Source organism: Anguilla anguilla, chromosome 6, assembly GCF_013347855.1.
Source record: "Anguilla anguilla isolate fAngAng1 chromosome 6, fAngAng1.pri, whole genome shotgun sequence".
Classification (NCBI taxonomy): Eukaryota; Metazoa; Chordata; class Actinopteri; order Anguilliformes; family Anguillidae; genus Anguilla; species Anguilla anguilla.
In genome coordinates, this window is record NC_049206.1 from 1,818,000 (window position 1) to 1,927,911 (window position 109,912).

The following is a 109,912-nucleotide window of genomic DNA, read 5'->3' on the forward strand; positions in this document are numbered from 1 at the left end:
AATGATTAAATAAAATTTATCAGCAAATATACTCATTAATCTTGTCACAGTGAAAGAAGCAGTCTGTTCACCTGATCCTTGCCCGCAATCCCACAATGCTATTCTACTCTTACAGATACCTTCAGTGGACAGATCTGCAGAGACTCAGGATTAAAGAATGGAAACACTCTCTCAGTGAAGGAGTGTTTAAAAGTGTAGAAAGGGGTGTTGTCTCTGGGGTCAGAGAATGACACCTCCCCCCTGTCCCAGTCTAGCTGCACTCTGACCCTCTGGGGTTTCCTCTGCACAGTGAGGACTGTACGTGGGGAGGATAGAGCTTTGTATTCCCCTATGCACAGCTCTATACTCCACACTCCTCCTGCTGGGCTCCAATTCACAGCCCCTTTCCTGCTGATGGACTCTTTAGCCACACCCAACGCCCAGTAACTTTCATCCCCCACTTCTACATCCCAGCAGTGTCTCCCTGAGCTGAATCCCTCAGAGCCCAGCACACACCACCGCCCCGTATCAAATCTCTCTGGATTATCAGGAACCTGCTGTCTCTCATCACTGAGTCTCACGCTGGTCAGATCCTCAGACAGTAAGAGATTAGGATGCGCTGTGTTTGGATCCAGAGTCACAGGAGCTGAAGGGACAGAGAATGAGACGTCAGCACTGATCTGCATAAAGAGAAACCGTCAGACACAATGGGCTCCTAATGATATAAACTGAGTTTTACAAAACCAGTATACGGAACCATTATAGCCTCAAATACACAGTACAGGCCCAAAGTATCAGGCCACCATTGTTTTCGGCTAGGTAAAGAAGAATGTATTTAATATATGCACATTTAATGAATAACAAACCAAAGTACAAATATTTTTTGCTATTTCTACCAACAATAACTTAAAAAGTTGGCTTACAAATAATCTTAGACAACACTTTAAAAAATTTTTGCTTATAAAAGCAGGGACTACCCCTGTTTTCTTCAGTTCAGGCTTATGCATCTTGTTGTCTGTAGATACTGAACTCTTTCTGTAGAAATAAATTCTATATCTTATATGGATATACCTCGCCGTGCTGGTTATTCTAAGGGGAGAAATTACTCTGCTGAACATTGGGAAGCAGGTGGAGGGGTGGGAGAGCCTAACACCCTTAGCCTGTAGTGCCAGTAAGCCCCGCACATCTAAGCCTAACTCCTTCTTTGCCGTAGTAGTGCAAGTAAAATACGCACCAGCATTTCAAGCAATATGGAAAAGAAAGAGTTAGGCTTAGATGTGTTGGGACAAGTAAACGTTGTGACAAGAACGTTTCTTTTGCTAGAGACCAAAAGATATTTGTCTACTGCCTCCTGATCGGCCTGGTCATCTCCTGTTAACATTACTGGCCATCAGCTGGACCTTGCTGAGTGTGTACTGAACACTGCACCTGGAAATATTAAGCCTTTTTGCAATTTCTCACTGGGAATAACCTTGCCACAACATGCTTATTTGGCTCTGCACACCTAAGCCAAACTCCTTCTTTGACATATTTCTTTCAGATTTACTGCTTACAGAGGGATCTTACACAGACAGGACCAATATGACTCTGACTGGCTTTATCAGCTTGTGGAAATGATGCTGAAGATTCCCCCTGTACAGTGACAATGTGGAACTCCCTGCCCCCAGTACTCACTGTATTGAACAGTCCCCAGCATCTTCTCCCACACTCTGTACTTCAGATTGCCCAGGTGCTTGGCCACATCAATCAGTGCTCCGGAGACCTTCTCTGGAGCCGCTAGTGCGCACTGGGCTCTGCAATAATATTCAGGAGTCACTTGTGCTGTGGGTGTGGCTTCATGATAGAAGATCATCAGTAGCAACATCAGATCTTCATTCTATAAGAAAATGGCTCCATCCCTCCCAGCGTTCTGCCACACAGCCCCACTGGCTGCCAGATATGAAGCAGCCCGACCCCACTGAGGGACACACACACAGGAGCATGCGGGGAAAAGTACATTTTTTACCCATTATTTGTACGATGATTATAATGATGTTTATCATTATAATTAACATGATACACAGACAATCGTATAATTAAATCAGATAACTAATTTAGGTATGAATGTAACATTCTTTTTATAATTTTTCCATCTGGTCCCATTTCACTCATTATTCATGAAATGCTACAGTACTAGTGATCTACCCCTCATATTTATACTGAAGAGAGGAAGGAAGAGAGGATTAAAAGATTGAATCGAGAATAAGGCAGGAGTTTACATACCGTTTCTCCACGTCTTTGTAGCTCTGAAATAAGTGAATAAGAGTTTATCACTATAATCAATATGCAGACTATTAAAACTGTATCAATGCAGTATGTTCCAATATGAGTACACACCTGGGCAAAAAAAAAATTGGCCAAGCCCAGAATGGCAAAATATTAAGCTTTTAATGCTCTTAACAACAAATCATTGGTCAGGAAATTATTAAGAATTAAACAAATGCTCTCCTGAGACCTCCTGTGCCACCATTTGCTCGTTTACTTTTGCTGCAGTGAACTGTTTGGGGAAAAGCTAGAAACAGGGAAATTCACTTATATAGTCTTCTTGTACGCGAAGGATAAATCATGGTAATGATTAAAATGTTTGATGAAAAATTCAAACTAACACATGTCTGCGTGTACAACATTTTCCAAAAATATCTTCTGGGATGTTTTTTTTTACTTAAAAGATTAGTCATTACTTGGTTATCTGCCACACCTGATGCAGCCCATCAAGGGCCTGATAACAAGCTCTTAAATGGAACCAGGATTGATAGCAGAGAGAGATCTACAGTATGCAGTGTTGTGAGACCCACATTAAAGGAGCGAGATAATCTGCTCCAAAAACAGCAAAATATCATGCAGAGGTTGCTGTCAGAAACCGCATAGCTGGTCTTCGTAAAGCCAGCTGTAGCTATTCTGAAATTTGCAAGACCCTAAAGGCAGAGGTAATCCCTAATTCTCTATCAGCTATTGAGAGAATAGGTCAACGCTTTGAAACAACAGGTAATGTTGTCAGAAAGAAAGAATCTGGAAGGCCCAAAGCCTCATCATGCAGAGATGACCACCTGGTGAAATTTACAGTTCTCAAAGACAGGAACAAAGCTTACAAAAACTGACAGCAGAATTCAAGACCTCAGAAAACAAACTAACCAGGATACATTTTTCAACTACTCATCAACTGTTTGAAGCCATCAACATTGAATGAAACAACATTGACTCTTCTTTCTGTAAAAAGTTTACCCACAAGGCTTAAACATTTAAAGAAATCAAAGGGAAAAGCTATCCCACACTAAGTTACTTTATCTATTTGTTTAATTCTTGCTAATTTCCTGACCAATGAGTGGTTAAGACCATTAAAAGCTTAATATTTTGCTATTTTGGCCTTGGCCCATTTTTTTTTTGCCAAGAAGTGTATCTTGATAAACATGTTTTATGTGTGATTATGACACATGACTTACCTGCAGGAATGAGACGTCTTCAGCTCCCAGCTCCTGTTCTATGGCTCTGATTTGTTCTGAAAGGGATGATATCACTTCTGTCATCTTCTCAATCTTCTCCTTCATCATCTGACTCTTCTGCTCCTCTTCCTCCTTCAGTGCAGCAATCTTAGCTGCCTCTTCATCTTTTAGGAACTGCTGAAGTTTCTCAAACTCCATCTTTATCTGTCTCTCTGTGTGCTGGGCCTGACTCTGGAATAAACATTATTCACCATCATTTCAGCACAATCCAGCACTGCATTTTCAACACTGTGATTTAAAGGCTTCAGTACAGTACCTTGATGTGCTCTGCTGTTTGATCACAAACTAGTTTCACTGCATTAAAGGCTTTAAGTTTCTTCTGCAGTGGAGCCAGTGCAGTCCTTCGTTTCTCCTGAAAAGAAATGACAGAGTCCACACTTTACCGAGAACATAGACTGACAGTAAACTTCACTGCCTACATAGACAGCACAAGAGCAGAAAGATACAAGCCAAAAATGATAGATTTCACGGCATGAATGCCTCATGCCTACTTGTTTAATTATTGCTTGTATTATCTGCATAGACTGCTTTGTTGCTGCTTTTGTTTGTGTTCAGCAGATTAACGTACAGGGTCCAAGTTAAACTATGCGGTTGTTCCCTTCACTTGGAACTGTACTTCCCTCTAGGGTTTTCAACACACTTGTCCCTGGTTACGGTTATGCACTTTGTTGTATGTTGCTCTGGATAAGATGCCTGTAATGTAAATGTAAAATGAATGTAATAATTGTAGAAAAATACTGGACAACAAAATATGTGTTTGGGCTGATTATAAAATTTCCAACTAAGAAAAATTATAATTATGCAGACATTAAATCATACATAAAGGAAGGTGTAATGATTATTTGTTTTACACAAACAGTAATCATTTCTTAATTTTTATTCTATGTTGATGTTACATTTATTACACACAACATTTATTATGCCAAAAAGTGATTGTGTGTTGCAAAATATTGCATTAATTGTCAAAATCTGTTTATAAATACAATCTGTGCCAGGACTGTAGCTATCCTTTTAACTACAGTCACATAATTAAAATGAAGAGTTTTAAAGTTGTTTATTGTTATTCATCTCATTACAGGGTGTAAAAAAAAAGAACAAAATGCATTACCCCAGGGAACACAGTGAATTAAAAAATAATTGGAATTAATCCAGAAATTAATTTTTTTTAAAGCCAATGAAAAATAATTAATTGACAATTAATCATCAAATGCGCGTTGCAATTCAGTGGTGAAAAATACATGAAATCCTGTAAAATGGCAACCCCCTCCCCTACTCGATTTCACAGGCCTTGTCAGTTTAAGGGTTCATTCGGGCGTTGGCAGCGTTTACTTTACAAAATGGATGTTAGAAAATGGCTCAAAGCTCTACCTGCCCCATCCACAACAGGACAGAGTTCAGAATTTACTGGATCTACTCATTCACACTCAGAACCACCGATACGTGCCAAATCTACAGCGTCTGGATCCATAAAACCCAAATGAGGTCAATGGCACTGCTGGTCTTGCTATGCTACTCGATCCAGCTAATTCAGCTGATGACATCAGCTCCCCTCCAGCTTCACTAGCTAGCAGGAGCACATCAGGTTCCAGCAGCACTACATTTGGACCAGACCCTTCCCTGCAAACTCCACCAGAGGATTATGGGAGAGAAAAACCTGACCAGGTGAAAGAGGACAAGTATCTAAGCCTCATTTTTAGTGGGAAAATGCTCTTTTGTAAGTGACTGGTGGCACAGGAGAGACTGACTGGAATACACAGTAAAAGCAGATGCAGTTTATGTTTCCCTTGTGGGAAATTCAAATTGTGTGTAAATGCTGATTCAACCTTCAAAATGAAGGGACATTGCAGCTGGAAGCATGCTGTTGAATATAACAAAGGCTTTCATAAACATGCAGGCTCTGAAGAGCATCTGACATGCGAGGCCGTTCGGAGGGAATAAGAGAAACGCTCTGAGACAGACACAGACATTTCCAGAAATTGATTAACACAGAGCAGCCCTTCACTTTCCCAGTGAAAAAAAAAGTTCCTCCACTGATTGACCCCTAACCCTGGCATTGCCCGACCCTCTTGTTTCTCTCTGTTAGTCACGTGACACATAGTATAGAGCTCAAACTGCAGTTATGCCTGATAACTATGGTCAGTTTATACAATTCTTTCATTAAATCCCAATCATGTTTAATCCCAATGAATTTACAAAAGAAAAGAACAAAGCATACACAATTTGATACTATGTGTGAACTGAAAATTTTTACAAGCCATAAAACATGAGGTAAAATGTGAAATATGTTATCTGACAGTTACCTTATACTCTTCTGCAGCCTCCTGAACTGGTCGCATTTTGTGGTTTTCATGTTTTTTTGAAGTTTGGCATATAACACAGACGGGTATTTGATCCACCAAACAGAAGAGTTTGAGTTTCTCACTGTGCAGACTGCAGAGCACTTCAGATCCTGCATTAGCTCTCTGACTTCTCTCCTTTAAGAACGCCTCACAGGTATTCCTCAGAGACAGGCTGAGAGGAGGGTGATCCTTAGAAGATCTTCTCCTGCAAACTGGGCACTCCCGAGATCCCTTCTGTTCCCAGTACTGCTGCAGACAGGCCTTACAGAAGCTGTGACTGCAACTCAGGACAACAGGATCCCTGAAGATTTCAGAGCACACAGGACAGGAGAGCTCCTCTTCCAGGAGAGAAGATCCAGACGCCATTCTGTCTCAGTCTGTTCTGAGCTCAGTAATGATTTCTGCTGAATCTGTAGTTCAGTTTCAGTTTTACCTCCTGCTCTTACACAAACTGCAGCTAAGGACTGTTTATAAAGATCACTTTAATATCTCTGTTTGTCTTCTCAATCTTGGTTATTTTGCTTCCATCTACAGTATAGTTTCAGAAATGTCTAGTTTTCTGAAAAATATATTTTGAAATCATATTATAAGATCCTGTTTGTAACTAAACCTTCCAAGTGTGAGACGCTCACCCAGTCCCAAACAGCCCTCTGGACTCCTGGACTGTGGACTCACAGACTTCAGTGGCGTATTTCCGGGGACAGGTGAGTCCACAGGTGAGGGGAATATAAAGGGAAATACGGGGCAAGCGTTCTGATATCAGTCAGCACGTGACACATTGCTGAGAGACGGAGACGCTGCCTTACTCTAATTTATATGACAAGAGCAGAAGAGGTGAGTCATCAGCACTTAGGAACAGTAACCAGCCGGGGTGGGGGGTGGGGGGGTGTCATCAAGTAGAACTTTATTGACAATAAAGGCAATACAGTTATGTTTGGCGGTATGGCTCTGTTCTGGAGCTCTCCCGCCAACCACGCAGCCCACGTGGATAAGGCCGGGAGGCCAGCAGCCAAACCCCCCCTAGAGGGGTACACACAGAACAGATCCAGCAGCAAAGCAGTTTTTAACACATAAGGATGGAGCAATACAACTTCTTAACACATAGGAATGGAGAATGCAAACTCTTGACGCATGGGGATGGAGCTGGGGTGGTGGAGGGGATTTACGAAGCAACGTGCAGCGCTTGCATGCAGGAGGAGCAGCCGAATGAGTAGAGGGAGGCTGTTTAAGTAGACCGCCCTGTTAGTGAATGTACTGTGATAGGCGAACATCACTCAGCTGAGCCATCAGCTGATTCGGCCGGAGCGCTTGACTAGTCTATAAATTTTTTTTTTTTTTTTTTTTTTTTTTTTAAATTGTGGGGAAATGCATTATGCAGAGATTGGATGAACATATTTCTGTTTCTGCCCATCAGGCGTCACGATGAGGCTAATCTTGCGTTGCGCTATCGGAAGCGACTCCTACCAAACGGATACGCTGGAAAAGATGCATAGCCTGGTCCCGAAAGCCGAGACGATTGGCGATCGTGTTTGAGTTTCGCTTACATTACATTACAGGCATTTGGCAGACGCTCTTATCCAGAGCGACGTACAACAAAGTGTATAATCATAACCAGGAACAAGTATGACGAAACCCCTAGAGAGAAGTACCGGTCCAAGTGCAGGTAACAACCGCATAGTTCAACTTGGACCCTGAAGGTTAAACTGATTAACACTAACAACGATAACGGCAACAACGCTTAATTCGCTGACATAAGGGCCACTCCGGGCGAGGGCAGGCATCGAAGCAATAAGGTTCGAAGAATTATTTAACAGTTGGGCACAGTGGGCTGCTTTAAAGGGCCACATTGCATTACTAATATGCTTACCGAATGAGTATATTAGGAGAGGAATTGGAACCAGTCTTTTTTTTAAAATTTTTTAATTATTTATTTATTTATTTATAATTAATGTATTTATTTATTTTATTAGCCATCGTATTGCACTCTATTTAGACGAAAATGCAATGTACGATTAAAGAAACTATGACGAAGTTGCGAAAGCACATGCTACAAATCTGCCTGGAACCAGCCATACCGGCAGCAGGTCCAAGGATGACGCGCCACGCCATTCGCGTGAGCATGCAATTGTAGAGACTGCGAAGCCAATACCTAGGCTATGTGGAGCATGTCCGTAGCAGGAGGTATAATTTTTTCCTCAACATGTGTGCCACATGCCTGATCACATGCACGGTGAAGAGATCAGAGCAGTGACGCGGAGAAGGCTACATGAAATCCCTTCTCCGCTGAAATAAGCCTAAACGCCCGTTTAGGTGTCATGGAATACAACGATACACTTATGAATGCGGAACGTACGCATTCGCGTCTTGCAACAGCACAATATTGAGAGAACCAGTTGGATAAGACAACGTTAGCCTAATTTGTCTCATTACAATAAACATTAGCAATCCCTAAACATTCAGCATCGTGATCTGACAGCTAAATTAGATAGCCAACCAAATTGTATCCTCGCATATTTAACACCAATATGAATTTAATGTTTTTATTTTACTGTCGCGATGATTGGGTCCTGATAGGGAACCGGCTTTTTAAGCGCAAATCGTGAATCAGTGGAGAACAACTTTCAGAAACCGAAAGTTGAAGCCGAAGCTGGTTTGCATTTACAACATTGGCTGTAGCCTACTTGCCGGTAACAGTCCAACACTCCTTGTAGTGTAGCGATTCAGCGAAGGGTAGAATGCAGCTTTGAACAATTTAGACGACTCAGCATCTCAGCTCTTTGCAACACGCCCTGCCGCCCATGTTCAATCTGCCAAACCTATAACAGCCAGGGTTTAACTGCCATCTCGCAGCCCAATTTTTCCGGAATAACTGTTTACACCAGGAAGTAGGCATGGGGCTATCTAGTAGCTGCGTGTTAGCGACTGTCCTTACTCCGTCAGCCGTTCGTAATGAACAAAAGATTCTTTATCGATACGCCTACTTTTCCCATCTCAGCCAAGCGTGAGAACTTTGGCGTTCTCAATTCAGACATTTCCGCTTAGATTTACGTGCACGAACCGCAAATTCGCGTAAAACGGTTGATTGGAAGACCCCGCTCTGATCAAGTAGAGGATGTAGCGTACGACCCAATTCTACTGCGTTCAGGAAGGTAGCCGAAAACATTCACGCCAGGAATTCTTTAGCAGTGACGCATCTAGCGTTGACTCTGGTGGTGAGAAACTCGACAATAAGCATGCCATTAACTTGTGCCCGCATATGTTGGAACGTTTCCGCTTTTAGCGAAAGACTTGCGATATTCGTGGAACCAGCCCCTCTGTGAGACGTCCCCGCAGTCGAACGTGTATATTCGGTGTTGTCAATTTAGCGACTTTTAGAGGAGGCCATAGCTACTTTCTATAGAAATAGTTGGCAACACTGTATATTATGCGTTTACGCTAGACTCAGAGCTCAGCAGAAATTAAATAAGGTTGATGACATTACCCGGCAAAAATCTGCAGCTAGCAGATATGGACGTGGCAGCAGCTTCCAGGCTTGAACATGGCGTCCTCCATGGAGGGGCGGCGGCGCCGCCGCAAAGCAGCGCTCCTTGAATGAAGCTCCCTGGCCAGTTAGCAGTGAGGACAGTGCACCGGTATCCTCAATATTTGGAATAAGCCGCTTAGACAACGCTTTGCGTGGCTGGCCCCGAAATGGATCGCCTGCCTGCTGCAGCTAGAGCTTAGAGGTAAGGAGCAATGCAAATGAATAGCGAGACTTCTTCATAGTGCCTAGGCTGTGAGCTTAGACTAGCAGCTAACATGTAGCAAGTAGACTTGGTTTAGACTGGCAACGTGCCGTAGGCTAGCTGGATTGCAGGAAGAAGCGCCGATTTACGAAGCAACGTGCAGCGCTTGCATGCAGGAGGAACACCCGAATGAGTAGAGGGAGGCTGTTTAAGTAGACCGCCCTGTTAGTGAATGTAGCCTACTGTGATAGGCGAACATCACTCAGCTGAGCCATCAGCTGATTCGGCCGGAGCGCTTGACTCTCGTGACCTGCCAGAACTACGCGATGCTCCATTTTTGGTGAGTTTTTATTCTCACAAAGTCACTGATGCAACGGAAAACCACATGGGCTCCCTGGAAACTGGTTGGTGGATTATTTTGGTCCCACAAACATTTGATTGGCTCATAGTATAGCTGTCAATCAAACACTGACAGATAAACCATTGATCACTGCTTTAATGCTGAAGTGGGTTAAATTGGGCTGCACCATTTCTTCCTAAAAGGGGGTGTTCCTTCCCCAAGCTGGTGCCTAACTGATCAGTCAGCTAGGCTTTACTGCAGAGGAAGGGGACAGGCTCTTCATTATGCCGTGGGTGTGCAGGAGAAGTTAATGGTGGACTCAGCAGAGGATCAGTCCCGTGGTCAGGAAGCCAGAGGCCCCAAACGTTCCTGTGTGGAGTTACAGTGTCACAGCAGCATGCTAAGGATGGGGTAAAGAAAAGAAATACTCACTATCCTGCTGGATTATGGTCCACCGTGCTGTTGAGGAGTGGCTGTGAGCTGAAGAAAGTAGGGGCAGCCCCGATTTTTTATCATCAAAAAGATCCTCAAAAATTGTTTTACTAATAATATACCTAATTCTACATCTTATTGGTGAATACTTCATGCATAAGCATATAGTAAAATTTAACAAACTAAATGAGTAGTTATGTCCAATTATATGTCACGAATACTCAATAGGATCACGCTGACCTTTAACCTTCAGCATTACAGAAACAGCCTCTAAATCATAAGTAATAATTTAGTCTTTATCTAGAGTACGTGCGGAGAGTCCAGGGCAAAATGGCGCCTGGCGCAGTTCAACTGAGGTATGGTGCAGGGCAGGGCAGGGGGGGGAGGAGGAGGTATGGTGCAGGGCAGGGGGCGGGGGCGGGGTGGGGTGGGGGTGGGGGAGGGGGAGAGAGAGACAGAGATTGAGAAACAAACAGACAGACAAAGAGAGACAGACAGACAGACTGTAATGACTTTCAATAAAATTATTAAACCTAAATAATCCACTGAACTGGTGAACTTGATTTGGACGCGTGTTCTGGGCTAAAAATAAACCAATGTCCAGTGCGCTGTTTGTCTTTGGATTCGGCGATCCATTTATTTACATTTCGGCATAACCATGCTCACCATAACACAGGTAGATAGCAGCGCTGCTGTTTCCATTCAGCAAATTCAGATGCAAGCACGCCAGCAAAGCTAACAACTGCCACAAAGACACGGTCAAAAACTGTTTGCTTCCTGTTCTACACACCTGATTCTCATCACCAGAAGCTTGGTTAAATGCACTTCCTGCATTAGTGCTCTACCCTGTGTTCAATATCAGAACTGCATGTGTATACATTATAGTCACATAGTATTTTTAGTTAAGGATAAAATGAAACAAACAAAGAATACATAATGGCACCAACACAGACGAATGGCCGGGCAGTCAGACAGACAGACAGACAGACAGACAGACGGACGGACACAGACACACACCCTAACTTCTTCTTGTCCCTGGGAAGTTTGGTGCCTGGAGCCAGAGGCCCTGATGGAAGGCCTGAGAATTCAGTGCAGTACACAGTTTTAATAAAGATATTTCCCACCCTTAAAATGAAAAGAATCTTCATTTAAAACTGATAATATCAAAATGGCTAATTATGTTATGTTAATTAAGATGAATTTGAGCTGTTTTCTGTCTGTAATGTGTACCATCAGTAACCATGCAGTGCTGGTCCATGATGCAGGTAAGCAGTGAAAAGCTCTGATCACCCTGCAGTGCTCTGAGACTCAGTCTCTCCTCTGTACTCAGGGTACTGTGGTGAGCTGAAGCTCCTCTGCTAGTCGATGGGTTTCACACACCTGTCACAGTCTGAAGGACAGAGTACAAACACACATACTCTCTCTCTCTCTCTCTCTCTCTCTCACACACACACACACACACATACTCTCACATTCTCTCTCTCTCTCTCTCTCACACACACACACACACACACATACTCTCACGCTCTCTCTCTCTCTCTCTCACACACACACACACTCTCTCTCTCTGCACACACACACACTAACAGGTGATATTATTCTACAACTGAACCTCTAGCCACAAGCAATAATAATAATAATAATAATAATAATAATAATAATAATAATAAATGTATTTTATATAGCGCTTTTCATGGTCTCAAGGATGCTTTACAATACATGAATACATACAATGAATCATACAATCATACACAAAAAAAAATGCAGAAAATACATTGTGACTAGTGGTGCAGTGGTGGTAGGAGTGGGTGTGAGAGGGGGAAGACAACCATCAAGGGAAGGTTAGGGAAAAGAGGTGGGTTTTAAGACGTGATTTGAAGGAGGTGAGTGAGTCAGATGAGTCGGATGTCAGGGGGGAGGGCATTCCAGAGTTTGGGGGCGGAAGCTGAGAAGGTGCGGTTGCCAACAGAACGGCGCTGAGAGGGGATGATGGTGAGGAGGCCGGCAGCGGATGAACGTAACTATCTGGCTGGCTGGTAGGGAAGCAGGAGGTCAGAGAAGTATATGGGTGCAAGGTCATTTCGGGATTTATAAACTAGGAGGAGGAGTTTGAATGTGATGAGTGATGTGATTGGGAGCCAGTGTAAAGGCACAAAATCACACAAAACGATAATCCGCCTCACTGCTGAGAGTAGCAGGTGAGACAGGAGCCCCAGTGCTCTCTCACTCCACACACCTGGTAAAGCCAGGGCTTCATCCAACACCTCAGCACAGCTTCAGTCGCCCTCTTGTGGACAGAGTGAGTATGACCACAGATATTTCCCTCACTCATAGCACCACCCAGGGGGCACTGGGCTTATCCACTTCTCTCACTTGATCTGCTGAATTCAGTTTGAACTGATCCCAAACCCAGCGTATGAGGGGAGAATTTGTCTCTGTCTGTGTTCATACTGCACTGGAGAGAGAGACTTACATCATCACACACCTGGGAGACACACTGGTGACGGGTCAGGAAAAGAGCAGCACTCTGGAGTGATTCCACTGGTGCATTTATTACAATTCAACTGATTACACACAAACGAATTCCAATATTGACATCATGAGGTTACAAAGGGACATTCATCATGAACTGCTGCAAACATGGATCATTATTTTTTAAAATAATTAAAGAAAACATTGTAATATATATTTTTATCTCATTAATCAAAGTGAAAGAAGCAGTCTGTTCACCTGATCCTTGCACACAAACCACAGCACTATTCCACTCTTACAGACACCTTCGGTGGACAGATCCGCAGAGAACCAGGCCAGAAGAATGGAAACACTCTCTCAGTGAAGGAGTGTTTAAAAGTGTAGAGAGGAGTGTTGTCACTGGGGTCAGAGAATGACACCTCCCCCCTGTCCCAGTCCAGCTGCACTCTGACCCTCTGGGGTTCCCTCTGCACAGTGAGGACTGTAGGTGGGGAGGTCCAGGCTGCGTATTTCCCATTGCGCAGCACTATACTCCACACTCCTCCTGCTGGGCTCGGATTCACAGACCCTTTCCTTCTGATGGACTCTTTAGCCACACCCACCACCCAGGCCTCACCCCCCACTTCTACATCCCAGCAGTGTCTCCCTGAGCTGAATCCCTCAGAGCCCAGCACACACTGCCACACATGAAATCTCTCTGGATTATCAGGAACCTGCTGTCTCTCACGACTGCGTCTCACGCTGGTCAGATCCTCAGACAGTGAGAGGAGGGGATGTGCTGTGTTTGGGTCCAGAGTCACAGGAGCTGAAGTGACAGAGAATAAGACGTCAGCACTGATCTGCACAAAGGAAAACCATCAAAAACAATAATATAAACTGGGTTTAACAAAAACAATCTTTACAGTCTCAGATACATGAGAGAGCAGCGCTAGAACTAAAAGCTAAGAACATTTGTAAATGTTCCATGTTGTATAATCATTGTACGAGTGTGCAAAGCCTGTCCCCTAAAATATGTTATCACTCTTAAATCAATATTTTATTATGAGCATCAGTGAGATTAAGGACTGGTGTTCAGTCTCTTCACTCCAGGGCTCTTACACAAACAGGACCAGTATGACTCTGGCTGGCTTTATCAGCTTGTGGAAAGGATGCTGAAGATTCCCCCTGTACATTGACAATATGGAGCTCCCTGCCCCCAGTACTCACTGTATTGAACAGTCCCCAGCATCTTCTCCCACACTCTGTACTTAAGATTGCCCAGGTGCTTGGCCACATCAATCAGTGCTCCTGAGACCTTCTCTGGATCCGCCAGTGTGCACTGGGCTCTGCAATAATATTCAGGAGTCACTTGTGCTGTGGGCGTGGCTTCATTACCATAGAAGATTATCAGCAGCAACATCAGATCTTCATTCAATAAGATAATGGCTCCATCCCTCCCAGCGTTCTGGGGATTTATATTAGAGGTAAATATTCATTTCATTACTTTAATATTGTAAAAACCTGCCTCTATATATAGTCATTATTAATGATGCAGTAATTATTATAGAGAGAGAAACATTGCAAACACATTCCACAGTACCTCACTGAACACTACAGGTCTAATAAATTACTTTAGATATTTAACCTGATGACAGAGAATGGAGTTTCTTACCTGTTTTGTGTGTCCTTGTAGCTCTGAAATAGAGTGAATTATTATTGCTTTAGCCAATGCTGTAGATAAACCACAGTAATATCTGACTGTTTGTTGCTGAACATGGTTCCGATATGACACATGATACAGAAAATCTTATGTGCTGTTTTATCATAGTTAAATATGTGCGCTGTGTGTGGATCAAAATGATGAGAAAATTCAAATCAAACTCTGCCTGGAAAAAGGAGACAATTCTGGTTGATAAAACTTTGAAAAAATTAGATGATATTTGCAAATTTAGATGAAAAGGTGGTTTAGAGAATTCTATACTCCATAAATGAAGGTGTGAGAGCATTAACAGCAGTTTGTATAGAGTCCTGCAGACACAGAGTGAACAGGTCTTACCTGCAGGAATGAGACATCTTCAGCTCCCAGCTCCTGTTCTATGGCTCTGATTTGTTCTGAAAGGGATGATATTTCTTCGGTCATCTTCTCAATTTTCTGCTTCATCATCTGACTCTTCTGCTCCTCGTCCTCCCTCAATGCAGTGATCCTGGCTGCCTCTTCATCTTTTAGGAACTGCTGAAGTTTCTCAAACTCCATCTTTATCTGTCTCTCTGTGTGCTGGGCTTGGCTCTGCAATAAACATTATTCACCATCATTTCAACACAGTCCAGTGCTGCATTTTCACCACTGTGATTTAGAAACTTCAGTACAGTACCTTGATGTGCTCTGCAGTTTGATCACAGATTAGTTTCACAGCATTAAAGGCCTTTAGCTTCTCCTGCAGTGGAGCCAGTGCAGGCCTGAGTTTCTCCTGGAAAGAAATGACAGAGTCCACACTTTACTGAGGAAACAGACCAACAGTAAACTTCACTGCCTACACAGACAGCATGACAGCATAAAACATATAAGCCAAAAATTATGGTTTTCACTGCATGAATGTGATAATTCTATGTAGTGAAATGCTGGACAACTAAATAATTGTTTGAGCTGGTTGTAAAATTTACAAGTAAGATACGATAGAATTCTCAATTATGCAGGAATTAAGTAATACTTATAGGAAGGTGAAATGCTTATTTATTTTTACACAAATGGTAATCATTTCTTCATTTCTGTTCTATGATGATACTACATATATTATGCACATTAATCATGCCAAAAAGAGAAGCAGCTGCAAAATCTTGCATTAATTGTCAAAAGGTACATTGCAGTTGGAAGCATGCTGTTAAATATAACAAAGGCTTTCATAAACATGCAAGCTCTAAAGAGCATCTGACATGTGAGGCCGTTCGGAGGGAACAAGAGAAACGCTCTGAGACAGACACAGAAACTTCCAGAAATTGATTAACACAGAGCATCCTTCTAGAAATAGATAGTGCATGGCATCCATAACTGATATTTTGGAACTTCAAATATAACACTGTCATTAAGACCCATGTAAAAGTGCCTTCCGAGTGAAAAAAAAGTTCCTCCACTGATGGACGTCTGACACTGGCTTTGCCCCGCCCTCTTGCCACTCTCTGTTAGTCATGTGACACATAGTATGGAGCTCAAACTGCAGCCATGACTGAGAACAAAGGTCACTTTATGCAGTTCTTTTATTAAATCTCAATAATTTTTAATCCCAGTGAATTTACAATAGAAAAGATTAAAGCATACACAATTTGATACTATGTGTAAATTAAAAAAATGTTAAATTTCAAATTCTTACAAGCCATAAAAAATAAGGTAAAATGTGAAATATGTCTGACAATTACCTTATACTCTTGTGCAGCCTCCTGAACTGGTCGCATTTTGTGGTTTTCATGTTTTTTTGAAGTTTGGCAGACAAGGCAGATGGGTATTTGATCCTCCAAACAGAAGAGTTTGAGTTTCTCACTGTGCAGACTGCAGAGCACTTCAGATCCTACTTTAGCTCTCTGACTTCTCTCCTTTAAGAACACCTCACAGGTATTCCTCAGAGACAGGTTAAGAGGAGGATGATCCTCGGAAGATCTTCTCCTGCAAACTGGACACTCCAGAGATCCCTTCTGTGCCCAGTACTGCTGCAGACAGGCTTTACAGAAGCTGTGACTGCAACTCAGGAAAACCGGATCCCTGAAGATTTCAGTGCACACAGGACAGGAGTGCTCCTCTTCCAGGAGAGAAGATCCAGACGCCATTCTGTCTGTTCTGAGCTCAGTAATGATTTCTGTTAAATCTGTAGTTTAGTTTCACTTTTACTTACTGATGTCACAAGAAACTGAAGCTAAGGACTGTCTTTAAAATTAGACTCAAATATCTCTTCGTCTTGGTATTTTTTCTCTGTCTATGTTATCAGAAAATATTGTCTTTCTGAAAAATATAGATTGAAATCGTAGTAAAAGGTCCCTCATTTAACTAAAGCTTCCACCTGTGAGAAACTATACTTCCTTCTTCCTGTTAGACACACCAGATTGTCAGAGACAGCACTTCCTGCAGGGGGCAGCATTGTACCACTGAGGTTTGATTGGCTGATCTGCCTGCAGTTTTACACCAGCCCGGTTCTTACTGGTTCAGTCAGCTCTCTGACGTGTTAATCCAAATGGAATCTCATTCTCCAGCAAATGGCAAGCACACGCCCTCCCTTAGAAACATGATTCAAACAAAGATCCAGAGTTTGCGTACACAATCCATTCCTCTTTATAATATCCTGACTCAAAGCAGAGAGAGAGTTGTGCTTTAGAACAGGTGGTCTAGAGCACTGATGAAAGCACGTGACTGAAACGTTTGCTGCTGCGCTGGACAGTCGACGCCTCTTTTACTTTTGTATCTTTGGCCGAGCAAATCCCAGACAAATCATACAAAGAAGAAAAGATTAACTTTTACAGAAATAATACACAGAAAGCCACTTCTTAAAGCGGCTCACTTGTCAATGTAAATTTCAGCATTGGGGTGGAAAAAGCTACGTCCTAACTGGTTTAAATCAAGACAAATCACGCCTTCCTCGCACGATGGCACGATTGGGTTGAAACGGTTTTCCCTATTTCTTGCACCCCAGCAAATGGACACTGCTGATTTCTTTCGCAGACCTTGACAGTTTTGCTGCAGAAGTTGCAGCAGTTTGGTGTAGGATTTTAGCTCCATCATACAGCTGCGTATCTGGACATTTCAGGTGATGATTTGCAGACAGTTTAAGCCTAATTCTGTTTGTAAACACTTCAGTTTAGGTTGCTCAGTGTATTAGGTCCTTTCCTTCAGCTGTACGGTCTCATCTCAAAAATCTTGGTGTCATATTTGATCAGGCAATGTCCTTTAACCAACACGTTAAAGGGTTGACCCGAACATCCTTCTTCCATTTGCGTAATATTGCCAAACTCAGGTCTATTGTACCACAACCTGAGCTTGAACAGATCATTCACGCATTTATATCATCCCGGCTAGACTACTTAATTCCCTTTTCACCTGCCTCAGCAAGTCGTCCCTGGATCATCTACAATTGATCCAGAACACTGCTGCAAGGCTGTTGACCAGGTCTAGCACGACAACTCACATCACACCAATATTAGGATTCATTTTAAGGTCCTAGTGTTCACACATAGAGCCATGCATGGTCAGGCACCTGTGTATATCTGTGACCTGTCCTTACATCACCAGTAAATCACTTAGATCCTCTGACCAGGGCTTACTGGCTGTCCCTCGCTCTTGTCGTTTGTGTTAGTGTTAATCAGTTTAACCTTCAGGGTCCAAGTTGAACTATGCGGTTGTTCCCTGCACTTGGACCAGTACTTCTCTCTAGGGTTTTCGTCATACTTGTTCCTGGTTATGGTTATACACTTTGTTGTACGTCGCTCTGGATAAGAGCTTCTGCCAAATGCCTGTAATGTAATGTAATGTTGTCGTAAAACTAAAGGTGATCGTGCCTTTGAGGTTGTGGCTCCGACATTGTGGAACGCTCTTCCTTCAGACATGTTCTGCGGTCTCTGTTGACATTTTTAGAAGGATGCTGAAGTCCTATTTATTTAAACAGGCCTTTGTTTCAATAAGTACTACCTAGGATGTGTACTCTTTAAGGTGTGTGATACTTTTTACTGTTTTCTTGTGATTCAATTTTATTCAATTATAATCTTTTAATTAGTTTTAATTGTGACGCACTTTGTGACTATGTCTGTGAGAGGTGCTATATGAAATAAAAGTTACTTCCTTACTTACTTTATAATGTTGTCTGTCTCAATAGTACTCTTAATTACATAAACCCAACCACCCCACTGCTGAGAGTAGCAGGTGAGACAGGAGCCCTAGTGCTCTCTCACTCCACACACCTAGTAGAGCCAGGGCTTCACCCAACACCTCAGCACAGCTTCTGTCGCCCTCTGGTGGCCTTACACTACCACCATATAGCACAGTTATTACTCAGTGATAACATTGGGAAGTTATGTGAAAAGAAATTAAACACTTCTCATGGAAACATGTCGTGTCTAGGAACCGACAGAATTCAAAGTCCAATCGCCAAACTGTAGAAAACAATTTCACAAGGGGAAAGACACCACAGCAGCAAGCTCTTCAGAAAAGTTAGACTTTATTGCACAGGTGCACAAAGCCGGATCAACTCTGCAGAATTGAACCTCGATTGTCAGTTTTACATTCATTTTATACACAAATGTACCCCACAACTCCCCCTAACACATTTCTAAAAATACCAGCCATCTGTTCTTTTTGGCACCACAATGATTTTAATTTCCTGTTCTTGGGTCAACCTGACCTTCTTGGCACCACAATGATTTTCTGTTCTTAGGTGATACCGTCATTGTGGAATGTTACCCCAACTTTTCCTTAAAAAAATTTTAGTCTTTATTCTGTAATTTTCCATTATGCATACTAGTCACAGCCTCCTGTAATTTTCCATTGTATTCAGGTTACATAGGGGTCACTGTAAAATATTAGATTTCTAGCACATTTATTAGCAGTTGATCAGTTTGAAAATATAAGCGTATGGTTAGTATTTGATTAATGTTTTCTGCTGAGTGAGTAAGTGTGTTTTTTTTAAGCCTTCTGCGTTCTCTTGCTTTTTCTCTACAGTTGATACTGTGGTTTCTTGCGTTTCCATAAGCTTAGCTGCAACTACTGATATAGGTTTATTGGATTACATATTGATTATATGAGTGTATAGTTATACGTGTGATATATTTTTATCATGAAGCATCAAGAGTTTGGAGGAACCAGTTTGATCAACATTGATGGGAATACCCTAACTTTAACATGTGACATCATCACAATCATGGGGAGTCTCAAAATTTTCCTACAAACACTATAGAACGTTTCACAAAATAATAATTTGTTGATGCTGAGTGACCGGCAAATATTTTAATGAATCCTGCTCAGATGTGATGGAATGCAGTTCTTTTAACCTGATTTTTACTGCAACATCATGAGATTTCAAAGTTGCATTTATCATGAACTGCTGCAGAAATGGATCTATATTTTGTAAATGATTCAATAAAATATTGTAAAAGATATTTTTATCTGCATAGATACTCATTAATCATGTCAAAGTGAAAGAAGCAGTCTGGTCACCTGATCCTTGCCCACAAACCACAGCACTATTCCACTCTTACAGACACCTTCAGAGGACAGATCCGCAGAGGACCAGGATAGAAGAATGGAAACACTCTCTCAGTGAAGGAGTGTTTAAAAGTGTAGAGAGGAGTGTTGTCACTGGGGTCAGAGAATGACACCTCCCCCCTGTCCCAGTCCAGCAGCACTCTGACCCTCTGGAGTTCCCTCTGCACAGTGAGGTTTGTAGGTGGGGAGGTCCAGGCTGCGTATTTCCCATTGCTCAGCACTATACTCCACACTCCTCCTGCTGGCCTCAGACCCACAGCCTCTTTCCTGCTGATGGACTCTGTAGCCACACCCACTTCCCAGTAAACTCCACCCCACACTTCTACATCCCAGCAGTGTCTCCCTGAGCTGAATCCCTCAGAGCCCAGCACACACTCCCACTCATCAAATCTCTCTGGATTATCAGGAACCTGCTGAATCACACCACTGTATCTCACCCTGGTCAGATCCTCAGACAGCGAGAGGAAGTAATATGCTGTGTTTGGGTCCAGAGTCACAGGAGCTGAAGGGACAGAGAATGAGACGTCAGCACTGATCTACACAAAGGGAAACCGTCAGACACAATGGGCTCCTAATGATATAAACTGGGTTTCACAAAACCAGTATACGGAACCATTATAGCCTCAGATACACAGTACAGGCCCAAAGTATCAGGCCACCATTATCGGCTAGGTAAAGAAGAACGTATTTAATATAGGCACCATTTAATGAATAACAAACAAGTACAAATATTTTTTGCAATTTCTACCAACAATAACTCAAAAAGTTGACTTACAAATAATCTTAGACACCACTTTTTATAAATGTTTGCTTATAAAAGCAGGGACTACCCCAGTTTTCTTCAGTTCAGGCTTATGCATCTTGTTGTGTGTAGATACTGAACTCTTTCTGTAGAAATAAATCCTATTTCCTATATGGATATACCTCGCCATGCTGGTTATTCTAAGGGGAGAATTTACTCTGCTGATCATTGTGAAGCAGGTGGAGGGGTGGGAGAGCCTAATGCCCTTAGCCTGTAGCGCCAGTAAGCCCCGCACATCTAAGCCTAACTCCTCCTTTGCCGTAGTAGTGCAAGCAAAATAGGCACCAATGTCTCAAACAATATGGCAAAGAAGGAGGAGTTAGGCTTAGATGTGTGTGGACAAGTAAATATTGTGACAAGAACTTTTCTTTTGATAGAGACCACAAGATATTTGTCTACTGCCTCCTGATCTTCCTGGTCTTCTCCTGTTAACGTTACTGCCCATCAGCTGGACATTGCTGAGTGTGTACTGAACACTGCACCTGGAAAAATTAAGCCTGTTTACAATTTCTCACTGGGAATAACCTTGCCACAACATTCTTATTTGGCTCTGCACAACTAAGCCAAACTCCTTCTTTGACATATTTCTTTCAGAATTACTGCTTACACAGGGCTCTTATACAGACAGGACCAATATGACTCTGACTGGCTTTATCAGCTTGTGGAAAGGATGCTGAAGATTCCCCCTGTACAGTGACAATGTGGAGCTCCCTGCCCCCAGTACTCACTGTATTGAACAGTCCCCAGCATCTTCTCCCACACTCTGTACTTCAGATTGCCCAGGTGTTTGGCCACATCAATCAGCGCTCCAGAGACCTTCTCTGGATCCGCCAGTGTGCACTGGGCTCTGCAATAATATTCAGGGGTCACTTGTGCTGTGGGCGTGGCTTCATTACCATAGAAGATTATCAGCGGCAACATCAGATCTTCATTCTATAAGAAAATGGCTCCATCCCTCCCAGCGTTCTGCCACACAGCCCCACTGGCTGCCAGATATGAAGCAGCCCGACCCCACTGAGGGACACACTCACAGGAGCATGGGGGGGAAGGGGGAATCTATATTCTATCACTGATGACCTGTTATCTGTATAATGGTTATAATAATTTTTATGATGTTAATCATTATGATTAACAATATAATTATAATCATTTCATAAGTTCATATGTTTACTAATTTAGGTATGAATGTAACATTTTTTTTTCCATCTGGTCCCATTTTACTCATCTTTGCTGAAATGCTGCAGTACTTAAAACTAAAAATAAACTACCACTCACATTTAAACTGCAGAGTGAATGGAAGAGGAGATTAAAAGATTGAATAGAGAGAAAGGCTGGAGTTCACATACCGTTTCTCCACATCTTTGTAGCTCTGAAATAAATGAATCAGAGTTGATATTTATTACTATAACCAATACTCAGACTATAAAAACTGTATCAATGTAATATATTCTCATTTGAGTATTCATAAACATGATTTATGTGTGATTATGACACATGACTTACCTGCAGAAATGAGACGTCTTCAGCCCCCAGCTCCTGTTCTATGGCTCTGATTTGTTCTGAAAGGGATGATATCTCTTCTGTCATCTTCTCAATCTTTTCCTTCATCATCTGACTTTTCTGCTCCTCTTCCTCCCTCAGTGCAGTGATCCTATCTGCCTCTTCATCTTTTAGGAACTGCTGAAGTTTCTCAAACTCCATCTTTATCTGCCTCTCTGTGTGCTGGGCCTGGCTCTGGAATAAACATTATTCACCATTTCAGCACAATCCAGTGCTGCATTATCAACACTGTGATTTAAAGGCTTCAGTACAGTACCTTGATGTGCTCTGCTGTTTGATCACAGATTAGTTTCACTTCATGAAAGGCTTTAAGCTTCTCCTGCAGTGGAACCAGTGCAGTCCTGAGTTTCTCCTGGAAATAAATGACCACACGTTACTGAATGATAGTAAACTTCACTGCCTACACAGACAGCACAAGAGCACAAAGTATACAGGCCAAAAACTATGGTTTTCACTGCATGAATGTGATAATTTTATGTAAAACAATACTGGCAACTAAACATATGTTTGAGCTGGTTATAAAATTTACAAGTAGGATACATTAGAATGCTCAATTATGCAGGAATTAAGAAATACATATAGAAATGTGTAATTACCATCTGTTTTACATAAATGCTAATCATTTCTTCATTTTTGTTCTATGTTGATATTACATTAATTACACACAACATTTATTGTGCCAAAAAGAGAAGTAGTCACACAATATTGCATTAATTGTCAAAATCATTTTATAAATGTAGTCTATCCATAATCTGTGTCAGGACTGTAGCTATCATTTTAACTACAGTCACTTAATTGAAATGAAAAGATTGTGAAAGTTTTGTTTATTGTTATTCATCTCATTACAGATGGGTGTAAGAAAAAGAACAAAATACATTAGCCCAGGGACCACAGTGCAGTATAAGAACAGCCATAAACAATTAAAAATAAGAATTAATCCAGGAATTAAAATTATAACAAAGAAAAAAGGCACTGAACAATACTTAATGGACAATTAATCATCATTCCTGTAAATATGCATGAAATTATTCGTAAAATGCATAAAAACGTGCATTCAAAACTAGTAGTTAAAAATACATTAAATCCTGATCTGGCAACCCGCTCCCCTACTCAGATTTTACAGGCCTTGTCAGTTTAAGGGTTCATTCGGGCGTTGGCAGCGTTTACTTTACAAAATGGATATTAGAAAATGGCTCAAAGCTCTACCTGCCCCATCCACAACAGGACAGAGTTCAGAATTTACTGGATCTGCTCATTCACACTCAGAACCACCGATACGTGCCAAAGCTACAGCGTCTGGATCTACAACCTCAAATGAAGTCAGTGACACTGCTGGTCTTGCTATGCTACTCTATCCAGCTAATTCAGCTAATGACATCAGCTCCCCTCCAGCTTCACTAGCTAGCAGGAGCACATCAGGTTCCAGCAGCACTACATTTGGACCAGACCCTCCACTGCAAACTCCACCAGAGGATTTTAGTAGAGAAAAACCTGACCAGGTGAAAGAGGACAAGTATCTAAGCCTCATTTTTAGTGGGAAAATGCTCTTTTGTAAGTGACTGGTGGCACAGGAGAGACTGACTGGAATACACAGTAAAAGCAGATGCAGTTTCTGTTTCCCTTGTGGGAAATTCAAATTGTGTGCAAATGCTGATTCAATCTTTAAAATGAAGGGACATTGCAGCTGGAAGCATGCTGTTGAATATAATAAAGGCTTTCATAAACATGAAAGCTCTAAAGAGCATCTGACATGCGAGGCCGTTCAGAGGGAACAAAGAGAAACGCTCTGAGACAGACTCAGAAATTTCCAGTAATTGATTAACACAGAGCAGCCTTCTAGAAATAGATAGTGCATGGTATCCATAATTTATATTTTAGAACTTCAAATATAACACTGCCATCTAGACCCATACAAATCAGTGCCCTCCCAGTGAAAAAAAAGTTCCTCCACTGATTGACGTCTGACGCTGGTTTTGCCCCGCCCTCTTGTCGCTCTCTGTTAGTCATGTGACACATAGTATGGAGCTCAAACTGCAGCCATGACTCAGAACTAAGGTCACTTTATACAATTAGAGCCCAATAGTTTTTATTCCCAATGAATTTACAAAAGAAAAGGATAAAGCATACACAATTTGATACTATGTGTAAACTGAAAATTCTTACAAGCTATTAAAAATGAGGTAAAATGTGAAATATGTTATCTGACAATTACCTTATACTCTTCCACAGCCTCCTGAACTGGTCGCATTTTGTGGTTTTCATGTTTTTTTGAAGTTTGGCAGACAAGGCAGATGGGTATTTGATCATCCAAACAGAAGAGTTTGAGTTTCTCACTGTGCTGACTGCAGAGCACTTCAGATGCTGCTTTCCCCAGGGACAGGTTACGAGGAGGTTCTTGCTTAAATCGTTTCCTGCGAGAAGAAGATCCAGACGCCATTCTGTCTCAGTCTGTTCTGAACTCAGGAATGATTTCTGCTAAATCCAGTAGCTTAAGTTTCAGTTTCCCTTACTGCTGTTACTCAAACGGTAGGTGAAAAAGCCTCTTTAAACCTCCTCTCAAATCTCTGTTCTTCTTCTCAGTCTTGCATTGTTATTCCCTCCAATACATTTTTTTCTGAAATTCATTAATTTCTGGAAAACATACATTAGAATCTTTTTAAAAGGTCCACGATGTAACTAAAGCTTTACCTGTGAGGAGCTTTACTTCGCTCTTCCTGTTAGACACACCTGATAATCAAACAGCACTTCTTGCAGGGGGCAGCATTATTCCACTGAGGTTTGATTGGCTGATCTGCCAGCAGTTCTACACCAGCCCTGTTCTTCAGGTTCTGTCAGTTCTCTCTCATGTGTGTTAATCCAAACGGATTCTCATTCCCCAGCTAATCTCAAGCACACACCCTCTCCTAAAAACAGTATTGAAACACAAATCCAGAGTTTGAGTCCACAATCCATTACTCGTTGTAGTATCATAGTATCATCACTTATCAAGCTAACGGAGAGAGCTGGGCTTTAGAACAGCTCAATCATCAATCAATCAAAATGTATTTATATAGCAAATTTCACAAAAAAATTGTCACAATACACTTCAGTATTACAGTATGCCACAGTAGCAACCAGAGGACAGACCCAGGCGTAAATTCCCTCAGGAGCAAACCTGAAGCAACAGTGGCAAGGAAAAACTCCCCGTGGCAGATGGGAAGAAAACTGGAAAGGAACCAGGCTCAAGGGGGAAACCCATCCTCCTCTGGTCAACTCATCTACAGCGTGTGACTGAAACGTTTGCTGCTGCGCTGGACAGAGGGCGAACGCCTCTAGTACTTTGTGTCTTTAAAAGAGCAAGTCCAAAAAAAAAAGATTCCTAAGATAAAAAGATTTACTTTTTCCAATACGTGTAGCCACTTCTTAAAATCGGTTGACCGCGCGAGGTCAAAATTCAGCTTTGGAGGGGAAAAAAACAATATGTGATAAATATCCTCTGTTAGCAAGATGATGGAGAGAGCTGTGGTTTAGAATAGGTTCAGAATGTGTGAGCCATGCAGACCGAAGGGTCTGCTGGACTTCTGTAAATGACAGACCTCTTATTTAGGAACGCAGCACAGTGCTCGGAGTGTGACTGGAGAGCTGCTCATGCAGTGCTTACTCTACAGAAACACAGACACAGGCACCAAAAGTCAGAGGTTATGCACACTTTATTGTTACTCACGGAGAAGAGCAGAAACAGAAAATTCAAATGCAGGGCAGCTCCTAAAAAACTGCCAACCATTCCTTTCTGAGGACAACAACAAAAACGAAACAAAGCTCAAAAACTCTGTCTCGGTGTGTGCTCTCTGTCTCAGCACCAAACTGTGGGGAGAAACACACTTTTAAGCACCTGTGCTGATTAGCTAACGCAACCCAGGTGCGTGTGCTCTCTCTACCAGCCAGCGCAGCCGAGACCAATGTGCTTCTGGGACGTACTGAATGCCACACCTCTCCCATCCCAGAATTAAACCGAAGGCTAATTCGGCTAACACCGAGACCGCTCCCTCTCGAGTTTTGGCTCCAAAACGGTCACATGCCAGCGTGACACCCTTGGGAGGGAGATGCGGAAATTCAAGGAAACAGCGCTGGTTACTGTAGAGGAAACAAAGCTAACAGAAATTTGAGCAATTCTCATTTCCAATGTTACAGTACTGTTCATTACAGGATATAGCCAGGATTCAATCAGCATTTGTTCTTCACTAACTATTTAAAAATGAAAAGCAATAATCACCCCCACGCCCGTTCACAAACACACTTTCTCCTGTTCAGCTAAAACTAGCTAATCCTGAATGCCAATGTTGTATCAACACCACTGAGATTTCGTTCTTAAAATCAAAGCTGTGTACTAGGGTGTCCAGAGACAATACTATGCCTATGTGCCTATCAACCAACAAAATGAGCTGTATGCGTGTAATCTTTCACACGATTGTTCTTCTTAATTTAGTCATTGTGAATTTCTTGAGGACTAATATACACTTTAATCTTTCTGCTTTCATTATTTTATAAGCGTCAATGATTGTAAATGCAATGACAATTCTTTCTCAAAAACCAAAAACAAAGGTATGGCTTTTAGGAAGCTACAATTATAGGGAGAAACATTTGCCAGTATAATGAAATGAATAAGTAAACTGTAGTTGGCTGTTCAAGGAGGTAAAGATACGCGATTGGAATGTGCCTGTTGACAACACTCTGACAATGCGTGATTCCAGACGTCAAATTACTGTGTTTTTGACCGGTTTGGTTTTCCATACTAGGAAAGGTGGTCTGGACGGAAAAAAGCAGCGATTGAATGCAGACCTGGGAGAGCCAGGGATTCATCCAACACCTCAGCACAGCCTCAGGCGCCCTCTTGTGGACATAGTGAGTATGACCACAGTCATTTCCCTCACTCTCAGACTAGAGCTTGAAACGGGCCCAAAAACTTCAGCCTGACCCTACATGAGCCCGCATTCTGTTCAGCCTGAGTCTAACCAGAGCCCGCGTGTTGCAGTGTTTTGGGACCTGAACCTGGTTTGACCCTGACTTTTAATAAGTGTATCAGTGCAGTAGACATGCCGTGGTTTGGGGTATCGCTGAAGTTCTGTTCAGAAAAGGTGTGATTGATGTCTGGATCAGATCAGTTGATGGAGCACAGCGGCAGGCTTGTGCATTATGCTGTCATAACGCTGATGCTCCTGTTTCACGGCTCCCATACTTAAGCAGGGCATCACAGAATTCACATTTTACGAACCCCACGCTTTCGTCTGCAGCTTGATTAAAAACTGTGTAAAAGTTTGTCCAGACCTGGGATTCTCCATTCGATGGCTGCTGCCTCACTTCATTCTCCCCCGACTATAACTTCTTTCTCCCCGGCTCTGAGGCGTCCATTCTGTCACTCACAGAGCTCAGCTTAGACTCGCTGGCCTACAACTGCCATCCAGCTCAACAGCGCTCTGTGCTCAAAATTTAAAGGCCCAGCTACAAAGAGCAAAACCACAACCAGCCCAATAGAAACAGGCAGAATTAGGATCCGAACCGTCCCAAACCCTCAGGTACTGGTCCGGTTTTATCAGGCTCAGGTGAAAATGGCAAACTCACTCTCAGAGTTCACAGCACAAGCAGGAACCTTAGCTAATCAGTATGTCTCAGCTGATCTCAGATCAGCTCATGTGAGTTTGAACTGAACCCAAACCCAGCATATAAGGGGAGAATTTATCTCAGTCTGTGTTCACACTACACTGGAGAGAGAGACTTGCCTCATCACACACCTGGGAGACACACTGGTGACGGGTCAGGAAAAGAGCAGCACTCTGGAGTGATTCCACTGGTGTGTTTATTACACCTCAACTGATTACACACAAACCCACATACTTACACCACCACCACATAGCACAGTTATTACTCAGTGATAACATTGGGAAGTTATGTGAAAATAAATTAGACACATCTCATGGAAACACTACAGAACGTTTCAAATAAAATAATATTTTGTTGATGCTGTTTGACCGGCAAATATTTTAATTAATGCTGCTCAGATGTGATGGAATGCAGTTCTTTTAACCTGATTTTTACTGCAACATCATGAGATTTCAAAGTTACATTCAACATGAACTGCTGCAGAAATGTATCTATGTTTTGTAAATGACTCAATAAAATATTGTAAAAGATATTATCTGCAAATATACTCATTAATCTTGTCAAAGTGAAAGAAGCAGTCTGTTCACCTGATCATTGCCCACAAACCACAGCACTATTTCACTCTAATAGACACCTTCAGTGGACAGATCTGCAGAGAAATAGGCCAGAAGAATGGAAACACTCTCTCAGTGAAGGAGTGTTTAAAAGTGTAGAGAGGAGTGTTGTCACTGGGGTCAGAGAATGACACCTCCCCCCTGTCCCAGTCCAGCTGCACTCTGACCCTCTGGGGTTTCTCCTGCACAGTGAGGGCTGTACGTGGGGAAGTCAGGGCTTTGTATTCCCCTGTCAGCAGCCCTATACCCCACACTCCTCCTGCTGAGCTCAGATCCACAAACCCTTTCCTGCTGACGGACTCTTTAGCTACACCCACCATCCAGAAATCTCCATCCCCCACCTCTACATCCCAGCAGTGTCTCCCTGAGCTGAATCCCTCAGAGCCCAGCACACACCACTGCCACCCATCAAATCTCTCTGGATTATCAGGAACCTGCTGACTCTCACCACTGTATCTCACACTGGTCAGATCCTCAGACAGTGAGAGGATGGGATGTGCTGTGTTTGGGTCCAGAGTCACAGGAGCTGAAGGGACAGAGAATGAGACGTCAGCACTGATCTGCACAAAGGGAAACCGTCAGATACAATGGGCTCCTAATGATATAAAATGAGTTTTACAAAACCAGTATAGGGAACCATTAGAGCCTCAAATACACAGTAAAGGCCAAAAGTATCAGGCCACCATTGTTTTCGGCTAGGTGAAGAAGAACGTATTTAATATATGCACATTTAATGAATAACAAACCAAAGTACAAATATTGTTTGCTATTTCTACCAACAATAACTTAAAAAGTTGGCTTCCAAATAATCTTAGACAACACTTTTTAAAATTGTTGCTTATAAAAGCAGGGACTACCCCTGTTTTCTTCAGTTCAGGCGTCTGCATCTTGTTGTGTGTAGATACTGAACTCTTTCTGCAGAAATAAATCCTATTTCTTATACGGATATACCTTGCCATGCTGGTTATTCTAAGGGGCGACATAGCTCAGGAGGTAAGACCGATTGTCTGGCAGTCGGAGGGTTGCCGGTTCAAACCCCGCCCTGGGCGTGTCGAAAGTGTCCTTGAGCAAGACACCTAACCCCTAACCGCTCTGGCGAATGAGAGGCATCAATTGTAAAGCGCTTTGGATAAAAGCGCTATATAAATGCAGTCCATTTACCATTTACTCTGCTGAACATTGCGAAGCAGGTGGAGGGGTGGGAGAGCCTAGCACCCATAGCCTGTAGTGCCAGTAAGCCCCACACATCTAAGCCTAACTCCTTCTTTGCTGTAGTAGTGCAAGTAAAATACGCACCAGCATTTCAAGCAATATGGAAAAGAAAGAGTTAGACTTAGATGTGTGGGGACAAGTAAACATTGTGACAAGAATGTTTCTTTTGCTAGAGACCACAAGATATTTGTCTACTGCCTCCTGATCTTCCTGGTCTTCTCCTGTTAACATTACTGGCCATCAGCTGGACCTTGCTGAGTGTGTACTGAACACTGCACCTGGAAATATTAAGCCTTTTTGCAATTTCTCACTGGGAATAACCTTGCCACAACATACTTATTTGGCTCTGCACACCTAAGCCAAACTCCTTCTTTGACATATTTCTTTCAGATTTACTGCTTGCACAGGGCTCTTACACAGGCAGGACCAATATGACTCTGGCTGGCTTTATCAGCTTGTGGAAAGGATGCTGAAGATTCCCCCTGTACAGTGACAATGTGGAGCTCCCTGCCCCCAGTACTCACTATATTGAACAGTCCCCAGCATCTTCTCCCACACTCTGTACTTCAGATTGCCCAGGTGCTTGGCCACATCAATCAGCGCTCCTGAGACCTTCTCTGGATCCGCCAGTGTGCACTGGGCTCTGCAATAATATTCAGGAGTCACTTGTGCTGTGGGCGTGGCTTCATTACCATAAAATTTCATCAGCAGCAACATCAGATCTTCATTCTATAAGAAAATGGCTCCATCCCTCCCAGCGTTCTGCCACACAGCCCCACTGGCTGCCAGATATGAAGCAGCCCGACCCCACTGAGGGACACACACTCACAGGAGCATGGGGGGGAAGGGGGAATCTATATTCCATTCACTGGTGACCTGTTATCTGTATAATGGTCATAATAGTTTTTATGATGTTAATCATTATGATTAACATAATATAATTATAATCATTTCATAAGTTCATATGTTTACTAATTTAGGTATGAATGTAACATTTTCTTCCATCTGGTCCGATTTTACTCATCATTGATGAAATGCTACAGTACTTAAAACTAAAAATAAAATACCACTCACATTTTAACTGCAGAGAGAAAGGAAGAGGAGATTAAAAGATTGAAAAGAGAGAAAGGCTGGAGTTCACATACCGTATCTCCACATCTTTGTAACTCTGAAAAAATTAATAAAAGTTGGTTTTTATCACTATAACCAATACTTAGACAATAAAAAACTGTATCAATGTAATATATTCCCATTTGATAAATTGATAAACATGTTTTATGTGTGATTATGACATAGGATTTACCTGCAGGAATGAGACGTCTTCAGCTCCCAGCTCCTGTTCTATGGCTCTGATTTGTTCTGAAAGGGATGATATCTCTTCTGTCATCTTCTCAATCTTCTCCTTCATCATCTGACTCTTCTGCATCTCTTCCTCCCTCAGTGCAGTGATCCTGGCTGCCTCTTCATCTTTTAGGAACTGCTGAAGTTTCTCAAACTCCACCTTTATCTGTCTCTCTGTGTGCTGGGCCTGGCTCTGGAATAAACATTATTCACCATCATTTCAGCACAATCATAAGCTACATTTTCAACACTGTGATTTAAAGGCTTCAGTACAGTACCTTGATGTGCTCTGCTGTTTGATCACAGATTAGTTTCACTGCATTATAGGATTTTAGCTTCTCCTGCAGTGGAGCCAGTGCAGTCCTGAGTTTCTCCTGGAAAGAAATGACAGAGTTCACACTTTACTGAGGACACAGACTGATAGTAAACACAGCCTACACAGACAGCACAAAAGCACATAGTATACAGGCAGGTTTTCACTGCATGAATGTGATAATTTTATGTAAAGAAATACTGGCAACTAAACATGTGTTTGAGCTTGTTATACAATTTGCAAGTAGGATACATTAGAATGCTCAATTATGCAGGAATTATGTAATACATATAGAAAAGTGTCATTATCATCTGTTTTACATAAATGCTTATCATTTCTTAATTTTTGTTCTATGTTGATATTACATTTATTACACACAACATTTATTGTGCCAAAAAGAGAAGTAGTCACACAATATTGCATTAATTGTCAAAATCATTTTATAAATGCAGTCTATCCATAATCTGTGCCAGGACTGCAGCTATCATTTTAATTACAGTCACTTAATTGAAATGAAAATATTGTTAAAGTTTTGTTTATTGTTATTCATCTCACTACAGATGGGTGTAAGAAAAAGAAGAAAATTAATTAGCCCAGGGACCACAGTGCAGTATAAGAACAGCCATAAACAATTAAAAATTAGAATGAATCCAGCAATTAAAAAAATAGCAAAGAAAAAAGGCACTGAAAAATACTTAATGGACAATTAATCATCATTCCTGTAAATATGCATGAAATCATATGGTTAAAAATGCATAAAAACGTGCATTCACAACTAGTAGATAAAAATACATTAAATCCTGAACTGGCAACCCGCTCCCCTACTCAGATTTCACTGGCCTTGTCAGTTTAAGGGTTAATTTGAGCGTTGGCAGCGTTTACTTTACAAAATGGATGTTATAAAACAGCTCAAAGCTCTACCTGCCCCATCCACAACAGGACATAATTCAGAATTTACTGGATCTTCTCATTCACACTCAGAACCACCGATACGTGCCAAAGCTACAGCATCTGGATCTACAACCCCAAATGAAGTCAGTGGCACTGCTGGTCTTGCTATGCTACTCGATCCAGCTAATTCAGCTAATGACATCAGCTCCCCTCCAGCTTCACTAGCTAGCAGGAGCACATCAGGTTCCAGCAGCACTACATTTGGACCAGACCCTCCACTGCAAACTCCACCAGAGGATTTTAGTAGAGAAAAACCTGACCAGGTGAAAGAGGACAAGTATCTAAGCCTCATTTTTAGTGGGAAAATGCTCTTTTGTAAATGACTGGTGGCACAGGAGAGACTGACTGGGGTACACAGTAAAAGCAGATGCAGATTATGTTTCCCTTGTGGGAAATTCAAATTGTGTGCAAATGTTGATTCAATCTTTAAAATGAAGGGACATTGCAGTTGGAAGCATGCTGTTGAATATAACCAAGGCTTTCATAAACATGCAAGCTCTAAAGAGCATCTGACATGCGAGGCCGTTCAGAGGGAATAAGAGAAACGCTCTGAGACAGACACAGAAACTTCCAGAAATTGATTAACACAGAGCAGCCTTCTAGAAATAGATAGTGCATGGCATCCATAACTGATATTTTGGAACTTCAAATATAACACTGTCATTAAGACCCATGTAAAAATCAGTGCCTTCCCAGTGAAAAAAAAGTTCCTCCACTGATGGACGTCTGATGCTGGCTTTGCCCCGCCCTCTTGCCTCTCTCTGTTAGTCATGTGACACATAGTATGGAGCTCAAACTGCAGCCATGACTGAGAACAAAGGTCACTTTATGCAGTTCTTTTATTAAATCTCAATAATTTTTATTCCCAGTGAATTTACAATAGAAAAGATTAAAGCATACACAATTTGATACTATGTGTAAATTTAAAAAATTTTAAATTTTAAATTCTTACAAGCCTAAATAAATAAGGTAAAATGGGAAATATGTCTGACAATTACCTTATACTCTTCTGCAGCCTCCTGAACTCGTCGCATTTTGTGGTTTTCATGTTTTCTTGAAGTTTGGCAGACAAGGCAGACGGGTATTTGATCCTCCAAACAGAAGATTGTGAGTGTCTGACTGTGCAGACTGCAGAGCACTTCAGATCCTGCTTTAGCTCTCTGACTTCTCTCCTTTAAGAATGCCTCACAGGCATTCCTCAGAGACAGGTTATAGGGAGGTGGATCCATAGAAGATCTTCTCCGGCACACTGGGCACTCCTGAGATCCCTTCTGTTCCCAGTACTGCTGCAGACAGGCCTTACAGAAGCTGTGACTGCAATTCAGAAGAACAGGATCCCTGAAGATTTCAGAGCACACAGGACAGGAGAGCTCCTCTTCCAGGGGAGAAGATCCAGACGCCATTCTGTCTCAGAGCTAGAGCACGTCTTATGCCAACTAATAGAACTAAAAATCTTAATAGAGAGTTACCCCCAGATCCAGGGGAGGGATTTACAGATAAGAGTAGGTAGGTATGAACTACAGGCAAAACAGGTTTTCTCTTCAGATAAAATCACACTATTTCCAGGTTTCCTACCCCTCCCCCGCTCCACAATTTTCTATTTATTCATGTTTTCGTTTTTGTCCTTAATGTTAAATATGAGGGTAAGCAGCCTGCCTGTACAGCCAGGTGCAATCCTGAATCCACACGGCAAACCAAAGTTTGAATTCGTGAAATGTTTGAAATGCAGCGTATAGTCGGTCTCAATTCTTTTTAATGCATCGATTTGATTAGAATTTATTTTTGACAAAATAAGGTGGTAGTTTTAGTTTTCACACAGGCTACAGTGAACAGGAATTCTCCCTGACACTGAACTTTGGCTGTCGTTTCTTCGTCAGTTCAGTTTGAGAGTTGCCGCACGCAGATTTTTAAAATAGCTGCATAATGAACCATTTTTTCTATTCACACTCAAAGTGCTGCAATCAGCTTGTGAGAACTGCTTCCCTCTTCCTGTTGGACACACCAGAGCTGCAGAGTGAGGGGATCCACCAGGGGGCAGTATTGTGCAGCTGAGGTCTGTGTGCAGCTGATTGGCCAGCACTTCCAGGGCCCTTTCATAGCTTGCCTGAGTGTCTGATTCAAACAGAAGAGTGACCACAGGGGAGGAATCAGACTTCTCTGAGTCAATGAGCTACAGCACCTGGCTAACAGCATTTCCAGACCAAGATGAATTTGAGCTGTTTTCTTTCTGTAATGTGTACCATCAGTAACCATGCAGTGCTGGTCCATGATGCAGGTAAGCAGTGAAAAGCTCTGATCTCCCTGCAGTGCTCTGAGACTCAGTCTCTCCTCTGTACTCAGGGTACTGTGGTGAGCTGAAGCTCCTCTGCTAGTCGATGGGTTTCACACACCTATGAGGGGTGTGTTTCCCTCTGTCTGTGTTCATACTGCACTGGAGAGAGAGACTTACCTCATCACACACCTGGGAGACACACTGGTGACAGGTCAGGAAAAGAGCAGCACTCTGGTGTGATTCCACTGGTGCATTTATTACAATTCAACTGATTACACACAAACCAATGTATTTACTGCAACATTCACATCATGAGGTTATGAAGTTACATTCATCGAGAACTGCTGTAAAAATGGATCTATATATTTTTTAAAGATTAAATAAAATATTGAAAGAGAATTTTGTATGATTCCACTGGTGCATTTATTACACTTCAACCGATTACACACAAACCATACACTTACAATAGCCGTAGTAAAAAAGCGCCCTTTCAAGCATTAAACCTGCTCAGAAGCAAGTAAATAGTCCTCTTTCTTCAGCTGATTTTTACCCACAATCCCACAGTGACTGCTATTCCACTCTTACAGACACCTTCAGTGGACAGATTCGTAGAGAACCAGGATTGAAGAATGGAAACACTCTCTCAGTGAAGGAGTGTTTAAAAGTGTAGAGAGGAGTGTTGTCACTGGGGTCAGAGAATGACACCTCCCCCCTGTCCCATTCCAGCTGCACTCTGACCCTCTGGGGTTTCCTCTGCACAGTGAGGGCTGTAGGTGAGGAGCTCAGGGCTGTGTATTTCCCACTGATTTGCCGTATACTCCACACTCCTCCTGCTGGGCTCAGTGTGAAGTCCGTTTTCCTTTTGATGGACTCTTTAGCCACACCTACCACACAGTAATCTTCATCCCCCACCTCTACATCCCAGCAGTGTTTCCCTGAACTGAATCCCTCAGAGCCCAGCACACAACCCCACCTATCAAATCTCTCTGGATTATCAGGAACCTGCTGAATCTCTCCACAGCATCTCACACTGGTCAGACCCTCAGACAGTGAGAGGTTGGGATGTGCTGTGTTTGGGTCCAGAGTCACAGGAGCTGAGGGGACAGAGAATGAGACGTCAGCACTGATCTGCACAAAGAGAAACCATCAGATACAACAGGCTCCTAATCAGTGCTGTAGTCATTTTAAAAAAATAAATTAAATTTTAAAAAAAGAAGGCGGTTAAACTCTGGGCCTGGTCATCTTCCATCCTGGCACATAAGCACGCTGTGAGCTAACCCCGCAGAGCATAAAGGAGCTAACGCTCTTTTAAGATGGACAATCTAAACACTATCAGCCCCAGGGAAGCATTAATCCCTTCTTCAGATCAATTCAGACACTTGGCAGGATAAATTCATGCCATGTGTTCCCTGCTCAAAACACCTAAATGTTCTAAAATCAATTTGCCCAAATTCTGCTCATAACATGTTCCCTCAAACTTTTTCAATTAAACAACACCAATCCCCTAAATTATGTGGTCTATATTCAATTTACATCGATAATACTAAGGGAAAATAATCTGTTTTCAGTATGAATATGAATATTGCAAGCAATCCATGACTGACAATAAAAATCAACAATTTTTGATGCTTTCCACGTTTCTGTCAGTAATACAAGTAAAAACAGTAAAAAGGTGAAATTATCATTGGCATCAGAATTAACAATCAGAAAAAAATTAGTTTGAACAGCCTCGGAAACAAATGGAAATCAAAAATGTTACATTCACAGAGTTTATATGAAACCAAATGAACTGAACAGAAGAACTGAACAGGCCAGCCCCTACCCAAGGGGGAATCAAAGGGTTAATGCGGTCTTAACACAATGTAGTGTTATTCATTCTTTTAAGCCAATAGCAATGTTTAAATGGTTTGAGCACAGAACTTTTATTTATTTGTTTTTTTTTCTCTTACCGTGGTCATGGATCACGAGTGGAACTGCAGTATCTGGCAAGCTGGAAGGCTAACTTAGCCAATAAGCTAACACTGGCATCGTTACCTCCACTCTGGAGCTCGGGTGAGTGTTTTCCACATTCATAATATATCTTACTATATTGAAATAAAATGCCGTTTGAATGGAAAATATGCATTGTGGTGGATATTACTTAGCAGCTCGCTGTTTTGATGTGTGGTCGTTAGTTGGCGAACGTTACCGCTAGATCTCCTCCTGCTCTCTGGCATTAACAAGCCAGCCACCACAGCTAGCTTATTAATGTCAGGGTAGCTGGCTATGCCAAACATCTGGGTAATCAGGGCCGAAATATTACTTTACCACATAAAAGTGGGGTACATGCAATGAACTGTATAAACTATACAGTTCAGTGGGTACACGCCGCACAGCCACGCTCCGGATTTGGCGAGGGGGGGGGGGGGGGTGGAGATTCTGGGAGATTCTGTGTTTGTCTGAGCCATGACGCTTCAAATAATTTCAAATAAAAACGGTGTATGGGCTGATCTGTTTCAGGATTTTGTGCCACATGTGCAGTAAACTAGGCTACATAGACAGTTACACGCAATAAGCCTATTTCGGTGTTGAACAGTCGGATTGGCAGGAACAATGGTAATAAAAATGGACACAAGAAATGTTTTGAAGCGTCATGGCACAATGTCCGACATGTCGCTCTCATACAATGACGATAGTCTCTAAGAGATGTAGAAAACCTAAAAGAATAAAGCATTATCGTAACTAGGAAAACTGCATCAACGTAAAGGGTTAATTAACGCTCTAAAAACAGAAAACAGTGAGTAAAGGCTGCGCCTCAGAGAGAGAGAGAGAGAGAGAGAGCACAACACAGAAGTAAAATTCTTACTCTATGCAGATGACCTGGTTCTCCTGTCACCTACTGAAGAAGGGTCAGGAGAACTTAGCTCTGGTGGAGGATTTCTGTCAGAACTGGGCCCTGACAGTAAACTTAAAAAAGACAAAAGTAATGATCCTCGAAATATACATATATATATATATAGACCACACCCTAAATTACACCAACCTTAGACCACACCCTAAATTACACCCACCTTGGTCCGAACATTACTGCATCAGGGGGCTTTACCATAGCAGTGAATGATGCATTAAAAGAAAAAGCTCAAAGAGCACTATATTCCATATAAACAAAACTTCAAAAATTGTTCTATTGAATAACTGGTTTAAAATCTTCAATAGTTTTGACAGTAGTAAAACTAACCAATAAACACAAAACACAGACCAGCTTCATACCAGCACTGCTTACCAACAAATCAGAGTAATCCAAGTTAAGAAGAAGATCAAAATCTCTTATCTGAAATATTGGGATCACATAGTCAAAACACAAAAAAAGTAGATTGATATCAGACCCTAAAAAGAGACAACACATTAGCCGAGTATCTCTTCTCTTTCAGAGGTACAAAGCAGAGACAGATCCTGACCAAGTACAGGCAGTGACCTCACACTTGCAATTGACAAAAGTAACCGGAATACATGGTTATCAAAAGAAGAACGTGTATGTGGTCACTGTTAGATAGGAGAGGAGACAACAGAGATTCTTTTTTGGAATTATTATTATTATTATTATTATTATTATTATTATTATTTGTAATTGTTATCACAGTTAGACATAGCAATTGTTCTGTTTAATTTATGTTCACGTTGTAACATATTTCTGTATGTACACTTTGACAATATTTGCATATGCATTTTAGGCCAATAAAGGATTTTGAATTTGAGAGAGAGAATGAGCACTCAATAATAAAATCGCCTTGGTTTCACAAAAAACAATCATTATAGTCTTAGATACATGTGTGAGAGAAGCACCAGAAGTTAATAATATTTGTATACGTGCCATGTTTTATAATCATTGTAAGAGGGTGCAAAGCCTGTCCTTCCCCTAAAATACGTTATCATTCTTGAAACAGCGTTTTATTGTAAACGTCAGTGACTTTAAGGACTGGTGCTTAGTCTCTTCACTCCAGGGCTCTTACACAGACAAGACCAATATGTCTCTGACTGGCTTTATCAGTTTGTGGAAAGGATGCTGAAGATTACCCCTGTACAGTGACAATGTGGAGCTCCCTGCCCCCAGTACTCACTGTATTGAACAGTCCCCAGCATCTTCTCCCACACTCTGTACTTCAGATTGCCCAGGTGCTTGGCCACATCAATCAGCGCTCCTGAGGCCTTCTCTGGATCCGCCAGTGTGCACTGGGCTCTGCAATAATATTCAGGAGTCACTTGTGCTGTGGGCGTGGCTTCATTACCATAGAAGATTATCAGCAGCAGCATCAGATCTTCATTCAATAAGAAAATGGCTCAGCCCAACCCCACTGAGGGACACACACTCAAATGAGCATTGCGGAGGATATCATAAATATAACTGACTAGCCATTATCATTATGTTCCGTTTAGGCTAAGCATTGGCATTGTATAATTTTATACGATAATGCTTGTCATTCTGAATTTTAGATTCTAGTTGGAATTTTTTAGTCTGATTTGACTCATCATTGTTCCAATTCTACAGTACTTGTAAACTACCTCACATTTAAATTGATCAGAGAGAAAGGAAGAGGAGATTAAAAGATTAAATAGTGAGAAAGGCTGGAGTTTACATACCGTTTCTCCAAATCTTTGTAACTCTGAAATAATTGAAAAAGAAGAGTGAATTTTTATTACTACAACCAATACTCAGACAATTCTATCAATACAATAACAATATTTTGGAGAATATTAAACGACTTCATGCATACACACAATAATACACACAATCAATAATCTTTATTGAGGCTGGGTAAACAGCAAGTCTAATCAAAAATGAAAAAAGAGAGAGTGAGAACAGATCTGACCTTCAGGGCACAGAGTATGTCAACATCATGGGAGATCATCGGCACATCACAGAATCAGGCCCACAACTGAGAACCACTGCTACGGTTGCTCTCAAGCCCCCGCAAACATAAGCGATTCCGACACCAAAGCCGTCCCACTGGTAGTCTTTAAGAGAGCAACCAATCCAATGACTTATGTAGCGAGCTCAGGGGGGTACTTCGTGAAGCAGGATTACTGAGTTAGCTGGATAACTGCACTGAGTAAAACCCTGTATCACAGAGCAGGATTACTGAGTTAGCTGGATAACTGCACTGAGTAAAACCCTGTATCACAGAGCAGGATAACTGAGTTAGCTGGATAACTGCACTGAGTAAAACCCTGTATCACAGAGCAGGATTACTGAGTTAGCTGGATAACTGCACTGAGTTTTGTACTTTACTTTCTTTTTTACCATTTTGTCTGTTACTGTACTGTGTCCACTTGCTATTGTGGTTTTTGTCATCGCAGAAAGCTTGATGCTTCATGCTTACAAGAGTTTAAAACATGTGTGTTTAAACGAGTGTGGCTTAAATGAAGAATTTGATATTACAATTTTGTAATGGGGCAATTTATAGACCACTTTGATTGACACATAGTGGACTATATTGTATTCTCTTAGCCTTTATGTATACTGGAATTACATATTTTTTGTTTTTCTGTGTATATATTATACAGTATATACTTTTTACATTGCTTACTTGTGCGTTTTTAATTATATGTTCCATGTCTGCGATGATTCAACACAGGTCTACATTCAATTGATCCGATTGTGGTCTCATGTCTTATCCTCATATATACTGCACCTTAATGTAATTTTTAAATGTTTTTCTGTATAATGGCTGATTGTGTACTCAAAGTGATATATTTCAGAGAAGCCTATTGGATGATTCATCCATGTGTGCGGATAATGGATCACCGCACTCTTTACACCTGATGAAGACAGATTCGTCTGATGCACTTTTGGGAGCATTAAACTGTGTGCCGGTTTCTTTTTTCTGTACCTGATATGACACATGACTTACCTGCAGGAATGAGACGTCTTCAGCTCCCAGCTTCTGTTCTATGGTTCTGATTTGTTCTGAAAGGGATGATATCTCTTTGGTCATCTTGGCAATCTTCTCCTTCATCATCTGACTCTTCTGCTTCTCTTCCTCCCTCAGTGCAGTGATCCTGGCTGCCTCTTCATCTTTTAGGACCTGCTGAAGTTTCTCAAACTCCATCTTTATCTGTCTCTCTGTGTGCTGGGCCTGGCTCTGAAATAAACATAATTCACCATCATTTCAGCACTATCTGGTGCTGCATTTTCAAAACTGTGATTTAAAGGCATCAGTACAGTACCTTGATGTGCTGTGCTGTTTGATCACAGATTAGTTTCACTGCATTAAAGGCTTTTAGCTTCTCCTGCAGTGGAGCCAGTGCAGTCCTGAGTGTCTCCTGGAAAGAAATGACAGAGTCCTCACTTCACTGAGGAAACAGTCACACAGTCAACTTCACTGCCTACACAGACAGCACAAGAGCCCCTGCTCAGACAGAGAGGAGCCAGAATGGAGACTCAGGTCACAGCTTGTGTAAAGACAATGTGTTCACTGAGACACATATCAGTGCATTGCCTCTATGACAAGACACGCCAGGTAAACAGGTGTGAGTGTAGGAAATTACACACATTGCTATAGTTACAAACTATATTCAATTGTTCAAACCTGTATAGGCTATATAAAGTTCTTATATTTGTAGAATGGTCAGAGGGAAACCGAGGGAAATTGTTGCTATTCAGTTATTTATGTATTAAGTCAATATTCAGCTTGCTTAAAAGTTTAGGCTGTCAGTGAGTTATGTTAATTGAAGAATAGTTTATTTACACACCTTATATTTCAGTGCAGCCTCATCTCTTGGACAGAAGTTGTGATTTCTGTGTGTTCCTGTTAAACAGTCAACACAAATGGGTTCATCATCATCCAAACAGAAGAGTTTGAGTTTCTCACTGTGCAGACTGCAGAGCACTTCAGATCCTGCTTTAGCTCTCTGACTTCTCTCCTTTAAGAACGCCTCACAGATATTCCTCAGAGACATACTAATGGAGGGTTGATTCTTAGAGGATCTTCTCCTGCAAATTGGGCACTCCTGAGATCCCTTCTGTTCCCAGTACTGCTGCAGACAGGCCTTGCAGAAGCTGTGACTGCAACTCAGGACAACTGGATCCCTGAAGATTTCAGAGCAAACAGGACAGGAAAGCTCCTCTTCCAGAATTGAAGATCTGGACGCCATTCTGTCCCGGTAGCAGGTCTTGGTCTGCGAGAGAAAATCGGGGCGATCTGAGGTCCACGTCTACTGCTTAATTAGGCACATACAACCGGGTTGCGTTACGGATCGCTTCTTTCCACAGTACGTGGCTGAGATGAGACGTGAAAACGTAAGCGAGACCAAGACCAAGAACACGACGAGTCGACGATTTCGTGAAAAGTCTTAGTAATTAATTTATTTTTACCCCGTGAGAGCCAAGGGAAATATTTGCGTTTGTTTGTTTACTTTGTTTAAACAAAGTAAGTCCTAAGTCCACGAGTGTTCAAGCCTGTTCTGAGCTCAGTAATGGCTTCTGTTAAATCAGCTATTGAGTTTCACTTTTACTTCCCGTTGTTACACAAAATTGCAGCAAAAGACTGTCTTTATATTAGTCTCCTATCTTTTCGTCTTCAAAGTCAAGAATTTATTCTCCATCGACATTTTCAGAAATGTTTTCATTTGTGAAATATACAGAGTGAAATCATGTTAAAAGGTCCCTGATGTGACTAAAGCGCCCACCTGTGGGAAACCGTACTTTTCTCTTCCTGTTAAGAGACACCTGATTATCAGACAGCAAATCCTGCAGGGGGCAGCATTGTAACACTTAGGTCTGAGTGGGCTGATCTGCCAGCAGTTTTGCTCCAGCCCTGTTCTTCAGGTTCTGTCAGTTCTCTCATGTGTGTTAGTCAAAATTGAATCTCATTCCCAAGCTAATCAAAGCACACACCCTCCCTAACAAACATGATTCAAACACAGATTCAGAGTTTGACTCCACAGTCCATGCCTTTATAATATCCTCACTGATCCAGGTAATGGAGAGAGTTGTGCTTCAGAGTAGGTCATTACAGCACTAATGAAGCTAATGGAGAGAGCTGTGCTTTAGAGTAGGTCCTTACAGCACTGATGAAAGCACGTGACTGAAACATTTTCTGCTGTGCTGGACAGAGGGTGAACGCATCTTGAACTTTTTCTCTTTGAATGAGCAAGAGCTACTATATAAACTTTTTTCTTTAAATAAAAGGAATAACTTTTTCAAACTCAATGTGTAGCCATTTCCTAAAAACAATTCGCCCCTCAAGGTCAAAGTTCAGCTTTTGGACAGGGAGGATGTGATATGTGAACATAAACCTCAGTTACCATGGTAATGGAGAGAGCTGTGGTTCAGAATAGATTCAGAATGTGTGTGTCATGTAGACCAAAGGATCTGCACAACACACACCTTCAGACATCTGCAGGCGACTTCAGTTACCCCTCTGATCATTGGGAATTGGTGACAGGACAAGGATAATGTAAAGAAGGAAGAATGAGGAAAAATGTCTAAATGTTGTAAATGACCCTTTTGGCACAGTATGTCAGTCAGCCTACAAGAGGGAAATCAGTTCTGGATTTGGTGCTGTGTAATGCCTCTGTAGAGGTAATGGAGCCACCTGGGACAAGGGATCATTGCAATTTGTTTTAATGTATTTGGGCAAAGTAAGAGGCCCTCCTCTGAGTCAAGAACTTTTCATTTTAGGCATGCCAGCTTTAACAAGATGGGAGCAAATTTATGGAGTATAGACTGGGTGCAACTTCTCGATTGCAATACTGTGAATGAAATGTGGGGCAGGTTCAAAAGGGTCATTATTGAGGCACAATGTAAATTCATTCAAAGGTGAGGAAAATTCGATTAAAAAGCAGTCACCCCAGTGGAAGCCTTACAAGAAAGCGTGAGGGAAAAGAATAAACTTTATAAGACACACTGGGATGGCAGGTATTCCATCCGCCAAGTTACGCCTTGGCAGGGCGGCATGCCCCATACAGCACCGAGAGTTTGGAACTTTTCAGGGTTCCCTACAGGAATAACCGCAATGGCCACAGACTCTCAGCTCTTAAAAACTATCATTTCTGTACCTTCTGACCCCATTTCAACAGGCAGAATTCACAAATATTTTCACACATCCACACAATAAAGCCCCAAACTTAGGGGATTTTGTGCTTTTTCCTTCTTCTTTTTCTTGCCAGTTACATCATCAAAAATGCTACAGTCACAAAGAATGTGTCTCCTCATTGGACATTTACCTACACCAGCCAATGAAAACATCAGATACAAAAGCAAAATGGACATATATAGAAGTGCACGTATAAAAAAACTTTGCCACCCCAGTGGCTATTTCACTAGTAGCTCACAGGGCACTGGGTAGCGTGTTAGCCTATGGGACCTTTAGCCTAATGACAGGTACAGATGTAAATCCCCCCTCAGACCCAAATTTCTATCTCGTCACACCGGCTTCCATGCTAGCTAATAATTGCCTAGAAAAATTTAAATTTGCAACAGTGCAGTCTTTGCGGTGAACTTATTTATATTTTTGAAATCCAAAAAAAATAGACGCACACTTTAAACAGTTTCAATTTCGCCGTTTTAACCGAGTGTAGCGTTAGCGACCGGACAGCTAAGGAACCAGTCAGATATGCTAAGCAAATGGGCCTGGTAAGCTGACAGGAAACAGGATGTGCACAGTGCCTGATAACTAATAACCGGAAAGACAAGTGGTTTATTAGCCTATCATACTGCTCTGCTGATGGGCTGCCCTGCTTTGACAAGCTGTGCAGCTACTGTTTACGAACCCATATGGAAATAAAATATAAGCCTTTTGCTGCATACTAATTATTACTAAAATTCAAGCGCACAGCAGCCAAGCAAAGCATTGCAAAACTGTGTTTATGAGCGATTTTGTTTTCAGGTCAGGTTTGGGTTTCTGATTTGACGGTACCAGTCGGGCTTGATCGGGTTGGGTCTCAAAGTCCTGGGTACAGGCCGGGTCCAGGCTTCAGTTTCATGCCCGTGCAGACCTCTTGCTTTTTCTCATATACTGATACAAAGAACTGTCATTGTATGATGATAATATTAAATAGCAAATTATGTTACAAGATGGATTTTTGCTCTTTCTTTTCTATGATATGAACCATATGAGTGACCATGCAGTGCTGGTCCATGATGCAGGTAAGCAGTGAAAAGCTCTGATCACCCTGCAGTGCTCTGAGACTCAGTCTCTCCTCTGTACTCAGGGTACTGTGGTGAGCTGAAGCTCCTCTGCTAGTCGATGGGTTTCACAAACCTGTCACAGTCTGAAGGACAGAGTGCACACACACACACATAAACACACACACACACTCACACTCTCTCACACACTAACGTTATATTTTTATATAACTGATCCTCTAACCACAAGCAAACCACAAAATCACACAAAACCACAAACCGCCCCACTGCTGAGAGTAGCAGGTGAGATAGGAGCCCCAGTGCTCTCTCACTCCACACACCTGGTAGAGTAAGGGCTTCACCCAACACCTCAGCACCCTCTTGTGGACAGAGTGAGTATGACCACAGACATTTCCTTCACTCTCAGTTCACAACACCACCCAGGGGGCACTGGGCTTATCCACTTCTCTCACTTGATCTGCTGAATTCAGTTTGAACTGATCCCAAACCCAGCGTATGAGGGGAGAATTTGTCTCTGTCTGTGTTCATACTGCACTGGAGAGAGAGACTTACATCATCACACACCTGGGAGATACACTGGTGACGGGTCAGGAAAAGAGCAGCAATCTGGAGTGATTCCACTGGTGCATTTATTAAAATTCAACTGATTACACACAAACCAATTCCAATATTGACATCATGAGGTTACAAAGGGACATTCATCATGAACTGCTGCAAACATGGATCATTATTTTTTAAAATAATTAAAGAAAACATTGTAATATATATTTTTATCTCATTAATCAAAGTGAAAGAAGCAGTCTGTTCACCTGATCCTTGCCCACAAACCACAGCACTATTCCACTCTTACAGACACCTTCAGTGGACAGATCCGCAGAGAACCAGGCCAGAAGAATGGAAACACTCTCTCAGTGAAGGAGTGTTTAAAAGTGTAGAGAGGAGTGTTGTCACTGGGGTCAGAGAAGGACACCTCCCCCCTGTCCCAGTCCAGCTGCACTCTGACCCTCTGGGGTTCCCTCTGCACAGTGAGGACTGTAGGTGGGGAGGTCCAGGCTGCGTATTTCCCATTGCGCAGCACTATACTCCATACTCCTGCTGCTGGGCTCAGCCTCACAGACCCTTTCCTTCTGATGGACTCTTTAGCCACACCCACCGCCCAGGCCTCACCCCCCACTTCTACATCCCAGCAGTGTCTCCCTGAGCTGAATCCCTCAGAGCCCAGCACACACTGCCACACATGAAATCTCTCTGGATTATCAGGAACCTGCTGTCTCTCACGACTGCGTCTCACGCTGGTCAGATCCTCAGACAGTGAGAGGAGGGGATGTGCTGTGTTTGGGTCCAGAGTCACAGGAGCTGAAGTGACAGAGAATAAGACGTCAGCACTGATCTGCACAAATAAAAAACCATCAAAAACAATAATATAAACTGGGTTTAACAAAAACAATCTTTACAGTCTCAGATACGTGAGAGAGCAGCGCTAGAACTAAAAGCTAAGAACATTTGTAAATGTTCCATGTTGTATAATCATTGTACGAGTGTGCAAAGCCTGTCCCCTAAAATATGTTATCACTCTTAAATCAGTATTTTATTATGAGCATCAGTGAGATTAAGGACTGGTGTTCAGTCTCTTCACTCCAGGGCTCTTACACAAACAGGACCAGTATGACTCTGGCTGGCTTTATCAGCTTGTGGAAAGGATGCTGAGGATTCCCCCTGTACATTGACAATATGGAGCTCCCTGCCCCCAGTACTCACTGTATTGAACAGTCCCCAGCATCTTCTCCCACACTCTGTACTTAAGATTGCCCAGGGGCTTGGCCACATCAATCAGCGCTCCTGAGACCTTCTCTGGATCCGCCAGTGTGCACTGGGCTCTGCAATAATATTCAGGAGTCACTTGTGCTGTGGGCGTGGCTTCATTACCATAGAAGATTATCAGCGGCAACATCAGATCTTCATTCTATAAGAAAATGGCTCCATCCCTCCCAGCGTTCTGGGGATTTATATTAGAGGTAAATATTCATTTCATTACTTTAATATTGTAAAAACCTGCCTCTATATATAGTCATTATTAATGATGCAGTAATTATTATAGAGAGAGAAACATTGCAAACACATTCCACAGTACCTCACTGAACACTACAGGTCTAATAAATTACTTTAGATATTAAACCTGATGACAGAGAATGGAGTTTCTTACCTGTTTTGTGTGTCCTTGTAGCTCTGAAATAGAGTGAATTATTATTGCTTTAGCCAATGCTGTAGATAAACCACAGTAATATCTGACTGTTTGTTGCTGAACATGGTTCAGATATGACACATGATACAGAAAATCTTATGTGCTGTTTTATCATAGTTAAATATGTGCGCTGTGTGTGGATCAAAATGATGAGAAAATTCAAATCAAACTCTGCCTGGAAAAAGGAGACAATTCTGGTTGATAAAACTTTGAAAAAATTAGATGATATTTGCAAATTTAGATGAAAAGGTGGTTTAGAGAATTCTATACTCCATAAATGAAGGTGTGAGAGCATTAACAGCAGTTTGTATAGAGTCCTGCAGACACAGAGTGAACAGGTCTTACCTGCAGGAATGAGACGTCTTCAGCTCCCAGCTCCTGTTCTATGGCTCTGATTTGTTCTGAAAGGGATGATATTTCTTCTGTCATCTTCTCAATTTTCTGCTTCATCATCTGACTCTTCTGCTCCTCGTCCTCCCTCAATGCAGTGATCCTGGCTGCCTCTTCATCTTTTAGGAACTGCTGAAGTTTCTCAAACTCCATCTTTATCTGTCTCTCTGTGTGCTGGGCTTGGCTCTGCAATAAACATTATTCACCATCATTTCAACACAGTCCAGTGCTGCATTTTCAACACTGTGATTTAAAGGCCTCAGTACAGTACCTTGATGTGCTCTGCTGTTTGATCACAGACTAGCTTCACTGCATTAAAGGCCTTTAGCTTCTCCTGCAGTGGAGCCAGTGCAGTCCTGAGTTTCTCCTGGAAAGAAATGACAGAGTTCACACTTTACTGAGGAAACAGACCAACAGTAAACTTCACTGCCTACACAGACAGCACAGTATAAAACATATAAGCCAAAAATTATGGTTTTCACTGCATGAATGTGATAATTCTATGTAGTGAAATACTGGACAACTAAATAAGTGTTTGAGCTGGTTGTAAAATTTACAAGTAAGATGCGATAGAATTCTCAATTATGCAGGAATTAAGTAATACTTATAGGAAGGTGAAATGATTATTTATTTTTACACAAATGGTAATCATTTCTTCATTTCTGTTCTATGATGATACTACATATATTATGCACATTAATCATGCCAAAAAGAGAAGCAGCTGCAAAATCTTGCATTAATTGTCAAAAGGTACATTGCAGTTGGAAGCATGCTGTTAAATATAACAAAGGCTTTCATAAACATGCAAGCTCTAAAGAGCATCTGACATGTGAGGCCGTTCGGAGGGAACAAGAGAAACGCTCTGAGACAGACACAGAAACTTCCAGAAATTGATTAACACAGAGCAGCCTTCTAGAAATAGATAGTGCATGGCATCCATAACTGATGTTTTGGAACTTCAAATATAACACTGTCATTAAGACCCATGTAAAAGTGCCTTCCGAGTGAAAAAAAAGTTCCTCCACTGATGGACGTCTGACGCTGGCTTTGCCCCGCCCTCTTGCCTCTCTCTGTTAGTCATGTGACACATAGTATGGAGCTCAAACTGCAGCCATGACTGAGAACAAAGGTCACTTTATGCAGTTCTTTTATTAAATCTCAATAATTTTTAATCCCAGTGAATTTACAATAGAAAAGATTAAAGCATACACAATTTGATACTATGTGTAAATTAAAAAAATGTTAAATTTCAAATTCTTACAAGCCATAAAAAATAAGGTAACATGTGAAATATGTCTGACAATTACCTTATACTCTTGTGCAGCCTCCTGAACTGGTCGCATTTTGTGGTTTTCATGTTTTTTTGAAGTTTGGCAGACAAGGCAGACGGGTATTTGATCCTCCAAACAGAAGATTGTGAGTGTCTGACTGTGCAGACTGCAGAGCACTTCAAATCCTGCTTTAGCTCTCTGACTTCTCTCCTTTAAGAATGCCTCACAGGTATTCCTCAGAGACAGGTTAAGGGGAGGTAGTTCCCTTGAAGATCTTCTCCTGCAAACTGGACACTCCCGAGATCCCTTCTGTTCCCAGTACCGCTGCAGACAGGCCTTACAGAAGCTGTGACTGCAACTCAGGACAACCGGATCCCTGAAGATTTCAGAGCACACAGGACAGGAGAGCTCCTCTTCCAGGAGAGAAGATCCAGACGCCATTCTGTCTCAGAGCTAGAGCACGTCTTATGCCAACTAATAGAACTAAAAATCTTAATAGAGAGTTACACCCAGATCCAGGGGAGGGATTTACAGAAAACAGCAGGTAGGTATGAACTACAGGCAAAACAGGTTTTCTCTGCAGATATAAAATCAGTGACCTCACCCTGCGTTGGTTATTTCCAGGTTTCCTTCCCCTCCCCCACTCTACAATTTTCTGTTTATTTGACGTTTTCCTTTTTGTCCTTAATGTTAAATATGAGGGTAAGCAGCCTTGTCTGTACAGCCAGGTGCAATCCTGAATCCACACTGCAAACCAAAATTCAAATTCATAAAATGTATAAAATGCAGTGTACAGTCTGTCTCAATTCTTTTTAATGCATACGTTTGGTTAGAATTTATTTTTGACTGAATGAGGAGATGCTTTTAGTTTTCACACAGGCTACAGTGAACAGGACTGCTCCCCAACACTGAACTCTGCCCCTTTGCAGTTTCTCCGTCAATTCAGTTTGAGAGATGCCCCACCCAGATTACTAAAATAATTGTTTAATGAACCCATTTTTTTCAATCCACACCAGACCTGGGTCAAATACGTATTTGTTTAGAATTTGAATACTTCTCTATGCTTTACTGATCGTGTCTACTGTATTGGAAACAATTAAATACTCTCAAATAGTGCAAACTCCGCCTTCTGGTCATATTGGCAGGCTCAATTACACCAGGCAAGATAAAAAGAGCACAGAAAACTATTTGAATCCAAAATCAATTACGTATTTGACCCAGGTCTGATCCATGCTCAAAGTGTTGTAATCTGCTAATAAGAACTGCTTCCCTCTTCCTGTTGGACACACCAGAGCTGCAGAGTGAGGGGATCCAGCAGGGGGCAGTATTGTGCAGCTGAGGTCTGTGTGCAGCTGATTGGTCAGCACTTCCAGGGCCCTTTCACAGCTTGCCTGAGTGTCTGATTCAAACAGAAGAGTGACCACATTGGAGGAATCAGACTTCTCTGAGTCAATGAGCTACAGCACCTGGCTAACAGCATTTCCAGACCAAGATGAATTTGAGCTGTTTTCTTTCTGTAATGTGCACCATCAGTAACCATGCCTGACCTGGAGGACAATATTTCCAGACCAGCAACTGCACACACAACCTGACTAAAGCACTGAATGTAAGATGCTTCTCTTTGGTTCTCCTAATCTTCGTATTACATTTCTCTGCTTGGTCTGTGTATTTTATCAGCTAGTTTGACACCTTTGGCTATACCCTGCGCAACCACTTTATCTGGTTGCTCTAGCAGAGTCCCTGTTAGCATCCAGCCCATCTAGCTACTGACCGCCAGTGGAGGATGCCCCTGTCTGTTTTCAGTGGAGGCGCATTCACCTCGTGTGGGGCAGTTGGAGACCCATGTACCTCCTGTGGAACCCGGGACCGAGCCAGGGGCCTTCAAATCCTCAGCCAAGGTTTGGGGGGCCTGTCCAGGCTGTATCCCTGTATTCCTCCTGTCCAGTGCATGCTGGGATACGCTCCAGTACCCCATACCATCATCGAGCAGTGATTAGCCAACTCCAACAATGCTGTTAAAATCAACTCTAAGGGTCACTATTAGAATTAAAAGTGCTCCATCAGAGTTTATTCCACACTGAAGAGTTTTCTGTGTACCCGTGGAACAAAATATATTATGGTAGTTAGAGAGTTCTGGACCGCTTCAAGTCACTTCCTGTTTTGATGAGATTTATTCTCTAATCAGCTCCAGGGATCTGAACCCCCTTATCGTATCATACATTTACAATGGGGGGGGACATAGCTCAGGGGGTAAGAGCGCTTGTCTGGCAGTCGGAGGGTTGCCGGTTCGATCCCCGCCCTGGGCGTGTCGAAGTGTCCCTGAGCAAGACACCTAACCCCTAACTGCTCTGGTGAATGCGAGGCATCAATTGTAAAGCGTTTTGGATAAAAGCGCTATATAAATGCAGTCCATTTACGAGACGCATTTTAAGGTTCAATGAGCAGACGGAGCAACTGGGAAAAATAAACCTGAATCGTCACCGTGGAACTCAGCTGACTTTTTATTAAAAAGCTTCAGTTGTTTTTATTGGTCCTTTACACAGATGACTGTAAACATAAATCCTTCACAAAACAATGTCTGAAAGGTAAGGACAACCATCTATATTGGAATATAAAGAGTGAAATCAAAGAGACATTGTATTTATATATACTAAAATACACTGTATAAACCAAGCAACATTTCTGTAGCAGGAATTCCTTAATCACCGAGTACCCTTCGCAGAACTGTCCTCACGAGGCCAGTAAAATGCACATCAGATACCTTCCATTTGCTCCTCTGAAATGAAATACAAAATAGTTTACTGCTCGTTAGGTATGTTATGTGCCATGAGGATGCAGGCATTATTGGCCTCGCTCAGGAAATCCACCTTTTGCACACACACACATTTAAAATGCCATTCTCAGTGACAGTTAAAATTATTTCCATCAAAGAGTTTAAATAAACTTGATACCATTGAATATTGTAGATATATGTAAATAATACACAAAAGAAAGTGGATATACACAAACGGGATTAGTCCAAAGTCCAACAAACGCAAATTTACATGACTGTCGTAGCTGTGAAGCGAAGGTCAAGGGTCATATTAGGTGATTTTGGTCATGAATACCAAACACTTGCGAATATAGGGCTTCCATCAAGGTCACAGAATCAGTCTCTGTCTGTCTCTCTCATATTTCTGTTTTTGAGAGAGTTGAATGTACATTTGAAGATGTTCAACCATTGTTCTGTTACGATGCCCAACCCTGGCTACAACTGTACAGCACATGTTCTTGGTACCAGAGATGGATCTGTGTACAAAAAGGGCTTTAATATCGACGACAAACTAGCGACAAAAAAAGCACTTCATTCTATTTACAGACAAAATGGCTTTTAAAGATGATTTTCTCCCTATGTGAAGGCAGTGCATAATCACACGTGTGTGAGTGTGTGTGCGTATGTGCACGTCTGTGTGTGTGTGCATGGTGTGTGTCCAAGTGAGTTATCTGGTGTGTGTGAATTTACATGTGTATGTGTAAATGGTGTGTGTGTGTGTGTTTTTATGTTGTTTGACAGACCAGTATTACACCCCGGCACACTCCTCTACAGACGCTGGTACCCTGCTGTTGGGGTTGGGGTTGGGGTTGGGTTAGGGTGAGGTTAGGGTTTGGGTTAGGGTTGTGTTAGGGTTAGGGTTGGGGTTAGGGTTAGGGTTAGGGTTAGGGTTAGGGTTGGGGTTGGGGTTAGGTTAGGTTTAGGTTAAGTTAGGGTTGGGTTGTGTTGGGGTTGGTGTTTGGGTTGGGGTTAGGTTAGGGTTAGGGTTAGGGTTGGGTTAGGTTAGGTTAGGGTTGGGGTTAGGTTAGGTTAGGGTGAGGTTAGGGTTGGGGTTAGGGTTGTGTTAGGGTTAGGGTTGGGTTAGGGTTAGGGTAAGGTTAGAGTTGTGTTGGGGTTGGTGTTTGGGTTGGGGTTAGGTTAGGTTAGGGTTGTGTTAGGGTTAGGTTAGGTTTAGGTTAGGGTTGTGTTGGGGTTGGTGTTTGGGTTGGGTTAGGGTTAGCGTTGTGTTTCCTGTCGGTTCCCTGGCTGGTTTCCTCTGTCAGGTCAGCTGTGCCAGTGTATGAGTGTAGCGTTAGCTACCTGACAGCTAAGGAACCAGTGAGATATGCTAAGCAAATGGGTCTGGTAAGCTGGCTGACAGGAACCTGGATGTGCACAGTGCCTGATAACTAATAACTGGAAAGACAAGTGGTTAATGAGCCTATCATACTGCTCTGCTGATGGGCTGCCATGCTTTGATAAGCTGTGCAGCTACTGTTTACGAACCTATATGGAGATAAAATATAAGCCTTTTGCTGCATACTAATTATTACTAAAACTCAAACGCATAGCAGCCAAGCAAAGCATTGTAGAACTGTGTTTATGAGCGATTTTGTTTTCAGGTCAGGTTTGGGTTTCTGATTTGACGGTACCAGACGGGCTTGATCGAGTTGGGTCTCAAGGTCCTGGGTACAGGCCGGGTTCAGGCTTCAGTTTCATGCCCGTGCAGACCTCTTGCTTTTTCTCATATACTGATACAAAGAACTGTCATTATATGACGATAATATTAAATAGCAAATTATGTTACAAGATGGATTTTTCCTCTTTCTTTTCTATGATATGAACCATACGAGTGACCATGCAGTGCTGGTCCATGATGCAGGTAAGCAGTGAAAAGCTCTGATCACCCTGCAGTGCTCTGAGACTCAGTCTCTCCTCTGTACTCAGGGTACTGTGGTGAGCTGAAGCTCCTCTGCTAGTCGATGGGTTTCACAAACCTGTCACAGTCTGAAGGACAGAGTGCACACACATATACTCTCTCTCTCTCACACACAAACACACAAACTCTCTCTCTCTCACACACACACACACAAACACAAACACACACTCACACTCTAACATGTGATATTATTCTACTGATCCTCTAACAACAAGCAAACCACAAAATCACACAAAACCACAATCCGCCCCACTGCTGAGAGTAGCAGGTGAGGCAGGAGCCCCATTGCTCTCTCACTCCACCTGGTAGAGCCAGGGCTTCAACAAACACCTCAGCACAGCCTCAGGCTCCCTCTTGTGGACAGAGAGGGTATGACCACAGACATAACCTTCACTCTCAGTTCACAGAACCATCCAGGGAGCACTGGGCTTATCCACTTCTCTCACTTGATCTGCTGAATTCAGTTTGAACTGATCCCAAACCCAGAGTATGAGGGGAGAATTTGTCTCTGTCTGTGTTCACACTGCACTGGAGAGAGAGACTTACCTCATCACACACCTGGGAGTCACACTGGTGACGGGTCAGGAAAAGAGCAGCACTCTGGAGTGATTCCACTGGTGCATTTATTACACCTCAACTAATTACACACAAACCAGTCCCAACATTGACATCATGAGGTTACAAAGGGACATTCATAATGAACTGCTGCAGACATGGATCTTTATTTTTTTAAATAATTAAAGAAAACATAGTAATATATATTTTTATCTCATTAATAAAGGTGAAAGAAGCAGTCTGTTCACCTGATCCTTGCCCATAAACCACAGCACTATTACACTCTTACAGACACCTTCAGTGGACTGATCTGCAGAGAACCAGGACGGAAGAATGGAAACACTCTCTCAGTGAAGGAGTGTTTAAAAGTGTAGAGAGGAGTGTTGTTACTGGGGTCAGAGAATGACACCTCCCCCCTGTCCCCGTCCAGCTGCACTCTGACCCTCTGGGGTTTCCTCCGCATAGTGAGGGCTGTACGTGGGGAGGTGAGAGCTGCGTATTTCCCATAGAACTGCCGTATACTCCACACTCCTCCTGCTGGGCTCAGACTCACATGCCCTTTCCTGCTGATGGACTCTTTAGCCACACCCACCGCCCAGTAACCCTCATTCCTCATTTCTACATCCCAGCAGTGTCTCCCTGAGCTGAATCCCTCAGAGCCCAGCACAAACGGCCACTCATCAAATCTCTCTGGATTATCAGGAACCTGCTGTCTCTCACCACTGCGTCTCACACTGGTCAGATCCTCAGACAGTGAGAGGGTGGGATGTGCTGTGTTTGGGTCCAGAGTCACAGGAGCTGAAGGGACAGAGAATGAGACGTCAGCACTGATCTGCACAAAGGGAAACCGTCAGACAAAATGGGCTCCTGATGATATAAACTGGGTTTCACAAAACCATTATACAGAATCATTATAGCCACAAAAATACTGTACAGGCCAAATGTATTAGGCCACCTGTACTATTTTTTAAAACTAGGCAGCAAATAATGCATTTAATATATGCACATTTAATGAATAACAAACCAAAGTAGTTTTCTTTTTCAATTTCTACCTACAATAACTGAAAAAGTTGATTACTTAAAAATAATCTTAGACACGACTTTCCTCGAAATAGCCTCCTTTGGCTTTAACTACAATTAAATTAATAATTGGCAGTCTGTCCATTCAGTTTGCTGAAGGGAGGAGAGTTCTCTCTAGCATAACTAGAAGTCTGTGCAACACTAAATTCCCAGGCCTTGCAGCAGGGCCCCTCCGTCTCCAGGCAGCGAACCTCCCAAGGACAAGAATAAGTTAGAAATACTGCATGTACGTTTGTCTGTGTGTGTGTGTGTGTGTGTGTGTGTGTGTGTGCGTGCGTGTGTGTGCATGTGCGTGTGCGTGTCTTCTTTCTCTGTGTTGCTGATGCATTTCTAGAAGTCCAAACAGGTGAACTTGGCCTTCCTACTTATCCTCTCCCTGCTGTCCTGCCAGGGAGGAACCGGCTATGACACCATGCTGCCCAGGACCCTGATCGTAACTGATAGATTAAAGACTAAGACTTAAAAGACTAAAGACTTGTTTAAGATGAATTGGTCACCGTGTGCTTATTCAGGATTCATGCTATATGACTAGACATAGCCAATCATCTACTTTGTTAAATCTTACTTTACGATTATGTATTAACCACATACCAAGTAGACACAGAATTATGTATGTTATCGTTAGAACACTTTTTCCTATTAAAAGCAGGGACCGTCCCTGTTTTCTTCAGTTCGGCCTTATCCATCTTGTTCTGTGTAGGTATCGGACTCTTTCTGCAGAAATAAATCCTATTTCTTATATGGAGATACCTCGCCATGCTGGTTATTCTAAGGGGAGAATTTACTCTGCTGAACATTGCGAAGCAGGTGGAGGGGTGGGAGACCCTAACACCCTTAGCCTGTAGTGCCAGTAAGCCCCGCACATCTAAGCCTAACTCCTTTGCCATATTTCTTGCAGCTTTACTGTTTATGTTACTTACACTCCAGCCCAACGGTTTTAGGCTAACTGCAATTTAAGCTAAGATAAGATTTGGGTGGGACGGTCGTGCAGTGGGTAGCACTGACGCCACACAGCAAGAAGATCCTGGGCTCGAATCTCGGCTTGGGGCCTTACTGAGTGGAGTTTGCATTTTCTCTGCGTGGGTTTCCTCCGGGTACTCCGGTTTCCTCCCACAGTTCAAAGCCATGCAGGTAGGCTGATTGGAGACTCTAAATTGCGAATAGGTATGAGTGTGTGAGTGAATGGTGTGTGTGTCCTGTGATAAACATGCGGCCTCTCCAGGGTGAATTCCTGCCTCTCACCCAATGCACGCTGGGATAGGCTCCAGCATCCCCCGCGACCCAGCTCAGGATAAGCAGGTATGGATAAAGGGTGGATAGATAAGATTTCACTCAAATTAATTACCCAATGAGATTAAGGACTGGTGCTCAGTCTTATCACTCCAGGGCTCTTACACAGACAGGACCAATATGGAAAGGATGCTGAAGATTCCCAGTGACAATGTGGACAATGTGGAGATCCCTGCCCCCAGTACTCACTGTACTGAACAGTCCCCAGCATCTTCTCCCACACTCTGTACTTCAGATTGCCTAGGTGCTTGGCCACATCAATCAGCGCTCCTGAAACCTTCCCTGGATCCGCCAGTGTGCACTGGGCTCTGCAATAATATTCAGGAGTCACTTGTGCTGTGGGCGTGGCTTCATTACTATAGAAGATTATCAGCAGCAACATCAAATCTTCATTCTATAAGGAAATGGCTCCATCCCACCCAGCGTTCTGCCACACAGCCCCACTGGCTGCCAGATATGAAGCAGTCCGACCCCACTGAGGGACACACACTCATAGGAGAATGCCGGGGAGAAGTACAATTTTTTACCCATTATTTGTACCATGATTATAATGATGTTTATCATTATAATTAACATGATACACAGACAATCATTGTATCATTAAATCAGATAACTCATTTAGGTATGAATGTAACATTCTTTTTATAATTTATCCATCTGGTCCCATTTCACTCATTATTCATGAAATGCTACAGTACTAGTGATCTACCCCTCATATTTATACTGAAGAGAGGAAGGAAGAGAGGATTAAAAGATTGAATCGAGAATAAGGCAGGAGTTTACATACCGTTTCTCCACGTCTTTGTAGCTCTGAAATAAGTGAATAAGAGATTATCACTATAATCAATACGCAGACTATTAAAACTGTATCAATGCAATATGTTCCAATATGAGTACACACCTGGGTCAAAAAATTGGCCAAGCCCAAAACGGCTAAATATTAAGCTTTTAATGGTCTTAACAACAAATCATTGGTCAGGAAATTATCAAGAATTAAACAAATGCACTCCTGAGACATCCAGTGCTACCATTTGCTTGTTTACTTTTGCTGCAGTTAACTGTTTGGGGAAAAGCTAGAAACAGGGAAATTTACTTAGATAGTCTTCTTGTACGCAAAGGTAAAATCATGACAATGATTAAAATGTTTGATGTAAAATTCAAACTAACACATGTCTGCATGTACAAAATATTACAAAAATATCTCCTGGGATGTTTTTTTTTTTTTAAAGATTAGTCATTATTTGGTTATCTGCCACACCTGATGCAGCCAATGCATCAAGGGCCTGATAACAAGTTTATAAATGGAACCAGGATTGATAGAGCAGAGAGAGATCTACAGTATGCAGTGTTGTGAGACCCACATTAAAGGAGCGAGATAATCTGCTCCAATAAAAGCAAAATATCATGCAGAGGTTGCTGTCAGAAACCGCATAGCTGGTCTTCGTAAAGCCAGCTGTAGCTATTCTGAAATTAACAAGACCCTAAAGGCAGAGGTAATCCCTAATTCTCTATCCGCTATTAAGAGAATAGGTCAACGCTTTGAAACAACAGGTAATGTTGCCAGAAAGAAAGGATCTGGAAGGCCCAAAGCCTCATCATGCAGGGATGACCACCTGCTGAAATTTACAGTTCTCAAAGACGGGAAAAAAGCTTACTAAAACTGACTTCAGAATTCAAGACCTCAGAAAACAAACTAACCGGGAAACATTTTTCAACTACTCATCAACTGTTTGAAGCCATCAACATTGAATGAAATAACATTGACTCTTCTTTCTGTAAAAAGCTGTCCACAAGTATACCCACAAGGCTTAACCATTTAAAGAAATCAAAGGGAAAAGCTCTCATACTAAGTTACTTTGTCTATTTGTTTAATTCTTGCTAATTTCCTGACCAAAGAGTGGTTGTTAAGACCATTAAAAGCTTAATATTTTGCCATTTTGGGCTTGGCCCATTTTTTTTTGCCAAGGAGTGTATATTGATAAACATGTTTTACGTGTGACTCTGACACATGACTTACCTGCAGGAATGAGACGTCTTCAGCTCCCAGCTCCTGTTCTATGGCTCTGATTTGTTCTGAAAGGGATGACATCTCTTCTGTCATCTTCTCAATTTTCTCCTTCATCATCTGACTCTTCTGCTCCTCTTCCTCCCTCAGTGCAGCGATCCTGGCTGCCTGTTCATCTTTTAGGAACTGTTGAAGTTTCTTAAACTCCATCTTTATCTGTCTCTCTGTGTGCTGGGCCTGACACTGTAATAAATATGATTTACCATTTAAACACAATCCAGTGCTGCATTTTCAGTATCGTGATTTAAAGGCTTCAGTACAGTACCTTGATGTGCTCTGCTGTTTGATCACAGACTAGTTTCACTGCATTAAAGGCTTTTAGCTTCTCCTGCAGTGGAGCCAGTGCAGTCCTGAGTTTCTCCTGGAAAGAAATGACAGAGTCCATACTTTACTGAGAACACAGACTGATAGTAAACTTCACTGCCTATACAGACAGCACAAGAGCACAAAATATACAGGCCAAAAATGATGGTTTTCACTGCATGAATTTGACAATTTTATGTAAAGAAATACTGGCAACTAAACATGTGTTTGAGCTGGTTATAAAATTTACAAGTAAGATACATTAGAATGCTCAATTATGCAGGAATAAAGTAATACATATAGAAAAGTGCAATTATCATCTGTTTTACATAAATGCGAATCATTTCTTCATTTTTGTTCTATGTTGATATTACATTTATTACACAACAACATTTATTGTGCCAAAAAGAGAAGTAGTCACACAATATTGCATTAATTGTCAAAATCATTTTATAAATACAGTCTGTCCATAATCTGTGCCAGGACTGTAGCTATCGTTTTAACTACAGTCACTTAATTGAAATGAAAAGATTGTTAAAGTTTTGTTTATTGTTATTCATTTCATTACAGATGGGTGTAAAGAAAAGAACAAAATACATTAGCCCAGGGACCACAGTGCAGTATAAGAACAGCCATAAACAATTAAAAAAAAAAATTAATCCAGGAATGGACGGAGTGTGGCACAGTGGGTAAGGAACTGCACTTGTAACCGAAAGGTCGCAGGTTCGATTCCCGGGTAAGGACACTGCCGTTGTACCCTTGAGCAAGGTACTTAACCTGCATTGCTTCAGTATCTATCCAGCTGTATAAATGGATACAATGTAAAGTGCTATGTAAAAAAAAAAAAAAAAAAAAAGAAAAGGTTGTGTAAGTTGCTCTGGATAAGAGCGTCTGCTAAATGCCTGTAATGTAATGAATGAAAATTATAGCAAAGAGTAAAGGCAATGAACAATACTTAATGGACAATTAATCATCATTCCTGTAAATATGCATGAAATCATTCTGTTAAAAATGCATAAAAACGTGCATTCAAAACTAGTAGTTAAAAATACATTAAATCCTGATCTGGCAACCCGCTCCCCTACTCAGATTTCACATGCCATGTCAGTTTAAAGGTTCACTCGAGTGTTGGCAGCGTTTACTTTGCAAAATGGATGTCAGAAAATATCTCAGAGCTCTACCTGCCCCATCCAGAACAGGACAGAGTTCAGAATTTCCTGGATCTATTCATTCACACTCAACCACCGATACGTGCCAAAGCTACAGCGTCTGGATCTACAACCTCAAATGAAGTCAGTGACACTGCTGGTTTTGCTATGCTACTCGATCCAGCTAATTCAGCTAATGACATCAGCTCCCCTCCAGCTTCACTAGCTAGCAGGAGAAAAACCTGACCAGGTGAAAGAGGACAAGTATCTAAGCCACATTTTTAGTGGGAAAATGGTCTTTTGTAAGTGACTGGTGGCACAGGAGAGACTGACTGGAATACACAGTAAAAGCAGATGCAGTTTACGTTTCCCTTGTGGGAAATTCAAATCGTGTGCAAATACTGATTCAACCTTTAAAATGAAGGGACATTGCAGCTGGAAGCATGCTGTTGAATATAACAAAGGCAAAGAAATTGATTAACACAGAGCAGCCTTCTAGAAATAGATAGCTCATGGCATCCATAACTGATATTTTAGAACTTCAAATATAACACTGCCATCTAGACCCATGCAAAAATCAGAGCCCTCCCAGTGGAAAAAAAAAAAGTTCCTCCACTGATGGACGTCTGACACTGGCTTTGCCCCGCCCTCTTGTCGCCCTCTGTCAGTCATGTGACACACAGTATGGAGCTCAAACAGCAGTCTTGCCTGAGAACTATGGTCAGTTTATACAGTTCTTTCATTAAATCCCAATCATTTTTAAGCCCAATGAATTGACAAAAGAAAAGGATAAAACTTTTTACAATTTGATACTGTGTAAACTGAAAATTCTTACAAGCCATTAAAAATGAGGTAAAATGTGAAATATGATCTGACAATTACCTTATACTCTTCCGCAGCCTCCTGAACTGGTCGCATTTTGTGGTTTTCATGTTTTTTTGAAGTTTGGCAGATAACACAGACGGGTATTTGATCCACCAAACAGAAGAGTTTGAGTTTCTCACTATGCAGACTGCAGAGCACTTCAGATCCTGCTTTAGCTCTCTGACTTTTCTCCTTTAAGAACGCCTCACAGGCATTCCCCAGGGACAGGTTACGAGGAGGTTCTTGCTTAAATCTTTTCCTGCACACTGGGCACTCCCGACATCCCTTCTGTTCCCAGTACTGCTGCAGACAGGCCTTACAGAAGCTGTGACTGCAAATCAGGACAACAGGATCCCTGAAGATTTCAGAGCACACAGGACAGGAGAGCTCCTCTTCCATGAGAGAAGATCCAGACGCCATTCTGTCTCAGACTGTTCTGAGTTCAGTAATGATTTCTGCTAAATCCAGTAGCTTAAGTTTCAGTTTCACTCTCTGCTGGCAGGTAAAAAAGCCTCTTTAACCTCCTCTCAAATCTCTGTTCTTCTTCTCAGTCTCACATTGTTTTTCCCTCCAATACATTTTTTTCTGAAATTCATTAAATTCTGGAAAACATACATTAGAATCTTTTTAAAAGGTCCATTGTGTAACACAAAGCTTTACCCTGTGAGGAGCTTTACTTCGCTCTTCCTGTTAGACACACCCGATTATCAAACAGCACTTCCTGTAGGGAGCAGCATTGTACCACTGAGGTTTGATTGGCTGATCTGCCAGCAGTTTTACACCAGCCCTGTTCTTCAGGTTCTGTCAGTTCTCTCTCATGTGTGTTAATCCAAACAGAATCTCATTCCCCAGCTAATCTCAAGCACACACCCTCTCCTACAAACATTATTGAAACACAAATCCAGAGTTTGAGTCACAAACTATGATGCAAATACATCGAATGGAATAAGCACATACATCATGAAAGCATGACATACACAAAGAATAAGATGATGTACTGATGAAAGGATGTGTATTGGCAGGGGGAAATGCCGTGTTTTAGCATGTGCTGACAAGCAAAATGAGCAACATATTTTCTAAATTTGATTGTGGCTGTGAAGGGAGTAAGAAATTGTATTCTTATTTCTCCATTATAACTGGCAGTCGTGTCAGAAATGTTTTAATATTTTGATATTGGTTTGTTGTTTGAAATTTTTAATTCATTTTTTATTTCACACCATGCCTATCACTTATCAAATTAATATGTCTAATATCTTTAAATAAGTAAACATTAATTCAATTGAGACATGTAAATTATCAGATTAATAGTTTGTAGTCCTCCTCAGTGGCTTCCAGAGAAATTCTGAAAACAGCAGTTAGTTGACCACCTGAACACACCTGTCCAAAACAGAGGGAGGGCTTCACGTCATCGATAACAAATACAATGACAACGCCTAGGCACAGCTTTAGTCGCCCTCTTGTGGACAGATTGAGTATGACCACAGACATTTCCCTCAATCTCAGGCTAGAGCTTGAAACGGGCCCAAAAACTTCAGCCTGACCCTCCATGAGCCCGCATTCTATTCAGCCTGAGTCTGACCAGAGCCCGTGTGTTGCAGTGTTTTGGAAGCTGAACCTGGTTTGACCCTGACTTTTAATAAGTGCATCAGCACAGTAGACACACCGTGGTTTGGGGTATCGCTGATGTTCTGTTCAGAACAGGGGTGATTGATGTCTGGATCAGATCAGTTGATGGAGCACAGCGGCAGGCTTGTGCATTATACTGTCATAACGCTGATGCTCCTGTTTCACGGCTCCCATACTTAAGCAGGGCATCACAGAATTCACATTTTACGAACCCCACGCTTTCATCTGCAGCTCGATCAAAAAACAAAAGTTTGTCCAGACCTGGGATTCTCCATTCGATGGCTGCTGCCTCACTTCATTCTCCCCTGACTATAACTTCTTTCTCCCCGGCTCTGATTCTTTCTCCCCGGGTCCATTCTGTCACTCACAGAGCTCAGCTTAGACTCGCTGGCCTACAACTGCCATCCAGCTCACACAGCGCTCTGTGCTCAAAATATAAAGGCCCAGCTACAAAGAACAAAACCCCACCCAACCCAATAAAAACAGGCAGAATTAGGACCCGAACCGTCCCAAACCCTCGGGTACTGGTCCGGTTTTATCAGGCTCAGGTGAAAATTACAAACTCACTCTCAGAGTTCATAGCACTTGCAGGGTAGTTAGCTAATCAGTATATCAGATCAGCTCATGTGAGTTTGAACTGAACCCAAACCCAGCGTATGAGTGGCGTGTTTACCTCTGCCTGTGTTCATACTGCCCTAGAGGAGGAGACTTACCTCATCACACACCTGGGAGACACACTGGTGACAAGTCAGGAAAAGAGCAGCACTCTGGAGTGATTCCACTGGTGCATTTATTACACTTCAACTGATTACACCATACTTACATTATCACCATATAGCACAGTAAAAATATTGTGAGGTGAAATCAGAGAAATTAGACATTTCTCATGGAAAAACTACAGAATGTTTCAAATAAAATAATATTTTGTTTATGCTGTCTGACTGGCAAATATTTAAATGAAACCTGCTCTGTGAGGTGATGGAATTCAGTTCTTTTCACCTGATTTTACCCACAATCCCACAGCATTATTCCATTCTTACAGACACCTTCAGTGGGCAGATCTGCAGAGAATCAGGCCAGAAGAATGGAAACACTCTCTCAGTGAAGGAGTGTTTAAAAGTGTAGAGAGGAGTGTTGTCACTGGGGTCAGAGAATGACACCTCCCCCCTGTCCCGGTCCAGCTGCACTCTGACCCTCTGGGGTTTCCTCTGCACAGTGAGGGCTGTAGGGACTGGGGATGTCAGGGCTATGTATTTCCCATTGAGCAGCCCTATACCCCACACTCCTCCTGCTGGACTCCAATCCATATCACCTTTCCTTCTGATGGACTCTTTAGCCACACCCACCACCCAGTCATCACCCCCCACATCTACATCCCAGCAGTGTCTCCCTGAGCTGAATCCCTCAGAGCCCAGCACAAACGGCCACTCATCAAATCTCTCTGGATTATCAGGAACCTGCTGTCTCTCATCACTGTCTCTCACACTGGTCAGATCCTCAGACAGTGAGAGGTTGGGATGTGCTGTGTTTGGGTCCAGAGTCACAGGAGCTGAAGGGACAGAGAATGAGACGTCAGCACTGATCTGCACAAAGGGAAACCGTCAGACACAATGGGCTCCTAATGATATAAACTGGGTTTCACAAAACCATTATACAGAACCATTATAGCCTCAAATACACAGTACAGGCCAAAAGTATCAGGCCACCATTGTTTTCAGCTAGGTAAAGAAGAATGTATTTAATATATGCACATTTAATGAATAACAAACCAAAGTACAAATATTTTTTTGCAATTTCTACAAACAATAACTTAAAACGTTGGCTTACAAATAATCTTAGACACCACTTTTTTTAAATTTTTGCTTATAAAAGCAGGGACTACCCCTGTTTTCTTCAGTTCAGGCTTATGCATCTTGTTGTGTGTAGATACTGAACTCTTTCTGTAGAAATAAATCCTATTTCCTATATGGATATACCTCGCCATGCTGGTTATTCTAAGGGGAGAATTTACTCTGCTGAACATTGCGAAGCAGGTGGAGGGGTGGGAGAGCCTAACACCCTTAGCCTGTAGTGCCAGTAAGCCCCACACATCTAAGCCTAACTCCTTCTTTGCCGTAGTAGTGCAAGTGAAATATTACATTACATTACATTACATTAAATACGCACCAGCATTTCAAGCAATATGGAAAAGAAAGAGTTAGGCTTAGGATGTGTGTGGACAAGTAAACATTGTGACAAGAATGTTTCTTTTGCTAGAGACCACAAGATATTTGTCTACTGCCTCCTGATCTTCCTGGTCGTCTCCTGTTAACATTACTGGCCATCAGCTGGACCTTGCTGAGTGTGTACTGAACACTGCACCTGGAAATATTAAGCCTTTTTGCAATTTCTCACTGGGAATAACCTTGCCACAACATGCTTATTTGGCTCTGCACACCTAATCCAACTCCTTCTTTGACATATTTCTTTCAGATTTACTGCTTACACAGGGCTCTTACCCAGACAGGACCAATACGACTCTGACTGGCTTTATCAGCTTGTGGAAAGGATGCTGAAGATTCCCCCTGTACAGTGACAACGCAGAGCTCAATGCCCCCAGTACTCACTGTATTGAACAGTCCCCAGCATCTTCTCCCACACTCTGTACTTCAGATTGCCCAGGTGCTTGGCCACATCAATCAGCGTTCCTGAAACCTTCTCTGGATCCGCCAGTGTGCACCGGGCTCTGCAATAATATTCAGGTGTCACTTGTGCTGAGGGCGTGGCTTCATTACCATAGAAGATTATCAGCAGTAGCATCAGATCTTCATTCTATAAGAAAATGGCTCCATCCCTCCCAGCGTTCTGCCACACAGCCCCACTGGCTGCCAGATATGAAGCAGCCCGACCCCACTGAGGGACACACACTCACAGGAGCATTGCGGAGGATATCATAAATATAATTGACTAGACATTATCATTATGTTCCCTTTAAGCATTGTCATTGTATAATTTTATACGATAATGCTTGTCGTTCAGAATTTTAGATTCTAGTTGGAATTTTTCTGTCCGATTTGACTCATCATTGTTCCAATTCTACAGTACTTGTAAACTACCTCACATTTAAATTGATCAGAGAGAAACGAAGACGAGATTAAAAGACTAAATAGTGTAAAAGGCTGGAGTTCACATACCGTTTCTCCAAATCTTTGTACCTCTGAAATAATTGAAAAAGAAGAGTGAATTTTTATTACTACAACCAATACTCAGACAATTCTATCAATACAATAACATTATTTTGGAGAATATTAAACGACTTTATGCATACAGACAATAATATGCGCAATCAATAATCTTTATTGAGGTTGGGTAAACAGCAAGTCTAATCAAAAATGAAAAAAGACCAAGTGAGAACAGATCTAACCTTCAGGGCACAGAATGTGTCAACATCATGGGAGATCATCGGCACGTCACGGAATCAGACCCACAACTGAGAACCATATTAGGGCGACATAGCTCAGGAGGTAAGACCGATTGTCTGGCAGTCGGAGAGTTGCCGGTTCAAACCCCGCCCTGGGCGTGTCGAAGTGTCCTTGAGCAAGACACCTAACCCCTAACTGCTCTGGCGAATGAGAGGCATCAATTGTAAAGCGCTTTGGATAAAAGCGCTATATAAATGCAGTCCATTTACCATTTACCATATTCAAAGCCATCCTACTGGTAGTCTTTAAGAGAGCAACCAATCCAAAGACTTATGTAGCGAGCTCAGGGGGGTACTTCGTGAAGCAGGATTACTATATTAGCTGGATAACTGCAGTGAGTAAAACCCTGTATCACAGAGCAGGGTTACTGAGTTAGCTGGATAACTGCAGTGAGTAAAACCCTGTATCACAGAGCAGGATTACTGAGTTAGCTGGATAACTGCACTGAGTAAAACCCTGTATCACAGAGCAGGCTTACTGAGTTAGCTGGATAACTGCACTGAGTAAAACCCTGTATCACAGAGCAGGGTTACTGAGTTAGCTGGATAACTGCACTGAGTAAAACCCTGTATCACAGAGCAGGATTACTAAGTTAGCTGGATAACTGCACTGAGTAAAACCCTGTATCACAGAGCAGGATTACTATATTAGCTGGATAACTGCAGTGAGTAAAACCCTGTATCACAGAACAGGATTAATATATTAGCTGGATAACTGCAGTGAGTAAAACCCTGTATCACAGAGCAGGATTACTAAGTTAGCTGGATAACTGCACTGAGTAAAACCCTGTATCACAGAGCAGGATTACTGAGTTAGCTGGATAACTACACTGAGTAAAACCCTGTATCACAGAGCAGGATAACTAAGTTAGCTGGATAACTGCACTGAGTAAAACCCTGTATCACAGAGCAGGATTACTGAGTTAGCTGGATAACTGCACTGAGTTTTGTACTTTACTTTCTTTTTTACCATTTTGTCTGTTACTGTACTGTGTCCATTTGCTATTGTGGTTTTTGTCATCGCAGAAAGTTTGATGCTTCATGCTTGCAAGCGTTTAAAACGTGTGTGTTTTAAACTGATGACAATAAACGTTGATCTCGGCCTAGAGTCAATTCTTGTAATGCCACTCAAGTAGTCTACCTTCCCTCCTGCCCATGGGGACTAGCTTACGTGAGCCAGACGAGCAGCGCACTCAAAGCGATTAACGAACATCACTACAACGTCAGGACTAGGGCTGCAAAATGTCCAGAAGCGTCAATAATATATCCACATTAAAATATGTGAATATAGAAAAGGTACCATGACCAGCGACGGGTGGTAATATGGAGAATTTACCTCTCAGATGTGCACATTACGGACTTACGAGTGTGGCTTAAATGAAGAATTTGATATTACAATTTTGTAATGGGGCAATTTATAGACCACTTTGATTGGCACATAGTGGACTATATTGTATTCTCTTTATGTATACTGGAATTACATATTTTTTGTGTTTTTCTGTGTATATATTATACAGTATATACTTTTTACAGTGCTTACTTGTGCATTTTTAATTATATGATCCATGTCTGCGATGATTCAAAACAGGTCTACATTCAATTGATCCGATTGTGGTCTCATGTCTTATCCTTATATATACTGCACCTTAATGTAATTTTTAAATGTTTTTCTGTATAATGGCTGATTGTGTACTCGAAGTGATATATTTCAGAGAAGCCTATTGGATGATTCATCCATGTGTGCGGATAATGGATCACCGCACTCTTTACACCTGATGAAGACAGATTCGTCTGATGCACTTTTGGGAGCATTAAACTGTGTGCCGGTTTCTTTTTCTGTACCTGATATGACACACGACTTACCTGCAGGAATGAGACGTCTTCAGCTCCCAGCTCCTGTTCTATGGTTCTGATTTGTTCTGAAAGGGATGATATCTCTTCTGTCATCTTCTCAATCTTCTCCTTCATCATCTGACTCTTCTGCTTCTCTTCCTCCCTCAGTGCAGTGATCCTGGCTGCCTCTTCATCTTTTAGGACCTGCTGAAGTTTCTCAAACTCCATCTTTATCTGCCTCTCTATGTGCTGGGCTTGGCTCTGGAATAAACATTATTCACCATCATTTCAGCACAGTCCAGTGCTGCATTATCAACACTGTGATTTAAAGGCCTCAGTACAGTACCTTGATGTGCTCTGCTGTTTGATCACAGACTAGTTTCTCTGCATTAAAGGCTTTTAGCTTCTCCTGCAGTGGAGCCAGTGCAGTCCTGAGTTTCTCCTGGAAATAAATGACCACACTTTACTGAGGACACAGACCGATAGTAAACTTCACTGCCTACACAGTCAGCACAAGAGTCCCTGCTCAGACAGAGGGGAGCTAGAATGGAGACTCAGGTCACAGCTTGCGTAAAGACAATGTGTTCACTGAGACACATATCAGTGCATTGCCTCTATGACAAGACATGCCAGGTAAACAGGTGTGAGCGTAGGAAATTACACACATTGCTATAGTTACAAACTATATTCAATTGTTCAAACCTGTATATATAAAGTTCTTATATTTGTAGAATGGTCAGAGAGAAACCGAGGGAAATTGTTGCTTGCTTACAATTTTAGGCTGTCAGTGAGTTATGTTAATTGGAGAATAATTTATTTACACACCTTATATTTCAGTGCAGCCTCATCTCTTGGACAGAAATTGTGATTTCTGTGTGTTCCTGTTAAACAGTCAACACAAATGGGTTCATCATCATCCAAACAGAAGAGTTTGAGTTTCTCACAGTGCAGACTGCAGAGCACTTCAGATCCTGCTTTAGCTCTCTGACTTCTCTCCTTTAAGAACGCCTCACAGGCATTCCTCAGAGACAGGTTACAGGGAGGTATATCCTTAGAAGATCTTCTCCTGCAAATTGGGCACTCCTGAGATCCCTTCTGTTCCCAGTACTGCTGCAGACAGGTCTTGCAGAAGCTGTGACTGCAACTCAGGACAACCGGATCCCCGAAGATTTCAGAGCAAACAGGACAGGAAAGCTCCTCTTCCAGAACTGAAGATCTGGACGCCATTCTGTCCCGGTAGCAGGTCTTGGTCTGCGAGAGAAAATCGGGGCGATCTGAGGTCCATGTCTACTGCTTAATTGGGCACATACAACCGGGTTGCGTTACTGATCGCTTCTTTCCACAGTACGTGGCTGTGATGAGAAGTGAAAACGTAAGCGAGACCAAGACCAAGAAAACGACGAGTCGACAATTTCCTGAAAAGTCTTAGTAATTAATTTATTTTTACCCCGTGAGAGCCAAGGGGAAATATTTGCGTTTGTTTGTTTACTTTGTTTAAACAAAGTAAGTCCTAAGTCCACGAGTGTTCAAGCCTGTTCTGAGCTCAGTAATGGCTTCTGTTAAATCAGCTATTGAGTTTCACTTTTACTTCCCGTTGTTACACAAAATTGCAGCAAAAGACTGTCTTTATATTAGTCTCCTATCTTTTCGTCTTCAAAGTCAAGAATTTATTCTCCATCGACATTTTCAGAAATGTTTTTATTTGTGAAATATGCAGAGTGAAATCATGTTAAAAGGTCCCTGATGTGACTAAAGCGCCCACCTGTGGGAAACCGTACTTTTCTCTTCCTGTTAAGAGACACCTGATTATCACACAGCAAATCCTGCAGGGGGCAGCATTGTAACACTTAGGTCTGAGTGGGCTGATCTGCCAGCAGTTTCGCACCAGGCCTGTTCTTCAGGTTCTGTCAGTTCTCTCTCATGTGTTAATCCAAATGGAATCTCATTCCCCAGATAATCTCAAGCACACACGCTCCCTTACAAACATGATTCAAACACAGATTCAGAGTTTGACTCCACAGTCCGTTCTTCTTTATAATATCCTCACTGATCCAGGTAATGGAGAGAGCTGTGTTTTAGAATAGGTCATTACAGCACTGATGAAGCTGAAGGAGAGAGCTGTGCTTTAGAGTAGGTCATTATAGCACTGATGAAGCTGAAGGAGAGAGCTGTGCTTTAGAGTAGGTCATTACAGCACTGATGAATCTAAAGGAGAGAGTTGTGCTTTAGAGTAGGTCATTACAGCGCTGATGAAGCTAATGGAGAGAGCTGTGCTTTAGAGTAGGTCATTACAGCACTGATGAAGCTGAAGGAGAGAGCTGTGCTTTAGAGTAGGTCCTTACAGCACTGATGAAAGCAAATTTATGTAGTACAGACTGGGCGCAACTTCTTGATTGCAATACTGTGAATGAAATGTGGGGCAGGTTCAAAAGGGTTATTATTGAGGCACAATGTAAATTCATTCGAAGGTGAGGAAAAGTCAGTTTAAAAAGCAGCCAGTGCAGTGGAAGCCTTACAGGTGAGCATGAGGGAAAAGAATAAACTTTATAAGACACACTGGGATGGCAGGTATGCCATCTGCCAAGTTATGCCTTGGCAGGGCGGCATGCCCCATACAGCACCGAGAGTTTGGCACTTTTCAGGGTTCCCTACAGAAATAACTGCAATGACCACAGACTCTCAGCTCATAAAAACTATAATTTCTGTCCCTTCTGATCCCATTTCAACAGACAGAATTCACAAACATCTTCACACTTCCATACAATAACGCCCCAAACTTAGGGGATTTTGCGCTTTTTCCTTATTCCTCTTCTGCTTCATCTTCTTCCTGCCGATTACATCATCAAACATTCTCCAGGGCCGCAAAGAATACGTCTCCCCCTTCGACATTTAGCTTCACCAGCCAATAAAAACAAACTTTAAAAAAACTTCAAAGCTTAAAGTTTTAAAAAAACTTTACTAGTAGCTCACTGGGCACTGGGTAGCGTGTTTGCTTATGGGACCTTCGGACAAATGTCAGGTATTTATATTTCTGAAATCCGAAAAAAAAAACACCCACACTTTAAACAGTTTCGATTTCGCCGTTTTAACCGAGTGTAGCGTTAGCTACCTGACAGCTAAGGAACCAGTGAGATATGCTCAGCAAATGGGCCTGGTAAGCCGGCTGACAGGAAACTGGATGTGCACAGTGCCTGATAACTAATAACCGGAAAGACAAGTGGTTAATGAGCCTATCATACTGCTCTGCTGATGGGCTGCCATGCTTTGATAAGCTGTGCAGCTACTGTTCACAAACCCATATGGAAATAAAACATAAGTCTTTTGCTGCATACTAATTATTACTAAAACTCAAGCGCACAGCAGCCAAGCAAAGCATTGCAAAACTGTGTTCATGAGCGATTTCGTTTTCAGGGCAGGTTTGGGTTTCTGATTTGACGGTACCAGTCGGGCTTGATCGGGTTGGGTCTCAAAGTCCTGGGTACAGGCCGGGTTCAGGCTTCAGTTTCATGCCCGTGCAGACCTCTTGCTATTTCTCATATACTGATACAAAGAACTGTCATTATATGACGATAATATTAAATAGCAAATTATGTTACAAGATGGATTTTTCCTCTTTCTTTTCTATGATATGAACCATATGAGTGCCCATGCAGTGCTGGTCCATGATGCAGGTAAGCAGTGAAAAGCTCTGATCACCCTGCAGTGCTCTGAGACTCAGTCTCTCCTCTGTACTCAGGGTACTGTGGTGAGCTGAAGCTCCTCTGCTAGCCGATGGGTTTCACAAACCTGTCACAGTCTGAAGAACAGAGTGCACACACACACACACACACACACACACACACACGCACACAAATACACACTCACACTCACACTCTCTCACACACTAATATGTGATATTATTCTACTGATCCTCTAACAACAAGCAAACCACAAAATCACACAAAACCACAATCCGCCCCACTGCTGAGAGTAGCAGGTGAGGTAGGAGCCCCAGTGCTCTCTCACTCCACTTGGTAGAGCCAGGGCTTCACCCAACACCTCAGCACAGCTTCTGTCGCCCTCTTGTGGACACAGTGAGTATGACCACAGACATTTCCCTCACTCTCAGTTCATACCGCCACGTGGGGGCACTGGGCTTATCCACTTCTCTCACTTGATCTGCTGAATTCAGTTTGAACTGATTCCAAACCCAGCGTATGAGGGGAGAATTTGTCTCAGTCTGTGTTCACACTGCACTGGAGAGAGAGACTTACCTCATCACACACCTGGGAGACACACTGGTGACGGGTCAGAAAAAGAGCAGCACTCGAGTGATTCCACTGGTGCATTTATTACAATTCAACTGATTACACACAAATCAATTCCAATATTGACATCATGAGGTTACAAAGGGACATTCATCATGAACTGCTGCAAACATGGATCATTATTTTTTAAATAATTAAAGAAAACATCGAATTAGATATTTTTATCTCATTAATCAAAGTGAAAGAAGCAGTCGGTTCACCTGATCCTTGCCCTACAAACCACAGCACTATTCCACTCTTACAGACACCTTCAGAGGACAGATCCGCAGAGAACCAGGCCAGAAGAATGGAAACACTCTCTCAGTGAAGGAGTGTTTAAAAGTGTAGAGAGGAGTGTTGTCACTGGGGTCAGAGAATGACACCTCCCCCCTGTCCCAGTCCAGCTGCACTCTGACCCTCTGGAGTTCCCTCTGCACAGTGAGGACTTCAGGTGGGAAGGTCAGGGCTTCGTATTTCCCATAGAGCTGCTGTATACTCCACACTCCTCCTTCTGGGCGCAGATTGAAAGCGCTATCCCTGCTGAAGGACTCTTTAGCCACACCCACCTCCCAGTAACCTCCATCCCCCACTTCTACATCCCAGCAGTGTCTCCCTGAGCTGAATCCCTCAGAGCCCAGCACACACCACGGCCACTCATCAAATCTCTCTGGATTATCAGGAACCTGCTGTCTCTCATCACTGAGTCTCACACTGGTCAGATCCTCAGACAATGAGAGTCTGGGATGTGCTGTGTTTGGGTCCAGAGTCACAGGAGCTGAAGGGACAGAGAATGAGACGTCAGCACTGATCTGCACAAAGGAAAACCATCAGACACAATGAGCCTAATGATATAAACTGGGTTTTAATAAACTACCGTTATAGTCTCAGATACGTGAGAGAGCAGCACTAGAACTAAAAGCTAAGAACATTTGTATATGTTCCATGTTGTATAATCATTGCATGAGTGTGCAAAGCCTGTCCCCTAAAATATGTTATCACTCTTAAATCAGTATTTTATTATGAGCATCAGTGAGATTAAGGACTGGTGTTCAGTCTCTTCACTCTTGGGCTCTTACACAGACAGGATCAATATGACTCTGACTGGCTTTATCAGCTTGTGGAAAGGATGCTGAAGATTCCCCCTGTACAGTGACAATGTGGAGCTCCCTGCCCCCAGTACTCACTGTATTGAACAGTCCCCAGCATCTTCTCCCACACTCTGTACTTCAGATTGCCCAGGTGCTTGGCCACATCAATAAGCGCTCCTGAGACCTTCTCTGGATCCGCCAGTGTGCACTGGGCTCTGCAATAATATTCAGGAGTCACTTGTGCTGTGGGCGTGGCTTCATTACCATAGAAGATTATCAGCAGCAACATCAGATCATCATTCTATAAGAAAATGGATCCATCCCTCCCAGCGTTCTGGGGATTTATATTAGAGGTAAATATTCATTTCATTACTTTAATATTGTAAAAACCTCCCTCTATATATAGTCATTATTAATGATGCAGTAATTATTATAGAGAGAGAAACATTGCAAACACATTCCACAGTACCTCACTGAACACTACAGGGCTAATAAACTACTTTAGATATTTAATCTGATGACAGAGAATGGAGTTTCTTACCTGTTTTGTGTGTCCTTGTAACTCTGAAATAGGGTGAATTATTATTGCTTTAGCCAATGCTGAAGATTAACCACAGTAATATCTGACTGTATGTTGCTGAACATGGTTTAGATATAACACATGACACAGAAAAATAAATGTGCTGTTTTATCATAGTTAAATATGTGTACAGTGTGTGGATCTAGAATGATGAGAAACTTTAAATCAAACTTTGCCTGCAAAAAGGAGACTGCAATTCTTCTGCTTGATAATGAAATGTTTTCATGATATTAGCAAGTTTAAATTTAAAAGTGGTTTAGAGAATATTATATTCTACGCATTAATGTGTATTAGCATTAACAGCAGTTTGTATAGAGTACTGCACACACAGAGTGAACAGGTCTTACCTGCAGGAATGAGACATCTTCAGCTCCCAGCTCCTGTTCTATGGCTCTGATTTGTTCCGAAAGGGATGATATCTCTTCTGTCATCTTCTCAATATTCTCCTTCATCATCTGACTCTTCTGCTCCTCTTCCTCCCTCAGTGCAGTGATCCTGGCTGCCTCTTCATCTTTTAAGAACTGCTGAAGTTTCTCAAACTCCATCTTTATCTGTCTCTCCGTGTGTTGGGCCTGGCTCTGGAATAAACATTATTCACCATCATTTCAGTACAATCCAGCGCTGCATTTTCAACACTGTGATTTAAAGGCCTCAGTACAGTACCTTGATGTGCTCTGCTGTTTGATCACAGATTAGTTTCACAGCATTAAAGGCTTTTAGCTTCTCCTGCAGTGGAGCCAGTGCAGTCCTGAGTTTCTCCTGGAAAGGAATTGCACTCTTTACAAAAGAAAGAGTCAAACAGTAAACTTCACTGCCTACACAGACAGCACAAGAGCCCCTGTTCAGACAGAGGGGAGCCAGAATAGAGACTGATAGAGGTCATAGCTTGTGTAAATGTAATGTGTTCACTGAGACACATTTCAGTGCATTGCCTCTGTGACAGGTCATGCCATATAAACGGGCATGACAGTAGAGAATTGAAACACTCATGTTCTGTTCTTATTGGCAAAATTTAATAGCAATAGTTTTAAAATGAATAAGTTTAATGTGCTGTATCTTTAGAGTTACATTTGACATATTAACAGTGAGTTGCCCTCTAATGCCACATTGTGTCAGAAACATATATCTGAGCCATGAACTTTCAACCCTACTGTCCCATGCTGAGCACTGCTCCCTAGCACATCTCTGAGAATGTCTCCACACTCCTGCCCCTCCCTCCTGTCTCTCTGTCAGTCATGTGACACGGCCTGATTACTAAAATGGCTGCTTTTTGGATCATTATAACCCTTTAGAAATACAGTAACTTCTTCATTAGTAATTCAAAATAATTATTAATTCAATATTATATTTCTGACACAAAATGTTTTTTGTGTTCATTTCAGCTGTTTGATAAGCTTCACCAAGTGTTCAGTAGATGACAGCACAACAGGCCAAACTTTTTAATCACCAATAATTTACAAGCAAATTAAGTCTGTTTACAAGTAATGAAAACAAAAATGTTAAAAGTCTAAATTCTCAGGACAGAAAAACAGTTACCTTATACTCTTCTGCAGCCTCCTGAACTGGTCGCATTTTGTGGTTTTCATGTTTTTTTGAAGTTTGGCAGATAACACAGACGGGTATTTGATCCACCAAACAGAAGAGTCTGAGTTTCTCACTGTGCAGAGTGCAGAGCACTTCAGATCCTGCTTTAGCTCTCTGACTTCTCTCCTTTAAGAATGCCTCACAGGTATTCCTCAGAGACAGGTTAAAGGGAAGTTTATCCATAGAAGATCTTCTCCTGCAAATTGGGCACTCCCGAGATCCCTTCTGTTTCCAGTACTGCTGCAGACAGGCCTTACAGAAGCTGTGACTGCAACTCAAGAGAACAGGATCCCTGAAGATTTCAGTGCACACAGAACAGGAGAGCTCCTCTTCCAGGAGAGAAGATCCTGACGCCATTCTGTCTCAGTCTGATCTGAGTTTAGTAATGACTTCTGCTAAATCTGTAGTTTAGTTTCACTTTTACTTACTGCAGTTACAACAAACTGCAGCTAAGGGTTGTCTTACAAATTAGACTCAAATCTCTCTTCATCTTGGTATTTTATCTCTGTCTATTTTACCAGAAAGTCCTGTATTTCTGAAAAATACAGATTGAAATCGTATTAAAAGGTCGCTGGTGTAACTAAAGCGTCCGCCTGTGAGAAACTGTACTTCCCTCTTCATCAGAGACAGCACTTCCTGTATGGGGCAGCATTGTAACACTGAGGTTTGAGAGTCTGATCTGCCAGCAGTTTTACACCAGCCCTGTTCATCAGAGGAATCTCATTCCTCAGCGAATCTCAAGCACACACCCGCCCTTACAAACATGATACAAACACAAATTCAAAGTTGGACTCCACAGTCCATTCCTATTTATAATATCCTCACTGATCCAGGTAATGGAGAAAGCTGTGCTTCAGAGTAGGTCCTTACAGCACTGATGAAGCTAAAGGAGAGAGCTGTGCTTTAGAGTAGGTCATTATAGCACTGATGAAAGCATGTGACTGAAACCTTTGCTGCTGTGCTGGACAGAGGGTGAACGCCTCTTGAACTTTTTGTCTTTGACTGAGCTGTGGTTCAGAATGTAGACCAAAGGATCTGCACAACACACACCTTCAGACATCTACGGGTGATTTCAGTTACTCCTAAATTACCTGGGAATTGGAGACAGGACAAGTATAAAGTAAAGAAGGAAGAATGAGGAAAAATGTCTAATGTTGTAAATGACCCTTTTGGCACAGTATGTCAGTCAGCCTACAAGAGGGAAATCAGTTCTGGATTTGGTGCTGTGTAATGCCTCTGTAGAGGTAATGGAGCCACCTGGGACAAGGGATCATTGCAATTTGTTTTAATGTATTTGGGCAAAGTAAGAGGCCCTCCTCTGAGTCTAGAACTTTTCATTTTAGGCATGCCAGCTTTAACAAGATGGGAGCAAATTTAAGTAGTATAGACTGGGTGCAACTTCTCGATTGCAATACTGTGAATGAAATGTGGGGCAGATTCAAAAGGGTTATTATTGAGGCACAATGTAAATTAATTCTAAAGGTGAGGAAAATTCGGTTAAAAAGCAGTCACCCCAGTGGAAGCCTTACAGGAGCGCGTGAGGGAAAAGAATAAACTTTATAAGACACACTGGGATGGCAGGTATTCCATCCGCCAAGTTACGCCTTGGCAGGGCGGCATGCCCCATACAGCACCGAGAGTTTGGAACTTTTCAGGGTTCCCTACAGGAATAACCACGATGACCACAGACTCTCAGCCCATAAAAACTATCATTTCTGTACCGACTGAACTCATTTCAACAGGCAGAATTCACAAATATCTTCACACATCCACACAATAAAGCCCCAAACTTAGGGCATTTTGTGCTTTTTCCTTCTTCTTTTTCCTGCCAATTACATCATCAAAAATGCTACAGTCACAAAGAATGTGTCTCCTCATTGGACATTTACCTACACCAGCCAATGAAAACATCAGATACAAAAGCAAAATGGACATATATAGAAGTGCACGTATAAAAAAACTTTGCCACCCCAGTGGCTATTTCACTAGTAGCTCACAGGGCACTGGGTAGCATGTTAGCCTATGGGACCTTTAGCCTAATGACAGGTACAGGTGTAAATCCCCCCTCGGACCCAAATTTCTATCTCGTCACACCGGCTTCCATGCTAGCTAATAATTGCCTAGAAAAATTTAAATTTGTAACAGTGCAGTCTTTGCGGTGAACTTATTTATATTTCTGAAATCCAAAAAAAATAGACGCACGCTTTAAACAGTTTTGATTTCGCCGTTTTAACCGAGTGTAGCGTTAGCGACCTAACAGCTAAGGAACCAGTCAGATATGCTAAGCAAATGGGCCTGGTAAGCCGGCTGACTGGAAACTGGATGTGCACAGTGCCTGATAACTAATAAGACAAGTGGTTTATTAGCCTATCATACTGCTCTGCTGATGGGCTGCCATGCTTTGATAAGCTGTGCAGCTACTGTTTACGAACCCATATGGAAATTAAATATAAGTCTTTTGCTGCATACTAATTATTACTAAAACTCAAGCGCACAGCAGCCAAGCAAAGCATTGCAGAACTGTGTTTATGAGCGATTTCGTTTTCAGGTCAGGTTTGGGTTTCTGATTTGACGGCACCAGTCGGACTTGATCGGGTTGGGTCTCAAGGTCCTGGGTACAGGCCGGGTCAAGGCTTCAGTTTCATGCCCGTGCAGACCTCTTGCTTTTTCTCATATACTGATACAAAGAACTGTCATTATATGATGATGATAATAAATAGCAAATTATGTTACAAGATGGATTTTTGCTCTTTCTTTTCTATGATATGAACCATATGAGTGACCATGCAGTGCTGGTCCATGATGCAGGTAAGCAGGGAAAAGCTCTGATCACCCTGCAGTGCTCTGAGACTCAGTCTCTCCTCTGTACTCAGGGTAATGTGGTGAGCTGAAGCTCCTCTGCTAGTCGATGGGTTTCACAAACCTGTCACAGTCTGAAGGACAGAGTACACACACACACACACACACACACACACACACACACACACACACATAAACACACATACTCTCACGCTCTCTCTCTTTTTCTCTCTCTCTCTCTCACACAAACACACACACACACACTCATACTCTCTTACACACTAACGTTATATTGTTCTATAACTGATCCTCTAACCACAAGCAACCCACAAAATCACACAAAACCACAAACCGCCACACTGCTGAGAGTAGCAGGTGAGACAGGAGCCCTAGTGCTCTCTCACTGCACACACCTGGTAAAGTCAGGACTTCATCCAACACCTCAGCACCCTCTTGTGGACAGAGTGAGTATGACCACAGACATTTCCCTCACTCTCAGTTCACAGCACCATCCAGGGGGCACTGGGCTTATCCACTTCTCTCACTTGATCTGCTAAATTCAGTTTGAACTGATCCCAAACCCAGCGTATGAGGGGAGAATTTGTTTCTGTCTGTGTTCATACTGCACTGGAGAGAGAGACTTACCTCATCACACACCTGGGAGACACACAGGTGACGGGTCAGGAAAAGAGCAGCACTCTGGAGTGATTCCACTGGTGCATTTATTACAATTCAACTGATTACACACAAACCAGTTCCAACATTGACACCATGAGGTTACAAAGGGACATTCATCATGAACTGCTGCAGACATGGATCTATATTTTTAAATAATTAAAGAAAACATCGTAATAGATATTTTTTTCTCATTAATCAAAGTGAAAGAAGCAGCCTGTTCACCTGATCCTTGCACACAAACCACAGCACTATTCCACTCTTACAGACACCTTCAGTGGATGGATCTGCAGAGAACCAGTACGGAAGAATGGAAAGACTCTCTCAGTGAAGGAGTGTTTAAAAGTGTAGAAAGGAGTGTTGTCACTGGGGTCAGAGAATGACACCTCCCCCCTGTCCCAGTCCAGCTGCACTCTGACCCTCTGGAGTTTCCTCTGCACAGTGAGGGCTGTAGGGTGGGAGGTCAGGGCTGCATATTCCCCGAAGTGCTGCCGTATACTCCACACTCCTCCTTCTGGGCTCAGATACACAGCCCCTGTCCTGCTGATGGACTCTTTAGCCACACCCACCACCCAGTAACCTTTATCTCCCACTTCTACATCCCAGCAGTGTCTCCCTGAGCTGAATCCCGCAGAACCCAGCACATACGGCCACTCATTAAATCTCTCTGGATTACCAGGAACCTGCTGTCTCTCATCACTGCGTCTCACACTGGTCAGCTCCTCAGACAGGGAGAGGTTGGGATGTGCTGTGTTTGGGTCCAGAGTCACAGGAGCTGAAGGGACAGAGAATGAGACGTCAGCACTGATCTGCACAAAGAGAAACCATCAGACACAATGGGCTCCTGATGATATGAACTGGGTTTCACTAAAACAACCATTATAGCCTCAGATACATGCATGAGAGAAGCACCAGAATGAAAAGGTAATATTTGTATATGTTCCATGTTGTATAATCGTTGTAAGAAGGTGCGAAGCCTGTCCTTCCCCTAAAATACATTACCACTCTTAAAGCAGCATTTTATTATGAGCATCAGTGAGATTAAGGACTGGTGCTCAGTCTCTTCACTACAGGGCTCTTACACAGGCAGGACCAATATGACTCTGACTGGCTTCATCAGCTTGTGGAAAGGATGCTGGAGATTCCCCTGTACAGTGACAATGTGGAGCTCCCTGCCCCCAGTACTCACTGTATTGAACAGTCCCCAGCATCTTCTCCCACACTCTGTACTTCAGATTGCCCAGGTGCTTGGCCACATCAATCAGCGCTCCTGAGACCTTCTCTGGATCCGCCAGTGTGCACTGGGCTCTGCAATAATATTCAGGAGTCATTTGTGCTGTGGGCGTGGCTTCATTACCATAGAAGACTATCAGCAGCAACATCAGATCTTCATTCAATAAGAAAATGGCTCCATCCCTCCCAGCGTTCTGCCACACAGCCCCACTGGCTGCCAGATATGAAGCAGCCCGACCCCACTGAGGGACACACACACACAGGAGGGGGGAAGTTTGTATTCTATCATTGATGCCCTTTTATCTGTATCATGATTATAATGATGTTCTTTTAATTATTACAATGTTAATCATTATAATTAACATAATATAAATGTAATCATTGTGTAATCTAATCTGTAATCTAACTCTAACATTTGGGTATGAATTTTACATTCTTTTGTGAATATTTCCATCTGGTCTCATTTTACTCATCATTGGTGAAATGCTATAGTACTTGTAAACTACCCCTCACATTTAAACTGAAGAGAGAAAGAAAAGTAAATTGAAAGATTGAATAGAGAGAAAGGCTGGAGTCTACATACCATTTCTCCACATCTTTGTAGCTCTGAAATAAATGAACCACAGTTTATTTTATAACTATAGCCAATGCTCAGACTATGGAAACTGCAACAATGCAATATATTCATATCTGACTATATTGACAAACATGTTTTATGTGAGATTATGACACATAACCTACCTGCAGAAATGAGATGTCTTCAGCTCCCAGCTCCTGTTCTATGGCTCTGATTTGTTCTGAAAGGGATGATATCTCTTCTGTCATCTTTTCAATCTTCTCCTTCATCATCTGACTCTTCTGCTCCTCTTCCTCCCACAGTGCAGCGATCCTGGCTGCCTCTTCATCTTTTAGGAACTGCTGAAGTTTCTCAAACTCCATCTTTATCTGTCTCTCCGTGTGTTGGGCCTGGCTCTGGAATAAACATTATTCACAATCATTTCAGCACAATCACAAGCTGCATTTTCAACACTGTGATTTAAAGGCCTCAGTACAGTACCTTGATGTGCTCTGCTGTTTGATCACAGGTTAGTTTCACTGCATTAAAGGCTTTTAGCTTCTCCTGCAGTACATCCAGTGCAATTTTGAGTTTCTCCTGGAAAGAAATGACAGAGTCCACACTTCACTGAAAACACAGACTGACAGTAAACTTCACTGCCCACACAGACAGCACAAGAGTGCCTGATCAGAGAGAGGGGAGCCAGAATGGAGACTCAGGTCACAGCTTGTGTATAACTAATGTGTGCATTGAGATCCATGTCTGTGCATTGACAATACTCTATGATGGGACATGCCAGTATGGCTAGAATATTATCGTTGCAAACTATACAAACTATTCATTTTTAATCTGCCTTTTTGTCAGCCGGTAGACATTATATTGCGTTTTTCCAATTTGGTAGAAAAAAGACAAAAGTAAACTATTATCATTTAATTACTTAATTACAGTTGTATTGATTTAATAATCTGTTTGCTTTTAAACTTTAAGTAGTCAGATCATTATTTGTGAGTTAATTGTCATGTTCTTTGTATTTTAAATGAAGGAGTGAGTTATTTACTTACCTTATATTTCAGTGCAGCCTCCTCTGTTGGACATAAGTTGCGATTTCTGTGCGTTTCTTTTAAACAGTCAACACAAATGGGTTCATCATCATCCAAACAGAAGAGTTTGAGTTTCTCACTGTGCAGACTGCAGAGCACTTCAGATCCTGCTTTAGCTCTCTGACTTCTCTCCTTTAAGAACGCCTCACAGGCATTCCCCAGGGACAGGTTACGAGGAGGGTCTTGCTTAAATCTTTTCCTGCAAACTGGACACTCCTGAGATCCCTTCTGTTCCCAGTACCGCTGCAGACAGGCCTTACAGAAGCTGTGACTGCAACTCAGGAGAACAGGATCCCTGAAGATTTCAGTGCACACAGGACAGGAGAGCTCCTCTTCCAGGAGAGAAAATCCAGACACCATTCTGTCTCGGTCTGTTCTGAGCTCAGTAATGGCTTCTGCTGAATCTGTAGTTTAGTTTCACTTTAACTTACTGCTGTCACAGGAAACTGAAGCTAAGGACTGTCTTTAAAATTAGACTAAAATCTCTCTTCGTCTTGGTATTTTTTCTCTGTCTATGTTATCAGAAAATCCTGTATTTCTGAAAAATATAGATTGAAATCGTAGTAAAAGGTCCCTGATTTAACTAAAGCATCCACCTGTGAGGAACTATACTTCCTTCTTAGACACACCAGATTGTCAGAGACAGCACTTCCTGCAGGGGGCAGCATTGTACCACTGAGGTTTGATTGGCTGATCTGCCAGCAGTTTTACACCAGCCCGGTTCTTACTGGTTTAGTCAGCTCTCTGACGGGTTAGTCCAAATGGAATCTTATTCTCCAGCTAATGGCAAGCACACGCCCTCCCTTATAAACACGATTCAAACAAAGATCCAGAGTTTGCGTCCACAGTCCATTCCTCTTTATAAATCCTGACTCAGAGCAGAGAGAGAGTTGTGCTGTAGAACAGGTGGTCTAGAGCACTGATGAAAGCACGTGATTGAAACGTTTGCTGCTGCGCTGGACAGTCGACACCTCTTGGACTTTTGTATCTTTGGCCGAGCAAATCCCAGACAAATCATACAAAGAAGAAAATACTAACTTTTCCAGAAACAATACACAGAAAGCCACTTCTTAAAGCAGCTCACTTGTCAATGTAAATTTCAGCATTGGGGTGGAAAAAGCTACATCCTAACTGGTTTAAATCAAGACAAATCACGCCTTCCTCGCACGATGGCACGATTGGGTTGAAGCGGTTTTTGCTATTTCTTGCACCCCAGCAAATGGACACTGCTGATTTCTTTCACAAACCTTGACAGTTTTGCAGCAGAAGTTGCAGAAGTTTGGTATAGCAAGGACCACAATGGAAATAAGTCTTGTGACTTTTTGTGTTATCCTTGATGCTCTTTTAATTGTGCATGTACATTAGTGTTTGCAACCATGTAATTGTCCTTTTAAAGTGAATCGTCAAATAAATAATCTAAACTAAAAAAACTAAAAACTCTCTCACTCCACCTGAGCAAGGGCTTCATCCAACACCTCAGCACAGCCTCAGGCGCCCTCTAGTGGACAGAGTGAGTATGACCACAGACATTTCCCTCACTCTCAGACTAGAGCTTGAAACGGGCCCAAAAACTTCAGCCTGACCCAACATGTGCCCACATTCTATTCAGCCTGAGTCTGACCAGAGCCCGCGTGTTGCAGCGTTTTGGAAGCTGAACCTGGTTTGACCCTGACTTTTAATAAGTACATTAGTGCAGTAGACACGCCGTGGTTTGGGGTATCGCTGATATTCTGTTCAGAAAAGGTGTGATTGATGTCTGGATCAGATCAGTTGATGGTGCACAGCGGCAGGCTTGTGCATTATACTGTCATAACGCTGATGCTCCTGTTTCACGGCTCCCATACTTAAGCAGGGCATCACAGAATTCACATTTTACGAACCCCACGCTTTCGTCTGCAGCTCGATCAAAAACCGTGTAAAAGTTTGTCCAGACCTGGGATTCTCCGTTCGATGGCTGCTGCCTCACTTCATTCTCCCCTGACTATAACTTCTTTCTCCCCAGCTCTGAGGCGTCCATTCTGTCACTCACAGAGCTCAGCTTAGACTCGCTGGCCTACAACTGACATCCAGCTCACACAGCGCTCTGTGCTCAAACTTTAAAGGCCCAGCTACAAAGAGCCAAACCCCAACCAGCCCAATAGAAACAGGCAGAATTAGGATCCGAACCGACCCAAACCCTCAGGCTCTGGTCCGGTTTTATCAGGCTCAGGTAAAAATCGCAAACTCACTCTCAGAGTTCACAGCATAAGCAGGGTACTTAGCTAATCAGTATAACTCAGCTGATCTCAGATTAGCTTATGTGAGTTTGAACTGAACCCAAACCCAGCGTATGAGGGGCGTGTTTGCCTCTGTCTGTGTTCATACTGCACTGGAGAGAGAGACTTACCTCATCACACACCTGGGAGACACACTGGTGACGGGTCAGAAAAAGAGCAGCACTCTGGAGTGATTCCACTGGTGGATTTATTATTTATTATTACATCTCAACTGATTACACACAAACCCACACACTTACACTACCACCATATAGCACAGTTATTACTCAGTGATAACATTGGGAAGTTATGTGAAAAGAAATTAGACACTTCTCATGGAAACACTACAGAACGTTTCAAATAAAATAATATTTTTTATTTGATGCTGTTTGACCGGCAAATATTTTAATGAATCCTGCTCAGATGTGATGGAATGCAGTTCTTTTAACCTGATTTTTACTGCAACATCATGAGATTTCAAAGTTATATTCATCATGAACTGCTGCAGAAATGGATCTATATTTCATAATTGATTCAATAAAATATTGTAAAAGATATTATCTGCAAATATGTTCATTAATCTTGTCAAAGTGAAAGAAGTAGTCTGGTCACCTGATCCTTGCCCACAAACCACAGCACTATTCCACTCTTACAGACACCTTCAGTGGACAGATCTGCAGAGAAACAGGACGGAAGAATGGAAACACTCTCTCTGTGAAGGAGTGTTTAAAAGTGTAGAGAGGAGTGTTGGTACTGGGGTCAGAGAATGACACCTCCCCCCTGTCCCAGTCCAGCTGCACTCTGACCCTCTGGAGTTTCCTCCGCACAGTGAGGGCTGTAGGTGGGGATGTCATGGCTGTGTATGTCCCTCTGCGCTGTCTTATACCCCACACTCCTCCTGCTGGACTCCGATCCATATCCCCTTTCCTGCTGAAGGACTCTTTAGCCACACCCACCACCCAGTCATCACCCCCCACATCTACATCCCAGCAGTGTCTCCCTGAGCTGAATCCCTCAGAGCCCAGCACAAACCACCACTTATCAAATCTCTCTGGATTATCAGGAACCTGCTGATTCTCACCACTGCGTCTCACACTGGTCAGATCCTCAGACAGTGAGAGTTTGGGATGTGCTGTGTTTGGGTCCAGAGTCACAGGAGCTGAAGGGACAGAGAATGAGACGTCAGCACTGATCTGCACAAAGGAAAACCATCAAAAACAATGGGCTCATAATGACATAAACTACCATTAAAGTCTGAGACACATGTGGGAGAGAAGCACCAGAACTAAAAGCTAACAATATATTTATAACTTCCATGTTGCATAATCATTGTAAGAGGGTGCCAAGCCTGTTCTTCGCCTAAAATACATTATCACTCTTAAAGCAGCATTTTATTATGAGAATCAGTGAGATTAAGAACTAGTGCTCAGTCTCTTCACTCCAGGGCTCTTACACAGACAGGACCAAAATGACTCTGACTGGCTTTATCAGCTTGTGGAAAGGATGCTGAAGATTCCCCCTGTACAGTGATAATGTGGAGATCCCTGCCCCCAGTACTCACTGTATTGAACAGTCCCCAGCATCTTCTCCCACACTCTGTACTTCAGATTGCCCAGGTGCTTGGCCACATCAATCAGCGCTCCTGAGACCTTCTCTGGATCCGCCAGTGTGCACTGGGCTCTGCAATAATATTCAGGACTCACTTGTACTGTGGGCTTGGCTTCATTACCATAGAAGATCATCAGTAGCAACATCAGATCTTTATTCTATAAGAAAATGGCTCCATCCCTCCCAGCGTTCTGCCACACAGCCCCACTGGCTGCCAGATATGAAGCAGCCCGACCCCACTGAGGGACACACACAGGAGCATGCGGGGAAAAGCACATTTTTTACCCATTATTTGTATGATGATTATAATGATGTTTATCTATATAATTAACATGATACACAGACAATCATTGTATAATTAAATCAGATAACTAATTTAGGTATGAATGTAATATTCTTTTTATAATTTTTCCATCTGGTCCCATTTCACTCATTATTCATGAAATGCTACAGTACTAGTGATCTACCCCTCATATTTATAATGAAGAGAGGAAGGAAGAGAGGATTAAAAGATTGAATCGAGAATAAGGCAGGAGTTTACATACCGTTTCTCCACGTCTTTGTAGCTCTGAAATAAGTGAATAAGAGTTTATCACTATAATCAATAAGCAGACTATTAAAACTGTATCAATGCAATATGTTCCAATGAGTACACACCTGGGCAAAATAATTGGCCAAGCCCAAAATGGCAAAATATTAAGCTTTTAATGGTCTTAACAACAAATCATTGGTCAGGAAATTATTAAGAATTAAATAAATGCACTCCTGAGACCTGTGCCACCATTTGCTCGTTTACTTTTGCTGCAGTGAACTGTTTGAGAAAAAGCTAGAAACAGGGAAATTCACTTATATAGTCTTCTTGTACGCAAAGGTAAAATCATAATAATGATTAAAATGTTTGATGTAAAATTCAAACCAACACATGTCTGCGTGTACAATATTTTCCAAAAATATCTTCTGGGATGTTTTATTTCTTAAAAGATTAGTCATTATTTGGTTATCTGCCACACCTGATGCAGCCCATCAAGGGCCTGATAACAAGCTCTTAAATGGAACCAGGATTGATAGAGCAGAGAGAGATCTACAGTATGCAGTGTTGTGAGACCCATATTAAAGGAGCGAAATAATCTGCTCCAAAAAAAGCAAAATATCATGCAGAGGTTGCTGTCAGAAACCGCATAGCTGGTCTTCGTCAGGCCAACTGTAGCTATTCTGAAATTTACAAGACCCTAAAGGCAGAGGTAATCCCTAATTCTCTATCAGCTATTAAGAGAATAGGTCAACGCTTTGAAACAACAGGTAATGTTGCCAGAAAGAAAGGATCTAGAAGGCCCAAAGCCTCATCATGCAGGGATGACCACCTGCTGAAATTTACAGTTCTCAAAGACAGGAAAAAAGCTTCCAAAAACTGACTGCAGAATTCAAGACCTCAGAAAACATTTTTTCAACTACTCATCATCTGTTTGAAGCCATCAACATTGAATTAAACAACATTGACTCTTCTTTCTGTAAAAAGCTGTCCGCAAATTTACCCACAAGGATTAAACATTTAAAGAAATCAAAGGGAAAAGCTATCCTATACTAAGTTACTTTATCTATTTGTTTAATTCTTGCTAATTTCCTGACCAATGAGTGGTTGTTTAGACCATTAAAAGCTTAATATTTTGCTATTTTGGGCTTGGCCCATTTCTTTTTGCCAAGGAGTGTATATTGATAAACATGTTTTACGTGTGATTATGACACATGACTTACCTGCAGGAATGAGACGTCTTCAGCTCCCAGCTCCTGTTCTATGGCTCTGATTTGTTCTGAAAGGGATGATATCTCTTCTGTCATCTTCTCAATCTTCTCCTTCATCAGCTGACTCTTCTGCTCCTCTTCCTCCCTCAGTGCAGTGATCCTAGCTGCCTCTTCATCTTTTAGGAACTGCTGAAGTTTCTGAAACTCCATCTTTATCTGTCTCTCTGTGTGCTGGGCCTGGCTCTGGAATAAACATTATTCACCATCATTTCAGCACAATCCAGCGCTGCATTTTCAAAACAGTGATTTAAAGGCCTCAGTACAGTACCTTGATGTGCTCTGCTGTTTGATCACAGTCTAGTTTCACTGCATTAAAGGCTTTTAGCTTCTCCTGCAGTGCAGTCCTTTGTTTCTCCTGGAAAAAATTGAGTCCATACTTTACTGAGAACACAGACTGACAGTAAACTTCACTGCCTACATAGACAGCACAAGAGCAGAAAGTATACAAGCCAAAAATGATCAATTTCCCTGCATGAATGTCTCATGCCTACTTGTTAAATTATTGCTTGTATTATTTGCATACACTGTTTTGTTGCTGCTTTTGCTTATGTTCAACAGATTAACCTACAGGGCCCAAGTTAAACTACGCGGTTGTTCCCTTCACTTGGAACTGTACTTCCCTCTAGGGTTTTCAACACACTTGTCCCTGGTTACTGTTATGCACTTTGTTGTACGTTGCTCTGGATAAGATGCCTGTAATGTAAATGTAAAATGAATGTAATAATTTTATGTAGGAAAATACTGGAAAACAAAATATGTGTTTGAGCTGGTTATAAAATTTCTGACTAAAAAAATTATAATGCTCAATTATGCAGACATTAAATCATACATAAAGGAAGGTGTAATGATTATTCGTTTTACACAAACAGTAATCAATTCTTCATTTTTATTTTATGTTGAGATTACATTTACTACAGACAACATTTATTATGCCAAAAAGTGAACTTGTTGCAAAATATTGCATTAATTGACAAAATCTGTTTATAAATATAGTCTGTCCATAATCTGTGCTAGGACTGTAGCTATCATTATAACTACAGTCACTTAATTAAAATGAAAAGATTTTTAAAGTTGTGTTTATTGCTATTCATCTCATTACAGGGTGAAAAAAAGAACAAAATGCATTACCCCAGGGAACACAGTGCATTAAAATATAATTGGAATTAATCCAGAAATTAATTTTTTTTTTTAAGCCAATGAAAAATAATTAATTGACACTTAATCATCAAATGGGCGTTGAAATTCAGTGGTTAAAACTACATGAAATCCTGTAAAATGGCAACCCCCTCCCCTACTCAGATTTCACAGGCCCTGTCAGTTTAAGGGATATTTTCAGCATTGGCAGCGTTTACTTTACAAAATGGATGTTATAAAACAGCTCAAAGCTCTACCTGCCCCATCCACAACAGGACATAATTCAGAATTTACTGGATCTGCTCATTCACACACAGAACCACCGATACGTGCCAAAGCTACAGCATCTGGATCTACAACCTCAAATGAAGTCAGTGACACTGCTGGTCTTGCTATGCTACTCTATCCAGCTAATTCAGCTAATGACATCAGCTCCCCTCCAGCTTCACTAGCTAGCAGGAGCACATCAGGTTCCAGCAGCACTACATTTGGACCAGAAACTTCCACTGCAAACTCCACCAGAGGATTTTAGTAGAGATAAACCTGACCAGGTGAAAGAGGACAAGTATCTAAGCCTCATTTTTAGTGGGAAAATGGTCTTTTGTAAGTGACTGGTGGCACAGGAGAGACTGACTGGAATACACAGTAAAAGCAGATGCAGTTTCTGTTTCCCTTGTGGGAAATTCAAATTGTGTGCAAATGCTGATTCAACCTTTAAAATGAAGGGACATTGCAGCTGGAAGCATGCTGTTGAATATAACAAAGGCTTTCATAAACATGCAAGCTCTAAAGAGCATCTGACATGTGAGGCCGTTCGGAGGGAACAAGAGAAACGCTCTGAGACAGACACAGAAATTTCCAGAAAATGATTAACACAGAGCAGCCTTCTAGAAATAGATAGTATATGGTATCCATAACTGATATTTTAGAACTTCAAATATGACACTGCCATCTAGACCCATACACATCAGTGCCCTCCCAGTGAAAAAAAAAAAGTTCCTCCACTGATTGACGTCTGACACTGGCTTTGCCCCGCCCTCTTGTCTCTCTGTGTTAGTCATGTGACACATAGTATACAGCTCAAACTGCAGTTATGCCTGATAACTACGGATAGTTTATACAATTCTTTCATTAAATCCCAATCATTTTTAATCCCAATGAATTTACAAAAGAAAAGAACAAAGCACACACAATTTGATACTATGTGTAAACTGAAAATCCTTACAAGCCATAAAAAATGGTAAAATGTGAAATATGTTATCTGACAGTTACCTTATACTCTTCTGCAGCCTCTTGAACTGGTCGCATTTTGTGGTTTTCATGTTTTTTTGAAGTTTGGCAGATAACACAGACGGGTATTTGATCCTCCAAACAGAAGAGTTTGAGTTTCTCACTGTGCAGACTGCAGAGCACTTCAGATCCTGCTTTAGCTCTCTGACTTCTCTCCTTTAAGAACACCTCACAGATATTGCTCAGAGACAGGTTAGGGCGAGGTGAATCCATAGAAGATCTTCTCCTGCACACTGGGCACTCCCGAGATCCCTTCTGTTCCCAGTACTGCTGCAGACAGGCCTTACAGAAGCTGTGACTGCAACTCAGGACAAGAGGATCCCTGAAGATTTCAGAGCACACAGGACAGGAGAGCTCCTCATCCAGGAGAGAAGATCCAGACGCCATTCTGTCTCAGTCTGTTCTGAGCTCAGTAATGATTTCTGCTAAATCCAGTAGCTTAAGTTTCAGTTTCACTCACTGCTGTTACTCAAACGGCAGGTAAAAAAAGCCTCTTTAAAATCTCTCTAATTTCTGTTCTTCTTCTCAGTCTCGCATTGTTTTTCCCTCCAATATATTTTTTTCTGAAATTCATTAAATTCTGGAAAACATACATTAGAATCTTTTTAAAAGGTCCACGATGTAACTAAAGCTTTACTTGTGAGAAACTTTACTTTGCTCTTCCTGTTAGACACACCTGATTATCAAACAGCACTTCCTGCAGGAGGCAGCATTATAACACTGAGGTTTGATTGGCTGATCTGCCAGCAGTTTTCCACCAGCCCTGTTCTTCAGGTTCTGTCAGTTCTCTCTCATGTGTGTTAATCCAAATGGAATCTCATTCCCCAGCTAATCTCAAGCATACACCCTCTCCTACAAACATTATTGAAACACAAATCCAGAGTTTGAATCCACAATAAATTACTCGTTGTAGTATCATAGCATCATCACTTATCAAGCTAATGGAGAGAGCTGGGCTTTAGAACAGCTCAATCATATATCAATCAAAATGTATTTCTATAGCAAATTTCACAAAACAATTGTCACAATACACTTCGGTGCTACAGTATGCCACAGTAGCAACCAGAGTACAGACCCAGGCGTAAACTCCCTCAGGAGCAAACCTGAAGCAACAGCAGCAAGGAGAACTCCCCGTGGCAGAAAACTGGAAAGGAACCAGGCTCAAGGGGGGAACCCATCATCCTCTGGTCAACTCATCTACAGCGTGTGACTGAAACGTTTGCTGCTGCGCTGGACAGAGGGAGAACGCCTCTTGTACTTTGTGTCTTTAAAAGAGCAAGTCCAAAAAAAAAATTCCTAAAAAAAAAAGATTTACTCTTTCCAATACGTGCAGCCACTTCTTAAACACGGTTCACCGCGTGAGGTCAAAATTCAGCTTTGGAGGGAAAAAAACAATATGTGATAAATATCCTCTGTTAGCAAGATGATGGAGAGAGCTGTGGTTTAGAATAGGTTCAGAATGTGTGAGCCATGCAGACCGAAGGGTCTGCAGGACTTCTGTAAATGACAGACCTCTTATTTAGGAACGCAGCACAGTGCTCGGAGTGTGACTGGAGAACTGCTCATGCAGTGCTTACTCTACAGAAACACAGACACAGGCACCAAAAGTCAGAGGTTATGCACACTTTATTGTTACTCACAGAGAAGAGGAGAAAAAGAAAATTCCAATGCAGGGCAGCTCCTAAAAAAACTGCCAACCATTCCTCTCTGAGGACAACAGCCAGCCATAAATAAAGGACAAACGGACAGACAGACGGCCGGACGCCGGCGCTCCCTCTCACTTGCGGTACCAGATCTTCATCCTCTTCTCCCGCTTGATCTTCTTCTGCAGCTGCAGGGTGCCGTACAGCAGGGCCTCTGCTGTGGGCGGGCAGCCTGCAGGAGCCACAGCCAGGGGGCAGAGGTCACAGCAGAGCCAACACATACCATCTCACAGCCAGGGGGCAGAGGTCACAGCAGAGCCAACACATACCATCTCACAGCCAGGGGTCAGAGGTCACAGCAGAGCCAAATCACATCAGCTCACAGTGAGGGGTCAAAGGTCACAACAGAGCCAAACCACATTGGCTCACAGTGAGGGGTCAAAGGTCACGGAGAGCCAAACCACACCAGCTCACAGTGAGGGGTCAAAGGTCAGAGGTCAGAGCAGAGCTAAAGCACATTGGCTCACAGTGAGGGGTCAAAGGTCACGGAGAGCCAAACCACACCAGCTCATGTCAGAGAGAACACTGATGTTCTGACAAAGTACTTCACATGAACTGCCTCAGCAAATATTCCATGGCAAAAAATAACGTGTGGGGTAAATTTTCACCATTATTAACGTGCAATCAGAATAATATATATTTTTTAACAGTTACATCATAAACAAAAAATGTAATTAAACAAAATGCTATAAAATGTATGGCTATTTTAACCATCTGATAATTAACCTTCTATATCCTGGGCTCAAGAGATTACTCACACTGCTACCTACAGGCAGAATGTAAACATAGTGTTTTGCATTTCAGCCAATCGGCAGCGCAGCCGTTTCGTGGACTCCCAATCAGAAACAAACTTGCTGTGAGTGTCCATTACAGAACCGACACCTAGCGTCAGAACCATAGACGTGCATATTTAACCAGGCAGGCGGAAATGAAAGCTGGCCTTTTGTTTGTTTGTTTAATTAGCGATACTAATGATGAGCAGAGAATGAGCGCGGTGTTACCTGGAACGTATATGTCCACCGGAACGATGCGGTCACAGCCTCGCACCACAGAATAAGAGTAGTGGTAATATCCCCCTCCGTTAGCGCAGCTGAGGGAAGCAGTACATCATACGACCACCAGGGGGCGAACAGGCAACAGTCACACACGCAGTAAACCAGTGCGTTCTCAGCCCTGTACCTGGAGATCTGAACTGCCAATTAGTGCAATCAGGAGCGCCAAATTAGGGTTGAAATGAACACCTACAGGACGGCAGATCTCCAGGAACAGGGGCAGAGAGCCACTCCAGTAAACCAGCAAAGCCAGTTTCTAATCAGATCAATTCAAAATGGAAAGGAAATTAACTGCAGAAATAATCGTGGAAATAAAAGGATTTATGAAACAAAATAGTGACAAGACCGATCTGAAAAGACCCACACGGATCAAAACGTTACTCAGTAAAAACTTTGTTTTGATCCGCCAGATCATAATTATAACAAAAATTGGATTATTTATATTAAAAAGCCATTTTGAAAAGAATGAAAGCCTGAGACATACCTCCCCATTGAAATGACGTATCTGGGCTCTGGCATCTGGTCATACACCTAGAAACAAAGAAGAAGAACGGAAAAAGCAGGTCATACACCGGAACACCAAGAGCAGGTCACACACCGGAACACCAAGAGCAGGTCACACACCTGAACACAAAGACCAGGTCATACACCTGAACACAAAGACCAGGTCACACACCTGAACACAAAGACCAGGTCACACACCTGAACACAAAGACCAGGTCACACACCTGAACACAAAGACCAGGTCACACACCTGAACACAAAGAGCAGGTCACACACCTGAACACAAAGAGCAGGTCACACATTCTGAACACAAAGAGCAGGTCACACACCTGAACACAAAGACCAGGTCACACACCTGAACACAAAGAGCAGGTCACACAGCTGAACACAAAGAGCAGGTCACACAGCTGAACACAGAATGAAAGAAAGGAATAAGCAGGTCGCTGTGAAAGCGGCCAGGTAGCACAGCTAATCTGCATCCATCACGATACCAGTCTGTTCCTCATACACCCCTTTCACACAGAAGGAAAAAGGAGTTTTTGAGACGGCCTCGATACCGCACCTATGTCTGTGTGAACACGTTGCGACGGCTTTTAAAATACCGCATCGAAAACGCCTCTCCCGGTGTTCTCGAGGCGCCTCGACTACCACATTTCTCCAGTGGGAACGGAAAGCAGCATCGACGACTGCTTTCTGGGCGACATTCAAATTACATTCCGTGGAGGAGGGGGGGGTAAAGCCCTCGGCTGAGGAGCAGAGGAACGCTGGGACAGGGAGACGCTACCTTTCGGAGGGCGGGGGCCATCTTGTTGGTGAGGGTCCCGGCGACGATCATGACGTCCGCCTGGCGGGGGCTGGCGCGGAACACCACGCCGAAGCGGTCCATGTCGTAGCGCGGAGCCGCCATGTGCATCATCTCCACCGCGCAGCACGCCAGGCCGAACGTCATGGGCCACAGAGAGCTCTGCGGGTTAAACACACACACGCATGAACAAACACACACACACGCATGCACAAACACACACACGCATGCACAAACACACACACATACATACACACACGCATGCACAAATACATGCACGCGCAAATACACACGCACGCACGCACACACAAATACACACACATGCACACACACGCAATCACACAAAAAACCACAGATATAGGAACATGAACAAACACCGTTAAGAGGCAAACAGAAACTGGAGGAGTTTCTGATAAACATGCTACTGGTTCCATGTTCATGCTACTGTTTTTAAGCATCTCTTTTACAGAGACGCTGTCACAAAGACATTTCCTTCGAAAACAGGAAATAGGGGAAATGCTGATATAACCGCCTGACAGCCGGTGAGATATATTTTTCCGCATGGCTGAATTGCCCTGGTGGTATTCTGCGCTGCTGGTGCTAAGGTCTTACCCGGCGGGCCCAGTTGACCAGGTCGTCCAGTTTGGTGATCACATATTCCCCTTTATTGCTCGGCACGGCGGAAGCCTTGGCAGCAACAGCGGTGCTCTTCTCCCGAAGCGGAACCACACTAAAGCGGCAGGAAACAGAGTTACTATCTCAGGCACGCGCCCATAGAGACACAGCGTTACGGAGCGGTCCGGTCTAATCAGACACGCAAGTTAACAGGACAGTCCTCACCTGCTGGAATTCGCATTTGTTGCGCTCTGATGAAGACCCTGCGTCTGCAAGCAGTAGGCAGACGTAGGTCTGCGCGGAAAGAAGCAAGGAAAAAGTCAATAAATTGTTTCATCTTTTAAGTGAAGCTCTCAACAATATATTAAAATAGAAGATTTACATATTAGATGACTCTTTAGTGGGAAAACAGCTGGTTCGCACATAATGCATTATAAACATTGGAACGATTGTGCAACGGTATTACGTCGGGGGCAACATTGAATTTTAAGTAAGCCTTGTTTCCCCTCATCAAATATCTCAGCAAGTCACTAACTGTACGACGTGCCAGACTATTCTCCAATTAAAGCATTGTGGCACAGTTCCAATTTAGATACTGTAAAAAGTAGCTCACTGTTTCAGAAGCATAACACACATACAGCCCGGGCTGTAGTGACTCAGCCCCTTCAGTCTACAATAAAACGATTTACTAACGGAATGATGCTGCGTCGTGTGCAGACGAGGCGTTTTATAAGGAGCGTAAACATTTCATAACGTTAACTCACCTCAAAGAAAACGACCCTAAACGGATTAGGCGAGGAGCTGTATGAAATAAACAAAAACAAGGAAAATATATGCTAAACCGTTGAATTTCATAGCAAAACGTTATTTCCCCAAGACTGCCAACTAACCAACAAAAAGCTAGCGGGCAAGCGTCCAGTCTCACACTGGGCGCTAGCAACGCAATACACAAGGTCATCAGCGTCGATCCAAGCCCTAGACAATTATGAATAATAAGCTTAATGTTCGTAAGTTAACCCCAAAAACACGGCTTTATGTTTTTACTCAATTTACTTATAGCCTGACTAGTTTAAACACCGGCAATTTAAAACGATTATAAAACAACATTTCAGTGAACATTACGTACCGACCACCGCCGCCATCTTGAAAAATACTTAAAAACTTCCGACAGGCGCTCGGAATTCACCTTTGTTCTTCCGGGTTATTCGAGACTAGCCTGAGAGCTGATCCAGGATCAGTTTAGACCACATAACTCAGCTTTACACGCACCTGAACTAAACACGTCGGTAGCTCAACTGCGGGTTTTGGTACAACTAAACGCAGGTTAATCGTGAACACGGGAGTTTAAATATCCCCGACCAGGTTTAGCGGTGAGTTCGGAGACAACTCAAGGATTCTGAAATGCGCTATTTAAGACAGACGTTTAGATATTTATGCAATGACACGTACAATTCTAGTTAACAGTAATCAGTCAGATCCAAACATAACCCGAGTGCTACAAAATGACTGCTTTAAAATAGGTCGTACACAATGAATTTAATGATATGCAAACTATTATTTTACAATCCAAAGCTTTCACATTTGGTTAAATAACATTTAATGGTGCCAATGGTTCCACATGCACTACGCACTCAAATAATACAAACTGGCTTGGGAAAGTTTTTCATTCACTTTTCTCCTCCAATAAAAGACAAAAATGCTTCATTACAAAAACGTATGTCATACGGGTTTATTTTAGCGTTAAAACCGGCAGCAATCACACAAATACACATAGATCAAGAAAAATATCAAATTAATAAATTAGGGAAAACAATGAAAAACGGGACGAAAGCTTCCAACATTGTCCAGCAGGGCACGACTTGAGCTATTGATTTCCTGCTGTAGTTTGCTCCAATTCCCTGCTTACAGAAAACAGGCGTTTTGGAACTTTTCGCACATTTTTTAAATCAAGTCTTTTCTTAAAAAACAACAACAAAAATTCAAGCTCAAGGGCTTTCAACTGGTTCAACTGGTGTGAAATCCGTTCTGAAATATAGCGCACAAGGGCTGCACTTTCTCCTGCGAGCAGCAGGTGTCGCCATTCCACATCGGATTGTTACAGGGAGCCTCTCACGGCGTCTCGAGCCGGAGCGTATCGCTGGCAGAGGCCGCGCCTCCACACCTCAGTCTTCAGAGAGCAGCCGGTGCAAATGATCTGTCCTTCTCTTCAGCACCTGCCGGAAATCCTCCTGAAGAGACACGAGATGGTTAAACGCCTTTCCCTCACAATGAACATCGGTCGGTCTCGGTGGAACATTGCCGGGGTCCGGGGCTATTTTGGTGCCACCAAGGTCGCACATTAGCAGGTTACACGGAGCGTTTCAACGCGACCTAGATTTGACATTGCCTGACAGTTAACGGGACCAGAGGCGTTTGTGCTGGTAAGCACACAGAAATTATATTTTACTTATCCCTTCTTTCTCACTTTATAATTCCTAATCACCATTGTAGAAATCAGTCACGTTATTATTTGAACTTGGGAGTTACATATCTGTCAAACAATAAGATTTGACCATATAAAATACTTTTTTGAATACATTTTTTAGCTGCACAGTGTGTATTTTGGTAATAATCTAGCCCAATACAATTATTGGGTGAAAACGAACTTGCCATAAGTATTTTAAACAAAATTTTCATTGATTTTATTTGCACAAATAATTTTTTTTATTTTTAATCAGTGAAAGCATGCACATGGTGTATTATTCCTGTTAAGAACAGCCTATCTGAATAATTACAGGAGTGTTTAGGTGCATTGGGCTATCCTGCCTAAACTGCAGGGGAAACCCTTCTGTGTATTCAATATCCATAAGATTTATGATGTACGTATAAGAGTCAGGGAGCTCTGAAATGAGGGCGTGTCCTAAAGGTGTGGCAGACACGGACTTCCAGAATGTTCCAGTCTGGCAGTTTTTGGCGCGCGTGCGTCGGACGGCCAGCTCACCGCTTCAGACAGCTTCTCCAGGTACGGAATGAGCTTCAGCAGCTCCCTGTCACTCTTATCGCCCACCCAGCTGGGAATGGGGATCGTGTTCATCACCTGAAACAGAAACCAGCACCCATTACACCTTTACCTGCCTCCCAGCACCTTTTACACCTTTACCTGCCTCCCAGCACACGTCTACACCTTTACCTGCCTCCCAGCACACGTCTACACCTTTATCTGCCTCCCAGCACCTTTTACACCTTTACCTGCCTCCCAGCACCTTTTACACCTTTACCTGCCTCCCTGCACCTTTTACACCTTTACCTGCCTCCCAGCACCTTTTACACCTTTACCTGCCTCCCTGCACCTTTTACACCTTTACCTGCCTCCCAGCACCTTTTACACCTTTACCTGCCTCCCAGCACCTTTTACACCTTTACCTGCCTCCCTGCACACGTCTACACCTTTACCTGCCTCCCTGCACCTTTTACACCTTTACCTGCCTCCCTGCACCTTTTACACCTTTACCTGCCTCCCAGCACGCAATCACCATTTCCCCTGGACTCACGTGATAAGGGAAGGCGTGGGGGGCGTCGTCCAGCACCACGGTTTTGGCCAGGTCCCTCTGCAGCAGGCCCAGGTCCTTAACGTAGTGGCCCAGGACGCAGAAACAGTCGTCCTGGTACAGGCGGTGTCTGCGGAGGGAAAGGAAGGGCGTTGGAGCTCCACAGGTGAGCACACCTTTGAGCCCGAGCACAGACGGGCCGGGGCAAGGCCGCGCCCTGCTCTCGATGCAAACTTTCACTCTGCTCTTTTTCTGCTGCGTTTCTGAATCTGGTCTACTGCGTTTTAACAACATTTAGACCTGACCTGGGTCAAAGGTCAAATACGCATTTAAAATCTTTAGATGCTGGTGAAAATGACCACTGGACAACCTCCTGTGGATTCCATTCGATTCACAAAAAAAAAAAAAATTACTACCAAAAACAAGCAGTCCTGTGAAAGACCATTTCTCTTCTGAAAATTGTAAAATGGATACTTCTTTTAGAATAGCCAGTAATCTACAGAGACTTTACTGGCGTCAAGGGTTAAATAGCTCTCGTTCAGACCAGCCAGGGCAGTTTTCCTGGACTGAGATGGTCTCAGTCTTGGAGCTAGTCTCCATCGCTGGTGTTTTTAATCGAAGCGGATACTGAGACCGTCTTACCGGAATAGCTTTTTCTGTGGGTCCAGGACATCCAGAATCTTTTCCGCATACTGTCTTTTCGCTGACGTGTAGACAAACATCTGTTAAAGAAAACACACACAGTTGAGCCACAATGAAAACATGGCTCTTGTAGAAAGATGGAAATCTGTAAAAAAAAAAAAAATGTTTTAATTTTAAAAGACAAAGATGATTAACGGCAAGTCATGAGGGTGGGCTGTGGGGTGTGGGGTATGGGGGGAATTGTCCTAGATGGATCACAGGAAGAACGTGCACACAGCACATGCAGGGCTTACCTCAAATATCTTTGACATTTTCTGCAGAAACTTCTGGACGTGGGGTCTTAGGATGACGTACACCTGTGAGAGGAACCGTGTGTGAGTGAAATCAGGCAGGAAAAAAAGCATTCCAAAGAACCAACTCTTCAAAGGGTTAATAGACACATGCTCCATGAAAGTGACAATACTGACACCCAGTGGAAGTAGTGCATCAGTTTTTACAGACAGCTTGAGGACAGAGCCTGACATCGTGACATCACCGGTCAGATAGATCCACGCAGGCTCTAGATACACTGCTGTGCTGGATGCAGGAGATGGGAGGAGTGGAATGTCTCGCTTCACTTACTTTGTACTTGTGATTCTGAAAGGAAGTGTGGAAAGTGTACTCTGCGTTATCGAGGTGACTGAGCGTGCTGAACACCAGGGTCTCATCCTGCAGTACAAACACACAGGGGGGAAAAAAGAAACTACATTACCCACAAATCTGCATGGGCAAAATGGACATTACACAAGGGAGGAGTACAATCTGAAAAACGATCCAAATACTTTTTTAATTTGGGGGAGGGAAATATTGGAATCCACAATCAAATCCAGGCAGACAGAAAAGACTGACGTTTTAACCAAGTGGGCAAATTGGGAGTATGAGGATAATGCAGACCCAGAACCTAATGGAAGCTAAAGTGTAGTTCAGATCAACAGCAGGGGGACCAGAATGATTAATATCCTTAGAATGACACAGAGCGAGGAGGACACCACTCAGTTAAATTAAGAGTGGTTCCATAACAAGCAAGGACTCGGTTAAGCAGATCAATCTGGGAGGTTGTTCAGGAAACAGATTTTTTTTTTTTTTTGTTTACTTCAGTCCATGTTCCAAATTTTGGAGGGTTCCGGGTTTTACTCAGCGCAGTTATCCAGCTAAACCCCGTAATCCCGCTTCATGAAACAGGGCCCTGATCGTCAGCTCCAGGCTCAGGGTTTGACGAGCTGAGCCACACGGGATTCACCACAGGAGCGTCTTTTCTGAAAACACCTTTCCTCCAGCGCAGGGTCACAGCAGAGGGAGAACGGGACACTCACCAGGTCCAAGACCAGCGTGGCCTCCGGGACGCTCCGGGTCTTAATCGGAATGTCCCTCACGCAGGGCCGGGACTGCTGGGAGTGTGACGGAATGTTCTTGATGAAGGCGTACCTGCGGGGCGACAGAAGAGCACCTTCAGAGTACCTGGCCGCCAGGCATCTCCATGGAAACGACACCTGCGCACAACAGCATCAAGCAACATTCCTAATTCTGAGGGGAATTTGTATTTATGGATTTTTTTACACTCATAACACTTTTTTCAGAGTGTCTTACAATGCAACAGAGGGTTTCCACATGAGTCATATGATCAAAACTTTTTGGCAGTCCAGGAAGTGGGGTTTATTTGTGTCTGCTCTCCCGGGGGAAGAGCAGACGTTTCGGCGAGCAGCAGGGGACTCACGGGTTGAACACCTCGTCGTTGGTTTCGTCGTCTGACAGAGGGCTGAGGGCGTCGAAGCCGAACACACACTGCTCCGGACTCATCAGCCCACAGGCGGGAGACTGTACACCTGCAGCCCACACACACACACACGTCAGAACACCGGCGACCCACACACACACGTCAGAACACCGGAGACCCACAGACACACACACACACACACCGCTCCGGACTCATCAGCTCAGGGACAGGAGACTGTACACCTGCAGCCCACAGACACACACCTGTCAGCACACCTGCGACCCACACACACACACACACCTGTCAGCACACCTGCGCTCCACACACACACTTGTATTATACCTGTAGTATTATACATGGTGAAAGCCCTCAGTCTGGGGCCATTTCAGTATCACACATGATGAAAGCTCTCAGCCTGGGGCCATTTCAGTATCACACACAGTGAAAGCTCTCAGCCTGGGGCCATTTCAGTATCACACACAGTGAAAGCCCTCAGTCTGGGGCCATTTCAGTATCACACACAGTGAAAGCTCTCAGCCTGGGGCCATTTCAGTATCACACACAGTGAAAGCTCTCAGCCTGGGGCCATTTCAGTATCACACACAGTGAAAGCCCTCAGTCTGGGGCCATTTCAGTATCACACACAGTGAAAGCCCTCAGTCTGGGGCCATTTCAGTATCACACACAGTGAAAGCCCTCAGTCTGGGGCCATTTCAGTATCACACACAGTGAAAGCTCTCAGCCTGGGGCCATTTCAGTATCACACACAGTGAAAGCCCTCAGTCTGGGGCCATTTCAGTATCACACACAGTGAAAGCTCTCACCCATCTTTATAATTTAAGTGTCCCATAGCTTAACAAATTAACATGTGATTCTTCCATAATGTTGTGTTGGTAAATGGGAAGATGAAAGGGATTTGAGATATAAGGGCTTGGCAGGACACTGGCAAGAAGTAACACCGTGTGAGACACACATTCTGCAGACTCAGGCCCTGTCCACACGTATACGGATTTTTCTGAAAACGTAGTTTTTTCCCCCTCCATTAAACAAAAAAAAAACCCTATCCACACGACCGGCGTTTTAAAAAATATCTCCGTCCACAGGAGAACGCTAAAACGATTGCCGCATGCGCAATACATCAATTGCCATGGTAACAGATGCGCGAGTTGATGTCACGACGTCAGCGTTTTCATAAAGATCCGTTTTTCTTGTCCACACGAAGTCAGAGAAACCGGAGTTTTGAAAAATCTCCACCTTGGAGGGCGTTTTCAAAAAGCTTTGTTTAGTGAGCTAAAAACGCAGTTTTCGTGTGGACGGGAGGCCAAAACGGAGGGAAAAAACTATGTTTTCAGAAAAATCCGTGTACGTGTGGACGGGGCCTGAGACTGGGGATCTGCACCCGCTCGTAGCACGCAAAGGAGAACACTGGCAGCGAAAGGCGGAAACGCGAGCGTGCGCGTGAAGGGCGACGGCGGTGCGTGCAAGACCCGCCGCCGAGCCCGTGCACGAGCGAGGCCTTCGGGCGCACTCACCGTTCTTAACTGGCGTCAGGAATCGAACGATGGGCGAGTAGATGTTCCGCACGGCGGGGTTAGGGGTCGAAGGGTTAGGGGACAGGCTGTCCTCCTGAAAATGCACCCGCAGCTGCCGCCCGCGGACGGGGGTCTTAAAGTCCACATCTAAGAGGGAGAAGACCAGAGGCACCGTCAGGCCCTCGCAGAAGGCCTGTCCACACCTAGCCATAATGTATGCATGTATTTTATTTACCCTTTATTTTACCAGGCAGGTCAATTAAAATCAGAATCTTATTTACAATGAAGAGAACCTGGTAAGAGTCAAAAGAGCTCTTGAGGTGTGTGTGTAAAATGCAGTCCAAAATGCACAGCAACTCTCAACAGTAGGTAGGTTCTCCTCAGGATTCGACCCAGTCACCCTCTGGTGAAATGCACAGTTCACCCGGCAGTGTTCAGCTCCACTGGCCGAGCCCGTATACCTTCGCTGTCCTGCGCTGCGGCCGCCCTCCTTCGAGCTCGAGCCGGGATTTTGGGACGCTTGGCAACAGTGGGGATGCTTTCCTCATCAGAGAACTGCAGTTCGCACTCGATGACCGCCTCTTCTCGGCTCTGCGTGGCCACAAGGATACATACGCAAGTCAGCCATCTTTCCAGCTAAAACAAACACAACCCAGACACAAACTGGCACCTGGAGCAGCATCTGCATCAGAGCTTGAAAGTCCAGTGGTGAAAGTCCTGCCATGGATTTCGTCTGGCTCCTGGCTGAGGCCTTGTGCCAATTAGCAAATCCTGGTGGTTGGAACAAAATACTGGGGGGTTTCTACTTCCTGGACCTGGATTTTCCACATCTGATCCGTTTTGAAAGTTGGAGAAAATTTAAACTCACACAGCTCGTTCACGTCACTGAATTCTACCAACCAATCAAGTTGAACCAGGGGCGGGACCATCACAAACAGAAAGGAAGCGGAAGTGTTCACTGTGTGTGAGCTAAACCGTGTTCTTGGCTAGAAATAGCTGTACAAAATAAGTATTGTACCTTACTGAACCTGTGTTTAGCAGTTGTCTATGACCATGAAATGCACTTTTTGTACGTCAGTTTGGATAAAAGCGTCTGCCAAATAAATGTAATGTAATGGAAGTACGAGTTGAATATCAGAAATAAAGACGGGACTTCCTAGCTAGCTTGGTAGCTTCGGGAGAAGGTCACCTGCTAATACAAACATTTACTGAAGATTACACATAAAACTCAAGCAAAACCCTTGCAAACAGAGTCATCACAATCGACATGTAGGACATGTAGCATTGCTGACTAAATAGCCAATTAGCTACCACAGACTCAAACCAAGAAACACGGTTTAATGTTAACCAACGTTAGCGATTAAAAACACTGATTGGCCAGCGTTGGCTACGTCTGATTAGTTAGTAACATGGTTAGGTATTGCTGACGCTGGCTATTGCTTAGCAACAGCATTCATAACGCTAAGCTTAGTTATAAATATTGCTAGTTTACAGATTTTTTTTAAAACTATTGTTGCTATTTACGTTATACGTTGTTTCCGGTTTAATCTCTAGGTTTTATGCTAGCAATAGCATGTTAGCATTGTTTTGCGCGAGCCAGCCTTCTCTTTAGTTTAAAACCAAACAGTCATAACAAGTTAATAAATGTTAACGTCCCCCATGATGTGTATTTTTCACATAACTGTTCTAGTGAATGTTAGCTCAGAGTCAAACCTAGTCCAATCCATGCAACCAAGTCCTTACCGCTGCTCTTGTTCGTATTGCCGAGCGAGGACGAAGGCTGCGCCGAGTGGAAGTGGGGGTAACGACGGCCTCCTTCGATGGACGAGCGGGTGTTCTTCTAGATCGAAGTATCATTTTACTTTAAGCAAGCAAACCTTAACTATACAACTATATCACGATGACTAAAATGGTTTAGATACCAAAACGTGAGTGGTAGCAGAACAAGCTATAAAACGTCGATGTTTAATCTCGTTGACCACCGCTTGCGCAACCTGTTCGTTGTAATGGATATTTTGGTTTAATAATTTAAATCTGCCGCTAGGACTACGGCCTTGTTGCTGGTTGGGCGTCGCTTGGAAGTGACGTTGTTAACGTCATGTGTAAGCGCCTGCACAAAACAAAGTTGTGGCAAAATAGTTACGAGGCAAAATACAGACAAGAGAATTATTAAAAATATGTAATATTCGTTTGGTAGCCTAACTAGCAGCCTACCTAGCTTGTGTATTTAAGTGGGATATCTACATAGGCAATGTCCCACCGTCTAAATCAAATGTACTGCATTACTGAAAAAATGTCTTCGTGAGATTGTCTAATTCTACCGCTGTAATTCGGCTAACATATTCTTCCAAAATGACCACCTGTAAATCTAAATTCGGTTATTACGATTTGGGAGGGCAATTCCTATCCTAACGTTGTAAGCACGGTAAAGCCAGCACTAAATGTGCTTATCTTTGACGGGGCATCAGATATAATTAAACGTAAGTTACAAGCGCCCCACTATTTCTGTAAGAAGAAACAACGAATCTCATTATTACCCAATTGGAGCCATTGTTGTGTGTAAGCAACAAGCACAGACCAAAAAAAAAAAAAAAACCCAGAACTATGCTTTTTTTTTTTTTACTTATAATAAATACTAAGAGACCATTAATAAGTCGAAACACTCCATGTCTGTTTTTAATACCCCTGGGCTGAATGAAGTACGTAGAAAAACATTCCAACTGTAAAATTTCAAAATGTTTTATTAATTACAAACCAATAATGCCTTAATATTTACTTAATTTTTTTAAGTAACCCAAGAGCCATGTATGTACGTGGCAGGACAAAAACCCAAAACAAGATTAACTCACATTACCAAAAATGAGGAGATTTGTCATCAGTCATTTCTGTGATTTTTGGGGGAAAAGCCTTCCTGTGTATCAAGTCAAACATCTGACTAACATCATGTGGGTCTAAGGGAACCATAACGGTTTTTTTTTTTTTAAAGGAGATCAATTTTAACTGCGTCGTTCTGGTACTTTGACGATAAAGAGACACGATATCCTTCCCTTTCAAATCAATCACATTCTCCGTATTTTTTTTTTTTTTTTTTTTTTTTTTTTGTGGTTGTAGCAATTTTCCCAATTTCCTTCTCTATTGGAGGAATAAGATGGTTTTAAGTAGGTGTTTTATGCTGTGCCTTGCTGGCCGGACCGCTCTGACCACTGCAATACTGGAGAGAGGTGCAATTATCATTATAATTATCATGCATTCTTTTATCAAATGCACAGAATGTGTGGTCCTGTGGTGTCAATGTCTGGCACAAACCTAGCATCCAGTCATGCAATACAGGCCAGCCAGTGTTCTCTGCAAGCAGCCTCCTGTTAGGTCACATGACACTGTTACCATGGGAACCTTTCAAATTATCACACCAACACAGAACAAAGTGCAAGCAAAATAAACTTCTGTTCAAAGGTTTGTTTTGGGTGTACTGCAGGTGGCGCTTTGCTCTTTCACCAAAACTGTAAAAATGAAGTGCTACACTCAACAAAACCCTCCTTAACACACAAACTGACCGCTCCCCCACCAGGACAGACAAACAGTAGCCTGCACTTTATGTTGAGTGACACAGTAAAATTGGAGGTAGAAGTGCATTTCCTGAGAAGTCAATCACGAAAGCCTCACCGGTGTGCTGAATCGGTTTCACATAAAAATGTGCACATAAAGAAGAGCCAAGACATTAAACCAGCTCCTCCTATTTACAGTTTTGCACTGATTTAAAAAAGGTCACTTAAATAATTTTCTGTGTGAAGACAGAGTGTTACAGATAAAGGGAATACATTTTTGTTTAAAAAGCACAATATTAAACTCCACAAGGGAGACAGACATACACACACAGCATGCTGGGACACGGAAGTCTAACCTCGTCTAAAGAAAGTGTTTCTCCTTCACAGAAGCGTGGGTCTCGAACCCGGGACAGTCGGACCCTGTGCCAGAGCACAGCACAGAAAGCCTGGCGTCTGCAGTTCAAGCAGCAGCCGCTGAGAAAAGCCTCCATACCTCAAACCTCCCCGGCGCAGCGGCACGCATTTCAACACACACTGTGCGCATACGACTTAAGGCCTCTTATTACACGGGTGACGAAGGCCACTGTGTGAAGACGAGAGGTAACGCATTTCCTTTTGTGCGTCTTCACAGGAGATACTGAACATCTGAGCAAGTCACAACACACCTAGTCCCCGAGGATTTCGGCCTTCATGTGAAAGCCCTGCAGTGGGCACCCCTGAATGAATCACACACAGCGGTGGCGATTAAAATGAACACGTGTACACTGCTGCGTACTGGTGCCCACGCGTTTGCAGGAAACCTTTTCATTTTTGTGTGGGTGGGAGGGGGATGTTCCGTTAAAAATATAATAAAAATGATAAAACAGAAAGGAGACACCTTTACATCTCTTCTCCCACCCAATGGCTAGATTCCTGCTGTCACAGCAGCGGCTGATCCTCTGGAGACCATGTTATATACAGCAAGTTTCAAATACACCACGTGAACACAACGTCCAAGGTCAGTCTCTGAGAAAGTTCTGCAGAAGGTTTTGACTGGAGACTGGATCCAAGATGAAGGTTCCCATCGGAGCGGTCTCCAGCATAAACCACAAACGTTCTCAGGCCCAGATCCTTGCCCTGAAAAATGATTGTAACTCCGCCTAGCCAGGCCGTGCCCCACCCCTCCCTGCAAAGTCCCGCCCACTCCCCCATTCCAGATAATCATCCCAGTGTGTTTGGCTTCATCGGTATCTGATTGTCAGCTGTCTGCACGCTTTGTCAACCAAGGGCATCGAACAGCAAGTTTAAAAAAATTAAATAATAATAAAAATAATAATAATAAAGACGACTGTCCCCATTCCCACCACCAGCCCAAAACATGAAAAAAACTGTCAAGTTTAAATGCAGCAATCAACTTTTCTTCCCCAGCTTCACCTGACTTACAGGAGGTGCAAGTCAGAGATGATAAAATAACTGAAGGAACAGGCACAGGAAAGCGGTTTCCACATGACGAGTCCACCTCTGCCTGCCACCAAACGCTGAAAGCAGTCAGTCAGCACAATCAAAACGCATGTTACGCACCAGCATGTCCTGGAGCACTGACACCCAAGATTACACCCACCAAAAACCCCAATCTGAGCTCGCTTGTGAACTGTAGTCCATAAGTGAAATAAATCAGGTTCTTGCAAAGCTTTCACCACCGCAAAGGTCACACTGTACATTTAGTGAGGTAGGAAAAAAGTCTTGCTTCAGAAGCAAAGTCTGCCGGAAATAAGGCGTTCTCTGTGAGGTATATACGGTGCTGCAAAATCTTCCAAGTCATGCAACCGTCCCTGAGTGCGCTAACAATCCACTGTGCTGGACTGAGAACCTGAGGAATGGGATTAGGCCACACCCTTTCCCCACTAAAAACCTAGTCCGAATTCATCAGAATTCATAAATGCATTTGAGAAGAGCGACCAGAGGTTAATAATAAATACCCTTTCACACGCCACCACAACCCCCTCCTGGGGATTCACACAATTCCTCCAGTGCAATACATCATCGGAGGAAAGGAGCTGACCTTGCGTTCCAATACAGCAGACTAACGGGACATGTCCCGCGAGAACATGCTTCCGAACCAGAACGGCCCAAACTGGAAGTGTGCCTGCCTGTTTCGCACCCACGCTCTGAGGCACTTGGGTCCGGAAGTGGCTCCTTCCAGGTAATCGCGATAAGATGTCCCCATCCCCTGGTGGTTGTCAGCAGTGTTGCGCTTGATGCAGAGGAAGTTACTGACCGAAGTAAAATCCACATGCACCTCATTGTCCACTGAAGTGGGAAAAAGGCAGCAGAAAACCCCACAGCAATAAATAAACCCAGAAGTCATTCTTTATCCCCAGTGACTGCTGTGGGAAAATTAAATCCTTACCCACTTGCCCGAATTTACTGAAATTTCACATCCCTGATAAATCAAAAGCCTTGTTGTTAGACAACAAAAATATCTGCACCTCCGCCTTAACCACAGCAGAAGCAATGGTAAACCAAAAAAAAAAAAAAAAAACGTTCAGAAAGTGTCTTATTTTGACACACACGACAAGCTGAAAGTAATACACTAACAAACACCAGATATGAAAAAACCCAACTAAATAAGCCTTGCATCTTTGGCTTGTAAAAAAAAAAAAAAAAAAAAAAAAAGACAATAAAATATACATGCATACTCAAACTCAAACCTCCAGTTTGGCTTTCTGATCCTCAGCCACCATTTTGAATATTATGTCCATTTAAAAATAATAAAACTATAATGTGAGCAACTGGATGGATTTGCATAGTTAATTACAGTCATGCCCCAATAAGAAAAGCAGGTGGTTATGCCTGCACGAGAGACGAGCAAGCGATAATGTCATGGCAACCATATCCATGGAAACCCCAAGCTGCCCCAATCAGGGAGTGTTTTTAACAACCAGTGAAACAACTCTGATGGCGATTGGCAGATACTTCCTGCTGAACATGCAGGAATACATTTAGAGTAGACCTTAAATCACTGCTCTGAGGTATACGGACGGAATCTCGCAGTAAAAGCGCGGCGGTCTGTAGGCATAGTACTCCTGTGGAGAGAGCGGGGGAGGGGGTGAACCCCCGAATCCCCCAATTGCGACGTTGGCAGGACAGCAGCAGCACAGCCATTGGCTGAGGCCACAGGGTGCGACACCTTTCCAGAAACCCGTTAGCGACGTCAGTGGAACACCAGGACGTCCCGGGACGACACCGCAGCTGGCACGCGGACGTTCCGAGTCAGAGTGTCGCCTTGGCGACCCTGCACTGAAGTGGACACGACTGCGTGAAAGGCTCGATCGCTTTCCCAGGACCAGCGAGCAGCCCCACAGGACCCCCAAAATGAGCAAGAAACTTTCAGTACTCAGTTCAAAAAAGGCACACCACTCGTACAAACAAAAGGCACGTATGCGTGTACACGCGCATGTACGCACACACACGCGCATGTACGCACACACACGCGCATGTACGCTCTCTCCATGAGACATAGTCTGTGGCTCCTCCCCCTCCAGTCCCCACAGCGCTAGACAGACCACAGAACAGCCACCAGGGGGCGTCGTGAGGCTTTACGGTCTGTGCTGGGGCCTCCCAGGAACCTTTCCAGTCAGGCAGCGGCGGTGAGAAGCAGCGATCTCAAACTGCCGTTTCACAAGGTCGCAACACCTGCCCGGTGTACTTCCATTCCCTTCTCTCAGCAGCCAATGAAAGCCTCAGAAACAGCCAGGTTTGCGAGCCAATCGAAGAATCAAGAGCGCACAGAAAAGTGGGGTCTGCTGCCTCTCAGGACGGGAGTACGACATCCCTACTTCTCAGGGTTTGGGGTGCTCCGCTGTTTTTGGGGAAAAGGCCAGTGAGGAGAGCGAGATGGGAAATCGGAGATCTGAGTTCACTCTGAGGTCAAAGGTCAATCCCAACAGCTGAGAGGAGTAAGGCCGATCCTGTGGGAGTCCAGTGGAGGTGGGGGAAAAGCTCAGTTTCACAAACAGCTGAATCTGAAGGTCACAAGGTCACAGGAGAGGGTTTGGGCTACGCAAGGCCTGTGTTCAGAGCAGAACACTTTACTGTACTGTACTGTAGTTTACTGTACTTTACTGTACTGAAGTTTACTGTACTTTACTGTACTGTACTGAAGTTTACTGTACTTTACTGTACTGTACTGTAGTTTACTGTACTTTACTGTACTGAAGTTTACTGTACTTTACTGTACTGTACTGTAGTTTACTGTACTTTACTGTACTGTACTGTAGTTTACTGTACTTTACTGAAGTTTACTGTAGTTTACTGTACTGTACTGAAGTTTACTGTACTTTACTTTACTGTACTGTAGTTTACTGTACTGTACTGTACTGTACTGTAGTTTACTGTACTTTACTGTACTGAAGTTTACTGTACTTTACTGTACTGTACTGTAGTTTACTGTACTTTACTGTACTGTACTGTAGTTTACTGTACTTTACTGTACTGTACTGTAGTTTACTGTACTTTACTGTACTGAAGTTTACTGTACTTTACT

The 109,912-nt window shown here is 42.8% G+C and overlaps 10 protein-coding genes and 2 long non-coding RNA genes across 12 annotated transcripts in view; 2 read left to right on the forward strand and 10 right to left on the reverse strand.

Moving 5' to 3' along the window:
• LOC118228885 (tripartite motif-containing protein 35-like) overlaps positions 1-6,706 on the reverse strand; it is a 6,945-nt gene extending 239 nt beyond the window's left edge. The window contains exons 1-6 of the mRNA XM_035420444.1: positions 5,819-6,706; positions 3,775-3,870; positions 3,459-3,689; positions 2,242-2,264; positions 1,654-1,772; positions 1-625 (exon numbers count right to left, since the gene is read on the reverse strand). The exon at positions 1-625 is cut by the window's left edge and continues 239 nt beyond it. Coding sequence (XP_035276335.1) covers positions 99-625; positions 1,654-1,772; positions 2,242-2,264; positions 3,459-3,689; positions 3,775-3,870; positions 5,819-6,223 — 1,401 coding nt within the window. The 5' untranslated portion in view covers positions 6,224-6,706 and the 3' untranslated portion in view covers positions 1-98. The remainder of the gene's footprint in view (positions 626-1,653; positions 1,773-2,241; positions 2,265-3,458; positions 3,690-3,774; positions 3,871-5,818) is intronic.
• Positions 6,707-12,882: 6,176 nt separating this feature from the next.
• On the reverse strand, positions 12,883-17,250 carry LOC118229534 (tripartite motif-containing protein 35-like). The gene is made up of 5 exons (XM_035421566.1): positions 16,217-17,250; positions 15,178-15,273; positions 14,862-15,092; positions 14,033-14,270; positions 12,883-13,631 (listed from the first exon to the last, which is right to left on the reverse strand). The coding sequence occupies exons 1-5, from the start codon at positions 16,619-16,621 to the stop codon at positions 13,111-13,113; spliced, it is 1,491 nt and encodes a 496-aa protein (XP_035277457.1). The 5' UTR covers positions 16,622-17,250; the 3' UTR covers positions 12,883-13,110.
• Positions 17,251-21,359: 4,109 nt separating this feature from the next.
• On the reverse strand, positions 21,360-25,237 carry LOC118228924 (tripartite motif-containing protein 35-like). The gene is made up of 5 exons (XM_035420512.1): positions 24,614-25,237; positions 22,658-22,753; positions 22,345-22,575; positions 22,188-22,210; positions 21,360-21,688 (listed from the first exon to the last, which is right to left on the reverse strand). The coding sequence occupies exons 1-5, from the start codon at positions 24,836-24,838 to the stop codon at positions 21,496-21,498; spliced, it is 768 nt and encodes a 255-aa protein (XP_035276403.1). The 5' UTR covers positions 24,839-25,237; the 3' UTR covers positions 21,360-21,495.
• A 2,980-nt stretch (positions 25,238-28,217) lies between these two features.
• Positions 28,218-69,512, reverse strand: LOC118229535. The gene is made up of 20 exons (XM_035421568.1): positions 68,550-69,512; positions 68,071-68,166; positions 67,755-67,985; positions 65,605-65,627; positions 65,038-65,156; positions 63,461-63,980; positions 63,145-63,156; positions 60,824-61,226; positions 58,756-58,851; positions 58,443-58,673; positions 57,213-57,235; positions 56,615-56,733; positions 54,337-54,853; positions 48,807-49,218; positions 47,771-47,866; positions 47,455-47,685; positions 47,071-47,093; positions 46,626-46,744; positions 45,677-46,223; positions 28,218-28,625 (listed from the first exon to the last, which is right to left on the reverse strand). The coding sequence occupies exons 1-19, from the start codon at positions 68,949-68,951 to the stop codon at positions 45,703-45,705; spliced, it is 4,194 nt and encodes a 1,397-aa protein (XP_035277459.1). The 5' UTR covers positions 68,952-69,512; the 3' UTR covers positions 28,218-28,625; positions 45,677-45,702.
• Positions 28,632-34,458, reverse strand: LOC118228954 (tripartite motif-containing protein 35-like). The gene is made up of 5 exons (XM_035420561.1): positions 33,468-34,458; positions 31,484-31,579; positions 31,154-31,398; positions 30,389-30,525; positions 28,632-29,178 (listed from the first exon to the last, which is right to left on the reverse strand). Exons 1-5 carry the CDS (start codon positions 33,870-33,872, stop codon positions 28,652-28,654), a joined length of 1,410 nt encoding a protein of 469 aa, XP_035276452.1. The 5' UTR covers positions 33,873-34,458; the 3' UTR covers positions 28,632-28,651.
• Positions 34,977-42,412, reverse strand: LOC118228887 (tripartite motif-containing protein 35-like). Its single transcript, XM_035420446.1, has 6 exons — positions 41,471-42,412; positions 40,946-41,041; positions 40,630-40,860; positions 39,359-39,381; positions 38,839-38,957; positions 34,977-35,835 (listed from the first exon to the last, which is right to left on the reverse strand). Exons 1-6 carry the CDS (start codon positions 41,870-41,872, stop codon positions 35,312-35,314), a joined length of 1,395 nt encoding a protein of 464 aa, XP_035276337.1. The 5' UTR covers positions 41,873-42,412; the 3' UTR covers positions 34,977-35,311.
• Positions 69,513-72,258: 2,746 nt separating the features above from the next.
• Positions 72,259-90,326, reverse strand: LOC118229536 (tripartite motif-containing protein 35-like). The gene is made up of 11 exons (XM_035421569.1): positions 89,695-90,326; positions 87,557-87,643; positions 87,241-87,471; positions 86,034-86,056; positions 78,707-78,718; positions 75,215-75,626; positions 74,342-74,437; positions 74,026-74,256; positions 73,640-73,662; positions 73,195-73,313; positions 72,259-72,785 (listed from the first exon to the last, which is right to left on the reverse strand). Exons 1-11 carry the CDS (start codon positions 90,097-90,099, stop codon positions 72,259-72,261), a joined length of 2,166 nt encoding a protein of 721 aa, XP_035277460.1. The 5' UTR covers positions 90,100-90,326.
• On the reverse strand, positions 84,078-85,971 carry LOC118228927 (zinc-binding protein A33-like). Its single transcript, XM_035420516.1, has 2 exons — positions 85,442-85,971; positions 84,078-85,039 (listed from the first exon to the last, which is right to left on the reverse strand). Exons 1-2 carry the CDS (start codon positions 85,632-85,634, stop codon positions 84,519-84,521), a joined length of 714 nt encoding a protein of 237 aa, XP_035276407.1. The 5' UTR covers positions 85,635-85,971; the 3' UTR covers positions 84,078-84,518.
• Positions 90,327-91,320: 994 nt separating the features above from the next.
• Positions 91,321-95,633, reverse strand: ndufs7 (NADH:ubiquinone oxidoreductase core subunit S7). The gene is made up of 8 exons (XM_035420518.1): positions 95,515-95,633; positions 95,153-95,189; positions 94,614-94,682; positions 94,386-94,503; positions 93,756-93,935; positions 92,952-92,998; positions 92,417-92,505; positions 91,321-91,587 (listed from the first exon to the last, which is right to left on the reverse strand). Exons 1-8 carry the CDS (start codon positions 95,528-95,530, stop codon positions 91,490-91,492), a joined length of 654 nt encoding a protein of 217 aa, XP_035276409.1. The 5' UTR covers positions 95,531-95,633; the 3' UTR covers positions 91,321-91,489.
• LOC118228965 lies at positions 91,559-91,913 on the forward strand. The gene is made up of 3 exons (XR_004765582.1): positions 91,559-91,615; positions 91,662-91,799; positions 91,845-91,913. It is a non-coding gene; the product is annotated as an uncharacterized LOC118228965 (long non-coding RNA).
• Positions 95,634-96,103: 470 nt separating the features above from the next.
• LOC118228900 (CTD small phosphatase-like protein 3) lies at positions 96,104-103,895 on the reverse strand. Its single transcript, XM_035420471.1, has 11 exons — positions 103,586-103,895; positions 102,304-102,433; positions 101,843-101,989; positions 100,311-100,419; positions 99,910-100,021; positions 99,179-99,265; positions 98,851-98,913; positions 98,558-98,637; positions 97,919-98,045; positions 97,369-97,464; positions 96,104-96,616 (listed from the first exon to the last, which is right to left on the reverse strand). Exons 1-11 carry the CDS (start codon positions 103,697-103,699, stop codon positions 96,551-96,553), a joined length of 1,131 nt encoding a protein of 376 aa, XP_035276362.1. The 5' UTR covers positions 103,700-103,895; the 3' UTR covers positions 96,104-96,550.
• LOC118228968 lies at positions 96,611-103,001 on the forward strand. The gene is made up of 2 exons (XR_004765585.1): positions 96,611-96,808; positions 99,874-103,001. It is a non-coding gene; the product is annotated as an uncharacterized LOC118228968 (long non-coding RNA).
• Positions 103,896-109,912: the final 6,017 nt, after the last annotated feature.

Excerpts from the sequence above, each read along its gene's own strand:
- LOC118229534 (XM_035421566.1), bottom strand. The coding sequence starts at position 16,621 with ATGGCGTCTGGATCTTCTCTCCTGGAAGAGGAGCACTCCTGTCCTGTG. Across the intron at positions 15,093-15,177 it reads AAACTGCAGAGCACATCAAG|AGCCAAGCCCAGCACACAGA; the intron begins GTACTGTACTGA and ends TGTTTATTGCAG. Across the intron at positions 14,271-14,861 it reads AAGATGTCTCATTCCTGCAG|AACGCTGGGAGGGATGGAGC; the intron begins GTAAGACCTGTT and ends ATAAATCCCCAG.
- LOC118228924 (XM_035420512.1), bottom strand. The coding sequence starts at position 24,838 with ATGGCGTCTGGATCTTCTTCTCGCAGGAAACGATTTAAGCAAGAACCT. Across the intron at positions 22,576-22,657 it reads AAACAGCAGAGCACATCAAG|AGCCAGGCCCAGCACACAGA; the intron begins GTACTGTACTGA and ends TGTTTATTCCAG. Across the intron at positions 22,211-22,344 it reads AAGACGTCTCATTTCTGCAG|AGCTACAAAGATGTGGAGAA; the intron begins GTAAGTCATGTG and ends CATTTATTTCAG.
- LOC118228954 (XM_035420561.1), bottom strand. The coding sequence starts at position 33,872 with ATGGCGTCTGGATCTTCTCCCCTGGAAGAGGAGCTCTCCTGTCCTGTG. Across the intron at positions 31,399-31,483 it reads AAACAGCAGAGCACATCAAG|AGCCAGGCCCAGCACACAGA; the intron begins GTACTGTACTGA and ends TGTTTATTCCAG. Across the intron at positions 29,179-30,388 it reads GCTGGGGACTGTTCAATATA|CTCCTGTGACTCTGGACCCA; the intron begins GTGAGTACTGGG and ends CTGTCCCTTCAG.
- LOC118228887 (XM_035420446.1), bottom strand. The coding sequence starts at position 41,872 with ATGGCGTCCAGATCTTCAATTCTGGAAGAGGAGCTTTCCTGTCCTGTT. Across the intron at positions 41,042-41,470 it reads AGGCTGCACTGAAATATAAG|GAGACACTCAGGACTGCACT; the intron begins GTGTGTAAATAA and ends ATTTCTTTCCAG. Across the intron at positions 40,861-40,945 it reads AAACAGCACAGCACATCAAG|AGCCAGGCCCAGCACACAGA; the intron begins GTACTGTACTGA and ends TGTTTATTTCAG.
- LOC118229535 (XM_035421568.1), bottom strand. The coding sequence starts at position 68,951 with ATGGCGTCCAGATCTTCAGTTCTGGAAGAGGAGCTTTCCTGTCCTGTT. Across the intron at positions 67,986-68,070 it reads AAACAGCAGAGCACATCAAG|AGCCAAGCCCAGCACATAGA; the intron begins GTACTGTACTGA and ends TGTTTATTCCAG. Across the intron at positions 65,157-65,604 it reads TACAAAGATTTGGAGAAACG|AGCCCGGTGCACACTGGCGG; the intron begins GTATGTGAACTC and ends ATATTATTGCAG.
- LOC118228927 (XM_035420516.1), bottom strand. The coding sequence starts at position 85,634 with ATGTTGCTACTGATGATCTTCTATGGTAATGAAGCCAAGCCCACAGTA. Across the intron at positions 85,040-85,441 it reads GCTGGGGACTGTTCAATACA|CTCCTGTGACTCTGGACCCA; the intron begins GTGAGTACTGGG and ends CTGTCCCTTCAG.
- LOC118229536 (XM_035421569.1), bottom strand. The coding sequence starts at position 90,099 with ATGGCGTCTGGATCTTCTCTCCTGGATGAGGAGCTCTCCTGTCCTGTG. Across the intron at positions 86,057-87,240 it reads AAGACGTCTCATTCCTGCAG|AGCTACAAAGACGTGGAGAA; the intron begins GTAAGTCATGTG and ends CACTTATTTCAG. Across the intron at positions 73,314-73,639 it reads TACAAGGACACACAAAACAG|AGCCCAGTGCACACTGGCGG; the intron begins GTAAGAAACTCC and ends ATATTATTGCAG.
- ndufs7 (XM_035420518.1), bottom strand. Across the intron at positions 93,936-94,385 it reads TGGTCAACTGGGCCCGCCGG|AGCTCTCTGTGGCCCATGAC; the intron begins GTAAGACCTTAG and ends TTTAACCCGCAG. Across the intron at positions 91,588-92,416 it reads GGTGGACATATACGTTCCAG|GCTGCCCGCCCACAGCAGAG; the intron begins GTAACACCGCGC and ends TGGCTCCTGCAG.
- LOC118228900 (XM_035420471.1), bottom strand. The coding sequence starts at position 103,699 with ATGATACTTCGATCTAGAAGAACACCCGCTCGTCCATCGAAGGAGGCC. Across the intron at positions 101,990-102,303 it reads CGCAGCGCAGGACAGCGAAG|ATGTGGACTTTAAGACCCCC; the intron begins GTATACGGGCTC and ends TCTCCCTCTTAG. Across the intron at positions 98,638-98,850 it reads AAATGTCAAAGATATTTGAG|ATGTTTGTCTACACGTCAGC; the intron begins GTAAGCCCTGCA and ends TTTCTTTAACAG.